The sequence below is a fragment of the Dermacentor variabilis genome, chromosome 2, assembly GCF_050947875.1.
Source record: "Dermacentor variabilis isolate Ectoservices chromosome 2, ASM5094787v1, whole genome shotgun sequence".
Lineage (NCBI taxonomy): Eukaryota > Metazoa > Arthropoda > Arachnida > Ixodida > Ixodidae > Dermacentor > Dermacentor variabilis.
The window spans coordinates 227368424-227485608 of NC_134569.1; the positions used below are offsets into that span (position 1 = coordinate 227368424).

Here is a 117185-nt window from a genome sequence, read left to right on the forward strand (position 1 = left end):
GGTGAGGATGGAGAGGGCGCTAGAAGGAAGTAATATCGGGTTCAATCTATCATACAAACAGGCAGGTACAGTAATAGAGCAGCAACTCCCAGGTTTATTTTATGCGGACGACATTGTGTTGCTCGCAAACAAGCAAAGTGATTTGCAACGTCTGGCTAATATCTGTGGACAGGAAGCCAACAATTTAGGTTTGAAATTTAGTGTTAGAAAATCAGGTGTTATTGTATTCAATGATAACAGTGAACAGACAGTGGAGATACAGGGCCAAGAAATACCTCGGGTAACAGAATATAAATACCTTGGTATATGGATAAACGAAGGCAACGGATATATGGAAACACAGGAAAAAACCATAACAGTCAAGGGGAAGAGAAATGCAGCCATAATGAAGCACAGAGCGCTATGGGGATACAATAGGTACGAGGTCCTCCGAGGTATGTGGAAAGGGGTAATGGTTCCAGGACTTACTTTTGGAAATGCGGTTGTTTGCTTTAAATCAGGGGTACAATCAGGACTCGACGGGAACCAAAGGTCAGTGGGTCGCCTCGCATTGGGCGCTCACGGGAAGACTACAAATGAAGCTGTGCAAGGGGATATGGGCTGGACTAGTTTTGAAGTGAGGGAAGCTCGCAGTAAAATTGAGTATGAAGAACGGCTGAGGAATATGGAGGAAAGTAAATGGGCTGGGAGAGTGTTCAGGTATCTGTACAGGCAAAACATTGATTCACAGTGGAGGAAAAGAACTAGGAAGCTTACCAGCAAGTATGCGGCCTGTGGGGTGGGCAACACAGCAACAAAGAAGGTCAAGCGGAAAGTCAGAGAGGCTGAATTAATCTCATGGGTGGCGGCAATGGAAAAGAAACCTGCCATGAGTAACTACTTAAGGGGAAAAAACGAAATTAGGAAAGAAACCATTTATGATAACTCAAAGGGAAGCTCATTACTTTTCGAAGCGAGATCGGGATGCCTTAGAACACGCACCTATAAAGCGAGATATAAGAAGGAAGAAGAAGCATGTGCTTGCTGCGGTAAAGCTAGGGAAACGACGGAGCACATTTTATTAGAATGTGAAGACGTCTATCCAGCGGTCGATTTAGGCACCACTGGCCTCCTTGAAGCCCTTGGGTTCAGCGGGAGCAGTGGTAAAGCAAACAGGTCCGCAATAGACATCAGTAAGAGGCGATTGGAGGATTGGTGGAAGAAAAGTAGGGAAACGACAAAAGACGGAGACGTACAAAAGCACAGTTCGCAATAGGGTATCAGAAAATTTGGACGTGGTAGTTCATAGTGTCTTTTTTTTTGTTTCTCATTGATTAACCAAGGTAGGATATTAGGCAGCATAGTAGCAAGAGTTTGGTGGCGCAAGCCACCGCCCCGTTCCAAAGGGGACACTCATAACATCCATCCATCCATCCAATCTCGATGACTGCTCCGACGACAGGGCTCGGAGTGCCTCAGAGCGCTCCAAGATAGAGGAGAGCAATCGAGAAGAACCAGCCGAACGCAGGGCGCGCACCCTCTTTCAACCAGCCGAAGATAACGCAGCTCGCGAGAGCGCTCCAGAGTGCTCAGAAACGACCAGCCGAAGATAGAATAAGTCAGGTGCTCCGCAGCTGCTGGGGACTGAGGGTCATTGGTTAATTGTAGGAATCATTCGGGAGATAGTGGCCCAATACTGCACCAGGAAGACCAATTCATATTTTAGTGAGGGAGTGCCTTTGTTGGGGGGGGGGGGGGGAGCTTAGTTGGCATTCCTAATTTGGTTGTACCTGGCATAGAGTTTCCTACAATAATTCTTGTAGGAAACTCTATGGTACCTGGATTAGTATAGCCCCACTCGCTCTCGGCAACTTTTGCTGATGTCAGGCGTCACTCCAAGCCTGCAGATGTGCCGTACGTAGCAGACGACCGCTATTTCCAGCGTGCTAACCGAGCTTTTCTTGGGCGTATGATGCGGACCTCACTCGTACTGCTACTACAATACTGTTAAAATGAACCACGAACAAAGAAACAAAGATTTTTATTGTAAACCAAAGATTTATAAAAGGAATCTCGTTATAGAGATATCTGGTCGTTATTGGTTAGCAACACTGGCTGTCAAGACATGTCTGCTGTTGTTTCTGTCAAAAGTCCACGAGTGTGATGTTTTCCTCAAGGCAAACGCCACATAAGCGAGCCAGACATGAAGGTAGCGTGGAAAAAAGACAGACTTATCCTATCTTCTCGTCTACCAGTTCCTCGAAGGTGAGTGCACGTAGACTATGCTTTCGTGATCGCCTCTTTTTCAAACGCATGCTATAGCGCAGCTTTGGCGGTCCCTTCAAAAATCAGCCGCTCGGTTCCAAATGCTGTTACGGTCTCAAAGATATGTCATTGCAAAACTTACATTCCTGATTGAAGCGATTAACGTTGCGCTTTCTTTGTGTGCATTGTTGGCATTGGCAAATTACAGAAAAGAAAGCAAGACTTTCTTTGAGAACGGCAATTTCTGAAAGCATTAGATATGTTGGCCTGACCTTCCTCTGCCGTTATTCCTACCGTCTTGCTGCGCGTTGTCATTGGTTACAAAAGAACAAAGATAACCTGCTTTGGCAAGGAGGATTAGGAAATCAAAACCAGGCCATTGATCCTGTACTTCGGAATTCGCGAACTTCATTTACGTTGTTTCCCATTGCCTAGAAAGTGTTTTGCCGCATTCCTGTGGCTTCTTGTTCTATATCGACATGTTTTCACAGCTCAAAAGACGAGGTCTGAAGGAAGAACACAACACAGGCGCTGACTTCAACTGACCTTTCTTTGCGAAATCGCCAGAACTATATACATGAGCAAAAGTAATAAAAAGAAAAACAACTTTTGCATTAAGTTACACGTGAACTCCTATTGCATTACAGCCAGATACTTGATTTCGTTTTTTGTGAGGGTAATAGACAGCATGTTGATGCAAAGGTCGCCCAGCCGCTGTATCTTGTCAGCCTCTATGAATTCACGTGTAATCTGTTCTCGGTGTTTGGAAATTATGACGCAGTTTTCAAAGTCAGGGTCACAATGGCAGTCTTTGCAGTGAATGCCAAGATGACCTTGCACGGTGGTATAAACATTTTACAAATGCTCCTTCAATCGCTCATTCAAACACCTGCCTGTTCGGCCAACGTATTTCTTTCCGCAAGTCAAGGGAATCATGTAAACCACACCCACGGCGCATGCTCCGAATCGCTTCCTATGGTTAGTATCGCAAATATTTCGTCATGTGGCATGAGCATTCACACGCCTACAGAGCACTGATAATTTTTCCGGGCCAGAAAATCAGCTTTAACATCTACGTTATTTCCTATCTTCTTCAAGCAGTGCGAAATCTTGTGCAAGTAAGGGAGCACCACGACTGGCTTATTGTCTCTGGAAGCGCTGTGAGATGGTGCTTTGTCTCCCAGCTTGATATTCTTTAATATCTTTTCTGCTACAGAAACTAACAAAGCTCGGGGTACCCAGCATAATTTCCAAACACCGAGAACAGCTTGCACATGAAATCATAGAGGCTGACAAGATACAGCGGTTGGGCGACCTTTGCATCAGCATGCCGTCTATTGTTTTCACAAAAAACGAAGTCAAGTATCTGGCTGTAATGCAATAGGGGTGCATGTGTGACTTAATGCAAAAGTAGTTTTTCTTTTCATTACTTTTGCTCATGTAATAGTTCTGGCGATTTCGCAAAGAAAGGTCTGTTGAAGTCAGCGCCTGTGTTGTGTTCTTCCTTCAGACCTCGTCTTTTGCACTCTGCAAACATGTTGATATTGAATCACCAACACGCCGAAGCTTTCACATTCTTGTTCTATTTGTACTATCTCGAGTTGACGAATCTTGTTCTAGACGAGATTTGTCAGCTCGAGATAGTATTGCTTAGTAATTGTGTTTTGTTCTGGAAAGAAACTTCTCATTGGGATCTTCAAACAACCACAAAGTAAATGACAATTCTAATATCGAGTGCCTGTTCATAAAAATATTTCTTTTTTAGAATTTCATGTAAATGCCTTGGCCCTCAAGCATGGCCACTGTGGTTGCCAAATATGTGTACATCCAGGTTAATGTTGTTTGGCATTGTTGTTTGCTTATTACCTGGCAATCAGGGTAAAACATTTTCAGTGTGCACGGTAAAGTGAATTGGACCAAGTTGGCATTTGTTCATAATATAGCAGGTAAAAAAAAAAATTCATTGACGCACATGAATTGACATATGATGTACCTTGTATTGTGAACATGTTTCCAATGTGCTTGTCTTTTCCCTCCCCTTCTAGTGCCTTCATGTGGCGACATTTTTCCGTTATCTCAGTTGTAGGTTTCCTGCGAACACCTGTCTTGTCAGTGTTGACGGGCACCCCGTCACTTCTACCTATAGCTAAAATGCATTTCAATGCGCAACAAAAAAAAAAAAAAAGAGAAAGAGAAAACATGTTCAGAATTCAATCAGAAACTTTTCAGAAGCCTGTCACAGTACGCAGGTATTTTATTTTCCGTGAATTTATTTACATAGTCAAAAAGAAACCTATTTTTGTTACTGCAAATGCTGAACAGTTTTGAGTTAAATTTTGGGTTGTGCTATTGCAATCACTCAGTTGTGAGTGTTACTGACATACAGGCACTTGTAATCGAGGGATCTCATAAATCTCAGAAGTCTGTTTAAAAAGTATGTTTGCCAATTTTCGAAAAAAAACTGCTGTGGTATGGACCTTTGCGTGCATTTAATCATTTTATCTTGAACAAATATACCTTCATAGCCTGAAGACGCTGCAGATGGGAAAATATTACAGAACATATGCAGTAAACAGTAAAATGCCAGAAGGCATCTTGCAAGGAGATCTTGAATTTTCTGGCATCAGTGATGCCGTCTGTGGAGATGGGATGGTGATTCCATTCGGCGCATGCTTCTTAGTGCAAAAGTCGCAGTACATATTATTGTAACTATTTTGCAGACATGCTTTGTATGGGGGTCTTATTAAGATATTATGTACCTAGGGAGTGAAGAAGTATAGTCTTTTAGAGCAGGATTGGAGTGATAAATCTTCTAAAAATAGATTGAGAGTCTCAAAGATTTATGGTGTAGTGAGTTTTAGTAGATTTAAGCTTCTTTTCACAGGCAAAACATTACATAGATATGAATTGTTTCATATAATGAAATGAGAACCTAACTTCAGTGATGAACTTTCAATTGCATCGCAAAAGTGTAAGTTCATGAAAATTGATGTATTCTCTCTGTAACATTGCAGCGATGTTGAGTGAATGCGGCAGTGTGCCAGCAGGCACACCTGAAAGATTGAAATTTCTACATCTTTTTTTTTTCTGTGGTATTGTGTCCATTTTGCATACTGGACAACTTTCCAAAATTTTTCTTTGGAATTGTGGTCTATTTTACGATTTTACGAATGTTTCATCACTGTATGTTTCTAAAAAATTAATCTTGGTCACAAGAAAAGTTTTGCTCGTTGGTCTCCGACCATTAATATTTTTGTTTAAATACTCTCAGGGCCACTAGGGCATTACAGCAAGGAGTAGTTCGCACTTGGATAACGTAATAATGGCAGTCTTGAATGAAGACTCGTCGGGATTGCCGGCGATGGAGGCGGTGACGTGGTTGCAGTAAGAGGCAGTCTTCGGTATGGAGGAATTTGTGCACTGGTGTGTGCAGCAGCTGGGCACGGGGACTTGCAGATTGTGATCAATGCAGCAGGAAATGTATGAAGGGGCAGTGAATGTTTTAGCTCTGGAATATGATAAAAGATTTTATGAAAAAGACACAGTTGAGCACCTTTCCCTTAAATTGCCAAGTCAGGTAGTTCGAGAGAGTGCTTGATTGCCGACACGCTTGTGTTGCGGCCGTAGTTGTGCACAATGAAACGGGCACATCGATTTTGAATTGTTTCTAGGGTAAGAAGATAGGGTAGAACAGGGATCCCAAATACATGAGCCATATTCGAGTTTTGATCAGACGTGAGTTTTGTAGAGAGTTAGTTTTAAATAGCTCTGAGCAGAGGCAAAATTACGGTGAGTGAAACTGAGTCTACGATTAGCATTATTAATTACGTAGTTAATGTGCCTTCTCCATGAGAGGCTATTCGCAATATGGATATCAAGGTATTTATATGAGTTAACTGAATCTAGGGGTACACTGTTGATCACATACAGATAAAGACTCAAAAAGCCACCTGAGCGTGATAGGCACATAATTGCATAGGCTTGCAATTATGAATATTCAGTGTCATCAGCCATATAGAACACCAGTGCAAAACATTAAGATCGGTTTGAGGGAAGAAATTATCGCCGGGGTTGGTTATTTCGTAATAAATAACACAGTAATCAGCATGCAATCTGATAGTTGAGGAGACTTCATTAGACAAATAAAAAAGCATCAATAAGAATAAGAAATAGCAATGGTTACAGGGTTGTAGTACTTCAAATGTTGCAGAACAAATTTGTGTGTTACAGTCATTAACAGGGGCGAATTGGGTGCGAGAGGTTAGAAAACTTTTGATCCATTTTAGCACATTTGAGTCGATGTTAACTTGTGTTAGCTTTAATAGAAGAAGGCGGTGCAGGACAATGTTGAAAGCTTTTCGGAAGTCAAGGTAAATGCAGTCATTGAAAGAACCACATTCACAGGCAGAAAGTAAAGAGTAGTGTTTACATGAGAAGTATTTCCTGAAGCCATGCGGAGATATGGCAAAGAAGTTATTGTCCTCAAGAAATGAGGTAAGACTTCAATATATTATGTGCTCCATCAGCTTACATGGAATACTAATCAAGGTAGCAGGTCTGTAACTGTCAGAGTTGCTCGAAATACCTTGTTTTATTTTTATTTTTTTGTTACAGGAACCACCTTCCAGTCGCCAGGCAGCTCTTAGCATTTTAATAACTGTAAAAAAAGTTCTGTCAAAATAAGGGATGAATAGGTGTTAGTGCTTTTCAAAAACTGAGCAGGATTACCATCAACATTGGGAGAGGATACTTTCTGGTTCTCAATGAGTTGAGATACCCCGATACATTCAACAAATGCTGGATTCACCTGAGGAAACCCGGGATTAGGGATTTTGAGCAGAGCATGGGGAACATTACTTGAAAATGAAGCAACAAAAATGTTCTGTATTGCAAAGTAACACTGACTGCTAGGCATGACAACACCAAAATTGTCAAACAGTTGAAGAAACTGTTAACAATGTTCCAAAATTTCCACCAAATGTTTCTTAGTAGTTAAGACAGGGTATCAGAAAGGAACGTGCCCGTAACACAGCACATTGCTAGTTTATACTCTCGGAAGCCTGCATGACAAGTTGGCCAGTGATCACAGTCTTATGGGTGAGGGCTTGTCAATACAGGTGCTTTCTTTTTAATTCCAAAGTCTGTTTAGGTTTGGTGAAAGCCACGAGGAACTGAAAGTTGCACAAACATTGCAAAAAAAGCACAAACTTTTCTATGAGCGATAGAACTGAGTTTTTGAACGCTGCCGACAGAGCAATGTGGGAAATTTTTTTAGTAAGCATTAGCGAATGCATCTAGCTCAACATTAATTGAAGCAAAATTTCCTCTTGCATAGTCCTGAAATGACTTTTTTTGGTGTTGGCCTGTCAAAGGCTGCAGACATTGCATAACAAATGAAGAATGCAATGATCACTTAGTCCAGGCAAATGCGTGAGTGAAGAAATAGTGTCAGGTGATGTGGTTAGTATCAAATCCAATAAATTTGAGGCTCTTGACACAGTGCACGTGGGGTTTTAACTAGTTGAGTGAGATTAACATCGATGCAGAGATTAACAAAGACTACCATATGCTGGGGAACCTTCTGATGGTGAAAAGACATCAGAAAGGTACTTGTTTTGAACAAGTTTGCTCAGACAAGCTCCTGTAATGCTAAATAATTACAGCAGTGTCCCTAAAAAGTCATATGATCTAAAATGGTGTGCTACTCAGTTTGATCTGTGCAATTCAAAATTTGTTGCTTGTGTTCTGTGTTTAAAGATAAATCATCGTTATTGCAGTATGTGTGTAACCCTACAAACAGTGTGTGCTCAGGGAAAATCTTTAAAGTATGCATGCTCGCCCCCCCCCCCCCCCCCCCCTCCATTACTCTTTCTCCTGGTTGTGTCGGTGTGATTTGCGAATTTTGAGATTCACAGGATGGCAGGTATTCATTTGGGTTTCTGACTCATGCATCCGCCTAATACTGATGGGCCACACTTGTGTTCAGCAAACCACCATTGCACCCACCACGCCTGCCGAGCCTCCAGTTGAGCCCAAAGTGACACCCGAGTTCAAGCCCCTAGCAGAGCAGATGCGGCCATCTTGCCTGGACGAGTTTGTGGGCCAGAGCAGTGTGCTGGGTGACCGCAGCATTCTGCGGCAGCTCATCTGCAGTAACCGCATCCCCTCCATGATCCTCTGGGGACCACCAGGCTGTGGAAAGGTTGGCACCATGCGCAGCGCTAGTAATAGCAGTGGTAGTAATTTGTGCATTCACACAGAAATCAACTAGCATTACTATGTGGGCTTGTTGGTACATTGTCTTGGAATGCTGGTATAGCATGAGGAGGATTGTGGACACACAAGAGAATGTGAACACGTAGGCACGGTGCTGTGCCTGTTTGTGCATGTTCTCTTCTGTGTCCGTGCATGTTGCTTGCACCTCACTGGTATTAAAACATATGGACAAGTGGAGAGAGGAAAGGCAACGGGCATCATAACTGTGTCATTTATTCAGTGCGACCGTAACCATCTTGTGGCTCGGAAAAAAAAAATGGATACAGGGTGAAGCAGGAGAGAAAGAGGAACATTGCAACAAAAGAGGCATTGCCAAAAAAATAGGAGGATGTAAGAGAAATGTTACATAACTGCACGTACAGAAAAAGTTCAAGAAGAAATTAAATGAGGAAACAAACAGTCATGTAGACAACTCTCCCCCTGCCATGAATTACGTGCATGCACATACACAGATAGATACATATGCGATAACACTATTTATTTATTTAGTTACACTATTTATTTATTTAGTTCCTTAGCCACAGCTCCATTGCTGTGGGGGCGTTACAGACAGCAAAGTTAAACGATAGCAATACATACAAAACAATCAATACATATAAACAATAAAAGAACAATGTTAATAGATTAGAATAGCGACACACATTCCCAAAGTAATAAAAAAAAAATTAAGGAAGCACTAGGAACATTAGTAAAAACAAAAATGGCAACAATAACAAGGACACTATTCAAATATAGACAGCTGTCTCTACACATATGGGAAGAAAAGCCTCAGCCACTGTGCTGTGTTCACCTCCTGAGCATTGTTATGCACGACACGCAACACGAGGCCCATCTCCTCCGGGAAGTTTACCGGGCTGATGGGGGCTCTTCCATGCGACTGCGCAGCGCTCTCACGGAAGAGTGGTGCGAGCTCAGCGAGGCCTATGTTCCTGCTGGTAGAAAATAGCTTGTGGCACCTAGGATTGTACACGGTCATCCACTCTTAGTCAGAATGCCGCTCCGTGCTGCCGGCGCTCCGCGGGGCGCCTCTGTCGGGCACCGGAGAAACTATTGCGCAGGTGCAGTGAGAGCCGCAGGCGGGGCTTCACGCGTCGTCTGCTACAGTGCGCCCTGCACTGCGTTGAAGTGGACTTCAAATTTGCACTGCCTCCGCAGAATGCCGATCGGAGAAACGTTTCTGAATAAACAAAAGACTGCTGAGAAGCCTATCAGCTGCTTTTATCCCGTTGCAGCAACCGTAGCAAAGTTTCCTGCGTGCCTGGTGAAGTTGAAACACACAAATAAGCATACCGGGGAGAAAATGCGCGCCGCGTAATATTCGAAGCTTTATACTACTGCTGCAGCACTACGATCCGCCAATATTTTTAGTTTTTGGCGTCTTGCTGAGTAGCTGGTAATAAGTGTTAGCAGACGACTGCTGTTGTCTGCTGAAATCTCGGCGCAACGAAAATTAATCGGAGCGGAATAGTAATAGTGGAGGTGGAGCTACATTTTCAGTCTCCTATTTTACCTTCCCACAGATAGAGGTAGACGGCCAGGTAGACTCATCAGCGAATGAAAACAATCCCTAAGGTTTACCAGAACCTCAGTCTTCAGTTTTGCATGGCTTTAAGTAGTTGCTGAGAGGATATTTATTAAGGCAATAGCGTTTAATTGTTCCTACTAGCGTCCGTCCGTTACATTTTAGGTCACGTGACCTTAATATCACGTGACATCACGGTGCAGCGGGTCGTGGTGTCACATGATCCCTCTGCCACGCTTGCGCCAGCTGCTCTTCTCATCTGTCACGAAATGAATTCAAGCGCGGCAAATTCAACTCAGTGGAATGAGTCGCAAACGGCTTTCGCCTTCCCGCAGTCAATAAACATCTACGTGCCACCAACGAATTTTACAGTTCACAGGTGGCCGCAGGAAAATATGCCGTACTGTGTTCCCACTAAGTTCAAAGTGTGTGGCTGGCATATTGAAGCAGGACATCTTGAATTGGGTATGTGGAGAATGTGGACAATACTGAGGGCCTAGTAAACCGTAGGGATTGTTTTCAAACGCTGATGAGTCTACCTGGCCATCTACCTCTATCTGTGGGAAGGTAAAATAGGAGACTGAAAATGTAGCTCCACCTCCACTATTACTGTTCCGCTCCGATTAATTTTCGTTGCGCCGAGATTTCAGCAGACAACAGCAGTCGTCTGCTAACACTTATTAGCAGCTACTCAGCAAGACGCCAAAAATTAAAAATATTGGCGGATCGTAGTGCTGCAGCAGTAGTATAAAGCTTCGAATATTACGCAGCGCGCATTTTCTCCCCGGTATGCTTATTTGTGTTTCAGCTTCACCAGGCACGTAGGAAACTTTGCTACGGTTGCTGCAACGGGATAAAAGCAGCTGATAGGCTTGTCAGCAGTCTTTTGTTTATTCAGAAACGTTTCTCCGATCGGCGTTCTGCGGAGGCAGTGCAAATTTGAAGTCCACTTCAACGCAGTACAGGGCGCACTGTAGCAGACGACGCGCGAAGCCCCAACCTGCGGCTCTCACTGCACCTGCGCAGTAGTTTCTCCGGCGCCCGACAGAGGCGCCTTGCGGAGCGCCGGCAGCACGGAGCGGCATTCTGACTAAGAGTGGACGACCATGTACATGCAGAGCAGTTATAGAAGAGAGCATATCATTGTAGTCTTCAGCCATGGTTCAGCGTGTTGTGGTCAAATAAGTGTCAGATATGGGGAGGGGGGAGTGCTCTCACCCACGCCTTCTCCTCCCCCATCTTGTCAACAGAAATCCCCCCCCCCCTGAGTTCTGAACCCTATACAGCCTCCAATTACCAGCTGCGCAACTTATCACATGTGGAATTCACGGCAGTCCCTGGGTATGTCATTATTAACTAACATACTTTTCTCAGCCATCAACAAGCCTTACCCCCAATGCAGAGATCTAACTTGGATCATGCTTGGACTTGACTTGACGAAGTAAGCCATAAGCAAGAAGCGGACTTCAAAATGCCTAAGTTGGCTTTCGCATTTCATAGACACTCAAGCTGGCTCGCTTTGTCAAGTCAAAACTGTGCTTCGATGCAAAAGCAGGTTGCTCATCTGTGTTCGAGGTTAATAATAAATTTATTAGCGTAAGGCACATTGTACAGCAAAAAAGTTTGTCTTTCCAAATTTCAATCAGGGCATAAGGGCTGAAGTATAGTTTGGGTAAATTTATTCCATCTGGCGACGTCTCCCACTGCTATTCACGAAGTTGTATGCGGAAAGCGCCCATTACCGGTGGGTTTAAATGGTTTTCAAGTTTCCGTTTTTTGGTGCACTTTTTGTGTTAGGGGGTTTCACCATTTTTTCAAGTCGGTGCTCCACTTTTACGTGAAAATGTACCAATGAGTGCAAATTAAGAACTTTTGTAGTCACATTTATTTCAGTTTTAGCTTCTTTTTAATTTAAAAGTCGCGTTGCGCATTGGTAGAATTGGACATAAAGAAGCGAATGAAATGGTTGGTTCGTATGGTGGCCTTTCAACGACTTTAGTTCTCGATTGCCGCAAAGCATTCATGCACCATCTGGGCTGGCAACCGGATGCAAGAGGCCGTGACGAGGCTTGCGGTCGGTTTCTGAGGGAGCTCGCACGTCCCTTTTCGCCTACAGTGAAACCTTGTTAAACAGTAGTTGGCCGGAGCTCGGAAGAAGTACATACTAAACGGTAGTACTGCTTAACCGAAGTAGCATGAGATCGCCCACTTACCTGTCAAAAACGGAACTCAGAGACAGTCTGAGGAAAGGGGAAAAAACATGCAGTATTTCTTTACTTTGCGTTACAAACATATTACTTTCGTTTGATGCCGCGGCGGCCTAGCAGCGACGACATCGGCCTCAGACTTGCTGAAGCTGTGAGCCAGCTTTTCAGCCAGCCCCCTCTTCTTGGCGAACACTCGCACAGGAGATTCTTCGTTGGTGTTGCATATTCTCCGTGCACCTGTGCGGTAGCGTTGTGCAAGTTGCGGGGCACCTTTTCATTGCGGGGTGCTGTTCTCGTCGCGACGATTGCGTTCATGAGGCTAACGCAACGCGCATATTCTGCCACTGTCTGGCCTGAATCGCCCATGCTGTCGCTTTCCATGCCCTTATCATTGTCGCTAGGCAACACTTCGGCAAGAACAGAGGCAACGATGGCGAAAAGTCGGACCTTGTAGCCGACTTCTCTTCGCGGTCACAGCAGTGCTGCCGAGCAACTTCTTCGCATTCCAAATGCTACACTCCGTACTCAACAGTAAACCCATGTCGCGTGCCAGTGTCGACTTTTCGCGTCACGTTTGATAGCATGGCATGATAGTTTCGGCATGACGCGAGCCCCCGCTTGCACGACGCCACAACACTCTTCGGCATGGCGGCGAAATGATGTTGATGTTGATGTGGCTTCATGCGCAAACGCACAAGGAGCTTGGAGGCTGTTGTGCCGATCTCTGAGGCTTGTTGTTTTGCCAGGCTGTTTGATGGAGACGACGTACCGGCATGTTTGCACGACGAAAACTGGAAACACCATGTGTTAACCGATACGTATGCAATAAACTGGTACGGTTTATGCAGATAAAAAACACATTATGTTCAATGGCCGCTGGGTCGGGGATTTGACTTTACTACTTTTAAAACGAAACAACTGTTTAAGTGGGTACGGTTTAACGAGGTTTTACTGTAAGACATTCCAGCAGAAAGGCGGCAACCCTTGTTCTGGTCAGGCTACGTGACCCCTTGAAGAAAAGACCAAACTATTCGAATGTGCTAGGCTGGAGTCATAAACAAGAAAAAAACAGCAACATGTGCTGGGAATTAGGAGCACCGAGCGCCGTAGAGTCCCCCTGGTCGGACCGATATCAGTGACACCATAAAAAAAAATAATAATAAAATGGCACGTGCAAATGATTTGTCCACTTTGCATGGAAGCTTTGTTGAGAAAAATGAAAGGAAAAGTGTGGCACAGTGATAGACATTGCAAATTGGCAGTGCGTGCCGTCTGCTAGGAAAAGGGGTCTGCTGGGAAAACAAGTTGTGGGGCTTGTACGACAACCGTGCGCCACAGGTCTCCTCGATTTGGCTGCACTTCCTGCACTAGTTCAGGGGGTGCAGCACTCTAGCACTTGATTTGCCAGTGCAGCTAGCGCCACCTGCACTTCGGCACTCGATTTGACATCGTGCTGCACGAGTTCATGTACACTTTGGCACTAGACTTTCCGCAAGTTGTGTTCTTGTGCACGTAGTGCAAGGCTCTTGATAGCAGACGACACATGCGGTTTCGTGGCCATGCGGGTGTTGGTAGACGGCATCGACGGTGCCTGTTAGTAACGCAGCACGGACGCCAGTTTTCTTCAGGGTGTGTACGCAGCATCTTGTTGAGGGCGCTTTCCGGGTTCAGCTGCTGCTAAGTGCATTGAAGGCCGGGATTTTCCCGCAGATCACAGTCGTTTGTATTAATTTTCACGAGCTTACCGCTACCTCGACGTTACGTTTACGCGAAACCACATTGGTCCGTCGTTTGAAACGTTGTGCCATATATGGTTCAGAAAGGTGTGGAAACTGCGCTTGGTCATGCTTTCTGAATAATGATGCCGAAGTTGAGCTAATTTCCAGGTACTACTACATCAATTCTTCCCACAGAACAAAAAAGGACATTGCGCACACGTTTGCACTCGCGGCACACACCAACAAAAGAAAAGCCACAGTCGCCCAGTCGCAGCAGACAAAGGCCTGTACGTTCCTGCACTTTTATCCTCGATTTGACCGCTGCACTGAAAGCGCTAGTGTCGCACTACACTCACACTTCAAGAACTGGCGCTGCACTGGCACGACACTTTTCTGAACTAATGCAAAAAGTGCAGCCAAATCGAGGAGACCTCACATTTCGTGCGAAATTGCTGTCCTGTCAACAGGTTTTGATGCTGAAATGTCACGCTCGCATACGCTCTTCTTGCAAGAGAATGCACCGCAACGCAAGACATCACCCCATCAAACACCACAGAAGACGAAAAGAGCCTGCTGGCTGCACTCGTGAACGACTACAAGCATATTGTGGAATGCAAGAAAACTGACGTCGCGTTGTTGACCAAGAAGAATGAGACATTGAAAGAGATAGCAAAACAATATAATGCCAACCACGGGATTACGCAGCGTGATCACCTCGAACTGAAAAAACGTTGGAACAACCTGTAACAAAAGTGGAATGAGGAAGCTGTGAAAGAAAAGCGAGAGTGCCACAAAACTGGTAAGCTCGCATGTTCTGCATGACTAGCTCATTTGGGCTGCTTTTTTATTATGCACCTATGCATGTTTTGTATTCGGTGGATGAGTATGTGATAGTTCAACATGCTGAGCATAAATACGGTCGTGAGCACTAATAATTAGTGATGGTATGTGTAGTCATTGGAGATGAGAAAATACGGTCGTAATAACGCTTTCCGCAAGGTTGTGTTGTCTTATCGCGAAGATTGCACGTACGTGCAACCTGCGTTAAACATAAAAACAGTTGTCGAGCAGCCTTTTGCGCCAGAGGAACGCTAGGGATACTTGAACAGTACTTCCACTAAAGCAGCACACATGAGAGTGGGCAGGTGTGTTCTGCATGTTCCTTTGTTATTGTTTTGTGTGTGTGTGTGTGTGTGTTGAGACAGTTCCGGTAAACCAGTTTATCCTCAAACGATAAATAGTGGGGGAGCACAATTATTTGTGAAGCAGCTTTTGAAAAGTGCCTCCATTTTGTGCTGAAATTACTTTATTTCTTGTTAGGAGGTGGACTGGCACTTTCGGCCATGACCCCCATCCACCATTTGGTGGGATCGATCGCTGGCCGCATCTCAGCGAGGGTTGAGAACTCATTCGATTCAGATGGGACCGAATACCAGCCCCCCGTCAAAAGGGGATGAGGCTACTGCAGCCAATGGTCAATGGGCAAAATGAGCTGGACTTTGACTCTCTAGGTAGGGTGCTTTGCAAGTGAAATGTACTAGGGTTATAAGAAAGGGATTTTCTTTGCTGTGGAATGTGGTTTCTGCATAGACATGGAGCACTGTATGCTGCATTTCCAATGGGCACTAAAACCACTAGGTGACAGGAAACACTACTATACAGAGGCACTGTAAATACAGTTGTGTGACTGTGAAACTATAGAATGAGTGCATCGATGGGATGTGCAAACAGGTGACCTACCTCAAGCTGTTTCTGCACTGGGCAGCACATTGGGCATGTTTGTTTTTTCAGCCGACATGCATGTCATTGGTGTGAAGTTGGTTTGTAGCAGAAGGTAGGGGGTTAAGCTCGGGTGAGGTGGCAGTGAGTGGTAAAGAAAGAATGATGCATAGCTCAAGAGCTCAAGATTGTCAGAAGGATATAAGGAAAGACAGTGCTAACTCCCAACAACCTTTATCAAAAAAAAAGGTTAATATACATTTAAGCCACATCACGTGACAGCACAAATCACCTTTCCAGGAAGTCAGTCTCTTTATCAGTCAGAAGCAATGACGGAGTTTACACAGTCTTGGCCAAGACCTAAAATCACATTGGCTTCTACATTTTAACGTCTCAGCCAGTTACGATCCTTACAGACAACAGTGCATGTGTCAAATGAAGGCTTGCATCCACAGTTTGTACAGTTAATCACCAGCCAACCATAACGAGCATTTTTCACATTATTTGCTCACGGCTACACCACCTTTCATTTATTACAGATCAATATATGCTGCCAGCCTTTCTGAGCAATCACAGCCACCAGCAGGTACTGGAACAAATGAGGACACCTCCTCCTCTTCAATCATGCAGCCCAATGCCGACCAAAACGCTACTGCAGCAGGCCACACCAACAACTCTAATGCTTCTGGAGCTGCTGTCAGCTGCACTTTTGTTGCAGCAACTGCCACTGGTGATGCCTGCAGGACTCTAAGGAGGTAGATGGCCCTTTTGGAAAAGACGAATGCTGAACTCCGTTCAGGGCTGCTGAGGGAGGAGCACGCTATCTGTGTGTGAGTGCTTCACGAGGACCACGCCACAATGCTGCAGGAATGAGCAGAAAAGAGGGCCTTTCAAAAGCAAGTCAAAGAGCTTGAGCTTATGAAATGAAAAAATGAGCTCGAGAAACAAAAGCTGGACATCGAGATCCTTCAAATTGAAAAATAAATTAAAAAAGAACAGCTCCGCAGGTTGCAGTGTACTGTGACACCTGAAAAATAAACGAATCTGTCAGCAAAAATGTGATGTGTTGAAAACACTCAACTGCACGTTTACATGTGTGCATTGTTCAAAAGTGCATGGCCTGTTGCAGCAGTCCTCAGAAGGTTTTGCATTCCTGTCGAGCAATCAATTGGATCACTGATAGGCACGGTGATCAGGCAGCACGTCTTGGAACAATCAAGATCAGGAAAAATGTGGTGCAGCTTCGAAAGCCACAGCAGCAACAGGGAATGGTTCTTAGAGCAACAGAAAGCTGAGCTAGTTGGTAAGGATTCATTATGCAAAAAGGTAAGGCATGCAGACAGGACACAAGAGAAGTGGACAACGCGAACGCCGCTGCGTTTCGTCCACTTCTCTTGTGTCCTGTCTGCACGCCTCACCTTTTTGCATAGGGAATGGTGGCAGCAAATATTTCCTCAATCGCATTCACTTTCTGAAAGGTGAATATGGCATTCTTGAAGAATTTAATTAAAGCGAACATACTAACAAGTGTGGCAGCTTGAACTTGACGATATTAAAGGAAAAACAGCTCTGTAATGTGCAACTTGTTTGTGACTCAACAGTCTCGCAAGCTAAGAAGAAAATTAAACATGTCCCAATTCTTGCAAAAGGAAAGATAGGATGTTGGTAGTAGTGCACATAGCTGCACTTCGCAATCATGCTTGAGTTCAGATGCATGGCACACTGCAGAGAAATCTGCAGTTTTTACCTAAGGGAAGCTCTTCTAGACGAGCAGCTGCCGTGCTTGCAATCCTGAAAAGCTGTCAAGTGATCAACAGGGGGCAAGTGCAGTGTTTGCTTTGCCGCTGTCATGCTAGAGGGGCTTGGGGGAACTCTATGGACGTGAGGCTCCGGCTTCTTCAGCAAACAACCCAAGTTGTGCATGAATACTTCAGCACAATGCGTTGGTGGGCTAGTTGGTGCGAATCCATGAATACTTTGTTTAGCACAAAACAACAGGCACAAGAAAGACGACAGGACAAGGCGCTACTCTCAACTCTTGTGCAGTGCTGCACAGGCTGTTATAATGAGGACAACGTTTTCTGTCTTATGCTGCAGCCCCGTACCCAGGCAAGGAAAATGGCGCTTCCAGATGCCGAACACCCTTTCAACGTTGTTGTGTGTCCTGATGTGGGCTTTCTGGTACATGTGTGTATAAAGGAATATTACTCGTTACTCCACAAGCATTATGATTCGATGCCACACTCCAACAATGTGGTCCATGTTTCCGTCATGCAATGTCACCAACATGTTACCGTATCTTCTCGCATAACGATTGCACTTTTTTGTAAAAAAATATTGCTGCGAATTCAGATGTGCGGTCATTATGCGAGTTAAATTTCCCGCGAAAAAAAAAATTTTTTTTCATCCCGCATTTGCTGTGGGATGACAACAGGTCAACAAACAGGCAGCTGCCGCTATAACAGTGCGGGACACCAAAACAAAAGTGGCAGCCAGCGGAGCAAGCTGAACGTGCCGAACACGGTTTTTTTTTTCTTTTTGTGAGTACATTACGCACATTGAAACAGTTTTTTCCCTATCAGTAATGAATAATATGGTTAATATTGGCAAGTCTGCCACAATAACATAGCCATGTCCACTTTTACAGGGCAGAAACAGAGATGGGCACACTCAGCTGCCAGTGACATAAAAACACATGGCGGGCATGCTGCGGAAACTGCCGCATTTGTCTTCACTACTATCCTAACATGGCATGTTTCCGCTAAGGGTGGGCGAATATCTTAGCTATGTTATAAGTGTGGCGTATGAATAGGGTACACTTCTAACATAGCAGTGTAAACGTGGCTACTATCGTTGCCACTTGCAATTTTCTTCATGCCCGCGAGTGCAAACGAGAAGGCACCTTTTTTGTCGTGTTGTTGACCACAACCATTATAAAGCCTACCAATAATAAAGCCAAGGCAAGGCCGGTTGCACCTTTTTTTTTTCATTGAAGTGGGGAAAGTGATGAAAGGAATAAAATTGGGCATCTGCTTAAGAATGCTTAGTGCGTACTGACCACCTGGTATGTTTTGAAGAATCGTTCGCGTAGCATTCAACAGCATTCGAGAGATGGTAAGCGCAATCATCATTAGCTAAATTTGGCACACAACACATCGCTGCGGCAACTTTGGGGTGCGATCATTATACAGGAAAGAAAAGTAGTAGAATTTTGACGACAAAATTCAGGGGTGCAATCATTACAGGAGTGCGATCATTATGGAACAGCCTAGGAACAGACTTGAAACTTGAGCGCATTTAGATCCACCCAAGTCGTTCACAAGTTGTTTGCAAGGTTGAGTACGATTTGAGACGAGTGGCAAAGCTGTTTTGAGACTGGCAGAAGTCATGTTCAAGGCAAGTTAGATCTCGGCATTTGGGGGTTAGCTTCAGTAACTTTTCGTGAGAACTTGTTTAAAAGCTTCAGAGCTCTCTACATTCTCTATCTGTTTCTGTTACCTTTTTGGTGGTTATGTGTTATGTGAAGGCGTCAAATGGCCCATTGAGTAAAAAGCTGGCGGCGTCTGTAGCAGCGAAATGGCACTTAGTGTCCCATTGCAATGCCACGTCACGAGTGCACCTCGACGGAGCTCTTATTGGCTGTAACCTCACAGCACGTGTGGGCCCCGATGGAGCAGAGCGGGCAAAAGGGAGCGCCTGCTTCCCTAATAGTGCGCCAGGTGCGTGAGTTGAAAGCGCATCGCCGCAATGCGTCGCCTGATGGCCATTGCCGGGGAGGAGGCATGTTGTTGGCACTGCAGGCTGCTGCTGCTGCAGCTTGTGTATCACTATGGGACATTACTTGCGGTGCAAAACTCGAAGGACCACTTAGCTGCATTCAATTGGACTTTTACGCTTTCTCATTCACAACTCATAAGAAGTGCTTAGGTGTCTTTGGATTTTTGAGTGTTATAAGGAGATTCTTTTTCTACAAAGAAATGAACCATGCGTAAATAACTTTCCAATTTTTGAGCACTAGAATAGAGTGATTTATTTTTTGTGCCTCCCTTAATGGCACAGTTATGTCGGCTTCCACACTAACACGGCAGCACTGTCTCGGTCGCTTCCCCCAGGAAAATGGGAATGTCACGCCTTTGGTTAAAGCTGTCATCCATATCTGTCACCTGTATTGCCAGTTCTAAATCAGTTCTAGAAAAGTGTTTGAAAGTGTGATTCTCACCTGAATAGTTGCTTGGCAAATGTGAACATTAAAATTATGTTATACCCCCGTATTCCCAAACAATCAAGTCCAAACTTTCCTTCCACTCCACTGAGTTGAGTACCGTGTTGCCTCTCAACTGCGGAAGATGTCACACTTTTAAAGAGTTGCCATAGTTTATCATGAACTGGAGTGCCCATTCTATCGAGGGGTGTCCACCAACCGGGAAAACCGGGAATGCTCAGGGATATTGAGTAGTCGGGGAAAACTCAGGGAATTTATGCCTCTACCAAGAAAAATTAGCTGTAATTTTATTGAAGGGTCGAAAGTCGCGGTAATGTTGGCTCGAGTAACAGACAGGAATCGGAAGGAATCGTCTTTGACGTCCTGTCATTGGCTGGAGGAGATGCCAGAGTACTATCAATGACTGCCTTTCCGGATTCCCGTTAATTTGGACGGCTTCGCGGCACCACCACGTATGAAATTTCGGACGCAAAAACTCTTTGCCGTCCAATTTTCTGGATGTTTTGCCGTCACCGCAGGTGTGAAAGGGCATTAATCGAAGCCACCACCGCTGCCATTTTGATTACCTCGCCACCTCGAACTGGCGCTCTCGCACGCAGATCCGCTTTCAGCTGTAGCCACCACTGTGGCAACGCTAGGCCTAGCTGCTTCGACGTTCGATACGAAGCTTCTTGCCATTGGGTGCCGTGTTTCTTATTGAAAGAATTCGCTGCTGTCAGCAATGGCACGTACTCTGCCGTTGTGGTACTCGCGATTGGCTTAGAAGCTTGGAAAGCGCTGTTCCCGTGCTTTCCGAGCCGGTTCCCGAAAGTCAGCTTCGCCTTCGTACAGAAATGTTACTTAGTGAAGCATACGCGAAAATATTGCAGTGAAGCAAAGCAAGTGGGGAAATGGGCTATTGCCACGGGACACAGTATGTATTCCTTAATTATACACGCATGCACCCGGTATTTCCTGTCACAGTACGAGCATCGATATGCTTAATACGTGTACCGACAGGCCTTCAGAGCTTGTTCGAATGTACCTGTGGCGGTTTGAGCCCTTAAGGGCAGTAAATGACATGCATTTATTTTTTCCAACTGGCTGATTTTTTAATGTTTTCGCGGCCCCCTAGGGAGTTAGAAAAATTGGACGTGAACTGTGCAACTGACCAAGAAGATGCTTCAAATGGTCTGTGGGGTGAACGAGTGGCAGAAGGAAGACAAGAACAGAAAGGACCTACGCATTGAGGAATGAACGGGAAAGCAAGTGTGCTGTCGCCGTCTTGAAGGAGCTTGAGCTCAAAAAACAAAGTGTTGGCTGATGCCGAGATGCAGGTGTCGCTCATCTAAACCAAAGCAGTGAAACAACACTGACGTGTCGTGCGCAGGCTGAGAGTATGTCAGAACAGATGAGGTTGACTTACGAGCTGTTGAGAAGGAATCCCAATTGTGACCAAGTTCTGGCCTCATTCCACTGAGCTTGCTATCAGTTGATAGAAATAGCTCATATTCGAAAATATTTGCTTCTTTATGTATCTCCTTTTTATTCCTATTTGAGAATGTCTGACTCGATTTGCATATTTTTTAAGACATTTTATTTGCTGTGCATTTTACTAATCCCTCCCTTTATTCTCTTTTAGAATAACAAACTTTACTCCTTAGTATTCAAATTGGATTAAGTCGTTCTTTTCTTAAATTTTTTTCATATGCTTACTGGAGAGTGACAGCATCGGGCTATAATGGTTTCAGCCCGTCTTGACATAAAACATAGTTCTGCATCACTCAGGGAATTTTGCGAAGGCACTCAGGGAAAACCTGGAAAATTCAGGGAATTTGGAAATGTCAACTTGGTAGACACCCTGGCATGGATCTTGCCTGGGTCCGGTTGCCCTCCGTTCGCGTCAACGAGATGCCCAAGGGCGGTAATCTGGTGACGGCCAAATTGGCACTTCGATGCGTTCAGTTCCAGACTGGCTCGAAAAACATGCAGGACTGCCGAGAAGCGCTCGAGGTGCATAGCGAACGTTGGGGAGAATACTATAACGTCGTCCAGGTAGCACAGGCCCGTGGACCATTTGAAACCATGAAGAAGGGAGTCCATTGTGCGTTCAAAAGTGGCAGGAGCGTTACATAGACCGAACGGCATCACTTTGAATTGATAAAGACCATTGGGTGTTACAAAAGCAGTCTTCTTATGGTCGAGATCGTCCACGGCAATCTGCCAGTAGCCGGAGCGAAGGTCAATTGAGGAGAAATAGCGAGCACCGTGGAGGCAGTCAAGGGTGTCATCAATCCGAGGTAGGGGATGCACGTCCTTTTTGGTAACCCTGTTAAGGTGCCGATAATCCACGCAAAAGCGCCATGAGCCATCCTTCGTTTTTGACAATACAACAGGTGATGCCATGGACTACATGATGGTTCTCCCCGCAGGGGCGTCTGCGCAAGCAGGCGTTTGGTGTGTTGCGACACCACGGACCCGAACACACGAGGGTTGGCTCCTCCCGCGTGTAGCCGTGCGCGGCTTAGCCGTGTCTGGGGAAAGGGGGATCCTGGGGGTTGAGCCAATGCTGGGTGTCTGGACCTTTAAGGCCCCCCGGCGGAGGCAACACACCCCTTTGGCCTCTGCTTCACATAGACGGCACCCCCGGACTGACCCACCCGGGGGAAATCGGCAGTTGCCTTTTCCTGTCCTCCTCTCCAATCTTCGTCTTTCTCTCCCACTTTTCCATCTTTCCTGTCTTCTCTTCACTTCTAATTACTTCCGTATTTCCTGGCGGCAAGGGTTAACCGTGTGTATCTACCCAGCCTTGGGTACATATATTAGGTTATAGCGGCGTTGTATAGCTGACGTCTACAGGTATGTTCCTAACCTCGTAACGTCCCCTTGTTGGGCTCGGTGGTGGGTGGCTACCATCGCCGCTGAATATTCTAAGAATACATGGCAAATGCATTCCCCTCCCTTGCAGATCGTCCTTACAAAAGAGGGCGCACCGAAGCAATCTTCGATTTCACTTTGAAAACCAACGCAGAAACGTTCCCACGCTACCATGTGATCCACAGTGAAGGATCTCTGCCAATGAGAAAACTATCCCCATTCCTAATAGCAAAATGCCAAATAGAAAAAATCGGAAAACAATACAGAGCTTCAAAGATGTCAAGTGGGGACCTCCTCCTTGAACTCAAAACCAAAGATCAAGTTGAAAAGCTCGCTGATCTCACCTGTGTCGGAGACATCAAAGTCACAATCTCAGCACACCGTTCGCTTAACACAAGCAGAGGCGTAATATCAGAAGAAGATTTCCTAAACCTGAGCGATGAAGAACTCCTGGAAGGTTTCCAAGAACAAAATGTAATCAAGGTTCAAAGAATAACTCTCCGAAGAAATGACGAACAAATCCCGACCAAACACGTTATACTTACCTTTGGTACCAGTATTGTACCTACTACACTTGATGCAGGCTATCTTAAGATCAACGTAAGACCGTATATCCCAAACCCGAGGCGGTGTTTTAAGTGCCAGAGATTCGGACATGCATCGCAATCATGCAGAGGTAAATCGACATGTGCAAAATGTAGTGCCAATGACCATCAGTCGGAGAACTGCAATGCTGCTCCACACTGTACAAACTGCAAAGGAGAGCATCCAGCATATTCAAGATCTTGCCCCTGCTGGAAGAAAGAGAAAGAGATAATTGCAATCACAGTGAAAGAGAAGATTTCCTTTTATGAAGCAAGAAAGAAACTAGCACACCTACCTCTAACAACCTACGCCAGTGCGGTGCGGCAGGGGACAGCAGCGCAGTGGTCTCAGGAGTCTACAGGGACCGCAGTCAGTGGCCCAGTAGTAACTCCATCCGTCTCCTTGGTGGCAGCAGCCAGTGCTGCTCCATCATCATCACCACAGACGGGCCTGCAGACCCCGGTCCCACAGGGCCCCAGGCTAAATCGAACTCACAGGCCTGAGACGCGCGTCTCAGCGCCCGGTTCTCGATCATCCAGCGCCTCGGAGAAGGTTATGGATGTCGACACCAAAACTCCGGCGTCATCGACGCCAAAACATCAGCGCTCCCTGGGGCGCACTAAGAAAGACAAACTCACAATAACTACGCGAACAAAGGGACCGGTAACCTGAACGGTTACCGTTGTTCCAATAGCATATTCCCACTAACAAATGTCACCTACAGTTACTTAGCACATATATGTAAATTACCATTCTCAATTCTGCCACTATGGCCTTTATCGTGCATTGGAATTGTAGAGGACTGATTCGCAATTTAGGTGACATAAAAGACATAACAAATCACTTTTCGCCAGTCGCATTTTGCCTACAGGAAACAAACTTAGGCTCTAAACACACTCAATTCCTTAAAGGCTTCACCGTTGTCCGAAAGGACCGCGATTGTTCCCACCGGTTGTCAGGTGGAGTGGCTATAGTCGTGCAGGGCGGCACTCCTACCCGAAATGTCCCATTAAATACATCTTTAGAGGCCATAGCTGTCACCATTCTATCCTACAAAACAATCACCATTTGCTCACTATATATTCCACCCCACACACATTTTACTATCAAAGACTTAGAAAATCTAACAGATCAGTTACCGGAGCCATTTGTCTTGGTAGGAGATTTTAACGCTCATTGTACTCTTTGGGGCAGTGTCAAAACTGACCAAAGAGGGCAACTCGTTGAAGATTTTATTCTGTCAAACGATATCTGTCTTTTAAACTCAGGTGCGCCAACTTATTTCTCACCGACTTCCCGCACTTTTAGTTGTTTAGATTTAGCTTTTTGTTCACCCTCTCTTTTCACTGATTTTAAATGGGAAGCTCTCGACACATCATATGGTAGCGACCATTTACCCGCACTCATCAAACACCTATCATCACCACAAACCCTAGTAACTAGACCACGCCGATGGAAATTACAGCTCGCGCACTGGCAGGCTTTTATGCAGAACGCGAAACTGGAAAATGTCTTTTCGTCAGAGCTCAGTATTGATGAACTTAATAAAAAAATCACTGAAGTCATAATCACAGCGGCAGAAAAGGCGATACCGCAGTCTTCCGGTATTGTGCGCATAAAGCTAAATCCTTGGTGGACAAGCGAATGTACTAAAGCCAAAAAAGAACAAAATAAGGCCTGGGGAATCGTACGAAGGTACCCCACTTATAACAATCTTCTAAATTTCAAACAGGCCAAAGCCAAAGCACGATATATTCGAAGAAATGCAGAAAAATTATCATGGCAAAAATACATATTGTCACGTGGTGGTGACGTAGAAGAACACAGTAGCAATACTGTGAACGAGAAAACTAACTTTTATTGGGCGAACTTGTGCCCACAAAACAGGCTACACTTATAGCACAACGAAAGCGGCGAACACAGTCGGCGATTGTCGGAAATCTGATCAGCGGGTCAAGCGCGTCTGCTTTTATAGAGCAGTCATCGAATGTTCCAGACTAATCGTTGGGACCCGCGTGCCTTCCACAGAGTTCTACACCATTCGCGTCAGGCGATGAAATCAGATAACACAAGGTTCGGCGACAATAGACCGCGGATAGAAGCATCGATAACTTTCCAGAAACTTCGGATACATGCAGGCGCGTCCCGCGCTGTGTGATAGCATTTGTTAGGCGGCGAAGCGTGGTCGCCCGATAAAGATAAGTACACGTGTCAATACCCCCCTCTTAAAAAAAGCATCGACCCGATGCTGCAACCAAACGAAAGTAATAAACAAAAGCACTCGTAGCAAAGAAAACAAAAATAACGAAGCTCGTCAGCGTCCGTAAAAGGGTTTAAGGCGCACCACGTGGACCACTTCAGATCGTGCGCGGCGCCGCTGTGAATGCGAAATGCCGTCTGGCGCGACCTCATAGTCCAGAGCGCCAATACGTCGGATGACCTTGTAGGGCCCGAAATAGCGTCGCAGTAGCTTCTCACTGAGTCCTCGTCGGCGTATCGGCGTCCATACCCAAACACGGTCGCCGGGCTGGTACTCGACGAAGCGTCGTCGGAGGTTGTAGTGTCGGCTGTCGGTCCTCTGCTGGTTCTTGATCCGCAGGCGGGCGAGCTGGCGGGCTTCTTCAGCGCGCTGGAGATAGATAGCGACGTCAAGATTGTCCTCGTCAGTGACGTGGGGCAGCATGGCGTCGAGCGTCGTCGTCGGGTTTCTGCCGTAGACCAGCTTAAATGGCGTGATCTGTGTTGTTTCTTGCACCGCCGTGTTGTAAGCGAATGTTACATACGGCAGGACCGCGTCCCACGTCTTGTGCTCAACGTCGACGTACATCGCTAGCATGTCGGCGAGGGTCTTATTCAGGCGCTCCGTGAGACCATTCGTTTGCGGATGGTAGGCAGTTGTCCTCCTGTGGCTTGTCTGGCTATATTGCAGAATGGCTTGGGTGAGCTCTGCTGTAAAAGCCGTTCCTCTGTCGGTGATGAGGACTTCTGGGGCGCCATGTCGCAGCAGGATGTTCTCGACGAAAAATTTTGCCACCTCGGCTGCGCTGCCTTTCGGTAGAGCTTTTGTTTCAGCGAAGCGGGTGAGATAGTCCGTCGCCACGACGATCCACTTATTCCCGGATGTTGACGTCGGAAACGGCCCCAACAAATCCATCCCAATCTGCTCGAATGGTCGACGAGGAGGTTCGATCGGCTGTAGTAACCCTGCTAGCCTTGTCGGTGGTGTCTTGCGTCGTTGACAGTCTCGGCATGTCTTGACGTAACGGGCGACGTCGGCGGTCAGACGCGGCCAGTAATACCTTTCATGTATCCTCGACAGCGTCCGGGAGAATCCGAGGTGCCCAGCAGTTGGATCGTCATGTAAGGCGTGCAGTACTTCTGGACGCAGCGCCGACGGAACAACAAGAAGGTAGTTGGCGCGGACTGGTGAGAAGTTTTTCTTCACAAGTAGGTTGTTTTGGAGCGTGAACGAAGATAATCCACGCTTAAATGCCCTAGGGACAACGTCGGTGTGCCCTTCCAAATACTCGACAAGGGCTTTTAGCTCCGGGTCCCCTCGTTGTTGATCGGCGAAGTCTTCCGCGCTCATTATTCCAACGAAGGCGTTGTCATCCTCGTTATCTTGCGGCGGCGGGTCAATGGGGGCGCGTGATTGGCAATCGGCATCTGAGTGTTTTCGTCCGGACTTGTATGTTACAGTGATGTCGTATTCTTGTAGTCTGAGGCTCCACCGTGCCAGCCGTCCTGAAGGGTCCTTTAAGTTAGCTAGCCAACACAACGCGTGATGGTCGCTGACCACTCTGAATGGCCTGCCATATAGGTAAGGGCGAAATTTCGCTGTAGCCCAAACGATGGCGAGGCATTCCTTTTCCGTTGTGGAATAATTGCCTTCCGCTTTTGACAGCGACCGGCTAGCGTAAGCTATCACGTGTTCATGTCCATCTTTTCTCTGGACTAGGACGGCACCGAGGCCTAGGCTACTGGCGTCAGTGTGGATTTCGGTATCGGCGTGCTCGTCGAAGTGCGCAAGTACGGGCGGCGACTGCATGCGTCGTTTGAGTTCTTCAAATGCGTCGGCCTGCGGCGTTTCCCACTTGAACTCGACGTCACATTTAGTTAGCTGTGTCAGCGGCTCAGCAATGCGTGAAAAGTCCTTGACAAATCGCCTGTAGTAGGCACACATGCCAAGAAATCTACGCACTGCCTTCTTGTCGGTGGGCTGCGGGAACTTTGCGATGGCAGCTGTCTTCTGCGGGTCGGGGCGGACTCCAGACTTGCTGATGACGTGTCCTAGGAACAGAAGCTCATCGTAGGCGAAGCGGCACTTTTCTGGCTTCAGAGTGAGGCCTGATGACTTGATGGCCTCGAGTACTGTTGCAAGCCGCCTAAGGTGATCGTCGAAATTTCCGGCGAAGACAACGATGTCATCCAAGTAAACGAGACAGGTCTGCCACTTCAATCCTGCTAAAACCGTGTCCATCACGCGCTGGAACGTTGCAGACGCCGAGCACAGTCCAAATGGCATAACCTTGAACTCGTAGAGGCCGTCTGGGGTGATGAAGGCGGTCTTTTCGCGATCTCTTTCGTCGACTTCTATTTGCCAATAGCCAGACTTGAGGTCCATCGACGAGAAGTATTTAGCGTTGCAGAGCCGATCCAATGCGTCGTCTATCCGTGGGAGGGGGTATACATCCTTCTTCGTGATCTTGTTCAGTCGACGATAATCGACACAGAAACGTAGGGTTCCGTCCTTTTTCTTTACCAGGACAACAGGGGATGCCCACGGGCTTTTCGACGGCTGGATGATGTCGTCGCGCAGCATTTCGTCGACTTGTTCTCTTATAGCTTCACGTTCCCGCGTCGAAACTCGGTAAGGGCTCTGGCGTAGTGGTCGAGCGCACTCTTCGGTTATTATGCGATGCTTTGCGACTGGTGTTTGTCGAATCCTCGATGACGTCGAAAAACAGTCTTTGTATCGTCGAAGCAGACTTCTGAGCTGTTGCTGCTTAATCGCGGGGAGACTTGGATTTATGTCGAAGTCTGGCTCGGGAACTACGGTCGTCGGGGTAGATGCGACAGAATCCGAGAGGACAAACGCATCGCTGGTTTCCTGAATTTCCTCGATGTATGCGATCGTCGTGCCCTTGTTGATGTGCTTGAACTCCTGGCTGAAGTTTGTCAGCAACACCTTTGTGTTTCCTCCGTGCAGTCGAGCGATCCCTCTTGCGACGCAAATTTCACGGTCCAGCAGTAGACGCTGGTCGCCTTCGATGACGCCTTCTACGTCAGCGGGTGTTTCGGTGCCGACCAAAATAACAATGCTGGAGCGAGGCGGGATGCTCACTTTATCTTCGAGCACACTCAAGGCGTGGTGACTACGAGGGCTCTCCGGCGGTATCGCTTTATCTTCCGACAGCGTTATTGACTGTGACTTCAGGTCGATGATTGCGCCGTGTTGGTTCAGGAAGTCCATACCGAGAATGACGTCTCGTGAACACTGTTGGAGGATAACGAAAGTGGCAGGGTAAGTCCGGTCATGAATGGTTATTCTTGCCGTGCAGATTCCAGTCGGCGTGATGAGGTGTCCTCCAGCGGTGCGAATTTGAGGGCCTTCCCATGCAGTCTTAACCTTCTTCAACTGGGCGGCGATGTGTCCACTCATGACGGAGTAATCAGCCCCTGTGTCCACTAAGGCAGTAACTGCGTGGCCGTCGAGAAGCACGTCGAGGTCGGTGGTTCTTTGTCTGGCGTTGCAGTTGGGTCTTGGCGTCGGATCACGGCTGCGTCGTGTTGAACTGAAGCTTGAACGTCGCGTCGTCAAGTCGTCTTTCGTCGGTGTAGTCTTGGCTTCGTGACTTCGTCGGGGCGGCGGCGTGTCGTCATTAGGTCGTCGAGATGGTTGCTTCGTCGTCTTCGTCAGCAGCGGAGGATCTTCGTCAGTTCGACGAACAGCAACCGCACCTCCATCGGTTGCTGCTTTTAGTTTTCCGGATATGGGCTGACGGACCGGCCACGGGCTGGGCCAGTGTATGGTTGGCGCTGCGGCGACAGGTAGCGGCCTGGTGACGGCGAACGGGAAGCTCGTCGAGGGCTCCACTGAGTGGCGGCGAGGTAGTCGGCGATATCGCGAGGTCGTTCGCCAATCTGTGGCCACGGCGCGTTAACGCCGAAACCTCGCAGTCCCATCTCCCGGTATGGGCATCGGCGGTACACATGGCCGGCTTCCCCGCAGTGGTAGCAGAGCGGGCGGTGGTCAGGAGCGCGCCAAACGTCTGTCTTCCTCGGGTAGCTGCGCTGGGCGACGGGTGGTCGTGCGGGTGGCGGTGGCGGCGGACGACGGAATTGCGGCCTGACAGGGCCCTGGCGCGGTCGCGGAGGGGGACCTTGACGGCGTGCGACAGCGGCGTAGGTCATCGCTTGTGGCTCAGGCTGCGGCGATTCAGGGGCTACTCCAAGTTGTTGGAGTTCCTCACGCACGGCGTCGGCAATCGAAGCCACTTGAGGCTGTGATGATGGGAACAGCTTTTGTAGCTCCTCCCGCACGACAGCTCGGATAGTCTCGCGTAGGTCGTCGGTGGCCAGTGACTGAACTCCGGCGTAGTTTGTCGCGTTCGTGCGGCGGTCGAATTGCCGGTTTCGCATCTCGAGTGTCTTCTCGATGCTAGTGGCCTCGCGAAGAAACTCGTCGACGGTCTTCGGTGGGCTTCGTACCATACCGGCGAAAAGTTCCTCCTTTACACCACGCATTAGTAGCCGGAATTTCTTTTCCTCGGACATTTCCGGGTCGGCGTGGCGGAATAGGCGGCTCATTTCTTCTGTAAAAATCGCGGTGGTCTCGTTAGGCAGCTGCACTCGGGTTTCTAGTAGTGCTTGGGCTCGTTCTCGGCGTACGACGCTTGTGAATGTCTGCAGGAAGCCGCTTCGGAAAAGGTCCCAGGTCGTTAAGGTGGCTTCTCTGTTCTCGAACCACGTCCTGGCAGCGTCTTCCAATGCGAAGAAGACATGTCGCAGTTTGTCGTCGCTGTTCCAGCTGTTAAATGCAGCGACCCTCTCGTACGTCTCGAGCCAGGTTTCCGGGTCCTCGAATGTTGAACCGCGGAACGTGGGGGGCTCCCTGGGCTGCTGCAGCACGACGGGGGATGCTGGGCAACCATTGGGGTGGACTTGGTGGCAATCTTCCTGTTCGTCTCAAGTAGAAGTCCGTGCTCTGGCGGCAGTCCTTGCAGTCGGCGGCTAGCACGCTGGTCTTGGGCGACGTTGGTTTTGTCCTCGGGCTTCGGGCTTGGATCGCGGCTTTGCGGGGGCGTTCTGTACATGAACGCACAAGCACCTCCACCAGATGTCACGTGGTGGTGACGTAGAAGAACACAGTAGCAATACTGTGAACGAGAAAACTAACTTTTATTGGGCGAACTTGTGCCCACAAAACAGGCTACACTTATAGCACAACGAAAGCGGCGAACACAGTCGGCGATCGTCGGAAATCTGATCAGCGGGTCAAGCGCGTCGGCTTTTATAGAGCAGTCATCGAATGTTCCAGACTAATCGTTGGGACCCGCGTGCCTTCCACAGAGTTCTACACCATTCGCGTCAGGCGATGAAATCAGATAACACAAGGTTCGGCGACAATAGACTGCGGATAGAAGCATCGATAACTTTCCAGAAACTTCGGATACATGCAGGCGCGTCCCGCGCTGTGTGATAGCATTTGTTAGGCGGCGAAGCGTGGTCGCCCGATAAAGATAAGTACACGTGTCAATATCTTCAATCAATAGTACAGTCACATCAAAACGAATGTGGGACCAGGTGAGGAAATTTAGAGGAGAGTACTCATCGTACACTATACCACTACTTACATGTCCAGGCACACAAACAACACTACAGGACCAGGCCAACTTATTAGGTGAACACTTTCATAACATATCCAGCTCAGCAAACTATTCAAATACATTTTTAAAATATAAAGAATCGGCTGAGAAAGAGAGGCTGCCTACCACTGGGGCTTCAGCTGAAATGTACAATAAACCCCTCACAATACACGAATTGAACAGAGTCCTCTCTGCTGGTAAAAAAACGGCAACAGGTCCTGACCGTGTGCACTACACAATGCTGGCACACCTATCCCAAGCATCGGTAGGGGCCCTTCTTAAATTTTTCAATAAGATATGGGAGTCTGGAGTAATGCCCACAGATTGGAAAAAAGCAGTGGTAGTTCCTTTTCTAAAACCTGGTAAACCCGCTACATCCCCTAGCAGCTATAGACCCATTGCACTAACAAGTTGTCTAGCCAAATCTTATGAGAGCATTATAAACATAAGACTCGCATTCATCCTAGAAACAAGAAACCTAATAGACAAACACCAGTGCGGATACAAAAAGGGCTGTTCCACCACTGACCATCTCGTGCGACTAGAGCAAGAAATCCGTGACGCGTTTCTTCACAAGCAATACTGCCTCGCGGTTTTCTTTGATTTTGAAAAGGCATACGATACCACATGGCGATACGGAATTTTGAGAGACCTGGCTGACATGGGAATTCGCGGAAGAATGCTAAATTGTCTATGCGATTTCATGTCAAACCGAACATTTCAAGTACGTCTCGGCACAACACTCTCGCACACATTCACACAAGAAAATGGCGTTCCACAAGGTTGCATTCTGAGCACGACGCTCTTCATAGTCAAAATGAACTCGGTAAATAAGATCATCCCATCATCTGTTATGCACTCAATATATGTCGACGATTTGCAAATGGCTTGCCGCGCCTCAAGCTTACCCACCTGTGAACGACAACTACAAATAACAATAAATAATCTTACACAATGGGCCAACAAAAATGGTTTCCGGTTCTCAACACACAAAACTGTTACAGTTCTCTTTTCCCAGAAGCGAGGGTTACAGTGTACTCCAGGTCTCACATTGCATGGTACAACGCTACCGGTCAAAGAACACTATAAATTTCTAGGCGTAACGTTTGACACTAAACTGAACTTCCTGGCCCACATTAACGCAACCAAAATTAAAGCAAACAAAGCGCTAAATATCCTAAAGGTTTTATCACATAAGCACTGGGGATCTGACCGAACATGTCTACTACGTATATACCGATCCCTCGTACGTAGCATCCTCGACTACGGCAGTGTAGTTTATGGTGCAGCTAGGCAGTCCTACATTAAGCGACTTGATCCAGTTCGCAATCTTGGCCTACGACTGGCGAGCGGTGCCTACAGGACATCGCCTGTACAAAGTTTATACGTTGACGCTAATGAGCCTTCATTACAGCACCGCAGAGCGCAACTTACACTTTGCTATGTACTAAGAATTCGGTCATCACCACAACATATATGCTACAACATCGTAACACAGTGCCAATCACGAATACACTACACAAATAAACCAAACATAATTCGGCCACTCATCTTAAGACATGAACAATATTGTCAGACCTATGATGTTCCTCCCGAAGCCCTGCAGGTTGCCGAAAGGCCACCAAGATTGCCCCCGTGGTGCAATTTTACACAGCTGTGTGACTGGACGTTAACACATATAAAGAAAAAAGACATTCCACAAGAGCATATAATACAGGAGTTTCGAGCTATCCAAGAAAAATATAAAAATTACACAGAATTTTACACTGATGGCTCTAAAACACAAGAATACGTAGGTGTCGGGATCGTAACAAAACATTGGGAAAATAGCATTCGCATAAATAATTTTTCTTCAGTCTTTACCGCCGAAGTTTATGCGATATGGATGGCAGTTAAAAAAATTACTTCCGACAAGCAGAAGAATGCTGTTATTTATACCGACTCGTTAAGTGCCCTAAGAGCCCTTAACTTAAACTCCGCGTCTGAACCCCTGCTTGGGGATATCTCAAACATAGTGTTTAACAAGAAATACGAAGGAACCATACGATTCTGCTGGGTCCCAAGCCATGTTGGGATAGCAGGGAATGAAGCTGCAGATAGAAGCGCATCCATGGCAGCGCACAAAAGCATCACACACATAACACTTCCATACAAAGACAGCATCAGAGCGGTTCGTAAGGCCCTAGCATCAAAATGGCAACAAGAATGGAACTCGTGCGTAAATAACAAATTACATATAACTAAACCCCTGCTTCACGAGTGGAAATCATGCACTCACCAAGAACGATTCTATGAGGTAATGTTATGTCGACTTCGAATTGGACACACGCATCTAACACACAATTTTTTACTTCGAAACGAAAGTCCACCAACATGCGAGAAATGTCACGAAACACTCACAGTAACCCACATCATTATATCATGCCCACACACTGAAACACAGAGACGGAAACATTTCAAAAATTTGTATCACTTACATATACCTCTGCACCCTGCTTTAATATTAGGCGATGATCCACTAGTGCCATTCACCAACCTGTTCCAGTTTTTAGGTGAAACCAATTATCTACATCGACTTTAAGGTAACACAGCTATAACTACCTTAACATTAGATCTTATACTGTCCTGTGACTGGCGCAGCATGGCCTTAGTCGCTTTTGCGCCATTAAACCCGAATTAACTAACTAACATGATGGTTCTATGATGTTCTTGGCAAGCATTTTGCGAACTTCTGCGTGAATAACTTGATGCTCAGCTGGCGTCACTCGATACTGGCGGCAATGAATAGGAGGGGCATCTCCAGTATTAATGTGATGTTTAACAGCTGTAGTTTGGGCCAAAGGACGATCGTTAAAGTAAAAAATATTGTGGTAGGAAAACAGAACACGGTAGAGCTCACGAGCGTGCTCGGATGGCATGCTGGGCGCAATCATTTTCTGTAAGTCGGCGATGGTACAAGTTGCCGACTGCGATGGTAGTGGAGGATCGGCTGAATTGTCGTCTACTGCAATAGATGCTATTGAGTGATCCTCGAATGAGCAAAGCTGGGCCAGAGACATACCGCGTGGCAGCACTTGTGTCGTCAAGCCAAAATTGACCACTGGCAGGCAGACGCAGTTTGCCGTAATCGATAAAACGATATGAGGAACTGGATCCCTTGTGTAAGTAGGACGTCTTGCATAGGAGCCGCAGTTCGCCGTAATAGATAAAACAGTATGAGGTACTGTGATCCCATGTGTAAGTAGGACGTCTTGCATAGGAGCCACAATGTAGTGACTGTCGGGCACTGGTGGGGATGACACTAAGTCAACGTAAGTCAGTGCCAAAGGTGGCAAGGGAATGAAGTCGATGGAACTGAGGCGACTGGGGTGTGGTTCAGCGGGATCCAGAACGGGCAGGTCAAAGTGGAGAGTACTGGCGCAATAATCGATCAGAGCAGAATGTGCGGAGAGGTAGTCTAAGCTGAGGATGATGTCGTGGGGACAGTGGGCGATGACTGTGAATAGCACAATTGTGGAGCGATCGGCGAAGGAGACACGTGCGGCACACATACCAATTACGGGGGCTGTTCCGCCATTGGCGACACGAACAACAGGCGTCGTGGCGGACGTGATTATTTTCTTTAGGCAGTTACGAAGGTCAGCGCTCATTACCGCAAATGCGCCCCGGTGTCTATAAGAGCAGATGCAGAAACACCGTCGACTTGCATGTCAAGAAGGCTCAGATGAGTGGGCAACGCCAGTGGAGGATTTGGCGGCATAGGGAGCAATGCAGCGTCACCTCGAGGCGCTGCATCATCTAGTTTTCCAGCTGGGAGCGGCGCCCGAAGGGAGGCGGCGAAGAGGAGCGACGGGGCTGGGAGGAGAGCGAGATTGTCATCGTTGGGGCGAAGGTGAACGAGAATAGGGGCGGTTCGGCGCAGAAGAATCTGTGGCGGCATTATCGAAGCGTGCGGCATAGGGACGAGAAGGGCCACCTGAGGGGCGAGAGTAGGCAGTATAAGCAGACTGGTTCCGGGAAGTCCAGCGACTGTGACAGTGCCGAGAAATGTGCCCGATTCGACAGCAGTGAAAACAAATGGGCTTGTCATCAGCATTGCACCATTCAGATGGGTTGCGGAAACGTAGTGGGTAAGAAGATGCGGGACGGGGCGGAATCGAAGGAGCCGGGTGGGTATCAGGGCGATGGGCCGAGCAGATGGTGTGAAGACCCATGTTTTCGAACTCCTGGCGGACAACTGCCTGGATCAGGGAAACCGTGACGGCAGGTGCGTTGGTGGGGCTGGAGTCAAAGGCAGCTGGATAGGCAGCCTCAATCTCAAGCTAGATGATCCTGGTAATATCGCCAGTGTTGTTGCGACGAGGAGCGTTGGCACAGGAAGATGTCTCTGGGGTGTTGGGCAAACGGGCAAACTGCTGGTCGATACGTCGGCTTTTAGCAAGTTCCATGCGGCGGTACTCTTTTATAACTGCATCCTACGTCGCAACATTGTTGAATACGAGCAAGTTGAAGCCGTCATCGGCAATGCCTTTGAGGATGTGGGATACCTTGTCTGACTTAGTCATGTGTGCATCAACTTTGCGGCACAGAGCCAAGACGTCCGAATGTACGTGACATAGGGCTCTGTTGACGTCTGCACACGGCCAGAAAGCGCCTTCTGCGTGGCAAGTTGGTGACCATAGGGGTTGCCGAACAAGTCTCGGAGCTTTTGCTTGAGCGAATCCCAACTGGTGAGCTCTTCTTCATGTGCCCGAAACCAAACTCGAGGTGTGCCACCGAGGTAAAAGACTGCTTTGGCGAGCATGATAGTAGGGTCCCACCGGTTATTGCGGCTGACGTGTTTGTACAGGCTGATTCAGTCATTGACGTCTTCCCCATCTTTGCCAGAGAATACGCCAGGATCACGAGGAGTAGGGAGAGTGATGTAGGTCATCGAAGTGGCAGCAGGTGTCGGAGGCGGCTGAGTCGAGTTGTCATCTCCGGGAGCCATGAAGGAAGGCTCGACGTACCGTCCACTGCGAAGCTCCGTGATGAGGTACAGGGAACGTCCACCTCCACCAGATATGTTACATAAGAAGACGCGGATGAAAAGCTATATACAAGTATATTTACAATGTAGTACGCCGCACTTGGCCAAGAGGCAACAGCCCGCACTAGCCTCCAATCATCGTTGTCTTTTTACTGCTCGCCTCTTCGTCATTGGAAATACTATTCCGTAGCAATATGATTATTTCATGCATATATTTTGTTTGGCATCCAGCAGCCATGTTTAATTGTTATCACCAATAATGCGGCATGTTAACATTGTAGTAAGCTTTTCATTTTACTATAGAACAAACAAAAATGTTCACTGTGCCCAAGGGCATCTGCAGAACTTTTTGCAGGGGTGGAGGAGGCACGTTAGCATCAAAAAAGCACTATTTGTGGTCTAAACTGCGCACATGAAAAAAAAAAATATATAGAAATGGCAAATTATTGCAATGCTTGGAAAGGTACGTTGAATTTTATTAATGAGCAACAAATTAAACTTAAAGCAATATGCTTAATGTTACTATCACTTCGAGAAAAGAGTGATTAGTCTCGCTCCGTGCGGTTCTCGACTGATGCGAACTGGTCGCCAGCACACAGCACAATATTGCCACCTGGTGTTTTGAGCCAGCGTTGCGTGCCCAGCAAAAACGGTGATTGAAGATGACGAAGTCAAGGATCTTGCGCCAGCTGGAAAACCGTCCTTCTTGTGTCTGACATTTTTGTGTCTGGCTGCTGATACTGCTGCTTATTCTTGCCTTAGTGCGTGACAAACTGGTAGAGGTGCGGGGTAATCTAATCTATGCACCAAACCCCTTCGGGCAGCAGGAGCTCCAGCCCCGTACCGGTGGTTACGCCTGTACACCGCGCCAGCAGAAGGATCCGTGGACAAGTCCCTGAGTTTGGACTCCTCCCAGAGAGAATGGCAGCTCCGACCACCCCAACCGGTATGGAAGGCACAACGCTGATTCATTGTGCGCTATTCAATCCGCGAACGCCGAATCCCTTCCACGGCGCCATACATAAGGACGTTGAAGATTGGCTGGTGCACTATGAACGTGTTGCCGCGTTCAACAAGTGGGATGATGCAGACAAATTGAAAAACGTCTATTTCAGCCTTAACGATGGCGTACATGTTTGGTACGAGAACCGTGCAGACGCCTTAACTTCATGGGCAGAATTCAAACGCCGGATTCTTGAGACGTATGCGAGCCCTGATCGCCAAGAGCGAGCTGAGCGTTATCTCCAGTCCCGTATACAAATGCCGAACGAGGGTGTCGCAATGTACGTCGAGGACATGACGCGTCTCTTTCGACGAGCCGACCCCAGCATGTCAGAAGAAAAGAAGGTGCGGTACCTGATGCGCGGAGTGAAAGAGCAGCTGTTCAGCGGTCTCGTGCGCAGTCCTCCCAAGACTGTGTCAGAATTTCTTTCCGAGGCCATCACCATGGAGCAGATTCTTTGCCAGCGGACACCATCATACGAACGCCAAGTGAACACTGCCTCACCTACGGACTTCTTCGGAGCTCTCGGGGGTCACGTCGATTTCTTTCGAGAGCTCATTCGTTCCGTGATCCGCGAAGAACTCCAGAATCTGTTGGTACCTTCACAGCCGACGCTCAGCTCCTTGTCCAGCGTTCTCCGTGACGAAGTCCAGCATGCGCTAAGAGAACCACCCTTCAACACAGAAGCTCGACCGCTAAGCAATGACAGCCCACATATGTCATATTCGCAAGCCTTGAGGCAACCTGCCCCACCTCCCTCCCCGCTTCGTGCTGCGCGCCCGGCCATGCTAGAGCCCGTCCAAGCTGTCTCGTATTACCAGGACCACCGACAGGCCCCGAGGAAATAAGCCATGTGGCGGGCACCTGATCGCCGTCCCCTTTGCTTTCGCTGTGGCGAAGCTGGGCATGTCTACCGACAGTGCTCCTATCGAGAGCTCGGACTACGCGGATTCTCAACAAACTCGCCGCGACCTAGGTTCGGCCAGCATCCTCCTGAAATTGAAGAATACGTTGCCCAGCAGCGCGGATCTCCATCAGCTTCACACCATTCACGCTCCTCTTCGCCGCAGCGGTTTTCTCCGACTCGCCGTACGTATTCAAGCATGGTGCAGGGTCGGTCGCCCAGCCCACAATGGGAAAAATAACCACAGCGACCTCTGGGGGCGAGGCCACTCAGTCTGGACGTGCTCAAGGACCCCTACTGACGCGTACGTGGACCGACGATACATCGACGACGACAGTACCTGCTGATTACGGAAAAATTTCTTTAGACATTCCTGTACTGCTTGACGGTCGTGAATTGACTGCTTTAGTGGACACTGGAGCGGATTATTCTATAATCAGCGAAAAACTGGCCACCCTTCTGAAGAAAGTGACCACGCCTTGGAATCAAACGCCAGTTCGTACAGCTGGCGGGCACATCATCACACCACTCGGCATGTGCACGGCACGAATACAGATTCGCGGATCTACGTTTGTTGCCAGTTTGAGCATTCTCCCTCAGTGTTCTCGAGACCTAATCATCGGCATGGACTTTCTCAGGGAGCATGGCGCTATCATCAACATTCGACAATGCCTCGTCACTTTCTCGGCAAAGAGCGCCACAGCGACGACCAACACCACCCACGCTCGAGCATCTCTTCGTGTCATCGATGACGTTGTCACGTTACCACCGCATGCAAGTGTCGTGGTTCAAGTGGCATGTGACAAGCTCATACACGGTGAAGCTGTCGTAGAAAGCAATCGCTCTCTCCTGCTTTCTCATAGTGTTTGCGTAGCAAGAAGCCTTGTCGATCTCCACGATGGCCACTGTGAGGTTCTTGTCACCAACTTCAGCTACGAACACCGGCACCTTTTCCCCGGTACTGTCATTGCCTACGCCGACCCGATCGCCGATGTCACTGAGTGTTTTGTTTCCGAGGCAATCGGCACTGCTGAAGCACCTCTACGCAACGTCGACATTAGTCCAACGCTTCCTGAAGAGAACAGACAACCCCTGCGCGAGCTGTTGCTTGAGTTCCACTCTTGCTTTTCACGGTCGTCGGAGGTACGTCAAACATCGATTACGAAACACCATATCATCACCTATGACGACGTGCCCCCCATACAGCAACAGCCTTATCGTGTTTCCCCGACCGAACGACATGCTATTCAAATGCAGGTGAAGGAAATGCTTCAAGACAGCGTAATCCAGCCTTCATGCGGTCCCTGGTCATCGCCAGTCGTTCTTGTTAAAAAGAAAGATGGCACGCTTCGATTTTGTGTAGACTACCGGAAGCTAAACAACGTCACAAAGAAAGACGTGTACCTGTTGCCTCGTGTCGACCATTCTCTGGACAGGCTGAGGCACGCGAAGTATTTCTCCTCTATCGATCTGAAAAGTGGCTACTGGCAAATTGAAGTAGATGAGCGTGACCGCGAGAAAACTGCTTTCATAATTCCTCGCCCACTTTCGCGACGGTTGTCGTCATTTTGCCTATGAGGGGGCATCTTATACAAAAGAAACACAGGTGCCGGCGACAAACCACTTCTGCTAGTAGTTCCTCAAGCCCTTCCCGACAACATCTATTAGCCTGCCACGACGAGCCGACATCTGGTCACTTGGGCTACTCAAGGACTCTGGACAGGGTACGGCAACTGTACTACTGGCCTAGACTGACTGCTTGCGTCAAACACTACGTGAAAGGATGCCGTGAATGCCAGCGCCGCAAGTCACCACCCGTCAAGCCTGCAGGCCTTCTACAACCCATCGACCCTCCCCGTACGCCGTTTGATCAAGTTGGAATGGACCTTCTTGGACCATTTCCCTTGTCTTCCTCCGGCAATAAGTGGATTATTGTCACAACTGACTACTTGACGCGTTACGCTGAGATGAAGGCACTACCACGCGGGACAGCATCTTAAGTTGCCCAGTTTTTTTATGCATCACATTGTGCTTCGGCATGGCGCACCGTCATTCATCATCACTGACCAACGGACGGCATTTACGGCAAAGCTTCTGGACGACATCTTCAAGCTGAGTTACACGAGTCATTGAAAGGCCACTGCATACCACCCTCAGACGAACGGCTTGACAGAAAGACTAAACAAAACACTGGCAGACATGATCGCTATGTACGTGGATGTGCAGCACAAAACGTGGGATGAAATCCTACCGTACGTAACGTTTGCATACAACACTGCCACGCAGGAAACTACGTGCTTCCCGCCATTCCGCCTCGTTTAGGTCGAGATGTCCAAACTATGCTAGACGCCATGATTCCATATGAAGATACCGACCAGCTCGACCAGTTAGCTCCTGACGTCGAGGGGTACATTCAGCGCGCTGAGGAAGCACGTCAACTGGCCTGCGTGCACATAAGACAGCAGCAGTGTACCGATGCAATAAGGTACAATCTCCACCATCGACAAGTGACCTATGAGCCTGGTGATCAAGTTTGGGTTTGGACACCCATTAGACGGCGAGGCCTCAGCGAGGAACTCCTCAGCAAGTACTTCAGACCATACACAGTACTAAGGCGTGTAAGCGACGTGAACTATGAAGTGATTCCAGATGGAGACCTGCCATCGCCCAAGCGATGTTTACCGCACGCAGAGACTATACATGTAGTCCGCCTCAAGCCGTATTTTACACGGTGAAGTGTACTAGTGAAACAACCTTCTTTTTTTTTTTTTTTGCTGTCGTTGCGTCTTCCTCCAAAGAACTGCGAAGCGTTTTTTTTTTTTTTTTTTTTGTTCTTGACCACAGAACACATTTTTCCGTGTGCATTTCCGTATGTGTGCTAGCGTGTTCCCCCCCCCTCCACTTTTTTTTTTTTTTTTTGTCTTACCCAATTTGTGTGGTTTCCATGTACATTTTGTGTTTGAACATCGAGTCGATGCTCCATTGGGAGGGGGAATAATGCCACCTGGTGTTTTGAGCCAGCGTTGCGTGCCCAGCAAAAATGGTGATTGAAGACGACGAAGTCAAGGATCTTGCGCCAGCTGGAAAACCGTCCTTCTTGTGTCTGACATTTTCGTGTCTGGCTGCTGATACTGCTGCTTATTCTTGCCTTAGTGCGTGACAATATGTTCACCAGCATGTATAATTGCAGTCAGTCAGTCTTCCTTGAATAGCAGCTGCAGGCACCTCAGGTTTTTCTGAGCAAATTGTGGGATGACACGAGTGATAAAGGCATTCTCATGTTTCATTACGTGCTCTCGGTGCACGCTCATCGCTCAGAGGCTGTCCAGCCTGTCATCTGTCATTGTTGAGCGTAGCCAGGTTTTCCCTCTCCTCACTGCACTGAAGGAGCAATCGACAGTGCAGGTGGTAACTGGCAAAGCCAGAGCTTCCTCAGTGGTTTCTGCGACAGTGGGGAAGGATGTCTAGGCCTGGAGCAGAAGTTAAGAGTAAGTTATTTCATAAGAGTCCCCAGTTTTGTTGCACCACATCTCGTACCAAGTGATGCCATCTTCCTTGACACTTTTGATGCAATAAAATCCTTAAAGTTCTTCAGCAAGGACAGCAAACTCAACACGGCTCAAATACTTCGTTTTTGCTGGATGCAGCTGAAGTATGAAGCTCTTCGCATTGCTTCAAGAAAAGTGGCGAACCAAAGAAGCAGTAACAGAGTCCAAGTAGGACACACATATTGCCATGCGATAGTATTCCTCTGGCGACTGAATCTCGTAGTTTTTACGGTGGGCCTTACGAGAGACTTGTCTCGGTACAGATATCAACACGTTTTAGCGGTAGGCTGCCCCACTTGCTCTTTTCCTGATCTCAGAGAACTGCTCTCTTGAGTGTTAATCCAGTGGCAGACCATCTTGTCTCACACAGCATCGGAATGTTGGGCGCCAATTTCCTTCAGAGCACGCTCTCACAGAAGAGGTTGATGGTTTGTTTGATGATCCCTATTGCATTTCGAATTTGAGAGACCTTGTTCAAGTTGCTGACACGATATTTAGTTTGTGATTTGCACAGTGGAAAAATAGTTCCTTTGGAAGCTATTTCTGTATTATTCATTTCACTCCAGCTTCTTTTTAGCCATTGTAGAGCATCCATCATACCTCTGTCCAATGTGCTTTGAAAGAATGAGCCCGGCATCTGTCAAAAACTTGAAGATTGTAGCGGCGATGTAAGTGGAGTTCAGCTGCCGCAGCTCAACAAATCCCATAAGCTGTTCTCAAACGCAAACATTGGTTCCCACCTTATCAACGAAGCGAATGCCTATAAACGTCTGCTCTGTTCCTGTAATATCTGCAGTTTCGTTGCTAGCATGGAAAAAGCAAACACTGTGTTAGCTTCAGCTACTATTTGCTCTCTCAGGATGTCGCCACAGATTGTCATGATCTCGTTCTGGACTCGGAAAAAGTGCATTTCACATTGCCAGCAGAAGTGAAATGTTCCTGAAGTCAAGTATCTACAGCTTCTACCCTGAAGTCAAGGCGATCATTGGAGACTCCGCTGTCAGACTGCTTCCCGCAAGTTGGCGAGGCATGCATTGCACGAGAGATAATAGTGGAAAGTATCGAAAGTAGTTTCTCGCGGGAAGCAACTTGTTCGTGCAGTGCTCTGTTCAGCTGCTGTACAAGGGGCAGCTGCCTCCTGTCACCACATCGATAAAGTTCTGTGAGGCTGCCACAGCCACCTGATGCCATTGGGATTTTGCATGATCCCTTCACGCCTTGTGCATTTTTTTTTTTGTATATACAAGCGTGCACAATGATACTGCCTTGAATATACCGGTGAACATTTAGAGGAAAAGTGACGCAGAAACGACAAAGGCTGTCTTTCGCTGTCGCAGAGTGCACATGCCAAAGGACATACCGCCAGCCATTAGTAGCAAAAAGACCCCTTGTCATGTGCTGCATCTTTACTAAAGTTGTATGTAACATTTAGTAACCATGGATTAGTAAAAAGGCGTAACTTCAAACAGTACGGGATGCCAGTGTGTTTAGCTTTGCCTAGAAACTCTCCAAAGTTATATTCTTCAGTCAAGTTATTTGCTTTCTTTCTATTGTCACCGCAATTTAATCTCAAGCTAGGAGAAAGGGAATTATCATGGCTTACTACGTCACAGGAGCTCACTGTTGGAGGAGTCCCTTTCATGGAGTCCACAACCTCAGTGACTGTCCGCTGATGAAAGTTTGCATCACTCTGGTGAAATGCTGCAACGTTGTCACATGGCACACTAGAAGATTCGGCCGGGTAGCTGGATAACACTTTGTCAGACACTCGCTTGAAAAAGCGTTGGATCTCCATCATTTGGTACTGCGCAAGGCAAAGCTGGCTAGGGAGTTCCTCGTGGTCGATAGCATATGAAAATATATGCACATTGATTGTAAAGACAGTTAAGCACACACATTAAAAACACAAAAAGGATATATTTACAAGGAAAATCTATATACAAGCTAAAATACACGCTCACAACTTCATACACCTCACTTGATCTCGCTGGCACACCTGCACTGTCGAGTAACCGCACACTGCTTGCCGCTTGTCGCTCCCTCATCCGCTGTGCTGGTTGTTCTCAGCTCCGTTAACAGCTGGGCACTTAAGAACACTGAATCACGCAAACGCACACGGAGATGCGGACACGTGCAGGGGCTTACTTTCCAAGAAACCCATGTTATGATTCTACTTTGCGTGGCCGTCTGAAAAGACAGGTGGGTGTACATGAGAGGAATGTGCGGACCGGCCATATCTACGGGGTTGGTGGATTAAGCTTCCGACAGCTCCCGCCTGCATGTAAAGGGTGCACAAATTGGGTTCTCTGAATCAAGGGGCTTCTGAGTCGCAGAACTTCATCACGGACTTCAATGCGCAGCGTTGACATGTTGATCCGGTCGATCATCCTCTCCCCATGTGAGGTGTCCCATGACTCAACCGACCAGTTCCAGATGACAGTGCGGCTTTCTCCGTGTTTACATTGTTTACATTCATTTGAAGCACTTGAGTCACTCTCATAGACAGAACACGAAGCAAGGCGTGCAGTGTTGTGTATTAAGCTCTTGCAGTAATAGAAAAAGCATATTTAATTAGCTATCCTTTTTAGATAGATAACGATGCACCAAACTTGCCCCCAGTTTCAGTTACTGGGGACCAAAATAACTATGTGGTGCTATCTTAATCCCATTGAAATGGCTTGCATAATATGGGTACTACTGGCCTCTCTACTACTGGCCCCTCTAACACGTTTTTGAGGAGCAGATTTACAGATTTGGTTTGGAGGTTTGGGTGGTGGGGGTGGACTGCATTTTGGCGAGGAGGGTCTACAAGGAGATGTGACGCTAAAGAAAGGTGTTACACTCTTCGTACTAAGTTAGCGGTCAAGATTTTTTCCTAGATTTAGCCAGCAGTTTATGCGAAAACTGAAGTTCTCGCGATAAGACTGCATGAATATATTTGAGTTCAGAAAAATATAAGGATCCCACGCACTGCTGAAATTAATGTAAGGGAAGCTTTCTATGCTGTTTGCTTTCATTGACAATAATTAGCAGTGAATTTGATGGTGAATGTGTAATTTCTTCATCATTTATTCCAATACGAGAAGGTTGAGTTGATGTTAAACATTACCTCACGTGCACCAGTGCTGTTTGTCTGCATAGTGCACAGAACACAGAGAGAGACATGTTTGCTTGAGGCAATGTTGTGCACCATTGTTCATAATCTCTGAAAGGGTTGAGCATTATTACTGCCTCACATGGCACATTGCATTGTGGCAGCAGTGTTAAACTTTAATTATGGGGCTGCATGTGCCAAAACCACAGCTGGATTATGAGGCAGGCTGTAGTGGCGGACTCTGGATTAATTTTGATACCCTGGTGTTCTTTAACGTGCACCTAAATCTAAGTGGTCGACTATTTTCGTATTTCGCTTATGTCGAAATCCGGCTGCTGCGGTGGGGATTGAACCCGCATCGTCAACCAATGCCATAGCCGCATAGCTATCGCGGTGGGCGTAGAAGTGTTCACTTGATGTGTGTCTGCTTCCGCAGTGTCTCCTAGACCCTATGATGCTTTAATGCGGCTTTGCATCTGGACCCCCTGCGTCAGTTGTCCGCTTTACAAATTTGCATGGTGCTTATTTTTCAGAAATAGCAGAAGTGTACCATACCATAACTTCAGTTTGCCCGCAACTGCTGTTTCCTTGCTTTCTCACATCATCTCTTTCCTCTCCCCCTTTCCTTGTATGGGAACTGCAAGTGAAGAGTGGCAAAGCTGTTATTCACTCATTTTGCTACTGCATTGGTTATGCCTATAAACTGCCTCCTATCCCCTTTCCTCTCTATCATTCTATGTACTTCTCATCAGAACTGGCACATTAGTATAAAGGTAAGCGCTGCAGTTTCTGCAATGCTTTTGAGGGGGTTCACGGATAATTACACCTGTCAATAAGATAATGTAGCGACATCCAGGGCGCTCCAGAGGGCATTGTGCTCATGCCACGTGATGGAAAGGTCTAAATGAGTTTTTTACATTGCCTATCCTCTCTTCCACGCTTCTGCCATGTATATGCTCTGCAACACCACCCTGACGTGGCTTGCCAAAAAAACAGCAGCGTAAAAGGAAAAGCCAGAGAAAGCTTCGCCTTGAAAGAAAATGCCAAACTTTTCTCTCAAAATTGTTCACTGTCTTCAAAAGCCACCACAGCGAGTCTTTCACTACCGTGACATGACTCGCTGTGTTTTTATTCACTGCTATAACATAATTCTTGCTGTCGTGTACCGACTGCCATCTGGGTATATAAGTGAATTTATGCAGTTTGCAGAAGGAGTATTTATGCGTAGTATTAAAATCAACCGTGAATGTGTTTTTGTCGGCGACTTTAATATAGATGCTTCTGAAAATAATACTACCTTCTTGCATTTCAGAGAACTTTTCGAATCATATGGGTGTACAAATGTAATTAATGAGCCTACCCGTGTCACCTCAAGTACTGAAACGATATTAGACCTGTGCATTACAAGCTTTTGCCCTGGTGAAGTGAAGTCAGGTGTAACCACTTGTTGCCTTACCGATCATTTACCAATTTATTGTTTAATACCATCGAAACAAAAGCATACATTAGTAAAAGAAACACTGGTTAGAGACTGCTCGGAACAAAACATGTTAAGGTTTAAAGAACTCATGGAACAACAGAAATGGTATAGTGTCATAAAAGAAAACGATCCAAATGTTGCTTATAATGTCTTTCTGAAGTGTTTTACTTCTGCCTGCTATGCCTCCTTTCCGCTAAAAGCTCCTAAAAAACAAAAGAAAACACGAAAACCTTGGATATCACATGAATCATACACCAGAATTAAACAAAGGCAGAGACTTTTCCAGAAGTTTTTAGACACGAGATGTGAAGGTGATCTTCAAATATTTAAAAAAATGAGGAACAAATTAAGTGCTGATATCAAAAAAGCAAAACGAGAATTCTACATGAAAAAATTTTCTGAAATTGTGGGAAATTCTCGTCTTGTATGGAAAGCGATCCGGGATATTATAGGAAAGACAAGTTCGCCAAAACGTGTTTTGTATGAAAGTGAGTCCATGAGTGACATGGAGGTCGCAAACTTGTTTAACGAACACTTTATTAATGTCGGTGCTTCGGCAGATGACCGCGCCAAAATGCCTTGTGAACATTTTGTGAAAACACACTGTCAAAATACTATATTTATGTCACCCACTGATCAATATGAAATAACTGATGTCATATTGGCTTTGAAAAACGATTGCGCCGCTGGAGCTGACGATTTTAAAGCTAGACCACTGAAAGCGGTCGCGCCGATGGTAAGCATCCCGCTTATGCACATTCTCAACCTTATTCTTTCGACCGCGGTGTTCCCAGACGCAATGAAGCTAGCCCGTGTGGTCGTAGTGCATAAAGGTGGTTCCGTTAAAGACAAGAACAATTACAGACCAATATCAGTGCTTCCTATCTTTGCAAAGATAGTGGAGAACATAATACATAAAAGACTTTCTGGCTTTCTGACGGCAAACAATATAATAGTAAGCGAACAATTCGGGTTTAGAAAAAACAAGTCGTCTGAAAGTGCACTTCTTGAAATAAAGGAGCACATACTAGACAACATCGAAAGGAAAATAGTTACCCTGGGAATATTTCTAGATTTTAGAAAGGCTTTTGACTGTGTCCAACACGATGTGCTCTTAAAGAAATTGCCATCGTATGGAATACGCTGCAAAGCTTGGTCTTTGATAAAAAGCTACTTAACTTCGAGAGCTCAATTCACATGCAGAAATGGCGTAAATTCAGACATAAAATTTGTAATATTTGGTGTACTACAGGGATCATTACTAGAACCAACGTTATTTTTATTATGTAAACATTAACAAAAGTACAAAGTTAATTTTATACGCAGACGATACGAATGTATTCTTCACAGGTGCTCATGTAAGAGAGGTATTTCATTGAGCTAACGAATGGCTAACAGGTCTGGATTTGTAGCTTCAATCTAACAGACTTCAGTTAAACATCAGCAAAACGAAATACTTACTCTTCCGGCCGCGAGGACACCACCCAACTGTAAACTTAGATTTAAAATTTCAAAACGTTACCATTGAACAATCTGTATCAGTTAGATTTTTGGGGGTGACATTTCAAGAAAACCTCTCATGGACGCCTCACGTTGACAAGCTCCGAAGTGAGCTAGGGTGAGCTGTTGAAATCTTAAATAAAGTGAGGTATTATATCCCGTCTGCGGTGAAAAGGCAGATATACTACGCACTATTTCATTCCCGGTTATGTTACTGTTTCTTAGTATAGTCAAAAGCGACTAAGACCAACCTAGACGGTCTTTTTTGCTTGCAAAAGCGAGCGGTGCGTGCAATCGGAAATTTAGAACTTTATGAAGACACTAGATCCTTTTTTAAATCAGATAAAATACTGCCTATTCATAAATTGTATAAATATAAATTGGCCCTGGAAATATTGCATCAGCACCAAACAACACCTATCCAAACCAAATATCAAGTGAAACCTGGTCCGTACTGCCTACGAAAGAATTTAATACCCAGGCCACATTCTCGTACAAAATATCGCGATCAAAAACTAAGCTTTATGATACCAGACCTTCTCAACGAATATCCGGAAATTGCTGAAGCACTCGTTACAGCTACCTCAGTGCACATTTTCAGAAAAATGCTCAAAAATGTTTTCCTTAACGCAGACTAAAAATCGTGCCGGACTGATCCCAGTTGGTTTCCGCATACTCTGTGTCTTGGCTTTTCATTGTGAAAGTCCGATATATTTTCTGTACCTGGACGATTGCTTCAACATACCTGTACAATGTATCTGATTGTATGTGTATTTATGTTATTGATGTAAAAAAAAAAACACTTATTGATGTTTAAGTTCTACCGTGTTGCAAATTGAGCCTAGTGTAGTCAATACTTTTTGTTATTAATTTATGTTCTTGCCTGACTAATTTATGTTCTGATGCAATTTATGTTCTTGTGTGACTGCTGCTGCCAAGGGTGGCGAGGCCCAGTCAGGCACGTTCAGTGCCTTTTGTCGCTTCCCCCAAGGCATTTCTGTAAGGAATGTCTTGAACAAATGAATAAAAAAGAAAGAAAGAAAGCGAGTCTTTCACTACCGTGACATGACCGGCAAAATTAGTCATAGTGTGTAACATGCAAAGCTGACTCACAATCCTGGAAGATGTTTCATATGGATATGTAGGACGTGAGTGTGCTAATCAAGCTGTGTAGCTTTTTGCTGGTGCAAAAAAAAAGGTGCAAGATTCTAGGGGGGGGGGCTGCCGCTCCCCCCCCCCCTTTTCGGATGCCCATGACTCTGCCACAGCTGCTAATTGATATTCTATATATGTTGTCAAAACCAGTGTTGCTATAAAGGTTCGAGTGTATACGGTATATAATATATGAATGAACTAATAAAAACCAAACTTAAAAAAAAAGAGCAATCTGTTATCCTGCTGTGTCATTTTTACATATTTTCACCTAAGTACATCAGCCCTTTGCTGGAAAGTGCCAGTGACATTGTAATAATGCATAATGTGCAGAAGTGGTGTAGTCTTGCTTTATGAATTACCTGAGTGTCATGCATTATTGTGACATCACGGCACTTCTCTGCTAAAGAGGTGATGTACGTATTCATTTCAAAATAAGATAGCTGTTAAAATGCTATGCATTCTTTTGTGTTCTCGTTTTTTGGCACTGTTCAAACCAAAATAATCTATACAACCAACATCAACAGAAATTCTATCATTAACGACTGCAGTATTTATAGCAAAATCACTAATTATAGCGACCGCATTGCACTTAATACATCCCTCAACACCCTAGCTATTTGGTGCTCTAATTGGCAGATGTCGGTTAACGTAAAAAAGTCTGTGGCCATGGCCATAAACAAGAAAAACAAGACTAACTTTGCATATGAGATTAATGGCATACCACTAACTAAAGTTGAACATAAATACCTGGGAGTTACACCTCAGACCCCAGGTAGGATAAAGATATTTCGAATATCACCGCAGGAGCATTACGCAAATTATGCTTCCTCAAAAGAAGCCTTGCGCTCTCTACGACATCAACAAAGCTACTGGCCTACACAATGTTCGTTAGGCCAGTTCTCGAATATGAGAACACAGTCTGGTTTCCTCATGCAATGACTAACATAACAAAATTAGAGGCAGTAAAAAGAAAGTTCTATAAGGTTCATTCACAACAAATATAGATGTGCTGACTCACCGGCTAATCTTCTAACACAGTCTGGATTGCAAATGCTATCTACCAGAGCAAAACACGCTTGCCTGAAGTTCTTGTTTCAGCTTCTAAATAATGATTATAAGATAGATGTGTCCAGGTACATTTCATTTTCTGAGACTCGAAAAACATGTAACAAACATGCATACACTTTAACAGAATACACATGCAACACCAACATATTTAAGTATTCATTCTTCCCCCTTACAGTAGCTGAATGGAACCGACTTGATCCTGCTATAACCGCCATCGAATCGTCCGAATTTACCTCACAAGTAGAAACTGCAGTGTGTAAACAAAATCATTTGTCATCGCACGAAGCATCGTCACAAATTTCGCATTGTGTTGCTTTCGACGTCCCACTTTTCTTTTTCCTTTTCAATTCGTTTTTTCTCGCTCTCAAAGTGTATGTGTTTTAAGCGCATCTCTTCACACATTTTTAAAATTTTTTGACGTGTTAAGTGTTATCTTTCAGTTTGCTTCTATTTTCATGTATAACTAGTTGCTTACATGTCCTTCACTGCTAGTATTATGTTAATTAACTGTCACGTGAAAACATGCATTTTTGTTCATAAGCTCAGATTCCTTCTTGTATTGCCATCCTTGGCCAATTGTTTCCTTTTTATTTTCTTTTTTTTTCAATTAACTGTTCTGCCTAGATGCGTACTGATATGCATGTATAGTGTATTGCCCAACTGCCATGTTCTCAAATGAGAGTAGCAGTATTGTAAATAAATAAAATAGAAAATAAGTTGTCGCACTATGTCATGTGTTGGTTTCCATGCTTTAAATTACTTGTAACCTGCATTGTCTTGCCTTGCAGACCACCTTGGCTCATATAATTGCGAACCAGTGCAAGCAGTCATCAGATGCAAGATTTGCAACTCTGTCTGCCACTACAGCTGGTGTGAAGGACGTCAAGGATGTCTTGGAGAGAGCCAGAAATGACCAGAAGATGTTCAAGAAAAAGACTGTGCTATTCATTGATGAGATCCACCGTTTCAACAAGCTTCAGCAGGTTTGTCTCGAGAATGTTCAAATTGATTGGAAATGTTTGAACTCTTTGCTAGTAGGGAAATTGTTAGACCTGCGCAAGCAGGCCACCAGTCAGGCAAACATCTCCAGCTTTTTTTATTAAAGTTAGCATTTCTAGGAAGTGTGAACATTACTGTTTCCACCTACTTTGAAATCATGAGGAAGGCTTCTGAGAAATCCAGAAGCTAATGCAGGTACAGTCACATGCAAAAAACTAAAGACAAAAGATTTCTTTTAGCCTTGGTAGCAGAATTTCTTTTTGTGTGTTTTAGGCATGCACTTTGAAATCAAGTCTGAAGAGACGTGTGTACTTGAACCAAAGCCAGGAAACAGCTCAGCATATTGTACTGAAATGCCAAGATAATCATCCAGTGAGACCCATAGGGAGTGTCCACCTTTCTGAGGCATTGGGATTCAAAGATAGAAGGATTAAGAGGAGTAAGAGACATTAGACTTTAGAGTATTGGTGGAAGAAAGGCAGGGAAGAGATTGGTACAGTCAAATCTTGTTAATTCGAACACGCTGAATTCGAACTTCTGGTTCATTCTAACTGACTCTGTGGTCCTATCAAAGTTATGTGTATTCCCATGGGCGAAAACGCCCGGTAAGTCGAACATGCAAGTATTTGCGACAGTTAATTCGAATATACCACGCTGCGACAATGCTCTCAGCAGCCTGCGAAATCACGTGGTGGCACCTCCATCCACCATTGCTCTGACCCTGCCATAGAGGAAAAGCTTAGGAGAGACCCCTCAACACCGCGTGCGAAGAAAAAAAAACGTAACGGAAATTTCACCCTTTCTCAAATGGCAAGGTCGCCATTTCTGCGTCACGCCATAATGTCCCAGCCACTCTAGCAGCAAAATGCATGCCGTGGGAGGGATTGGTCCTGGGCAACTTTTTCGCAGCTCGCTGCGATAAATTCAGAGCAGCGAGAGAGAAAAATGAGAGCGGCCCTACAGTGACGTATACATGGGAAACTGGTGTCATGCGGACCCGCCCGACTGCTCAGTTCGTACTCACGTCTGGTTTAGCCGGACTGCTTGTTTCGCACTATCGTCTGCTCGCATCAGCTCTCGCTCTCAGTTGTTTTGGTTCGCTTGGTTTGGGCTCATTTGTGCTTGCTTTTTACTATGACCAATCTAAATCGAGACGTCCCAATGGCAAGGTTGTTGGAGACAGTGCGTCATGTCTGATACTGTACGACAAGACATACCCTGAATTCAAGGACATGAAGGTGACACCTTGTACCTCATTCTTCTTGTCTTTTGAACATGGTGACGCTGCAACAGAAGGGAGCACACTAACATGATTATGATCAGTGGCAGCGAATTTGTCATCTTGATAAGACATGACTTTCGTTAAGAAAGCAAGACGAAGAATGCAAACACAGCGCCGATCTGTCAGCAGACAAAGGAAAAAGCATTGCGAGCATGCAGAGGGAAGCAGTAGTGGAGGCCCAGTCTGGTTTCAGCAATTCCGCTGCTTCGATGGCAGTCTTAGGTGGCAGCGAAGGGGGCAGAGGTAATTAGCGCCATCCATCAAGCTGGCGGGAGAGCAAATACACTTCCCTCCCACGCTTTCTCGCAACTACACTTCCCTTGCCCTCCCTCTCAAGTCCCTTGTAACTCCCTCACTTTCGGCAGTCTCCGCACGTGCTCACCTCCATGCCAGCACTGCCAGCCTGGCACCAGCTTAGCCCACTCCCTGAAGTTTCGTTTTCTGCCGTTATCGGGAAGCGAGCATTGGCCGGTATTGGCAGTTTCGTGGTCCTTGCTCATTGTGTGCTTGCGTGCCGCGACTGCATGACTCGCACCATTCGTGCATCGTGCTATGGTGCACAAATACTTCAAGAACAAGTCCTTCTTTTAATTAGAACAAATTTTCGGGCCTCTTCGAGTTCCAATTATTGAAATTCGACTGTATAACCAGAGTCATTCCAAATGTAGGAATAATAAAATAAAGATACAGGTTTCAGTGACAAAAGTAATGATCGAAATCAAAGAGGCAAAATCCTAGGTGGCCATTCATGTAGTAAAACCTGAATGGATCAAAAGGGGATGCTAAAAAAACATCACAGGCCGAATGGGATCTGGTTTGGAGAAGTGCGTCTGAGTGCACATGCGTACTGTCGTCCTTGAGCGCGCACAAACATGGAAGTAGTGTGCCGATCTTGGCATAGCGTGCCGACCTTGATGCAGCCCTTCTGTGGCACGGTAACTCATATTGTGTGAGGGGTTTGTAATGGCAACATGCCTAGGTATCAGAAAACAGCTGTTGACGCTGAAGAAAGTGAACGCAAGTGTGCTGAGGCTGCGCAGGCTCGATGGGCCAGTGAGAGTGTTGACCGCGTGAAGTTCATCTCACCAAAGCACAGGCCAGCTATGCCAAGAAGACGGCCGAAGCTCGCAAGGCCCATCTCATCTGTATGGGTGATTTGTATCTTGCCCGCCAGTAGCGACAATACGTTGAACAGCGTTTGGAGGCCCTGGAGTGGAAAAGAGTCACCCAACACAGATGCGTGGCTGCTCAGACTTCTGAAAAATTAGGGGTGTGCGAATATTTGAGAACTTCAAATATTATTGAATATTTTTAATATTGTATTCGATTCGAAAACTAAGTACAACAATATTTTTGAATATTTAGTTGGGATACAAATATTTGAAGCAAATTGAATATATTAGTGACTGTGCAGAAGCAAACACGGTTCTTAGCGTTTGTTTCTATATAATCTAAGAGTATGTGTCTGATATTGTGCCGAATTCGGCTATAAATTTCTGCTGCTGGTGAAATATTGCCTTTAAAGAGAGCCCAACCACAGTACTCCTAAGCTCAGCAGGAATGCCAGCCTCTCGGTAGCAAGAGGCGTGGGTTTTTGGACGAGAGTGCACTCTTTTGCAGTACCACCCCCAAGCCTGAGCCACGGCCACTGGATTAAAAAAAAAAAGGTGCGGCCTGTCAGGTGCATTGAAAACGCTGTCCTCCGCCAAGGTGCGACCAGCCGGGACTGTTTGTCTGGGATCAGCATAGAAAATGCGTCAGGAAACACTGTCACCCGACACATCCTGTCCCCCGCAACTAGAGCCGTTCGGCCCAACCAAGCAGCCTAGAATGTAACTACGACTGTCACGTTCAGTCCCATTGCAGCCGGCCTGACGCGGCAGGCTTCACCCATTTTTTTATCCAGCGGCTGTGCCTGAGCTTATTGCTTGAAAGCAAAGGCTTTGAGTGATGGCTGGCACTGGATCAAATCCCTGAATTTACGGGTATTTGATGTATAATAAGGCACAGGTTGGGGAGAACAAACAGCTAGCGGGAATTACTAAGTTTTCCAAGTTAACATGAGTCAAATACACAGTCTTTTAGTATAAAGGCCAACTAGTCTAATTCTTTACCAGTGAAAATGTTATTGCAATGTTCCAACATGTTGAAATACTAATCGAACTTGCCAATAAATGCATGTGCATATCATTATTCAATATTAAATAATTTTGATATTTGCACACCTCTGTGAAGAATAGAATGAGCATCTCTTACATTGTTGGGGGGGAGGGGAGGCTGACGAGATCCAATGGGAGTCTATATAATGGCATGTGAAACATGATATGATTAATACCGGTGTCACGTTGGCACTTTTAATCCAGATCGAAATTCTCAATTGTGATAGGCTCCCTCCCACAGCTTCCACAAAGGAGCCAACTGCAACTGAGAAATTTGATTGCGATTGAAAGTGCATCACGTGGCACCCATATAAGATAGGAAATAATTGTATAATAAAGAGTCAAAAGAGACAGAGTAAAGATCTGTAATCAACATTTAATTGTTGAATCATTTAAACAACCATGTACGTCGATTTTGTCTTCTCTAGCATCGACACTTGGTTTACCCTTTTGTTTTATGTCTAAACACCAAGCTATTCTCTGAACAAGCCCTTGATCTTCACTAAAAAGCTGTCTTAGGCCAATGTTACAATATAAGTGCACTGTATGGGACCCATCTATGGGGGCAATGACTGGGATGAAATTGAGAGGGTCGAGAACATAGCATAGTGCTATGTAGTCGGCAACTATACTGAAAATCTTAGTATTTCCACTACAAAACAAACAATAGGATCGGAGCTTCTGAAAAAGCTTCGTGTAATGTTGACAATATCTTCACATTGGGGGTACGAAGCTAAACCAGCCACGCTTGTGCCTCCACTCTGCCGCTGCAGCTGATCAGTCGACGACCGATAGTTCGGACTCCAGGGGGACGTCTGAACTATCGAATGTCCGAAAAACTGAATGCATCCAAAAAGGATCACTTTATTTAAGTTTTAAGGCCCCTGTGCACAGAACAAGTGGTCGATGCATTGCTGCACACACTTCCGCTTACATGAAACCAAGTCCACCTGCATTTGTGCCAGTTTTGAGTTTTGCTCTTGCAAAGACTGCAAAGGCTTGGGTCAGATCCACATGTGGAAGGCTCCGGAGCACATGGCACATCATCATCCGAATCAGAGTCGCCATGCACCACCAAAGCACCGTATATAGAGTGGTGCGCACAAAAGAGATGCTGACACTGAGAGAACCACCAACAAAGAAGAAGCTCTGGGTCGCCTGTATAGTGTAATGTTTATCTTTGTTTGCTTGTTTCTCACATTCCTTGCGGTGGACACTGCAACTTTCTCGCTCAAGGCGGACACCTGAACTATACCAAAATGCAAGTGCATGTAAACGACACTGTCCAGAGAGTACGACTGTGTCGCATCCTTATAGGCACAGAGGTTACATTTCTCCACACAGCTGCAGAAGAAAGTGTAAGAGAAAGAAGAGGCATGCGCAGAAAGAAGGCCGAAATAAGGAATAAGCCTCCATTGCTAGGCAACACTTGTCTGGGCTGAGCATGTGCTTTTGAAACCTGATGCGTCATCTCTTCTTCAGTAAGAAAAAAGAAAAAGTCCCCTCACGGCATCTATTTCCTCTAGCGCCACCTTGGGTTTTCGTAACCCTTTAGCCGCAGTGTCCTCTTTTTGAACCTTGCCGTCTGCTAACCTACTGTTCCAGTTGCCATAAAGCATACACAGAAAGCTAAGAATCACCAGATTGCGGAATATTAGTTCGTAGTACTGAGGCATTGTTAACATGACATGACAACTGAATAACGATCATTATTCTGAAAATTTCAGCTTTCTGAAGTTCTTAGTAATGAAAGATTTTTACATTGTAACTATAATGCAGCCAGCAGGGGATTTCGGAAAAGTTTGTTAATGTGGTTTCCGTAGTAACAAGGTTTCACTGTGCTGAATACAATGCTGCTCTGCTTTGGTTTTTGCTCTGATTTGAGAGAGGTGCATTTGCAAGCAGCTGCATGTAATTCAACCACACGATCATCTGTGGCCCCAGCAGGTTCCATTTATTGTCTTGGTATTCCTTTGTAGCGGCATTGAAATGCAGTTATATATCATGTATGAACACACTTCGTTATAATGAGGTTATAAATACATTGTTTGTGGAAAAGAAGTTGTAAAAGTTACCTAAGTACTTTGTTATAGCCGAAGTTGCATTATATTGAAGTTCGTTACTTTGAGGTTTAACTGTATTTGAATAGTGTCCGTGTATTGTTGTCATTTTGTTTAATTAAAGTTGATAGTGCTTTCTCAATTAGTATTTCTTTTACTTTGAAATTATGTATTTCACCATCATCAGCCTATGTTTATGTCCATTGAAAGATAAAGGCCTCCCAGTGATCTCCCATTACCCCGTTGTAGCGCCAGCTGATTCCAACTTTAACCAGTGAATTACTATTACAGTCGATGACCAACTCCATGGGGAATGTAAATAAGTCCTAACTATCAAATGTCTAAAAAGACGAATGTAACAAAAAATAAACAAATTTATTTACGTTTTAAGGCCCCTGTGTAAAGAATAAGGGGTCGATTCATTGCTGCACGCAAATCCACTTATGTGCAACTGAGTACGCCTGTATTTTGCCAGCTTTGTGTTGCTCTACACCGATGTAAGGACTGCAAAGGCTCACTTCAGATCCGCATGTGAATGCTCTGGGTGCACACTGCACATCATCATCAGAGTCACTGTTTGACGGTGAGAGAACTTGCTCAATTATTTCGTCATCATTCAGTTCGGCACACGACAACACCATGCTGTTGATGTCTGCAAAATCTTCAAATGTAATGGTGGCAGAAATCAGCACACCGCAGCCTAGCAGGTTATCAAAGATGTCCGTATTCGAGCTCATTGTAGTAGGAGGTAGTTCAGGCTCTTCAGTTGCAGAGTTGGGCTCATTCGGATTGCGAGGGAACTGTTGGTGCCATTTGACACGGCCTGGCAATAAGTTCACAAGAAAGACTTCTTGGAGTCAGCAGGGTGCTGTCTGGAATGCAAACTAAACAAACAAGCACAGCATGGCTGACAGCTGTCCGCAAGGCAAACTCAAACAGAACGGCGATAGCGGGCCATGCGTGGGGGTGCCGGAAAAGGATGTGATGATCGCAATGTTGATGCAACCTATGATTCAGCCAAAGCCTCCAAGATTGTCATTTGCATTTAAATTTTTAAGGCGTAGTGCTGTGACCAAGGCAAAGCCTCAGGGATTACCATCTAATGTGTTCTCTGAGGCCATACTTGATGTCTCGTGTCTCTTACGCAATACTTTGTCTTGTCGAGGTTGCCAGAGCAGATAATGGTGGCAGAGTCGGCATACGCTACAGCCGCTACAGATTATTGAGACAGAGTCCGAATAATCGAATGTAGAGCGGGCAGCTGTCTGAAATATCACTCGTCATTACACATTAAGTCTATGGGGTCACTGACTGTGACTGTGCTGTGAAGCTGTCTGAATTAATAATAATATTTGGGGTTTTACGTGCCAAAACCACTTTCTGATTATGAGGCACGCCGTAGTGGAGGACTCCGGAAATTTCGACCACCTGGGGTTCTTTAACGTGCACCTAAATCTAAGCACACGGGTGTTTTCGCATTTCGCCCCCATCGAAATGCGGCCGCCGTGGCCGGGATTCGATCCCGCGACCTCGTGCTCAGCAGCCCAACACCATAGCCACTGAGGAAGCTGTCTGAATTACCGAGCATGTCTGGATTATAAGTGTTCGATCTATCAGTCGGCGACTGTATGTATTGTCACGTGGTAGTGACGGCTGAGAAGGCAGCAAAACTGTGATTAACGAAACGAGAGTTTTATTGGGCGAACTTGTCCCTCAAAAACAGGCTACACTCAAAGAAGGATGGTAGCGGCGAACACGATCGGCGGTTGTCGAAAATCTGATGAGCGGGTCAAGCGTGTTGGCTTTTATACATCTGTCGTCGAATGTTCCAGAGCAATTGCTGGGATCCGCGTGCCTTCCACAAATTTCCACATTATTCGCGTCGTGCGCACACGCAATCAGATAACACAAGTTGCGGTGAAAGACAGTGGACGGAACCATCGATAACATTCCAGAAATTTCTTTTACATGCAGGCGCGTCCTGCTCTGTGCGATAACATTTGTTAGGCGGCGAGAAGTGGTTGCCCGATAAAGATAAGTACATGTGTCATTACCCCCCTCTTAAAAAAGCATCGTCCCGATGCTACAAATATAAGAGAGCGAAACACAAAAGGACACTTATTAAAGAAATGTAACAAAACAACGAAACGAAACAAAGTCCAAAGTTCATTAACGCTGGTAACACGGCTTGAGTCGCACAACGTGGACTATTTCAGGTCGTGAGCGGCGCCGCTGTGATAGCGAAATGCTGTCTGGCACGCCCTCATAGTCCAGTGCACCTATACGTCGGATGATCTTATACGGTCCGAAATAGCGACGCAAAAGCTTCTCGCTCAGTCCTTGTCAGCGTATAGGGATCCAAACCCAAACACGGTCACCGGGCAGGTACTCGACGAAGCGTCGTCGGAGGTTGTAGTGTCGGCTGTCGGTACGCTGCTGACTCTTGATCCGTAGGCGGGCGAGTTGTCCGGCTTCTTCGGCGCGCTGGAGAAAGGTCGCGATGTCAAGATTCTCTTCGTCGGTGACGTGCGGTAGCATGGCGTCGAGCGTCGTCGTCGGGTTCCTGCCGTAAACCAGCTTAAACGGCGTGATCTGTATTGTTTCTTGCACCACCGTGTTGTAAGCAAAGGTTATGTACGGCAGGACCGCGTCCCACGTCTTGTTCGACGTCGACGTGAATTGCTAGCATATCGGCAAGGGTCTTGTTCAGGCGCTCCGTGAGACCATTCGTCTGCAGGTGGTAGGCAGTTGTCTTCCTGTGGCTTGTGTGGCTGTACTGCAGAATGGATTGGGTGAGCTCTGCTGTAAACGCTGTTCCTCTGTCGGTGATGAGGTTTTCTGGGGCACCATGTCGCAGCAGAATGTTCTCGACGAAAAATTTCGCCACTTTGGCTGCGCTGCCTTTCGGTAGAGCTTTAGTTTCAGCAAAGCGGGTGAGATAGTCCGTCGCCACGACGATCCACTTATTTCCGGATGTTGACGTCGGAAACAGTCCCAACAAGTCCATCCCAATCTGCTGAAAAAGTCGACAAGGAGGCTTGATTGGCTGTAGTAATCCTGCTGGCCTTGTCGGTGGTGTCTTGCATCGCTGACAACCTCAGCATGTCTTGACGTAACGGGCGACGTCGGCGGTCAGACGCGGCCAATAATATCTTTCCTGTATCCTCGACAGCGTTCGGGAGAATCCGAACTGTCAAGTGGTTGCATCGTCATGTAGGGCGTACAGTATTTCTGGACGCAGCGCTGACGGAACAAGAAGGTAGCTGGCGCGGACTGGTGAGAAGTTCTTCTTTATGAGCAGGTTCTTTTGTAAAGTGAACGAAGACAATCCGCGCTTAAAAGCCCTAGGTACTACGTCGGTGTTCCCTTTCAAATACTCGACGACGCCTTTTAGCTCCAGGTCTGCTCGTTGCTGTTTAGTGAAGTCTTCTGCGCTCATTATTCCGAGGAAGGCGTCGTCATCCTGTTGTCTTCCGGCGGGGGATCGATGGGGGCGCGTGATAGGCAGTCGGTGTAGGCAGCCGGACTTGTAGATTACCGTGACGTCATATTCTTGCAGTCTGAGGCTCTACCTCGCCAGATGTCCTGAAGGGTCCTTTAAGTTAGCTAGCCAACACAACGCATGATGGTCGCTGACGACTTTGAATGGCCTGCCATATAGGTAAGGGCGGAATTTTGCTGTAGCCCAAATGATGGCGAGGCATTCCTTTTCAATCGTAGAATAATTGCCTTCCGCTTTTGATAGCAACCGGCTAGCATAAGATATCACCCGTTCATGTCCGTCTTTCTTTTGGACTAGGACAGCACTGAGGCCTAGGCTACTGGCGTCAATGTGGATTTCAGTATCGGCGTCTTCGTCGAAATGTGCAAGTACCGGCGGTGACTGCATGCGTCGTTTTAGTTATTGAAATGCGTCGGCCTGCGGCGTTTGCCATTTGAACTCGACATCTGGTTTGGTTAGATGCGTTAGCGGCTCAGCGATGCGTGAAAAGTCTTTGACAAAGCGCCTATAGTAGGCACACATGCCAAGGAATCTACGCACTGCCTTTTTGTCGATGGGCTGCGGGAACTTTGCGATGGCAGCTGTTTTCTGCGGCTCGGGGCATACTCCGGATTTGCTGATGACGTGGCCTAGGAACAGAAGCTCATCGTAAGCGAAGCGGCACTTTTCTGGCTTCAGAGTGAGCCCTGATGACTTGATGGCCTCTACTACTGTCGCAAGCCGCCTAAGGTGATTGTTGAAATTTTCGGTGAAGACAACGACGTCATCCAAGTAAACAAGACAGGTCTGCCACTTCAATCCTGCTAACACCATGTCCATGACACGCTGGAACGTTGCAGGTGCCGAGCACAGTCCGAATGGCGTGACCTTGAACTCGTTGAGGCCGTCTGGCATGATGAAGGCAGTCTTTTCGCGATCTCTCTCATCGACTTCTATTTGCCAGTAGCCAGACTTGAGGTCCATCAAAGAGAAGTATTTAGTGTTGCATAGCCGATTCAATGCGTCGTCTATCCGGGGAAGAGGGTATAGGTCTTTCTTTGTGATCTTGTTCAGTCGACGATAATTGATGCAGAAACGTAGGGTTCCGTCCTTTTTCTTCACCAGTACAACAGGAGATGCCCACGGGCTTTTCGACGGCTGGATGATGTCGTCGCCGAGCATTTCATCGACTTGTTGCCTAATAACTTCACGTTCTCGCGTCGAAACTTGGTAAGGGCTTTGGCAGAGTGGTCGAGCACACTCTTCGATGATTATGCGATGCTTTGCCACTGGTGTCTGTCGAATCCTTGATGACGTCGAGAAGCAGCCTTTGTATCGTCGGAGCAGACTTCTGAGCTGTTCTTGCTTAATCATGGGGAGACTTGGATTAATGTTGTAGTCTGGTTCGAGAACCATGGTCATCGGAGTAGATGCGGCGGAATCCGAGAGGACAAACGCATTACTAGTTTCCAGAATTCCCTCGATGTTCTTGATCGTCGTGCTCTTGTTGATTTGCTTGAACTCCTGGCTGAAGTTTGTCAGCAACACTTCAGTTTTCCCTCTGTACAGTCGAGCAATCCCTCTTGTGACGCAAATTTCACGGTCAAGCAGTAGACGTTGGTCACCCTCGATGACGCCTTCTACGTCAGCAGGTGTTTTGGCGCCGACGGAAATGACAATGCTAGAGCGAGGCGAGATGCTGACTTGACTTTCGAGCACGCTTAAGGCATGGTGACTACGAGAGCTCTCCGGCGGTGTCGCTTGATCTTCAGACAGGGTTATCGACTTCGACTTCAGGTCGATGACTGCGCCGTGTTGGTTTAGAAAGTCCATGCCGAGAATGACTTCGCGGGAACATTGTTGGAGGATAACGAAGGTGTCAGGGTAAGACCGGTCATGAACGGTAATTCTTGCCGTGCAGACTCCAGTCGGCGTAATCAGGTGTCCTCCAGCGGTCCGAATTTGAGGGCCTTCCCATGCAGTCTTAACCTTCTTCAACTGGGCAGCCATGTGTCCACTCATGACGGAGTAATCGGCCCCTGTGTTGACTAAGGCAGTGACTGCATGGCCGTCGACAGGCGCGTCGAGGTCGGTGGTTCTTTGTCTTGCGTTACAGTTAGGTCTTGGCGTTGGATCACGGCTGTGTCGCGTTGACCTGTGGCTGGTAAGGGATCTCGTCAGGTTGTCTTTCGTCGTCATATTCTTTGCTTTCATGCTTCGTCGGGACGGCGGCGTGTCGTTATGCCGTCGAGGTGGTTTCTTCGGCTGCGGAGGATCTTCATCAGTTCGACGAACAGCAACCACACCTCCATCGGTTGCTGCTTTTAGTTTTCCGGATATGGGCTCGCTGACCGGCCCCGGGCTGGGCCAGTGTATGGACGGCGTTGCGGCGGCAGCTAGCGGCCTGGTGACGGCGAACAAGACGGTCGTCGAGAGTCGCACTGAGTGGCGGCTAGGTAATCGGCGATGTCATGTGGGCGCTTCCCAAGCTGTGGACACGGCGCGTTGACGGCGAACCCTCTCAGTCCCAAGTTGCGGTATAGGCATTGGCGGTACACATGGCCGGCTTCTCCGCAGTGATAGCAGAGCGGGCGGGCTGGTGGTGGCGGCGGTGGACGACGGAATTGCGGCATCATAGGGTCATGGAGGGGGGCCTTGACGGCGGGCGACGGCGGCATAGGTCATAGCTTCCAGCTGCCGCTGCGGTGATTCTGGTTGCAGCTCAGGAACTCCAAGCGATCGCTCAAGCTCATCTTTGACGATTGAGGCGATTGAGGCTACTTGAGGCTGCGACCTGGGGTACAACCTCTGCAGCTCTTCCCGTACGACCGCTCTGATAGTCTTTCGCAGATCGTCGGTGGCCAGTGATTGAATTCCTGCGTAATTGGTAGAGGTCGTGCAGCGGTTGAATTGCTGGTTCCACATTTCGAGTGTCTTCTCGATGCTGGTGGCCTCGCGAAGGAACTCTTCTACGGTCTTTGGTGGGCTTCGTATCGTTGCGCCGAAAAGTTCTTCCTTCACACCCCGTATGAGAAGGCGGACTTTCCTCTCCTCAGGCATATCCGGGTCGGCGTGGCGGAACAGACGGTTCATTTCTTCCGTGAATATGGCAACATTCTCGTTAGGTAGCTGCACTCAGGTGTCCAGCATTGCTTCTGCCCTTTCCTTGCGCAGTGTGTTCGTAAAGGTGCGCAGGAAGCCACTCCGGAACAGGTCCCATGTTGTCAAGGTCGACTCCCGGTTCTCAAACCACGTTTTCACGGCGTCTTCTAAGGCAAAGTATACATGCCGCAGCTTGTCGTCGGAGTCCCAGTCGTTGAAAGCCGCGATTAGTTTGTAGGTCTCCAGCCAGGATTCCGGGTCTTCAGTCGCTGCTCCATGGAAGGTCAGTGGGTCCCGAGGTGGTTGTAGGACAACAAGGGACGCTGGGGCAGCCATTGGGGTTGTTTTGACCACAATCTTGTTTGTCATCTCAGGTAGAAGTCCGTGCTCTGGGCGCAGTCCTTGCAGTCTGTGGCTAGCACGCTGGTTTTGGGCGATGTTGGTTTTGTCCTTGGGCTTCGGGCTTGGATCATGGCTTTGCGGGGGCGTTCGGTACATGAACGCACTAGCACCTCCACCAGATGTCATGTGGTAGTGACGGTTGAGAAGGCAGCAAAACTGTGATTAAAGAAACGAGAGTTTTATTGGGCGAACTTGTGCCCTCAAAAACAGGCTACACTCAAAGAAGGATGGTAGCGGCAAACACGATCGGCGGTCGTCGAAAATCTGATGAGTGGGTCAAGCGCTTCGGCTTTTATACATCTGTCGAATGTTCCAGAGCAATCGCTGGGACCCGCGTGCCTTCCACAAAGTTCCACATTATTCGCGTCGTGCACACATGCAATCAGATAACACAAGCTGTGGTGAAAGACAGTGGACGGAACCATCGATAACATTCCAGAAACTTCTTTTACATGCAGGCGCGTCCTGCGCTGTGCAATAACATTTGTTAGGCGGCGAGAAGTGGTCGCCCGATAAAGATAAGTACACGTGTCAGTATTAACTTCTTTCCTTTTTTTACTGTTTTGCTCTGCAGAATATTTTGTACGTACTACTATTGTTGGTTCTCTTTGCTCTGTGAACCCCCCCCACTGTAGTGCCTGAATGGTGCTATGGATAAGAGAGCAATTAAGTAACTATCTTTATTCTACAAGTGGCCAGAATGGTTTTGAATGCGTTGCTGTGAATGCACAGCAAAAAATATATGTCTTTATTTCACAAGTGACTATAAACGAACTTGCGGCATGCATGTACGTTTGCATGCAGCCTGTTCAGTCTGTATTTTGACCGATTTCATGCTGCTGCTACAGATAGACAAAAGTATGGTCGACAGTGCGTGCATCGAATCTATATCCCTTGGTAACGTAAGTGTCGACCGCGCTAGGACAACCGAAGGAACATGGGTTTCTTTGGAACAGCCGTTCTTGGGTACTTCCCTCACCCAGCTGCCACCCTCGTCGGCACTGACAACCGAGGGTGTAGTTGGCACCGTAGGAAGCTGCTTGATTAATCTGACTAACAAGAATTCAATCAAACAAGTAGCCTGAGACCGTGTTGCTATTTAACAATTAAGGAAACAACTCCTAGGTGTGTGAACTACACACAACAGGCACATAAATGCAGCCTTGGTAGCTTAGTTGGCTGGCTTGTTTTTTCCCAGTTGTTTAGGTGGGGCTGGTAGCATGCTTCGCTGCTTTTGATTTTGAAGTATTGGCATTGTATCAAAACCTAATCATGGCGTTTTCTGCCTGTCTGAGTGACCGAATTAGCATGTGGTCGTGCAAATAAAATCTGAAATATTGAACGCCATGATCTAATGCATTTCGGTGCTCATACTGTGACGGGAGATGGCAAGTGCATGCGTTGTATAATCAAGGAACACATACTACAGTCAAACACACTTATGGTGATCCCAGGTATAGGGATTTATCGGTTATAACTGTCATATTTCGTTGCATTTAAGATTTTCCAATCCTGCCTATTAATAGCAAGCTTTAGCTTGGGTCATCATCATCATCATCATCAGCCTAGTTACGCCCACTGCAGGGCAAAGGCCTCTCCCATACTTCTCCAACTACCCCGGTCACGTACTAATTGTGGCCATGTTGTCCCTGCAAACGTCTTAATGTCATCCGCCCACCTAACTTTCTGCCGCCCCCTGCTACGCATCCCTTCCCTTGGAATCCAGTCCGTAACCCTTAGTGACCATCGGTTATCTTCCCTCCTCATTACATGTCCGGCCCATGCCCATTTCTTTTTCTTGATTTCAACTAAGATGTTGTTTACCCGCGTTTGTTGCCTCACCCAATCTGCTCTTTTCTTATCCCTTAACGTCACACCCATCATTCTTCTTTCCATAGCTCGTTGCGTCGTCCTCAATTTCAGCAGAACCCTTTTCGTAAGCCTCCAGGTTTCTGCCCCATATGTGAGTACTGGTAACACACAGCTGTTATACACTTTCCTTTTGAGGGATAGTGGCAACCTGCTGTTCATGATTTGAGAATGCCTGCCAAACGCACCCCAGCCCATTCTTATTCTTCTGGTTATTTCAGTCTCATGATCCGGATCCGTGGTCACTACCTGCCCTAAGTAGATGTATTCCCTTACCCCTTCCAGTGCTTCGCTACCTATCGTAAACTGCTGTTCTCTTCCGAGCCTGTTAAACAATACTTTAGTTTTCTGCAGATTAATTTTCAGACCCACCCTTCTGCTTTGCCTCTCCAGGTCAGTGAGCATGCATTGCAATTGGTCTCCTGAGTTACTAAGCAAGGCAATATCATCAGCGAATCGCAAGTTGCTAAGGTATTCTCCATCAACTTTTATCCCCAATTCTTCCCACTCCAGGCCTCTGAATACCTCCTGTAAACATGCTGTGAATAGCATTGGAGATATCGTATCTCCCTGTCTGACGCCTTTCTTTATAGGGATTTTGTTGCTTTCTTTGTGGAGGACTACGGTGGCTGTGGAGCCGCTATAGATATCTTCCAGTATCTTTACATATGGCTCATCTACACCCTGATTCCGTAATGCCTCCATGACTGCTGAGGTTTCGACTGAATCAAACGCTTTCTCGTAATCAATGAAAGCTATATATAAGGGTTGGTTATATTCTGCACATTTCTCTATCACTTGATTGATAGTGTGAATATGGTCTATTGTTGAGTAGCCTTTACGGAATCCTGCCTGGTCCTTTGGTTGACAGAAGTCTAAGGTGTTCCTGATTCTATTTGCGATTACCTTAGTAAATACTTTGTAGGCAACGGACAGTAAGCTGATCGGTCTATAATTTTTCAAGTCTTTGGCGTCCCCTTTCTTATGGATTAGGATTATGTTAGCGTTCTTCCAAGATTCCGGTACGCTCGAGGTTATGAGGCATTGCGTATACAGGGTGGCCAGTTTCTCTAGAACAATCTGACCACCATCCTTCAACAAATCTGCTGTTACCTGATCCTCCCCAGCTGCCTTCCCCCTTTGCATAGCTCCTAAGGCTTTCTTTACTTCTTCTGGCGTTACCTGTGGGATTTCGAATTCCTCTAGGCTATTCTCTCTTCCACTATCGTCGTGGGTGCCACTGGTACTGTATAAATCTCTATAGAACTCCTCAGCCACTTGAACTATCTCATCCATATTAGTAACGATATTGCCGGCTTTGTCTCTTAACGCACACATCTGATTCTTGCCTATTCCTAGTTTCTTCTTCACTGTTTTTAGGCTTCCTCCGTTCCTGAGAGCCTGTTCAATTCTGTCCATATTATAGTTCCTGATGTCCGCTGTCTTACGCTTGTTGATTAACTTAGAAAGTTCTGCCAGTTCTATTCTAGCTGTAGGGTTAGAGGCTTTCATACATTGGCGTTTCTTGATCAGATCTTTCGTCTCCTGCGATAGCTTACTGGTTTCCTGTCTAACGGCGTTACCACAGACTTCTATTGCGCACTCCTTAATGGTGCCCATGAGATAGTCGTTCATTGCTTCAACACTAAGGTCCTCTTCCTGAGTTAAAGCCGAATACCTGTTCTGTAGCTTGATCCGGAATTCCTCTAGTTTCCCTCTTACCGCTAACTCATTGATTCGCTTCTTGTGTACCAGTTCCTTCCGTTCCCTCCTCAAGTCTAGGCTAATTCGAGTTCTTACCATCCTATGGTCACTGCAGCGTACCTTGCCGAGCACGTCTACATCTTGTATGATGCCAGGGTTCCCGCAGAGTATGAAGTCGATTTCATTTCTAGTCTCACCATTCACGTCCACTTTCGTCTAACCCGCTTGCGGAAAAAGGTGTTCATTATCCGCATATTATTCTGTTCTGCAAACTCTACTAATAATTCTCCTCTGCTATTCCTAGAGCCTATGCCATATTCCCCCACTGACTTGTCTCCAGCCTGCTTCTTGCCTACCCTGGCATTGAAGTCGCCCATCAGTATAGTGTATTTTGTTTTGACTTTACCCATCGCCGATTCCACATCTTCATAAAAGCTTTCGAGTTCCTGGTCATCATGACTGCATGTAGGGGCATAGACTTGTACCACCTTCAATTTGTACCTCTTATTAAGTTTCACAACAAGACCTGCCACCCTCTCGTTAATGCTATAGAATTCCTGTATGTTACCAGCTATTTCCTTATTAATCAGGAATCCGACTCCTAGTTCTCGTCTCTCCGCTAAGCCCCGGTAACACAGTACATGCCCGCTTTTTAGCACTGTATATGCTTCTTTTGTCCTCCTAACCTCACTGAGCCCTATTATATCCCATTTACTACCCTCTAATTCCTCCAATAACACTGCTAGACTCGTCTCACTAGATAGCGTTCTAACGTTAAACGTTGCCAGGTTCAGATTCCAATGGCGGCCTGTCCGGAGCCAGGTATTCTTAGCACCCTCTGCAGCGTCACAGATCTGACCGCCGCCGTGGTCAGTTGCTTCGCGGCTGCTGGGGACTGAGGGCCGGGGTTTGATTGTTGTATTCATATAGGAGGTTGTGGCCAAGTACTGCACCAGGGTGGCCAATCCTGCTCTGGTGAGAGAGTGCGTTACCGGTTCTTGTCACCGGGATCAGGCCGCACTCCAGGCCTGTTTGTGCAATTTTCTCAACACACGGTTTTTTTTTTTGTATTTTCCGGTGGAGAATTGCGCGGCACCGGGATTTGAATCACGGTCCTCTTGCACTGGAGACGGATACTCTACCGTCCCCGCAGGAGTTAAATTAAAAATTGAATTATGGTGTTTTGCGTGACAAAAACCACTCTCTGATTATGCACGCCGTAGTGGAGGACTCAGAAAATTTCGACCACCTGGGGTTCTTTAACGTGCACCTAATTCTAAGTACACGGGTGTTTTCGCATTTCGCCCCCATCGAAATGCGGCCGCCGTGGCCGGGGTCCGATCCCGCGACCTCGTGCTCAGCAGTCTAACACCATAACCACTGAGCAACCACGGCGGGTCCCGCAGGAGTTGTACGCCTCATTTAACCTACAGTGGTGCCCTATTTGATCAGTCAAGGTGGACCAATCTGAGCTTGGTTATACCGCATGGATGGCACTCGGCTAGAGAACCTTGTATTTATGACCTGCACATGTGTGGCCACACATAATTGAGGATATATAATTTTTTTTTTTTAGGAGGGTTTCCGTACAGTGATAAAAGGAAGGAAAATACATTAAAAGAAAGAAAAAAAAAGGAAAAAGAAAGGAACATAACATGTGATTTGAACTCGTGATCCTTCAATGTTGCCCGGAAAGGTAGCTCAGTCGGTTGGTTCGTCAAGCCAACGGCTACTTTCAAGCGCCAAAGCTCCTGCTCCGAGCCTCATACTTATGTGGAAAGTTACTGATGTTGTCCGCGACAGTCGATTTTTGTTGTCCGCGACAGTCGAGTGGTTGGAAGGCATAATTTCTTGGAAAAATGGCCGCCAGAGGAGCAGCGTGAACTCGAGCGGCTTTATAGACTAGGAAAACTGCCTTAAAATATTTAGACTTGAGGGGAAGCTTCGTTAACAAACTATAACACGGCAATCAGCACTCGTATACGACGAGAGAAATTATTGAGACGTGGAAAATTCCCTTGAAATAAATCTGGTTTGCGAGACAAATGCTTGTATGTATTGAATCTCTTAAAAGATGAGGGGGGAAATATGCGCTCACCGAGAGGGCATCGTCCGCACGAGACCACCACCAGGCACCTTACTGAGATGTAGAGAGCTTCGCGGCCGGAACGAAGTCTCCCCTCTCCGCCGGCCAAGGGTGGAAAACGCGCTTTCCGATCGCTCAAGGTTGCGCGGACATTGTATAGCTCTAGCGTCTAGGAAAAAGCTTAAACAGGTGCGGGGGCGGCACGCATAGCGTGGGAAGCTAGCCGCCGGAATAGCTATCTCAAGTACTGCTGCTGGCGAGGGCGAAATACCTTCGTGTAATTATAATAACCCTAATAGGACTTCTTTCAAAGAAAAAAAAAAGAAAAGAAAAAGAAGGGAAACGGCTCAGAAGGCTATACTACGAGAGCTATGACTGATACTTTTCTATATATATGTATTCATCTCATCTATGGGATCGCATGCGCAGTGCTCCTATCTAAATACATGTAAAAGGAGAATTCGTTTTTCTTGGCAACCAATGCACCAAATTTGATGAGGTTTGTTGCATTTAAAAGAAAAACTTAAAATCTAGTGACTGTTGGTTTCGAATTTTTGGTTTAGGTTGAAAAGTTTTTATTAAAAATTGGCAAAAATAGAAAATTTTCAAAAACCAAACTATCAAGTTTACAACTCTAACTCAGCAACGAAAAATGATAATGCAATTCGGTGAATTTCATCTAGTGAAATATCTAAAGCGGACAAAATTGATATGCTACACATGAATCTCAAAATGTTTTGCAATATGGAAATGCAGCTTTTGCAGAACCCTTGTAAACAACGTAACAAATTCACGTAAGATGTAAAATGACATATGGAATTTTTTCGCTTTCAATGATCTAATGGATGCTCACAGAACCATGATATCTGTTCTTGATGCAGAGCTATGAGTTTGAAAACAAGTGCTTCTATTTTTTTCAAACTTTCATATTTTGGAAAATCATTTTCATAGAATTCAGACTCTAAATCGAAATTCAGCTTCCAGCAATCACTAGAATTTAACTTTCTCTCTCAAATGCAACAAATTTCATTAAAATCGGTCCCGAGGTTGCCTCAGAAAAACGTTTTTGCGTTTTACATGTATTTGAATTGGCTGCGTCGGAGTTGGACCCGAGCTAAAGCTTCCTCATAGAACTGCTTCCAGGTATTTTCAAATGTTCTTTTTAAATTGACGTGCTGTTACAACAAACGGTTTAAACCCAGTCACAGTAAGAAGAGGGCGCATACGAAGTACCAAAGCACGGAAGTGTGACCAAACTGGGCACACTGCAGCATGCACCCCACTCCAGTCAAACTGGGATGACGATTGGGCCTTCGAGGTGTTCGAGCAACTACTGTTCGCGGATTTCGTAAGACGTGAAGAAGGTCACGTGCTTTCATGGCATGCCAAGTACAGCACCTAGAGCACAAACAGCATGGCGCAGGACATGCACCTGTGCACCTGTGCGATATCGGATGCCATGATGGGGCCACTCTCGTTTTTGTGCAATTGTCAGTGCGGCACCATGTGTGTTGCACCTGTTTTAATGAATTGGAACAAGCATCTATGTCCTTCTATCAGGGAATGACGGCTGCTCAAACGTTTCTGTAGACAAAGCCCCAGTTGGTGAGAACACTGGACCATGCACTGCCGCTAGCAATGTCGTAAAGGTTTGGCGGTTGCTACACTCTTCTTAGGAGATCACGGTGCGGTGGCGTTTCATTTATAAGTTGCGGATTGCTGATAATGGTTCGTGGTAACCTTTTGACTTTTGAACGTCAAATTTTTTTGCCCAAAGCGACAGATAACTTGATTTTGTGGCTCTTTTATGGCTGATGCGCAGTCATAATGCCAAGACCATGATGTCCGAGACCGTCGTATAACAGTGGAAGGCCACAGTAACTTTTGAAGTTTACGCTCCCGGCTGACTAGAAGGCTTCGCTCTCTTTTGTAGCTAGAATACAGTCATGGACCTGCTGTTAGTAAAATATATCACAAACTCCCGGATCAAAAATGGCAGCTGCGCTTTTTTTTTATTGCAACAGCGTGCCTTCTGGCATAATTGCAGTTCCGAAATGTACGACACTGTATTTCATTCTTTAGATGAACATTTCTAACACAAGTTTGCAGCTAGGCACCGGAACATACTCAGAACAAAAATCACACTAAAAATGTAGTTTTTGGACCAAAGTGCTGCTGAATTGTAACTGCCAACGCCAGCTTCAACGTGATTAATTTTCGAGCATTTTTACCAGCAAATTCATCTATAACAAACTACAGACATAACAACCACTTTTTTCAGAACTATTGAGTTCATTATAAACGGCTTTGACTATATGTCCTATGACACTGGCTCCTGTCTACTTTTGGTATGCTTCACTGCGATGCATTGAGTATGCTTGACCATGTAAAATTGCTGTATTGTGGTAAAGCTGACTTGTGGGAACCAGTATTATGCAAAGCTTTAGACCCCTACTGTGCATTCCGCACTTCGAAGCCATCGGCGAGGATGACTGAGGCAGAGTCGTCGCCGTGGCTGACAATGGTGAATCCTTTAAACGAAAACACAGCACCAGGCAGTGGGAAACTTGTGAACATCGAAGCAACTAGGCCTAATGACAGCACAATACGACTACTACGGCTGCCATTGGATCAGTGCACGAGAACGCTGGTTCAAGCCTGTGAGATAATCAAAATGGCGGCAGTGGTAGCTTCGATTGATGCCTTTTGGGACCTGTGGTCAACACGAAAAGTAAGGAAAATCTGAAGGTTTAAAAAATGTTTCAGTGTCCAAAATTTTAGACGTCCTTACACATTGGCTTTGTGGGGTATGTGGTGGCACTGCGTAAGCATTCGAAAAGTCTTTCATTGAATGTAGTGAAACTTTTTTTGCAGATGTGAGTGACAGCTCATGGAGCTATCCAAATAATTGACCATGTCGGAATTATTAGTGTCTAAATTATTGGTCGGTGAATATTCCTGAAGTTGGATGTCTTTGTATCCTGTTCCCTCTATATTTCTGTTCCCTTTTCATGATCTCAGATAGGGCGTGGCAAAGTTTTGCCTTGATCTGAACAGAGAGCCGAAACCCTTCACAGGATGTCTTCCTGCCAGCCGTAGAGTCCGGTGCGGTGGTCCTGGTGGGAGCGACCACAGAGAACCCATCCTTCTCACTCAACTCAGCCCTGCTCTCGCGATGCCGTGTCTTTGTGCTCGAGAAGCTCCCCACTGCAGAGGTGGCACTTATCCTACACCGTGCTCTGGCCCGTCTGGACGTCGAGCTCGTCTTCAAAAACAACAGCTCACAAAAGGACTCACCTAGTGGGTAAGTTACAAGGCATGGCCATGTGATTCGCATTAATATCCACATGAATGGGGAATAACCTGCTGATGCTTTGCTGTCAGATTACCGTTGTTTCCTGCATTTGATCGTATTGTTGTTTCCAGATTGCACTGATAAAAGAGGCGAGAGCATCCTTCTAGGAATAAAGAGGGCAATAACATCTTACTCAGTTAACACTGATTCAAATCTCGAAATTGTCTGGGCAGCCTGTTCAATATTTTTCATTAAGTTATTGACAGGCGCTTGTTACCGCCTGCCAGATTCTGGTCATTCGTTCGTTAATGAGCTACGCATCAGTATCACTAAGGCAACTGAGCTATATCCTACTGATAGCATCTATCTTATCGGAGATTTTAATTACCCCTTAATCAACTTGGCTCAACTATCATCATTGTGTCATATTTCAACAGAATTCTGTAACTTGACGCTTGATTGCAACCTGACTTAAGTCATTAACCAACCCACCCATGAGACCAATATATCAGACCTAATACTTACAACAACACCAGAAACGATAAAAGAGATAACATACTTGGATGGATTCAGTGATCATAATTTACTTCAGTGAAATTTAGACATTCCAGTTCCGTTTGTGGGCTATGTGACGAAGACAATTTAGAATTACAATAAAGCTAATTTCACATATACTAACGCAGAACTTGAAACATTCTTCTACCATGAATTTTTACCTTCATTTAAGAGCCGAGTCATTGATGAAAACTGGGCACCCTTTAGAGATAGAGTGTCAGCTTTGGTCAGCAAGCACGTCATTCTAATCGCAAAAACTAAAGATAAATCTAACTCTTGGTCCACTAGGAAGCTTAAGCAACTAAGGAACAAAATAAAGCGGTTATACCAGACTGCCAAGCGTGTGGGTACCCGTTCAGCTTGGGATAGATACAATGTCTGTCTAGAATCCTATTGCTCTGCCTTATCCATTGCGAGAGATAAATACTTTGCACATGATCTTCTATCACCTATGAAAACTAAGCCTAAAAAGTTTTGGAAGCAAATATGCCCTGATCGTGACACTAGTTTCATTTCCCTCCAAAGTAACAACACTCCCAGCCCAGACAATGAGTGCCCCGCAATATTCAACACCTTCTTCTCGTCTGTGTTTACTTCAGAAGTTCATTCTAATCTTCCTGAAGTTCCCGATCTTGATTACCCCTACATGACGCCCATTGAAATAACTGAAGAAGGCATCATGTGCGTCATAAATAACCTTAAAGAATCTACCTCAGCCGGTATTGATGGCATTATTTCCAAAATATTAAAAAATACCATTTCAATGTCTAGTAAATTTTTATTTAACATTTTTCAGCAATCCTTAACTACTGCAATACTACCCTCTGACTGGAAGGTAGCTAAAGTCGTACCCATTTTAAAACTGGAAACAGAACCTCAGCTGAAAATTACCGTCCTATATCTCTTACGTGCATTTTCTGCAGAATGCTAGAACATATAATCGCATCTAATGTTTTCAGTCTTCTTGAGCACAATATTTTTTTTTACGGTAATCAACATGGGTTTAAAAAAAATCATTCCTGCGAAACACAGTTATTCGAACTAGTGACTGACTTGCATTTTAATATAAATGATAACCTAGAAACTGATTGTATATTTCTTGACTTCGCCAAAGCCTTCGACCGCATTGCTCATTGCCGCGTGATTTCAAAATTATTGTCACTCTGTCTAGGCTCCTTAACTTTATCATGGTTTCGTAACTTCCTTTCGCATCGCCAACAGTTCATATTTGTTAATAATCTGTCCTCTAATCTTTCCTCAGTTACCTCCGGTAGTTACCGGTACTGGAAGTACCGGAGTTACCTCCGGTACTTCCAGTGTAGTCAGTCCATTGTTATTTCTTATTTATGTAAATGATTTAACTAATAACATTTCTTCCTGTATGCGAATTTTCGTGAATGATTGTATCATCGACCGCCCCAATAGATCTACTAATAACCACCTGGCAATGCGATCCGATCTTCATCTAATCAAAGAGTGGTGCAATACATGGTTAGTTACCCTTAACCTATCGAAATGCAAAGTCATCTCATTCAGCCGTAAACATAACAATTCTAGTTATACATACCATATTTAAGATGACTTACTGTCTCACGTCTCTCATTACAAATATCTCGGTGTTAACCTTTCATCGGATCTTTCGTGGTCATTTCATATTACATCCATATGCGCCATAACCTCTAAGTCTTTAGGGTATCTATGCCAAAACCTCACAAGTTCCCTTGCTAATATTCGCAAACTAGCCTACTTTACTTTTGTTCACCCACAACTTGAGTTTGCTTCCTTCATTTGATCTCTTTATCATAACAGCATGGTCACCACTTTAGAATCCATCCAAAATAGGGCCGCACAGTTCATCTCAAGGAACTATAACTACCATTCAAGTGTCATTCAGATGAAAACTGATCTTTTTCTCCAATCTTTAGGCACACGCCGTGACATCGCTCTGCTAACAGTATTTCACAAGTACCTATATGCACTCCAATAGATCATGCTCCTTTCGCCTCGATGTCCCATCCCACATGTCCAAAAAATTGCATAGTCATTTGAGTCTTACATGAATCTATGGTGACACTTTAGCTTTTAATTCATCAGCACTTCCACGAGCCATCAGATTATGGAACAATCTACCAGACAGCATTGCATCTCTGTCTAATCCTGATACATTCCATCACCCACTTATTACACAACTCACTGAAGCCGATGTTTAGCATGTTTCATATTCATGTTTCAGTTCATATTTTGAAGTTAAGCATTTCGTTTCCCCCCCTTTATTTTTGTGCATTTCCAAAACACATTTGATGAATTCCGACTTATTTATACGCCATGTGCTTTTTATGTTATGTGCTTTAAACTATGTACCATACTTCTTCTCGTTATTTCTGCATTGCTTAGTCTCTTCTTCCTTACTGCTATTATGTGCACAAATTTTATTTACCATGTATTGTACTCTTTTCTTTTTCATCTGATTGTGTATGCACTGTTGGGATTTCCCCCCCCCCCTTACACAATGCCCTACGGGCCTGTAAGGTTCTTCAAGTAAATAAATAAATAAGTTCGTAATCTGTTTTCTCAGCTTCCACTTGAAACAACTTGAAGAACCTTATCTGTACTGCCAGTGTGTCACACTGCCTTTTTTAACTATTGTTGCAGCATCTGATGTTTGCTACATGGACAGGAATGAAGAGGAATGCTGCACGTTGTACTGACATTCTTAATCTAGCTCTTTCCTTGATCGATATTCACACTCTATAGTACTGCCACAAACTTTTGCCCTTTTGTTGTGACTAACCAACATGCAACATTCATGTTATTTAGTGGCATGTAGTGTACTGTCATTGAATCTCGGTCAATGCTACAATCGAGTCACGTATTGATTGAGTGGTTTTGACATTCCAAAGCAATACAGCAGCTCAGAGAAATTCGATATTGGAGGACTGAGGATTAATTTTGACCACCTGGAGACCTTTAACTTGAACTCAAAGGATCGTATATGAGCATTCTTGCTTTGGAATTAAGCAGCTAGGAATTGAACCCACAGCCTACTTCTTGGAAGCAAAATTCCATAGCCGTCGAGCCACTTTAGAAGGTGGAGTCACTTATACTGTATCGTCAGCGTATGACTCGCACCTTTGTTATGAGCACTGTTGTGCATTGGTGCAATCTCAGAGGCCACAGCTCAACTGATCATGGACACTGTGCAAGATAAGATGCATGGCTGTGAGGCAGAAGCATGTGTGAGCAACTGGCTGAGCAAGCAGATGGTCTTTGGTGGCAAGCTCCGTGCATATTGTTCTTGCCTGCTGCTTGCGCTGCACCTTGTGGACATACCAAAGTCTCTTCTGCGCCATGTGCTGTAGGGAACTGCACCCCTTCTTATGCAGGCCTTTACACTGTCAATCACCTCGCTGGCTCATGCAGGAAGATTCCACTCTTAAAAACGCATTGCACAGTGTGCTCTGCTTAATCCCCTTGGGTTTTTACAAGCTTAATGTAGGTAAACCTTGATATAACAAAGTCAATAAAAATGTCAATTTGCTTCGTTATATTGAAGTTTCGTTGTACAGTGGAACCCCATTCATACGTTTTTCACTGGACCGCGGAAAAAAAACGTAACAGCCGGGAAAACGTAACAGTGAGGAAAGCTTCAAAAATGAATGAAAAAAGTGCAGCTTCAACTATAGACAATTTATTTCCACAGAGTGCGCTTAGGACCTAAAAAAAGTCCAGAATGGTGGCTTGCCGTTTCTTTCGCTCGCTAGAAATCACCACTCGTTTCTCAATAGCCTGGAAGGCCGCATTGCTGTCAGCGTCGCTGTGAGGTGCGACGTACCTGCGGGGGAGGTCCAGAGCCACGACGGCTTCTCCAAAGCTAGGATTTGGCAACTCCCCGGCATTATGTGGCTCGTGCATCGCAGTCTGCGGCTTCACTCGCGACCGAGTTCCCAACGATCTCGGCGATGCTCTGACACTCTTGACGTCACGACGACAGCATCCACGGCGATGTAATCGTCGTATGCAAGTTTCCTTCCTCCATGGTCGTATGTGACCGCCATTTTGGCTTTTGGCGAGTTTTGGTCGCGCTTGGCCGGGCTTGGCTATGGAACTGGCGTGCGGCTTCTTGCAGCCAGTTCCATAGCCAAGCCCAGCTAAAACTCGTCAAAAGCCAAAATGGCGGTTGGAGCACGTTGCCTACTTTAGCCCAGGCGGGTTCGGGGGGCTAAGTTGCGACGCATCATGCGGGATCGTTTTCACAGCTAATACGTAACAGCGGGGTTCCTTATACATTGGATCCTATGGAAGCTATGCCGGGACCGGATGAAAACGACGTAGCAGCCGGGAAAACGCAGCAGTGAGGAACGTAACAGCGGGGTTCTACTGTATTGAAATTCAGCCTGTATATCCCTCCGACAGTCTTACGTGCCACTTGCTCATTTCGAAAAACATTAAATAAAGCACTGTTCCCATCATCTTTCAGTGTGCCACTGGAACATCCGGTCACTTCAAGTGGTAGTATTGTGCACAATTTCTTTCATTGAAAGCAGCCTGAAAATACTTGCACTTAAAAACCAAGAAGCTTAAACTGTTGAAGGCAGCTTAAAAATTGATGTATACTCCTGGTGAATCTTTGCAAGGTGCATGTTGCAGCACGCCACATGTATAGCATATGCCAGACCATTGTGCACCATCTGAGTAAAAATGCACATGATAATTGGAAGCACCATCACAGTTGGTACGGTTCTGACAAGATGAGCACCGTGGACATCGTGTGCTTTTACTGTGCTAATTGGTGATGTGCTAGGTATTGGGGTATGCCTTCAACATCGCGCTTTCTGGTAGCATTGCAGCTTCTTGCAACACCATGCTTGAAGCCTTGGGAATGAAAATGATGTAAGCAAGAAGTTCACAAATGTACGTGGGGTTTAAACCAAGAACCCTGCGGCTCTGAGCTGGGTGCTAAACCGCTGCTCCATTGCAGCACTGCCAGTGCTTGGCAGAAAAGTTAGGGTTATCCGAGTTCACAAAATAGTTTTAGTGGGTCGCAATTATACTAAGACATCAACTGAAGGTACAAAATTTCATTTTTAATAGATAAATTTAGCCTTTATCTCCTTAACTGCCGATGACAAGGTAGCTCATCATCACAACGGCACGAGGGCAATGCAGACGCCATGTTACCTGTAACTCATCTGTTCCTTCAACAATTGCTGTTGATCTGTGCATCTTGCCATGAGAACGCATACAGCACGTATATCGCTGGACCTGTTCCTAATCTGGCCGCCCTCGACTGGGAAGTGCCTATCAGCGACACCCTCGGTACCAGATACTATGGGAGCATCACGGGAACTTCGTCCTGTCCTATAAAGCCAGCAGATTCAGCAGCCTGCATCATTGGGCACGGTGGCACCGCAGAAGCCATGTCACCTGTAACTCCTCTTCTCTTCCTTGAACAGATGCTGTTTATCTGTCCACCTTGCCATGAGAACGCATACAGCACGTATATCGCTGGACCTGTGTTCCTGATGTGGCCGTCCTCGACTGGGAAGTGCCTGTCAGCGACACCCTCGTCACCAGATACTACGGGAGCATCATGGGAACTTCGTCCTGTCCTATAAAAGCAGCGGATTCAGCAGCCTGCATCAGTGGGCACAGTGGCACTGCAGAAGCCATGTCACCTGTAACTCGTCTTCTGTTCTTTGAACAGGTGCTGTTGATCTGCGCGTCTTGCCATGAGAATGCATACAACACGTGTATCACTAGACCCATTCCCGAAATGGCCGTCCTCGACTGGGAAGTGCCTGTCAGCAACACCCTCGGCACCAGATACTACAGGAGCATCACGGGAACTTCGTCCTGTCCTATAAAGGCAGCGGATTCAGCAGCCTGCGTCAGTGGGCATGGTGGCACTGCTGAAGCCATGTCACCTGTAACTCGTCTTCTGTTCTTTGAACAGGTGCTGTTGATCTGCGCGTCTTGCCATGAGAATGCATACAACACGTGTATCACTAGACCCATTCCTGAAATGGCCGTCCTCGACTGGGAAGTGCCTGTCAGCAACACCCTCGGCACCAGATACTACAGGAGCATCACGGGAACTTCGTCCTGTCCTATAAAGTCAGCGGATTCAGCAGCCTGCGTCAGTGGGCATGGTGGCACCACAGAAGCCATGTCACCTGTAGCTCATATTCTGTTCCTTGAACAGGTTGGTTTCTATTCATATTATGGTTACAAAAATGATAATCACTTCATTGTAGTGCTGCCGTGCCCAAAAGTGTTTTATTTGTCATTCGCTTCTCTGTGTCTGTTTTATCTGGTGACATTGAAACGAATCCAGGTCCTAAAACAGCAGTGCTGTTGAAAGAGCTGCTTGACGAGCAACAAGCCATCAAAATGGATTTAGCCGCCTTGAGCAAGAGAATAAAACAAGTTGAGAAGACGGTGCAAGTTGTCAGGGACCAAGCCAAAGTGATAGCCGAGATGAATAAGACAAACAAAACCCTGAACGCGTCTGTAAAAACGCTGCACGATAGGCATGTGTCATTGGAAGGCAGAAGCAGACGAAATAACCTCATGGTTTTTGGAATTCAGGAAGGTGAAAAAGAACCAACAGAAGAATTATCTACGAAAATGCTTACCGATTTATTTGACAAACATCTGAACGTAACTCTGCACACAGTTGAATGAATACATAGGATCGGGAAACGGCAGAGCAAACAGGCGCAAGCTGTTATTCTAAAGCTTTACGATTCCAGAGAAAAGATACAAAAACTGTAAAAAACTAAAAGGAACTGGCATATCTATTGCTAATAACTGCAGCAAGGAAACAGTTACCAAATGCAAACTTTTTTGGAAATCTGCACAGGATGTAACGAAAACAAGGACAGCGTGTGCGTCTTGACTATGATAGACTGTTCATCAATGGTGATGTGTACATTTGGGACGACGGAAAGAACTGTCGAGTCAAGGTCAGGCGTGCTAAGAGTACTCTATCAGCAGTAAGCGAGGACTGACCGATTTGCTCCATGGCATTTTTGCATAGCGAGGTTTGGAAGCATCTGAAACACTTCTTGTGGCCTCGTATCCCGGGTGTCGTCCTGGGATTTAAAAAATGACACTTTGTTGATTATGTACGCTTTTGGCAGGCAGCTATTGATGGAGGAAGAAGCGGTGGACTTTTTGGCAGCCATGTGTGATGGAGATGCCCGCACGGCCCTCAACTCGCTCCAGACAGCTGTCGAGGCTCACCGCAGCACGGGAGGAGGCCAGCGAATCACAGCCGAGAGCATCAAGGAAGGCCTGAAGAGGACTCATTTCCATTACGACAGAGCAGGTATGTAGGCGTGATGGTTGCCAAGGACCTACTGTGGAAAATCATACCAAGAATAGTGCTAGATCAAAAGGTGACACTAGTAACTGCACATTTACCACCAACATAGCCATTCATTTGTAATGAAAAGGATCAGTAGTATGTCCTTTTTATTGATTAATCTGAAAATACTCTCAGTTCAATATGTGACCTAGATAGGAGTGGTGAATGCAGCAACAAAAGTAAAAAAAATCAGAGCTGATATACAATAACATTTTGGCACATAAATGCAATAAAAAGGAAGTGCATTAGTACTTCAATACATTAATACAACACAAATGTTATCAGTAGTGCTATCGGTAGATGGATCAGTAGCACATGCATTTTTCTAACCTTCTTCCTTTTAGATTTGAACAACCTTCTGGATTCAAATTTTTTCGTATCTCTCATTACTACTTCACTGTGTGCCGATAACTTATAGTATGTGCCGACACATACTATTTTCAAAACATAGAAACAGAAAATACTGTGTAGAATGCCAAAAATAATCACCCAGAGTGAGTGTTGGTGACCAAATCGAGCAGCATGCATGCTTAGAAGTGTTGATGACTGTTTGTGTTCTGGAAATTACATGATGCAATAAATTTCTTGTGAGCTTAAAACACTGAACTGCTCAAATAAAGCATTGTGCGGCTAGCATACAATATAGCCAAACAGTGGCTTTATACAAATGGTACTGCTGTGCCTTCAAATTAAAATTTTTTAATGTAATTTATGATTGGAAACTGAACTTCAATCCCACGCTTAATTTGCCGACATATTGATGAGCTTCGGCTCATAAAATGCCTTCTCCAAAACATTGAGAGTTCTATGTAAGTCAATGCTTCTGATGCTGATAAGTGTTGACAGGAATGATCATGATTATCTCATATTGGCCAAGTGTAATTTGGTTTACACATTCCAAGACTAAAAAAGCCTTTTATTTAAGCTTATCTTATTTTTCCCACCCTTTAGCAAGCTGAAAATGCTAGCAGTATTGTAAATAAGGAAACAAATGTGAATTCCATAGCAGCGGGTGCAAGACGGAGGAAAATGTGTGTGCTGACCGGCGTAACAGTTTATGCCCCGCCCACAAACCTTTTTGACTTGGTCAAACTATTGTGTACCTCAATGCAAAGAGCCTGTTTGAACAGCAAAGCATTAATAAACCTCAAAAATATGTTTTGTTTGAGCATATTTGTCAGACTTGAATGAACATTTGTATTTATTCTGCTTGAACAAATGTACAAGTGGCCTTGTTCCCTACATTTGACAAAGTTGAACATTTTATGCATGCACTCGCTACAAGACTTTCCTAACAATTACTGTGCAGGCGACCAGCACTACGACATCATCTCTGCCTTCATCAAGTCTATGCGTGGTGGTGATGCGAATGCAGCACTCTACTACCTGGCACGCATGTTGGCCGGAGGGGAGGACCCACTCTTCATCGCACGCAGGCTTGTCGTCTTTGCCAGCGAGGACATTGGTGAGCAGAGACACTTGTTGAGGGAGGCTTGTTTGGGAACGGTTTAGGACCATAGCCGTTTTTATTATCTCGCAGCCTCGAACCAGCGCTCTCGCATGCTGGTTTGCTTGAGCCACCACCATGGCAATGGCCACGGTGGTGCTAGCTAGGTGTTTCGACGTTTGCTACCAAGCTTCCTGCTGTTCAGTGCCATGTCTTTCATTGAGCGAATTCGCCGCTGACTGCACCGTTTTCATCCTCGTTTGGTGGCCTTGAATGGCAGAAAGAACGGCAAGGGTCAAGCGTTGCATGATGCCAGTTCTCAAAAGTCAGCTTCGCCACAATACAGTGGTGTTACGCGGTAATGCATTTGTGAAGTATAGACCATATTATTGGCAAGGAGGAATGTAGCCTTGAACCAGTGCACTGCGCCTCTCTTCTCCTCGCACTGGTATGTGTGGATTCCATTTCTCCCAATGGCAGCTTGAAAAGGTAGCGGTATAAGTGTGAATTAGTGCAATTCTAACATGTTCTGTCTGGGATTTCTGCGATGTCAGATGACTCAAGGTCGACAAGCTACCAATCTGCTGTATTCGGCTGCAAAAATCACTTTACGAAGCAAGCGTGAAGTGCGTCTTCAGCCGTGCCGACTTTGTGGACACCGCCGCTGCAATAGCAGAGAAGCGTCCATTTTGTATTGCCAACCAGCACAAACAGAAAGGACTTGATGCCATCACATGTACGTTCGGAAGGTTTTGTTCCCAGTGAGCACTCGGCGGCGAACTCAGAACTCGGCAGCCATGATCAAACTGGGACATGAAAGAAAGGTGCTTATTTGAGTCAGTCAGCTATTGCGAATGATGAAGCTCACTATTTCTTTGTGCATGCACATGAACTCTTTCGTTACCGCGAGAAAATTGTCATTTTTTTATAGGTCTCAGAAGAAGAAGAAATTTTGCTAAAGAATAGTCCGGCAGTTCTTGCTGTGGTGGCCTCAGGTGACGGCTCGAAGTCCTTGGACTCGAGCGGCATCTTGGGCTTGCTGGACGGCCCAGAGCTGGTCTGCCAGCTCTGAATTTTTGATAGCCGCCTCCCAGCAGCGGCGACGCCTACAGAGAAGGTCCCCGGTGACTCCCGCATCCGGGGCGGCGTCGGGAAGAAGCGAGCTCGAGCCTTATCCTACTCTGGCAACGGCTGCGATTATGGACGGGTTGCGAACGGAGCTGGTTTGATTACCGTTGTCGCCGGCACATTCCCAGAGTATGTGTCGCAGCGTTGCTCTCTGTCCACATGTTTTACACGTGTCTGTTGGATATAAACGCGGATAGCAGTGGTGTAAGATAGCAAGGCTAGGGTAAGTGTGTGTCTGGAGCAAGCGTAATGTTACGGCCTCGTTCCTGTCCAATTTATCGCTTGGTGGCGGGAATGTGCATCTTTCGAGTCTGTAGTGTTGGGTGAGGTCTCTGAAAGTGATTAGGCGATCGCCCCACACCCAGTGTGTTTCTTGTTGCTGTGTTTCTGTTTTAGTATCCCGATCCGGCAGATCCGATGCCCTGCTCTCGGGGGCGGAGGCGGCCACATAATCAGCGGCGGCTCGGCGTGTGAGACTTCGAGCCGTGGCGTGGGCCGCCTCGTTGCCCGCGAGCGGAACATCGGTGTGTGCCAGGGTCCAGAGGAGGAAGACCATAGAATTTTGGGGCTGCGAGGGCGATGACAAGTCGCCGTCGTCACAAATTTGGAGTATGCGGGCCGCTTCCCGCGAGACACGACCGCGTGCGAAGCCGCGGTTGCCGCCTGCGAGTTGCTGATCACGATCGCAGCGTTCGGCACCGCGACGAGTGCTAGGGCTATCGTGACTTCTTCGGCCGCCTCCGTGTGTCCCGTGGTAACCGTGGCGCTCGCGAGGCACTTACCCGAGCGGTCTACAACCGCTATCGTGTGTACGCTTCTCCCTCCTCCATATCGCACCGCGTCTACGTACACTGCCTCGTTGCTGTTACCAAACTTCTTCTGAAGGTTGCTTGCTCGTTTGTCGCGTCTCCCGGCGTGGTGCGTCGGGTGCATGTTCTTGGGAAGCGGCAGGATGATCAGGCGGTCGTGAACAGAGGCGGGAACCGCCGTCTTTTCTCCATGCTGAGTGTGGTACGCGATGCGGAGCGACTCAAGGATGCATCGACCTTCCTTTGACCTCGATAATCGTTCGTATTGCGCAACGTCGTGCGCCTTGGTTAACTCGTTAAGGGAGTTGTGAACTCCGAGCTCTAGAAACTTGTCGGTGCTCGCGTTGAGTGGAACGCCGACCACCCTCTTAAAAGCTTTTTGGATCATGCATTCGACTTTGTTTTTTTCGGACCCGATCCACCTCAGGTAGGGGGCAACATACGTTATGCGGCTTATCGCGTACGCCTGCACGAGATGGATCGCGCACTCTTCACGCATACCATTGCGTCTATTCGTGTTGCGACGCAAGAGTCGGATCGTGTCATCTACCGAACGACGAAGTATTCGCACTGTCTCTCCGTTATGGTCGTTTGCCTGCAGGTGTAACCCTAGGATTCTAATTTTCTCTACGTGCGGTACGGGAGTACCATCTGCCAATGTAATGCATATTTTGGAATACTCCCGTTCCTGTTCGCGCAGGGCTTTACGACCTCTCCTTGTGGGTTTGTAGAGTAAGAGTTCGGACTTGGTAGCCGAGCACTCGAGGCCCGTTCCACGCAAGTAATTCTGAACCGCATCTACTCCTGCCTGTAGCGTTCGCTTGACGTGACCGTCACATCCTCTCCCGGGAACTCAGAGGGTGATGTCATCCGCGTAGAGACTGTGATGTAATCCTTCTATTTCTGTTAATTTCTCGGGTAGACCAAGTAGAACTAAATTAAAGAGTAATGGTGATATGACGGATCCTTGCGGCATGCCGCACGGACACGTTTCATATTCCGGCGATTCCTCGTCTGCGCCGCCGACGCATGTGCGCCTGCCCGCGAGGAAATCTCTAACGTAATTATACATTCTTTGGCCTAGTCCTAATGTTCTAATTGTTTTTAAGATCGCTTCGTGCTTAACATTGTCAAAGGCCTTTTAAATATCTAAGCCTATAATTGCCTTAGTGGAGCTGGTAGTGTCGTCTACGATCTGGTGTTTAAAGGGACACTAAAGGTTACCAGAAACTCAAGTTAAAGTGGTAGAGCAATGTTCTAGAACGTCTAAGGCGTCAATATAATCGTGAACAGAGCTTTAGTAACCGAGAAATTGAGGTAAATGCATGACACGATTTGAGACCCCCCAGCGACATTCCGGTACTAGCCCGATGACGAAAGGACTCCTCATAATTTGTGTTACTAATACTCAACTATTCGTATTAAAAATATCATTTCATTATATTATAAGACGGAAAAAAATGTTATTTGTCTACGTCTATTCGATTCTAAGAAAAAATAACATTTTGACGTTACCCTTCAGTAATATGGGTGTTTGAAAGGTTTCGTTTTCGCTCGACTCTGCGCGCTCGACTCTGCGCCGCGCACGCTTTGGAGTTTCAGTAGTTTCGTTATCGCGTCGTGCTGTGAGGGTTCTGCTGGCTCGCGAAACTTTCATTTGGAACAAGCAGCGATAATGCCACGTCCATGTGATGTCGTGGGAAGCCCTCGTTGCTTTCCCGCTCCGGAGAGCCGGTGTCGAGGCCGCCGGCAGTGCGAGCCCTCAGCAGCAGGTCGCGCTCGTCGGTGCTCAAATCGCTGAAGTTGAGCCCACCATCGCGAGCCAATCTGTCGGTGTCAGGGTCCATTGCGACGAGCGTCGAAGTTAGCGTCATAGAATGAAGTACCAGCTTATGGGCGCCTTGCGCTGGAGTTTGAGGTATAGTAGCGGCGCCTGGTGGCGGTGCGGGAAACGACATCTGGGTCGTGCCAGCTTGGGTCGTATTGAGCCCTGGCTGTGGCGAAGCACGTTTCTAGACCGAGTTTTGCGTCGATTCGCACATTTTTATGCCCTGTTGCGAGTGCGAAAAGGCTCGTCGCTTCTCATAGACCACGCCGACCACGCTGCGAGCTCGTAACGAAAACGGACTCTCCGTGTGCCGTGGGACGTAATTTGGGACGTAATTCGTTTCTCCTTGCGCTAGCCACTATACTCCCGCTTTCGCTCTGCTGTCGGCTCTGTCTTGGCTCTGTTTCTGGCCGCGCGTTCGCGTTTTGCGCAGAAAAGCCGTAGCGCCGTCTGCGGACGCCGTTCTACTCACCGATGGCGCAACGTCACTATGAGACCATGATGTCAGTACTCCTCGATCGGAGGGCGGGCGATTTGAACTGCGCTAGAGGTACGCGGACGCTTCAGAACGCATTTTCTCTTAAAATAAGTCTCTCCTTGGCACGAAACAAGCGTTTCGAGGTTTCTGTGATGGTATTTCAACAGTCCACGTTGACTTAATAGTAACCTTTAGTGTCCCTTTAAGCTGAAGCAATACGTCCTGTGCGGAGAGGTTGCGGCGGAATCCTAGAATGGTGTGCGGGAACGCGTCACGATCTGCGAGAAAGTCGGTCACGCGGGTGAGAACTGCGTGTTCCATGACTTTGCCGACGCAAGACGTAAGCGAAATTGGTCTTAGATTATCGAGCGTAACTTGCTTGCCAGGTTTGGGAATCATGATAACGCGGGCCCGTTTCCACGCTTCGGGAAGGGAACCCCCTCGCCAGCACACATTGACGTAGGCCGCCTGTCGGGAGATTGATTCGTCGTCTAGGTTGCGGAGAGTCTTGTTGGCAACCCGGTCCGGGCCGGGCACCGATCGAGTGTTTAGTTTGAACAGGACTATCCGAATTTCCGATTCGCTAAATTCCGCATCCAGTTCCTCATTTGCGACGCCATCGTACTCGGCGTGCTGAATGCTTTCGGCCTTCTTAAAGTAACGGTCACGTATTGCGTCTAGGAAGTTATTGTCTTTATAATCTTACTAATCTACGAGTCTTGTGGCCTTGAGCGGCCCGAGTCTCCTCCGGATCTAATAGGTGTCTAAAAAGGCACCAAGCGCTTGCCCCGGTCATCTGCCTCTCGAGGCCGTTGCACGTGTCTTCCCATTGTGCCCTACATACCTGGAGTGCGTGTTCTTCGATGCCTCTGTCTAACTGTGCTATGCGTTTGCGCAACGCCTTATCATGTCTTTGGCATTTCCATCTCTTTAGGAGGGCTCGCTTTGCTTCCCACATGTGTAGGAGCCTGCTGTCAATTATTTCGAGGTTCGCCTCGGGCGGAACGTCGCTCGTTGCTGCGCCTACGTCCCTTCTGAGCATCTCGGTCTACTCGTCTATGTCCGTGATCGGCTCGTCGCCTCGCCCCGCTTCTTCTCGCATCTTGCTGAACGTGTCCCACTTCACGAGTTTGAGCTTGCGACCTTTGCCCTCAGGGTTAGTACCACGACCGCTCGGGCCTGTGCCTATCATGATCTCGATCAGCGCGTGGTCGCTCCCCAAATCTTCGTGTGTATTTTGCCAGTGCGCTGTTGTTACATTTGAAACGAACGCAAGGTCTGGTAACGTATCGGCACTCGCGCTGTTCCCTAGGATCGGCGGGATTCGCGATTTGTTCAAGCCTTTGGTCTTGCGAGTCTTCCCAAAGGTGTTTGCCCTTGGGTGTTTCTCGGGTGTAGCCCCAGGCTCCGTGGGGCGCGTTAAAGTCGCCCGCAACAAGTAGAGGCTCGCCGCCGGAATCCGCGCGCGCGCCCCACAGTAGGTCCTCGAATCTGTGCTGCAGCGTCGGTTTACTATGTACGTTAAGGACGAAGAGTCCTCGGCCGCTCTTAGGAATTAATTCTACGATCACGTGAGGTATATTAATGCAGGCAAGTTCTCGCTGCGCCACATTGACGTTACATCGAGCGAGCACGGTGGCGACCGGCGTGGCGGGGGAGACGGTCGGCGCGGCACCATCGCCCCCGGCCCCGCGCCAACCGCCACGCGGGGTGTAGCCCATTTCCTTCTTTGCCTGTTCTCCGTCGCGGTCGCGTCTATGGCTTTGTAGCCAGCTAGTTTAACCGGATGGTTTGTCTCCTGTAAAAGGATGACGTCCGGTTTCGTCTCGCGGCTGCGTATGAATTGCTGAAGATTACCCCGCTTCCTCCTGTAGCCCTGGCAGTTCCACTGCCACATTGTGTATTGTTGTTTCTCAGTGTTAGTGTGCTTCGTTGCGTGTGTAGCCATGGTGATGCCTGCGTTTAATTTAACCCGTCACCATCGAGGCGACTTGGTTGCAGCTGCGGTTGCGTCTCTACGTCTGCGGACGTGTTTTGCTGCTGCTGATTGTGTTGTTGCTGTCTAGCGTACGGCTTGCTCATTGTTCTGATTGGTCTGCCTGCAGCTGGCGACAGCCTCGCTTCTATGTCATCTATGCACGCCAAGTGCGCGGCGAACATTTGTGTTATTTGTTCAGAGAGCTTAGCTAGCGCGTTATTGAACATTTGGTTCATATGAGCAGTCTGTTTTGTAAAACGTTCCTCGAGGCTCTTCTCGATGCTGTCTACTCGTTTCTGTAGTTTCTCATAATGGCCGCATCCCTGTTTGCTTTCAGGTCTTGCGGGATCTAGTGCGATCCTTTTCGCGGTAACTGGACGATCATCCCGTTCATCCGCCGTCTCCACCGAGCTGTCCTTGTCATCCGTGTCCAACCCGGCCGGCTCAGGCTGAGATGGAGTCGGTGATCGAGGCACCGAGGACGGCGGCATCGTCGTGTGACGTTGCTGTGGTTGCTGCGGTTGTGGAGCCTCGCCTTTCAATTTGAAATTTTCCTCTCTAAGGAACGCATTTTCGCGTTTAAGCTCGGCAATCATCGATTCGAATGGTTCTAGGCGTTGCCGTATTACTCGCTCTATTGCTCGCTCAAGCTCGTTCCCACCACCACCGCCGACGGCGGGTCCGCCAGGGCGGCCCACCGGAGCGCCTCCGCCGCTGGGAGAAGCGGCGACAGCCGCCCAGCTCACCTGTTGCCCAGTGCTCCTGTGACCTTGTTGCTGCCACGGCTGCTGCTGCTGCTGACTTTGTTGGTTGATGTGGCCCACAGCTGCGGTGCCCAGACTGCCGCCACCGCGCGTCATCGACGTGCTTCTCAGCCTCTGTGCTCATTTGCGAGAGCGGGATCGGGATTTTCCCACGCCGCTCTTTCCGCCGCGGCTAGTTGAGCGTCCGCTTCAGTTGTCGGTGACTGAATGACGGTCCATCTCTGGAAAATTGAGATAGTAGCCGGCGTTGCCATCACAGTCGCTGCTGCTGTTGTAAGCGCTGCCGTACGCTGTGGCTGCTTCTTCCTCTTCTTGTCTTTTTCGCTCTTGTTGGCGACGCTTGACTATGTGTGGGGTCTTGTATCTCGCCTTGCACCTGCGGTCTCCTGTGAAGTGTCCCTTGCCGCACAGTCAACACCGCAGCTCGCATCGATGTTCAGGCGACGGATTGTTGCGTCCGCATCCACGGCAAATCTTGTCGTTGGGATTGGGGCACACATCGGCGCGGTGTCCCAGCCTTCTGCACTCGTAGCACACGTCAATCTGCTTCCTGTAGAGGGAGCATCTGACGAGCATAGGTACGTAATATACGTATCTCGGTACGTGGAATCCGTCGAACAAAACGATTATGTTGTCCGTGTTGCTCATGCGTTTCGCGTGCAGCACTCCGTGGTTGCACTGCGTCACTAGATTAGCGATGATGTCTGCCGGGCTCTCGCTCTTGGAAATGTTCCTAATCAGGCACTTGCAAGTGTTCTCCGGGGCGGCTTGACAGGTGTTCGCCTTGAACTCTCGGTCTCCGATGCAAAGCTTGCTAATGGCTCCGTAGCATTTGGCTCTGTCTTCAGACGGCGTGCTGAGCACCACGACGTTCTGTTTAACGTTGAGGCAGATGCTATCTTCCCCGGCCGCTTCTCTGCCCGCACCCGCCACGTTACGTAGGCAGCAGTAAATGCGATCCGTCCCGTAATCGCGCACGTTGAAACCGCCGCGGGGGCGTGCGACGATTTTGTAATCGTCCGGCGGCAACTCTGGTATTCGGCTTGCCATGGCAACCTGCTGCACTTGACGGGCGTACTTCCATTTGTACTGCGCTGTGGTGACTCCTGTAGTCGACATGGCTACCGTCCGTCGCTGCATGTGCACATGCTGGTTATGCGCCGACTCGGTCGCACTGTTGGCCAGTTTTTCCCTCTTGACATCGCACCACCCCGCTCCCTCGCCGAAATCTTTCGGTCTCGCCGAAATCTTTCGGCTTAATATCTGTTCCTTCTACCTGCACAACTTCCATTTAACATCAGGAAAGGCCTGGCACTTTGCCGTCGGAGACTGGGAGCTCCAATGAGGTCCGGCGACACGGTAGGCTTGGCACGCCTCGCCGCCGCCGCGGCCGGGCAATAGTGGCCTACGTGGAGATAGGCTTAGCTTGCCCCGCCTGCGTGGCGGGACAAAAGGCGCTGCTTATCGGCCAGAAGATGGGCCCACCTGGCAAAACTTGGTGTCGGGGGAGTCCTGACGAGTCTGCCGACCGCTGGTAAAAAGAATTACCACGAGAAGCTCGATAATCCGCCGAAAACATAGGAAAATAGAGGAGCCGACACGAAGCACACCTGCACTCCGTAGTCTTCTTCTTCTTCATCCAATAGGTCTCAGAGAAAAATTATTTACCACTACAAAAGGTATTCTAACACACATTGCAGCATAGCGTATTGTGCATAATGAAATGCTCTGTCCAAAAACAGATGTTGTCAAACAAAAAAATGATTAGGTAAAACATAAGAATTCTGGAAAGTGCCATTTTTGCTGCCAGATGATAAAAACAACAATAAAAGAATATGATATTGTGACACGCTGACGAAGAAGATATTTTAATCTTCATCGGAAGAAGATGACGTTCTGGTCTTCACGCGCTGTCTGCCATCTTGTCAGCTGCTATAGTTATTGTAAATATTCTGTAAATACACACCTGACTGTTTTTAACCCCGTAACATTTTTGCTGGAGGTTGCGGGATCATTATCAAGACGGATTTACGCAGCGGGCACTCTTTGGCTGCATCTACAATGCCAGCTCAAGGCGAGAATGCTTCGGGCCCGTCGGCACCCATGCCTACCATTATTCTAGCACAACCCCCCGACCCAGGAACCTTTTCTGGCGCCGACAACACTGATGTTAAAGACTGGCTTCAACTATATGAGCGGGTGAGCGCCAGCAACCACTAGGATCATACCATCATGCTTGCGAATCTGATATTTTACCTCGTGGGCACGGCACACGTCTGGTTCAGACCCACAAGGAGGAACTTACCAGCTGGGACATTTGTAAACAGAAACTCAAAGATTTGTTTGGAAAGCTTGTTGGACGTCAGTGCGCCGCCCAAAAAGGCCTCGCTTCGCGTGTCCAGACGTGCACTGAATCCTATCTCACGTACATCCAGGACGTGCTCGCTCTGTGCCGCAAAGTGGATCCGAAGATGTCCGAACCTGATAAGGTTGCATATGTCATTAAGGGCATAGCAGATGATGCCTTCCATCTCCTTTTCTTCGAGAATTCTTCCACTGTGCAAGCCATCATTACCGAATGCCACGGTTTGAAAAAGCCAAGAGTCGCCGCATTGCCCAGCCATTTCCTCGCCTTCCCAACACGGCTGCTACGTCCACCTGTGAAGACCTCCGCAGTCCGTCCACACCCAATCGCTCTGATGACATCCTCCATGTGATCCGACGTGAAATAGAAGCCGCATCTCCTGTCATGACTCCAACCCATTGCCCCGACAATTGCCAGGTGACAGTCCGTCGTGCACCAAGAATTGGCCAACGTTGGCTCGACCAACGTCTGCTCAGTTAATCGGCCCGACTACACTCCGTCCAGCAGTGTCATACGCACCCGCAGCCTGAATGCCCTAACACGGTATCGCAACCCGGCCGAATGGCATAGTCCAGACCACAGGCCTATATGCTTTGCTCGTGGCCGTATTGGCCATATTTCACGTCACTGCCGGTCTTCGTGGAATTCGACCCCCTGCTCCTACCACCCATCCCTCGGCCCCCATGCTGCTCTTCGTTTCGCCCCACAAACGCAGCCAGCAAATTCTGGCGACACTTCTCGTCCTACCCGCTCTAGCCACTCTCCTTCATCACGTCGCCGCTTCTCCTGATTGCCCCCATCTCGCCGATCACCATCCCCTAGCTCCTTCCGGCGCACCCTTCCCGAAAACTAACGGGTGCAGCGCCTGTAGGTGATGCTGCCAAACCGACCCGACGCAAAAATCCTCTTTTGACCTTGCCCACACATCGGAACCTCATTAACGTGAACGTGGATGGTGTACCTGTTACGGCTCTAATTGACACTGGTGCGCACGTATCTGTGATGAATGCTCAGCTTCGGAATCGTCTCCAGAAAGTCCTCACTCCTGCGCCTTCGCCTGTGGTCCAAGTCGCCGATGGTGGAACACCAGCCATAATTGGCATGTGTCCGGCTGGCTCAGGTGAGTATCGCCGGACATCATACTTCTGTTTTGTTTTATGTACTAGAGCACTGCCCTCACGACCTCATCCTGGGCCTTGACTTTCTGTCTACACATTCCGCTTTGATAGACTGTTCTACTGATGTTGTGCAACTCGCTCTACCTGCTGCTATTGACCCTCCCGATAGTTCTCCGATACGGCTGTGTTCCACAGCGCATATTCGCCTCCCTCACCGTGCCGTTACCTACATAGGTGTCTCCGCCGTTCCACCTGTACCAGACGGTGACTACATCGTATCTCCTAATCCGGATGTCCTGCTATTGCATAACGTCGCTTTTCCTCACACCGTCGTTACCATTTTGGACAACACGTCCTGCCTTCCGCTTGTGAACTTTGGACTCTGTGCACAAGTACTCCCGCGCGGAATATCCCTGGTGCAAATAACGCCAGCCAGAGACTACCACATTTCGGCTTTAACTTGTGACAGCTCCTCATGTTCAACTCTTGCTTCGCCCCCTGTCCCTTCAGACTTGAATGCCCTCACAAAAATGATTGCTCCCGACCTTCGTCCCCAGCGTGCTCAAGAGCTACGTTGCCTCCTTGCCTCATACTGGGACATACTCGACCTTGGAGAACACCCTCTAGGACAAACATCTGTCGTAAAACATCGAATAAGCACTGGTGATGCGAGCTTGATCCATCGGCGACCCTACCGCGTCTCGCCTACTGAGCGACATATCATCCAACACGAAGTTGACAAGATGCTTTCTCGAGGCATCATCGAACCTTCTTGCAGCCCATGGGCATCCCCTGTTGTACTAGTTAAAAAGGACAACAGTTGGAGATTTTGCGTGGATTATCGACACCTCAACAAGGTAACCAAGAGGGACGTCTCTCGGCTACCATGCATTGACGATGCCCTGGATTGCCTGCATGGAGCACAATATTTTTTGTCCATCGACCTGCGCTCCGGCTACGTACTGGCAAATTGCTGTCGATGACATAGACCGCGAGAAGACAGCATATATTACTCCCGATGGCCTGTATCAGTTCAAAGTCATGCCTTTCTGTTTATGTAATGCCCCGGCCACATTTGAACGAATGATGGACGCCCTCCTACACGGTTTCAAGTGATCCATCTGCCTCTGTTACCTGGACGACGTGATCGTTTTTTCTCCTACTTTTGCGACACACCTCGCGCGCCTGTCGACGATCCTATCTGTTTTCTGTCAGATGGGGCTACAACTAAATTCGTCCAAGTGCCACTTCGGTCGTGAAATTTCTGTGTTCGGTCATCTGGTCGATTCTTCTGGTGTACGCCCTGATCACGATAAAATACGGGCAGTCAAAGACTTTGCCGTGCCAACATTTGGACTCAGTATTTAGTCATGGGACGCAGTATTTAGTCCTTAATTACACAGGTGTGTACCCATCATCTTCAGTCACATTACGAGCCCTGATATGCTTAGTAGTAATTGCACTGACAGGCCTTCATAGCTGTATCAGGTGTAGCGGGGCGATGTTAGCCCTTGGAGGTAGTAAAAGGCATGCATTCATTTTTTTTTAAACTAGCCATTTTCATGGCCCCTAGGTTGTCCGAAAAATCGGATGTTGATTGTATTTTCACAAATGTGATCGTACTTTTAATTGATCTTATACTTTTGCAGCTAAGCAACCCATTTGAAAAGCGCAGGGGGTTAATAGAGTACTTTTGTGTATTGATCCCTGCAGTAGTTGCTCCATCATATTAAGTCCGCCTAAAGGAAGCGATGGAAGTGCAGAGGCGCGACTGTCACTTCCAAAGCTGGCAAAGGAGAAGATGGCTCACTTGCAGGTAGCGTGAGGAAAGAACACGCTAGCACGCACGACCTGAGCAGCCACGGTGTCTGCCGCTCACGAGATCCCACTGCACAATGGTTGGCCGGCCTAAATAAACTGTGGCTATAGCGGCTACCTCTTCATGCCGCCTTTCACAAATTGGTAACCCGGATGACCGAGCCCAGCCATGCTGGCGTCAACCCACAAATTGGTGACCCGGACGACCGAACCCAGCCTTCCCACAAGTTGGTGACCCAGATGACTTGAGTCCAGCCATGCCTGCGTCAGTGCGCCAACTCTACTAAGGCAAGTGACATGGCCTCACGTGGTCCGGCAGATGTCCCGTGTTTATAGGGTGTCTGGGCATCTACATTGACACACCTGACATCTGGTTCATCCAGCTGGACAGCCATTTCCTTCTCAGCAGGGTTCCAGGCTCCAGCTGCATTCCAAACTCCAGTTGCCACCCTTGGCCCTGACTACTACAAGGACTTGCGGGCAGCCATCCTTGCTTACTACGTCACCTAGAGCGCTCAGTCTCCTCCAGCTGGTGCTCCGTCACAACAGCTCTTGCCATTTGAGCCGACGTTTCATTCTGCGTCTTGTTGTCTCACATCGCCTGCGTCCAGCCGTGCCGATGGGCAGCATTCAGGAGCATTCAGCATGCGCCGACCTCTACTTCAGACCTCTACTTGGTTCGTGAACCTCCTCCCCAGCTCAAAGGCAGCTGCGCGACGATTCTTTCCAAGAAATTCACTGGGCCAGACGTAAGTACTTTCGGCTATTTTATGGCCCATCGCTTTCCTTCCTTGGACGTTCCTGCAAGCTGTCCGCTTTCTGTTCAGGAGCTCCTCACTCATCACCATAGGCTCCACTAGGCTCATATTTCACTCTCGCCAACACAGAGGCACCATGAGCACAACCTTCGTGATGCATTCAGCGACAACCGCAATCCTGATGCTATTGGCATTCGAGATTTCACCACAGACAGCTGCAGGAGAGCCTTCTGATGTTCTGTACTCACGCCTTCCACAGATGCATGGCCTACTGAAGCATCCACACTTTAACGACAGAATTCAAGACTCTTTTATGACTGCTTATGCATGTAGGCCGTTGATCTAACAGTACTTTAGCCGATGTGAAAACTGTCAACTACTGAAATTGGCAACATCCCATCCACATTTGTTCCTTTGAAATTTGTAAAATCAGTCTGATAATTTGTAATGGCACTTCTATGATTGGTTTGCAGTTATTACAATTATGTGCAATTAGTGTGTTTTGCTATGTGTTAGCATTCTTCGAAGTCAGTACAGTGTGGTTCCTGCCATATTTATAGCAGATAGTAAGCATTAGATATATATATGGCAGTCTAAACAACTGCACCATTTTGTTGCTGGGTTTCTCATTGCACTTTTTTAGGTAAACCTTAAATCAGTACTCTTGAAGCACAGGCTGCCTTCTAACATTTCATGCAGCATAAACGTAAAATGTTTTGGTAACAATTAAGTCCAGTGCCCAGTGATGAGCAGTAAAAATCTAGCCCCAAGGTCTTCAACTTTCATGTCCAGGATGGAGGATAAAGAAGAAATGCGGGGGGTTTTGTTGTTTGTTAGGTAGCATTTTAGCACATCACAATGTCACTGCTGAAACATCATGATCTGCGTACACACATGGCCCTCTGTATCATAGTCATGATGCATCTATATCCTGCTTACCATAATGAAAACTATTTCATAGAAATAAAAGACTGTATTTGCACAACGCCTTGTTTTCACCGTCTACCCACCACAAAAGTCATCTTCAGTTCCTTCTAGTGCAGTAGAAATGCCACACTTACAGCAAACTCAGTAATGGCGACCACTAACCAAGGCATAAAATAACGACGTCTGTCCGATGGCAGTGTGGTTAGCTGCCTTGCATTGACCTTTCTTATTTCTGTATTAGGAGGTGGTTTCGTCTTTGATTTTGAGTAGAATTAGTTATGATTGTAACACGCGTGCAAATTTGAGTGCACTTTTTTATTAAGAAAAGGTGCGTGCTAGACTTGCGCAAATACGGCATATGCTAACCTCCACAATCTAGAGCATGCCTCCTCTTTGCACTCCATCTTGATCCATGAAAGTGGATAGCAGAGCTTACCCCTCAACTTAAGTGGTCAGTGTGAATCATTTCATGGTGATTCACAAGCGGGAATTGTGAACAAGTTTGCTCAACATATACTAACATATAGGCAGCGTTGGACGTTAAGAAGGAAACTGAAGAAGCCAAGGATTGCACCACGAGTGATGAAATGAAAGAAGGTCGTGGTTTTGCCCGAAAGGTGAAGCCTTAATTGCAATAGCAAATTGTTGGACAGCTATGCGTAGATGACTTATCCTCCCATCAACAGCATAAGGTGCACAGACACGATATTATCGCACACTTCAGCTTTATATGGAACCTCACAGCGATGTCGACGCCATTATGGATGGCGGAAATTCAATTGGAGTGTCTATATAATTCCTGTTGCAATAAATTGTTAGGCGTTGCGTTAAGGGACAGGAAAACAGCAGTGTGAATTAGAGAACAAACGGGGGTGGCCGATAACTAGTTGATATTAAGGGGAAAAAATGGAGCTGGGGAGGTCATCTAATGCATGGGATGGATAACTAGGGGTCTATTATAGTTACAGAATGGGTGCCAAGGGAAGTGAAGTGCAGTCGAGGACGGTAGAGGACTGGATGGCGTGATGAGATTAGGAAGATTGTAGGCATAAGATGGAATGAGCTGGCCCAAGAGAGGAGTAATTGAAGATAACTGGTAGAAGCATTTGTCCTGCAGCGGACACAAATAGGTTGATGATGTTGGTGCTCGACATCTACTCACATGCGCTGAAGTGAAGGCACATTTGTTAAGGGAGGTCTCATCGTGGGAACCACCGAGAAGCGCTATTGAAAAGCACTGTTTGAATAAGTCACGAGCCAGCACTGTGTTTGATGTGGCGGAGTAAGAGAAGGGCTTCCAATTGAGCAACGTTTCTAAATTTTAGGGCGAATAGTTTAGAGTGGTTTGAGAACCAGTACTTTTTATGGGGTTTCAATATCAAGAATTGTATGCCATTCTTCCTTTACATTAGGGTTCGCATGGCAAATCAAATCGCCGATTTCTTCTGGGGATAAAGCGAGACATAGCTATCTGGCACCAAAGTGCACCTTGGAGATGATGTTGCATTCACATGTGCAAATCACTGTGCAGCACAATTGTGTGCTGCTGGGCATCATTGCACCTTATCTGGGTGCTTTCTCAGTGATTAGGCCTGTAATATGATTATACATTTATCAAATATCCTAAATACTCCTAAATACTGCTGTTCTTTTACTCACCAGGTGTTGCAGACTCCCATGCACTCGTCCTTGCTGTAGCAACACACGACAGCGTCATGAAAGTGGGGCTGCCTGAATGTAGGGTGAGTTTCAATCGTTGCTTTATTTTATACCCTTGTGTTTAAAGGTTACGTAAGCAATCATTTGATATATTTGCAACATTTTGCATCGAGCTTGTTTGGACCCTGATGCAGGCAACTATGCTTTGGTCAGCTTTTAAGTTTTCTGTTCTCATGCAATACACTTTACCTTAGGGTGGTACTGGTTTACATGAGTTTGAATAGTACTGAACTCGTGGCAGGCAACCAGTGCAGAAACAGCACAGACCACATGAGCAGAGAAAGTAACATTGACAAACATAAATGCTTCTAAATCTAAAGTTGTCCTCTGTGCTCCAAAAGGTAAAAAATCAAGAAATGTACATGTTAACTTACGCACAGAATTATTAGGAAGTGTTGACTCTGTGAAGACTTTAGCAGTGATTTTCGCTAAAGATTTAACTTGGGATGAACATGCAGACTGTGTTTAATCGAAAATGTTTTCCTCAGTAGGCATTCTCATGTATATTAAGCGTACTGTTCCTTCTCTAAATTTCAACTGCTGTTGCATGACTCCTTAGTTTTCTACAAAATGCAATATTATGGCATTATCTGGTGCAGAGCAGGCATGTCCAACCTAAAGAAACTGCACTTTCTAAAAAAATAGAGCTGTTCATTGCATTGCGAATGCGCCATTTTTGTTTTTTCCGCATTAATGATATTGTCTGGAAATATGATGTCCTGCCTGTGTTCGCGTTATATAATTATCGCTTACTCTTAAGTTATCAGTTTTATTGAAAGCAAAACGACACTGTAATATTCTCATTATCTGACCTTCATGAAAACACCAACATCCAAGAAACAAGACACAAAGAAAAGTGGTTTATGCTAACACCTGGAACAAATTATGACAAACAGTCCTTACTTTGCACAGTGCTATCCCTCCCAAATAAACTTATATCTGAAAATTGGGAAGTCTCCTGCATCTCAAGCTCTCAAATTAGGCTGTATTGCCAACAAGAATTGATCTGTGTGTGGGTATTAATATCATCATCATCATCAGCCTGGTTACGCCCACTGCAGGGCAAAGGCCTCTCCCATACTTCTCCAACTACCCCGGTCATATAAATAATGAATAATATAATAATGAATATATATGTGGACATATACAGGGTGTCCCAGCTAACTTTAGCCAGAGTTTAAAATGTGCAAATGCTACGTAGCTGGACATAACCAAGGTAATGTTGTTTGCCGTTGCTTGGAGGAGGAAACTCGCATTGTTTTGTTTTTTTCATTTCGCTTAGTTCGATAATTAGGCCTAATTAATTTACTTCTCAAATATTATAATTAGATTAAAAGTGCCAGTGAGAAAATTGTAGAGCAACATTACAAGCGCCAGATACAGCTTGCCGTTGCTCAATATGTGCTACATAAATGTGTTTTTCCGAGCGTGAGATAAACCCTGGGATACACGCAAAGTGCCTCGAGCGGCCAATCATGTGGCAATTTTTCGTGCATTTGTGAGCTTCTTTCATGCTTGGAAAAGCACTTTTATGTAGCACGTATTGAGCAACAGAAAGCTGTATCGGGAGTTTTTCATGTCGCTCTACAATTTTCTCATTTACACTTTTCATTGAATTCTAATATCTAAGAAGTTGATTAATTAATCAAGAATAATTATCTAATTAGGCAGAATGAAAAAAGAAATTTGAGCATCTCCAAGCGACGGCAAACAACATTACCTTGGTTCTGTCCAGCTACATGGCATTTGCATATGTTTAAGCTCTGGCTAAAGTTAGCTGGGACACCCTGCATATGTTAGTATGTATTTGTGTAGAAATGGGCTGAACTGAGCTGGTTTCCTCCTAATGTATGTGTATTTATGTGTGTGTATACAGTTAGATATGTCTCTTTGTTTAGAATTATGTGCATTTGTATTTTTTGTATGTGTGCTGCACTGCTGTCATATCAAAGGGGCCAGGTCCCCTGTCAAGCAAATGGGAGCTTTTTGTCATGGCTCCATAAATTTAAATTTGAACAATGCTGCATAATGCTTATTTCAAAGCATGCAGAGTTAAAAGCAATAATGTACAGCAGAACCTCATTGATAGATTTCTGTTTGTAAGATTTTCCTGGCTCTTACAATCTAAAGCACTGGCGCTGCTTAGTTTCCCCAGCGTCGTGAGTAGTAGTTTCCAATTTGTTATGTTTGCTTCCCCGTTGTTACTTCCAAACGTTGGGACAGTTCGCCACCCATGTGGCGCTGCCCGTTGGCGCTGCCCGTTGGCAGTACCTAGGTTGACCACTGCATCTTGCCGCTGTGAAGAGTCACTGTGGCCGTGTTTGGGTTGCCACTGATCGTTGATCTCAACACAGCTCACAAAGTAGGTAGCCAAGAGGAGGTAAATGAAAAAGCACAAGGGGACACGTCACACCCGTTTTCACTGACATGTGACCGTTGCTGCCTTGTGCAATTACATTGATGTAAAAAGCTGTGAAGAAATGCGGAAAAAGGTTCGTGAGTGCTCGAAAAGGGGCTGTTGTCATCAATTTTACCTAAGCACCAGATAAAATTTACATGCTTTATTTAGTGGGATTCACGGCTATGACTGCTATAAAGATATTTTGCCATTCACTGTAAGCACCAGGCACTTATAATGAGCTTTAGTGAGTGGGCCTTCTGTAGTTTGCTGGCGTTCTATTCAACTTCAAAAAAAAATGCTTTGTGTAAGAGTAGCTTTTTGTCTTATCAGTAGTGCTGCTGCAAGTGTCGTCGGATGTTGTTTTTTTCCAGGTCTTACATTCTTTTTCCATGGTCCACTAAAAACAGTTTAACCGGGTTCTACTGCATTTATTGATGATTTCTTGCTGCTTGCAACCCTAGAGTTAATTCCCACCATGTTTTCTGCGATTCAAGGTGGTCTCTACGCCTTGTCATCCACACTCTCCTACACCGCATTCACACTCATGCATTCTTATCACTGTTCTGTGTTGTACCCATAACAGTGCAGTAGACTTGCATTAACTTGACTCTGGTTAACTAGATTTTTTGTATATTCGATCCTAACCAAAGGTCCTGGACAGTGCCCATACATTTCTGTGAGCCTAGACATTCGTTGCTTCGATTCTGAAATGGGTCTTCAGTAGATAATTGGAAGTGGACCAGTCAGCATGCATGCCCCTCACACCAATGGTGGTCCCAATGGCTGCAGTGTGGGTCATTGCAGTGCTAGGGAACTTTGAACGTGTTAAAGGTACACTGTCTCCCACACAAAATGCTGATTTTTAGCACACCCTGGGAACGTTTTCAATCAAAAACGGCAGCTAACAATGAATGATTACCATATTTACCCAATTGTAATCCACCTCCCCCCCACCTCCCCCCCATTAAATTTTTAATGAAAATGGCCACAAAATCACCTGTGTCTTTTAATCAGATCCAAAACTGCAACCATGACTACGGCATTCGCAATAGCCTGATAGAGTTAGCATCATCAGTCCTGTCATCACAAGATGTGCAAGCCAGCAATGACGATGTGGCAATTTTTTTTTCGAAAGCTAATTCGAAATCGAAGTTATATTATATGTTGAACAGCACTGCGTCGTAGCTTTCGGTGTTGGAGTCTGGTGTGGCATGACAAATTTGTTAACCTAGGCTTGGGCATCCATCCTCTGCGAAATCGTTCATGAAATTTGTAATATCAAACACAGTGAACTGCACGGAGGATAGTGTGTTGGACCCATAGCGATAAAGAGCAGTCCAAGAGGGATCTCAAACTACATTAGGTTTAAATGAATTTCTATTTTGTGATGAGGAACTTTACAGGCTTCATCTCTTTCATATCACCACAATCAGAAGCATGCTATTCTTCTTGTTATAAAATTGGGTACGTGGTATCTTTGGGTCCATGTTGTTCTTACTTTGAAACCCATAAAAAAATGTGTACATGTTAGATATGGGAGCATCTTAGGATTGGGCAAATACTGCCAAGTAAGGCAGCTCTGTGCTGGGACTTTTTTTCTGGCTCTTTTAATTCAACCAACCGGATAACTCGATTTATTCTCTTGTTCTTATCAAGGTCAAATGAATGGAAATCTGCTGTATGTGCGCTTTTGTGTGTAGTCATCGTTCCAAATAAGGATTAATTGGCCGACAACACTGTACTTTTGCTTCTTTCTTGATTACCGCAGCTTATTGTTTCTGTGTTTATGGCCCGATATAATTACTTTATTCTCTTGTTTTGAAGCTTATGCACGTGGAACAATCATATGTGGCTGCTTCAAGGGTACAAAGTTCATGAAGTCAGGAAAAGTATTACTGTATTGAGGAATTCGCTTTCTATAGTAAACAGGATGTTAGTGAATTCATTACTGAGGGTACTTCAGTTAGAATTTATGTGCATAGAAGCACTGTTGGATCCTGCTGTTGTCATTTCCCCATGGTAGGTCATATTGGTTCCCTTTGGCTAGGGCCAAAACCTTGCAGGGGCAGTTGAGTACAAGGTATTGGGTATAAAAAAGAAAGACAAGTGAGTGTGGAGGCGCTGGAAATATTGTGAATGACAGAATCAGGTGATTAGTAACTTTATTATTGCAACAGTACTATGCACATTGAAAAGGAATATTTATTCAAATTTATGGATGCCGTACTTAAGTATGGAAACATCATGCACAGCTTTTGTCGGGCTCATCGGCTACGCTCATTAAGAATGGTGGCTGCACAATGAACACCTGCACCACACACTATGACAGCGCCACTCTTATTTTCAGAGATAAGCACTGTGCGACGTGCTTGCTCATGTGTGTATTTGAGCTTATTATCCTTTTTTTTATTGTTATTCCTTAATATTTCTATCCTGTGACGTATCCCGTCAAGTCAGGAAGAGGCTCCAGGTTTCTGCTCATTTGCAAGATTGCTGCAAACCTTTAAGACTGGTTCTCTTTCTTCCAAGAAGTCAGAGTTATTCAATCGGGACACAGCACAATTTTCTTCTTGTTTCATCACTCCCAGCAGAAATTCCATTTCTAACTGCGACCCTATAGCAACTGCAGGGCTATAAGCGTTAAATAACTACCTGTTGGCTATCTTGTGCAGATCATGTTGTCCCACTGCGCCACCTACTGTGCGAGGGCACCCAAGTCACGTGAGACGTACAATGCATATGCACATGTGGAAGAAGTTGTGCGGAAACATGAGGGACCCCTGCCAGCAGTGCCTATGCATCTGCGGAACCATGCCAGTCCTGAACAGCGTGCGGAGGGACGTGGCAAGCCATTTCTACCACAGCAGCTTGCCCACCTAAACTTCTTCAAGTAGAATTCATTCAGAGGCATGGTGTAGAGAAATGTAGATAGACAGTGGACCTGTTGTTGAGCATGGCCGTAGTTTGTCATCAGTCTCTCAAGCAAGACAGTGTCACTTGCACTCTTTGCCTCTGTGCGTTGGGAAACTTTGGACATGTTAATGTTTATTTGTATGTATATAAACTTGATATGGACAGAAAACTTGTGTGTTGTTCTTTATAAATATCATGAGGCATTTCATACTTATGTTTAAATGTGGCAGGCTCACTCATAGACATTTTTTTTTGTAACCAGTTCCTTGAGGTACAAAAACAAACATTGGTGCCAGTCTGGATGTCAGAGCTGGGCGCATGAATATCGGTCATCTAGGGTGACCAGATATATCAACACATGAAGCCAACAGACATAGTTGGTTGTGGGAATTCTGTGCCGATTGCGCCAATCTGTGCTGAGTGGAATTTGTTGTTGCATACTGTTCCACAAAGGCAGTGGTGGGAATGCGACTATAAATGCTCCAGTCTGCTACATTCCGTTAAAGCTGCCCCATCCATGCTACAAGTGAGAGAAATTGCTCCAAAGCTGCTCAAAGATGAGCCGGGCTGTGAAATATCGGAGGCCACTGCAAAGAGGAGTTCTGGTCAACGCCAGGTGGTGGTCACCACAACTTTATCCAAAGAATCACCACATCTCCTGCCATTCATAAAGCTAAATGAGCTGTGTCATCTTTACTTTGTCCTGTCTGAAGCACTGTTTGATTACTTTCTAATAAATCAGCCCTGCAGTAGAATCTCATTACAACGAACTTCGTGGGACCGCCAAATTTAATTTGTTAATTTGAAATAATATAGTACAGAAAAACCATTATTTTCATGTCAGTAATGTAACACAACAAAAATTACATACCTTTTCAGCAAATGCGCCTGTTGGCACGTAAGTAATAAACGAAAACACTGGGCACAGTTTGACTACAATTTATTGCTTGAAAAAGTATGTTATTTTCTTCTGCCAAGTAGACAACAAGTGCTGTAGGATGAATGCCTTCACATCCTCGACCTTCCTGTGAACATCATTGGGGACATTTGTGCCTGAGGAGGAGGAGGAAATAACTTTATTGTGTGCCCTGCGAGTTGGTGGGGAGGGCCAAAGGCCCCGCCTCGGCCCGCTGGACGGCACATAGTTGATCCTCAAGGGCGGATGAGCAGCGCGGCTTCCCAGCGCGTGCGAAGGCTGCTGCTAGAGGCCGCGGTTTCTTTATTGTTATGTATCCCTCGGCATTCCCATAATATATGCTCTAGAGTGGCTCTGGATTCACATGTTTTGCATTCGTCCGTTGGATATACATCCGGATATATGATGTGCGAGAGTGCGGGATTCGGATATGTCCTAGTTTGTGACTTCCGTCATGCCTATAGTGTTTCGTGATGTCATTATATGTGGTCATTCTGTCCTCCCATTCCCACTCATTTGCCACACCGTCACGTCTGGAAGGTGGCAGGGCGTCACTTGCGACTTGTTACCGTCCTCCGCGAGGGTGTGAGCAGTGATGCATATCTTTCTTTTGCAGTTTTGGCCTCCTGTAAGATTCGAAGATTCGGCCGTTGGCAAAGTTTCTTATTGCCGTCTGAGAGTCGCTGACTATCACGGTTGCGTTAGTCTGAGATACTGTGAGCGCTATGGCTGCTTCCGCTATTTCGTTACTTGTGGTGCGTATCGCGCACGTCTTGCACCGTTTCTCCCTATCGATTATGGCTGCCGTAAACTCCCGTCGGCGACTGTATCGAGCCGTGTCTACAAACACTGCGTCCTTGTCGCTGCCGAATTTCTTCTGTATTTGCTTCGCTCTGTTCTCTCGTCTCTCTCTGGATGTCCACCTTGACACTGTGCTGTGTGTGGTAACGTATGTCTAATCTCTCTAGGATGTGTCTGCCTGCTCTAGTCTTAGAGAGGCGTTCATATTGCGCCATACATTGCGCTTCAATGAGCTTGTCTATCGTGTTGTGTAGGCTTAATTGCAGCAACTTGTCCGTGCTGGTGCTGGTCGGTAGTGCTATGGCCAATTTGTATATTTTCTGAATGAGGCATTCTAGTTTGATCTTTTCCACGACCTGCCATTTTACATACAAAGCCTGTATTAACCTGATCGTGTTTTCCTCTTTCATCCCGCTATGTTTGTTTGTTATCGTTCTGATTAGCCTCATGATTTGCGCTACAGTTCCCTCCAGTCTTCTGAGGGTTTCTCCGTTGTTGCACTTGACTTCAATGAGGAGCCCCAATACCCTGATCCTATTGACCTTGAGGGTATGGGTTTCCCATCGGCTGTCTTTAACTGTATCTCCTCTCTATGGGTGAGATTTTCCCTGTAGTTGCCTGGTTTGGGACCTCTGCGAGTCGGTCTGTACAGCAACAGCTCTGATTTCTCTGCCGAGCATGTTAGCCCTGTCCCCTCTAGATATTTTTTGATTGCTTCGACCACTGTTTGAAGCGTTTGTTCTATTTGCCCTTCACTTCCTTTTCTCACCCATAGGGTGATATCGTCAGCGTATAAGGTATGATTGAGACCCTCTATTTCTTGTAGCTTGGCTGGCAGCCTGATTAGCGCCAGATTGAATAGCATCGGTGATAAGACCGAGCTGCCTATCTCGATCTCCTCCGAAACTAGGTCCGCTATCGTGATCTTTGCCTTTCTGCCCGCTAGAAAATTGCGTACATAATCGTAAGTCTATTTTCCCAGACCTAGTTCTCCTACTCCATCTAGTATCATTGCATGTGTTACGTTATCGAAGGCCTTTTTTAGGTCCAACCCGAGAATTCCCTTTGTCGATCTGCCCGAATCGTCTATGACCTGATGTTTTAGTTGTAACAGAGCATCCTGCGCTGAGAGATTTCTCCTGAATTCTATCATTATGGGTGGGAGCGAGTCCCAGTCTTCAAGGTAGGTGGTTATCCTCGCTAGGACCACGTGCTCCATGAATTTCCCCACGCAAGAAGTGGGAGATATGGGTCTCCAAGTTCTCAATTTGCAGTCGCTTGCCCGGTTTAGGTATTAAAATGATTTGTGCCGTCTTCCATTGCTGTGGAATCTGCCCTGCCTTCCAGCATTCATTAATATATTCGGTTAACTTAGCTATAGACTCATCGTCCAAGTTCCTTAGCGTTTTATTCGTTACCCCGTCTAGTTTGGGTGCCGAATTGGTATTGAGTTTCTGTAGCGCTGCCCTGACCTCTGACTCGCCGATTTTGTTGTTTAATTCGTCGTTAACCTGCCCTGTGTAGTCAGGGTGTATGATGGCCAGCGCATGCGAGATGTATCTTTTCTCGATTTCCTAGAGGAAGTCCTACTCTGTCCCTCGGTACGTTTGTATTAGCCGATTTATATTTTGCCTATGTGCCAACTTGGTCCCGTCCGGGTCGTAACAAATATAGAAGGATGTTCCACGTTTTTGCCATTCCTATCCAACTGTCCATGTTGTTGCATTTTTCCTCCCACTGTTGTCTGCATAGCTGCTGGGCGTACTGTTCTATGTCCCTGTTCAATTTGGCTATCTTTCTACGAAGCGTCCGGTTGTGTTTTTGTTTTTTCCATCTCCATTGCAACCCTGCTTCCCACATGTGTAGAAGCTTACTGTCTACGTTCTCTAAATGTGCCTCTGGTGGGACCGTTTTCGTAGCTGCCGCCACATCTCCCTTTAGTTTTTCGGTCCATTCCTCAATACCTTGTGTCGTGTCGTCGGCCTCCTCCCTTATTTTCCTGAATTTGTCCCAGTCGACAATCTTAAGTGGTCTGCCCTTTGTCTTGCGCGGTCCTGCCCTTACTGTTATTTCTAGCATATTGTGATCGCTCCCAAAGGCGTGTTGCGTATTTGTCCACTGCGTGTCCCGTATGCTCTTGGTGAACGTTAAATCTGGCGTAGTATCCGCGCAAACGCTGGTACCTATTCTCGTGGGAACCAATGGGTCGGTCACGAGGGTCAGGCCTTCCTGTTGCGCGTCTAGCCATAGGTTCCTGCCTTCTTGAGTTTCGATTTTGTAACCCCATGCCGCGCGTTGGGCGTTAAAATCGCCTCCGATCACTACCGCTTGGTTGTCCGCTATGGCTAGGGTTTTTTTAAAGAGTGATCGAAATTTATGGTGTCTGCACTTTGGTCTGCTATAAATATTTAATACGAAGAGACTGTCCTTCATTTTCCGCATGGGTATGAGTTCTAGAAGAATGTGATCGATTGACTTAACCTCCGTGTCATTTTGAATGACCAAGTGATTTTGCTTTACAACGTCGTTAGCGCCTTCGTCTCCCCTTTGGCAGTACCAAAGACTTGTATCCCGACAATTTTGCCAGGCCGTGCGCTTCCTGCATCATTATAATATCCGGGTTTTCTTTGTCTTTAAGGTGTTGTTGCAAACTGTATCGTTTTCGATCGTATCCTCTACAATTCCATTGCCAAATCGTGTATCTAATTCGTCTGTCCATGGCGGCGTTATAGGTTCTCCAATCCCTCGGCGGGTACCGGGGGCCTAGTGTACGGCTTAATGGCTGTCTTAACTGGTCCCCCCCTACTTGTATGCAGTCCCCATATTGCTAGTTTCGCTTCGAAGTCAGCCATCATTTGTGTCACTTGTTGTAGCATCGCCTTTCCGAGCGCCGCTATCTTTGCCTCTATCTTTGCCTCGAGCTTCACTTTCATTTGTTCTAGTTTAGTTTCAAATTCGGTTTCGTTGTGCTTGATGCTGGTTTCAATTTTTTGTTCAAATTCCTCCTGTCTTCCTTGGAGCATCGTGGCTGGCTTGGGTTTCTTTACTCCGGTTTCAATCAGAGCGTTCTCGGTTTTACGTTTAATGGGGGTGAGTGCTACGTCTTCCTCCATTGCTGTGTCTTTTTCCTCCCTTATAACTCGCGAGGTTTCCTCGTTGTGTGGCACTTTCCTGCTCCTCGAACGGTCGTTCTCTTCCCTGAGTTTTTTAATTTCATCCATAAACGCAACGTTGCTCTGCCTGATCTGCGCCAATTCTTTCTCTAGCGTCTTAACTCTATTTTGAAAAGCAGCCTCTGCCTCCGCACGCGCCCCGGAAGCCGCGTCCGCCCAGCTCACCTGTAAGGGTCCCGCGGCGCCGTTGACGTTGCTCTTTCCTTTTGGGCTCTGGGATCCTCCTCCCCCCTGTGCTCTGGGAGATCCGGTATTACTGGTCTTGGGTCTGGATCTCGATCTGGTTCTGTTGTTAGACGTCGAGCGGCCCCTTTCCCTTGCCTGGAGCTTGGGTAAATCTTCCAGTCCAGATCCGTCCCTTGTCCGATGTTCCGACCGCGGTTTCCAGTCTTCCCATCCTGGCCTGTACAGTCGTTCAGCTTCCCTTTCGTAGTACATCGCTTCTTCCTCTCGTCTGGCTCGCTCCCAGCGGCGTCTCTTTACCAAATACAGTAACTTGTATCTGGCATTACATCGGCGATCCGCCGTAGGGTGCTCTTTGCCGCAGAGCTGGCACTTTGCTTCGCACTCGTGGTCCTGTGGCGGATTCTCCATACCCCAGCCTCTGCATATCCTGCTGTTTGGGTTTGGGCAGACATCAGCTCTGTGACCAAGGCGTCCGCACTGGTAGCATACGTCTATTTGCTTACGGTATAGTGAGCACCTGACCAGTGCCCTTCCGTATCTCACGTATTTTGGGACGTTATGCTCGTCGAAAAGGATGACGTTCGTGGTGTTTCCCATCCATTTAATTGGCCATGAAGACCATCGGATTCCTTGGTGTTACAAGCATCTCCACTATTTCTCTAGGAGACACTTCGTGCGTTACTCCTCTTATCACTCTCCTTTAGATGTATCCTCCGGAGCCGACTCGTACGCATTGGCTTTGAACTGCTTGTCTCCCATCCTCAGTCGAGTGATAGCCCTGTATTTTTCGGCGTGCTCCTCCGATGGCGTGCTGATCACTAGAATGTTCTGTTTGTAGTTGGAACACACCGTGTCATCTTCCGATTCCTTCTTGGGGATTCTCGTGGTGTTGGCGACGCAGCATTCTAGGCGATTGATCCCATAGTCAGTGACCTTGAAGCCGTCACATGGGCGCACTATTATCTTGTTCTCTGCCTTCGGCAAACTGGGCATCCTGCTTTCCGCCATGATTTGTCTTTCTTTTTCTCCCTTGCTCCACCTATTATTGAATGCGTTCTCGCTGAAGAAGCGCGCTGCATGATCCTTGGTTCCGTGAGATTTTGTCTGCTCATTGGCACATCCTCCTGTCTTCACAACACGCCAACCTGTTTCGTCCGGGGCCTCGTACTCTTCTCTCTTTATATCCTCCCCTTCGACGCTCACCGCTGCCATCTTGCAGCTCTAACCCGAAAAGAGGCGGGGCTCTATATAAAAGTGGTCGATGTGCCGAAAATAAACGGTCCACCTATTGAGAATAGATATCAGGGTGGTCCGTGGAACTTCAACTTCCTTCTCGATAATAAGGCGTCGGTGAATTCTTCGAATGTACGCCGAGAATCATTCACAATCTGCAGAGCCGACGCGACACGCATCCGCACTTTGCGTCTTCGAGTTTTTTCGAACTTGCCACGCAGTGGCATTCCTTTGATGGAAGCAAGAAAGCCCTTTGACACTTCGAAGCTGGAGACGTTCAAGGTGACCACGAACTGTGGCACGCCTTGAATAATACGGCCTGACAAGGGCACATCGGGTTGTCTGGAATCCTTAAACCACATGAGGACGGCGTCGTACACATTGTGGTACTTGTCAAGCACAAGCACTTTCTTGAGGGGGCCAGCTGTGACTCCGGTGTAATTTTACGATCTTATCCCGATCCTTGAGTATCGTTGTCATTGTTGATGTGTGATATCACGCTCCCTGCACAGGTGGACTTGCCTTTTTTTTTTTCAGCATTCAGCTCTGTTATAATGTCCACTTTTTCTTTGAATGAAAAGTGGCGTTTCTTTTTAACGGAGGCGGGGGCGAGCAGAACTCATTGTGAGCAAAGCGAATGCACAACACGATCACAATGCTAACTTTGCAGCTCCTGCCGATCGCTATCAACGTGGTGACTCTAGGCCTACGGCATAGTACGCAATGTTCATGTTGACACTGATGCTGCCAGGCCTTTACCCGTTGAAACAGGTTCCACAGTGCATGGCTCCTGCTGTGAATGATGGTTGCAGGTGTATTTCAGGGACTTGGTTCCTAATCTTCAACGGAACTTTGTAATTACGAAGCGACTTGGTGATTGTGGGATTAAACTACGTACATTATTTTGAGATATTCGGTATTCTGAAATTCTTAGTATTGTATTTTACATTGAAAATATTTAGCGGGGATTTCAAAAAGTTCATAAGTCTGAAAATTTCGTTCATCTGATGTTCGTAGTAACGAGTTTTACAGTATAGGATACTTAGCTAATTCAGTCCAGTCTAGTGCACGCTTGTGCATATTCGCAGAAGGCCATAGTCACAGGTTGTGCATAGTTTAGGAGAAAGTTCTCTCGTGCCTAGTTGAGCACGATCAGCCCATTCCATGTTGTCTGGTGGCATAGCATTAGTGGGAGAGGTGTTCCTGAACCAACACATACTTTATGTTGTTGCAATATTTATGCTAGTCATTTTGTATTTTATTCTTGTAGCAATGCATGGTACTCCAGGAGTAGTTGTACGTGCAAGTCAGTTGTGTTTTATTGCGATAGCATATATATGGACACACCAGGGGAATTTTCGCCATCAGCAGGAGCTTTCATGCAAAGTCAAGGTGCGGTAAGATCTTATTGTACCCGGTGTGCCATATGATGTGGGCGCAAGTGAAAGCGTGTGAGAGTGAGCTGAGGAGGAGGGTGGCTTGATGCATACCCAATATCAGAAGTCACGTGATATACATATGCAAAAAATCGGGTGGGTGGGGGGGGAGGGAGGGAGGATCAGGTGAGCACGCGTCTCCTCCGTTAGCCCGGCTGTGGCTATGCAGGGCTGCCCGCACGGCTAAGCAAATACATCACCTGTGCTTTATCTTAGAGGTAATCTCCAGAGGGTACAAAGACTGGGTAGTTCAAAATGGCCAGTGGTTTCATGTGTCCTGTCTATCCAAGCACTAGTGTTAGAGGACGCACAGTAGAGTGTAACCCCATTAATACGTTAACCCCATTAATGAATGAACCCAGTTGAACGATTTCACACAGATTCTAATTTGTTGATTAGGTATATCTGCTGCGGACTGCAGATGGGCGAAGCGTACTCTAGTTTAGATCTTATTAGAGATTTACACGCGAGAAGCCTTATGTCCTGCGGGGCGGGACACAAATGACGCTTTAAAAAACCGAGAGATCTGTTCGCTGATGATATGACCTTGGTGACATGTGCGTGCCAGCAAAGATCGCTGGATAAGGTGACGCCAAGGTATTTATGGGATTGGACTTGTTCAACAGTGGAGCTAGAGATTACGTAAGAAAAAATCAAAGGGTTACGCTGGCGTTGAAATGAAACAAGTTTGCACTTAGTGGGATTAAGCTTCATTAGCCAAAGATCGCACCACTCCTGTAAACGTTTAAGGTCATTTTCGAGCGCATTTTGATCAGAAAGATTAGTTAGCCGAACCTTGCTCCTATTCACACTCCTGTTCTTCACCCTTAGTTGATGGAACGACTGTGCCATGGACACCAACTTACATAGATTTGCTGACACCCGACCATTCGTTGCAGCTACCTGCCACCACGTGTTCACTAGGATAACTGCCGGATTATCAGTTCACCGCCCGTTCATCAACTCATCGCATGTGCTAAACAGTATACAGCGCAAGCGCCATCGCTGCCAGTTGCGGCACCCCCTTTCCGTAATCGCTATAAAAAGACTGAAGATCAGCTGCCGAGTGGGATTTGCGACCGAACCTTGCTCCTATTCACACTTCTGTTCTTCACCCTTAGGTGAGTGTGATGCAAATACATAACTTCTGTAGAAAACAGCGTTTTAGCTACAAATCCCAAGTGCAGTTTTCTGAGCTGTCAATACTGTTGTGATGGGTGTTGATATTTGCACATACCGCATTCGAGTAGGTTGTTTTGCGCCATTTGGGAGGGATAATGTGTCATTTTCCCCAATATGGTTTCGTCCAGGCTACGCTGCCACTAGGATGTGCGTAGGTGCTCGGCTGACTTTGGCTGTGTCGTGTATATGGCTCCTGCTAATCTGTGCTGGTGATGTTGAGACAAATCCCGGCCCAGACAAATCTGATCAAGTTCTCACTGCAATTAAAGAAATGGCATTAGCCAGTGAAAATTTTCATAAAGAAGTCCTTGGAAAAGTCAAAGATGTACAGCTGAGCGTTACAGAAATCAAACGGTGCCTATCTAAGCTAGAAGAAAGCTCGGCCGCCGTCACTGACATCTGTAAGGAAGTCAACACCTTGGGCTCGATGCTGAAAGAATTGCAAGACAGGCTTCAAAGCATAGAAGCAGCTCAAACGCGACAGTCCAGCAAAGTTGTTGATGACCTCAATAATAGAATGCGTAGAAATAACATGATCTTCAATGGCGCTGCTCAGCAGACAACGGAAACATAGAAAGATACCGAAGATGTAACAAAGTTTGTAACCAAAAAACTTAGGAATCCCAATTGGCGAAATCGAGCGAGCCCATAGAATAGGAGAACGAAGGGAGGACAACACCCAGCCGATAATTGTGAAATTCTTAAATTTCAAAATAAGACCTGCATTCTAAAAATGACCACAAACTGAAAGCTCTTAAATCTGCTTCCGTTTGTATAGAGGAAGACTTTTTACCTAGGATACAATTTATTAGGAAGCAGCTTAGAGACTTCGCTCGAAAGACCCGACATCCTGGCGAGAAATATACTCTTCTTTGATAAGCTCCTTCTGTATTATTATTATAACCGTGTATTCATTCAACTGTAACACTAGAGAAGTGACTGCTCTTCCCAAGCGCGACTCCACAGATGGGGCAGCTTTTTCGAAAAAAAGGTATAAAAGAAATGAATACTCCCCCTAAAGGCGACACGACCACTCAGAACTACTGACTACAAAATAAGGGATAAATTGAGTGCTGTCGATTTTGGTGACATACTTCCGACGCCTCCTTCCAAAGCAAGATCATTTGTGTTCATATGTCGAAGCATGCTCAGCTGGCCTGGTGTTAGGATCAGAGTCTTGGTTATCTCCCGATGTTAATAACTCTGAATTATACTTGTTCAGCCAGTTTTCATTATTTAGGAAAGACTGCATTACTTCACGCGGTGGTGGGGTAATAATCACCGTAAGGAAAAGCTTGCAAGCGTTGATACGGGATTGGGCCTGGAAATCTTGTGGATTGCGTTGCATCTGCCACCGTCTGTAACGTGTGCTGTTGGTGTGTGTTATCGCCCGCCTGATTCACGCGAGGAATTCCCTGAACACCTGAATGAATCTTTAACTTACAGTCAAAACAAATTTCCACGCACACCAGTATTCCTGGCCGGGGACTTCAATTATCCGAATATTAATTGGAAGACATGCAGGCCCCTCCACGGCACAAGAAAGCGTGAATTCCAGAATTGTCTGAATGTGCTAACACTTTTCGTTCCGCACCAAATGGTTCCCACACCTACGCATGGTCATTCACTCCTAGATCTTGCACTGGCAATGCAACCAGAGAAAGCATCTGTACACGTATTAAATGGTATCAGTGACCACTTAATACCACAGTGCGATTTTACAGCAGTCAGGAATAAGCCAGAAAAACAGAAAAAAGTTATATTTGACTATACCAGAGCAAATATTGTAGCTCTGCTCAATGAACTGTCGTTATTCTCTGCAGATATTATTCAATGTTTCAGTATGTGGGATGCAAATGAGAACTGGTTCCTAATTCGTGAACTAACTGTTGAAAAAAAAAACATGTGCCTGAAGTCACCATCACCACATCTACAGAAAGCACACGGTTCACAAGGCACGTGAAACGATGCATAAACAAAAAGAAACAGTTGTATGCAAAAGCTAAACTGTCAGCATCTGAACACGATTGAAACAACTACCGCACACATGTGCAACTGTACAAAAGTGAAATTGAATCAGCGAAGGACAAATTTTATAACAGTGACCTTTCACACATGTTAAAAAACAATCCTCAAAAATTTTGGCGGGTTGGTAATCCAAGTTACAGTTCAAACTCCTCAGTATCCATAAATAAAGAAGGCAATCTTCTTACCTTCGTTGAGGTAGCCAAGGAATTTAACCAATTTTTCTGCTCAGTATTGTTGTGCCCGTACCACCAGCCCGGAATCCGAATCTACAAGATGCAGAATTTATCCTGCGAACGCCCTTTGTACAAACCCGGGGCTACGCCGAAAGGCACAGCGCCCTAAACTCTCCCTTGACAAGTCGAGATGCTGAGCCGTTAGGCAGTGGCGTCCTGAGGAGAAGCATCGGCAAGCGACATGTCCAAACGTGCAACAAAGTGCTAGACAGCCCGGCGCCGTATTTCCTTTTCCCTGGAGGTCACCGCGCACGGCAACATTGAAGCGGGTGGCCAGCGCGGTCGCTGGTCGGACCTCTCGGACGACCGTCGAGTGCTGGCTTTGTATTGGGCCGTTTGATTAACAATCGTTCCTCGGGGCTTTATAAGCCCCGACGCCGCCGCCTGTAGAACCGGATCCACCGACCCACCGGGAGCCGAATGCCGCTCTCGAGTGGAGTGAGATGTGTCACGCGTTGGAGTCTCGCCGGACGTCGCCGTGCGGGAACAGTCGCGTTTGCTGTGAGCTCTCGGCCCCAGTGCCGATCCGATATTGTCCTGTATAATGACCTGTATATAGTGTATAAAGTCCCTTTTGTTATTCTCACCGACGCCTGACTCAGAGTCTTCGCTACCAACGCTCTGTCACGAAACGGGTGACGAGCGCTACGGGACCACCTCAAAGTCGTAACAATATTCACTCAGGAGAGCCCCTCACCTACTGACCTACAATTCCCAACGCTGCACTCAACTATGCCTGACATAACTGTCACGCCAGAAGGCGTATATTCTGCCATAGACCGCCCCCTTAGTAACTCGGTACCCGGCCCCGATTGAATATGTCCTAAATTACTCAAAATAGCAAAGCCTGTAATATGCCCCATCTTAACCGCCGTTTTTCAGCAATCAATAGATACGGGCTGTGTCCCAAACGACTGGAAAATTGCGCGTGTCATACCCGTTTTCAAATCTGGTGATGCTTCTAACCCGTCCAATTACAGACCAATTTCGTTAACCAACATCAGCTGCAAATTACTAGAACACATGATCTCATCGGCCATCATGAGCTATCTGGTGAAGCATAACTTCTTTTTTGCGAATCATCACAGCTTTCTCCACGGTCGACCTCGCGAAACACAACTGTTCGAATTAATTGCTGACCTTCGTTGCGCTGTTCATGCTCACTCTAAAATAGACGCCGTATTTGTACATTTCACCAAAGCGTTCGATGAATTTCCACACAAACGTCTAATAAAAAAACTTGACACTATGAACCTTAATTCAACATTCAGTTTTCTTTTATGTCTTGATTTTTACGTAAAAGAATGTGTCACTTTAAAAAAAAAAGAAAAAGTGCTGCGATATTGTGATGTCCTTTAGCTGCTGCCTTTGTTCACAAAGGGGGCGGAGGATCCCTCAAGCCGTCATTTGAACGGCTTTTCCCTCCGCCTCCTGTTACACTGTACTGTGACGAAACAAATAAATAAATCAAATCAAATTCGAAGGTTTATTTTTTGGACGAAAAATTTTTTTGGCCAATCGCTACCAATCAGTCTTTGTTTGTGACCATTCATCAACCCTCTCTCACGTTAGAGAGAGAGAAAGCAAGGACAGGAAAGGCAGGGAGGTCAACCAGTAGAGCACCCGGTTTGCTATCCTACACTGGGGGGAAAGGGGAATAGAAAGAGGAAAGAAAGGGAGAGAGCGAGTACTGAGTGCGTGTGGGAGGGACACTATACACAGAGACGCTATAAACGGCCTCCTAAGCCGGTGCACTTCAAGCATATGCACTAATGCACGATTCGCCTTTCGTGCCAGTGACGCGTGTGGCCACGGTCCGAGTATCTGACTCGGTCCAGTCTGTGTAAAGTTTCCCGCAGAGGGAGGCGTTGTACATCGTAGCGTGGGCAGGTACACAGTAGGTGCTCGATGCTCTCCTCGCACTCACAGGAATCGCACATCGGCTCTCACGTTAAATCTGGAGTACCACAAGGGTCTGTACTCGGACCAATCTTATTAGTTTATATTAATGGCATAAGCAATAACCTGAGTTCTATGCTCAGAGTGTTGGCAGATGATTGCGTGATATACAGACAAATTAATGAGCCTTCTGATTCACTTCAGTTACAATCGGACTTCGACAAGATTAACAATTTGTGCACACTATGGCAAATGGAAGTTAACACCTCAAAAGCAAAAGTCGTGAAATATACTGCAATATCTGACCCCTAACGTTTCCATTACACTCTAAACAGCATGACCGTAGAATCAGTACCTGTTATAAAATATTTAGGGATCCATTTAGCATCCGACCTTTCGTGGAACATTCACATAGGTACGGTTATTAACAAGGCTTGTAAAACACTCAGGTTTCTTAGATGCAATCTGCGTTTAGCTAATGCAGAGACTAAGATTTTAGTATACACCACATTAGTGCGCTCGCAGTTGGTTTACGCCTCTTTGATTTGGAACCCGTACCAAGCATACTTAAAATTGGAGTCTCTTCAAAATAAAGCCGCTCGTTTCATATCGAAGAACTACTCGCGTACGGCAAGAAATAAAGAAAGCTCTCGAGTTACCGTCTCCTTGAAAGACAGAATACTATCTATTCTGTCCTTTTTCCACAACTTATATCAGAGCCACTCTTCCTTTGCTATGTCCCATCTCACGCCAGCGCATTGCATATTCCCACGCATTGACCACCAACTCAAAGTCGAACCCATCTTTGCTCGCACTAATCTCTTCCTTCATTCGCCTCTCGTCCTAGCCATCTGTCATTGATTACGAAGTGTTTGTAACCAGCCTGAAACGTCACCTTGAGCTGTAACCTTGATCTTACCCCTCCTCCCATATATATATATATATATATATATCGCTACTCTCTGTAACAATTGAGTGTTTGTTGACGCTTGTTGCTATCTGTCCTTATATTTTGAGTTTTTCTTTTCAACATACTATTAACGGCCAACGACTTCTGTACATATCGTAGTGCTGCATTGCTTTGTGCTTACTGTTGTGTAGGTTGGCGTCCACGGCACAGTCGTTCCATCAACTAAGGGTGAAGAACAGGAGTGTGAATAGGAGCGAGATTCGGCTAACTAATCTTTCTGATCAAAATGCGCTCGAAAATGACCTTAAACGTGTACAGGAGTGGTGCGATCTTTGGCTAATGAAGCTTAGTCCCACTAAATGCAAACTCGTTTCAT

At 46.5% G+C, this 117185-nt stretch overlaps 1 protein-coding gene across 1 annotated transcript; it reads left to right on the forward strand.

The window, feature by feature from the left end:
• The first annotated feature begins 1770 nt into the window (after nucleotides 1-1770).
• LOC142573134 (ATPase WRNIP1-like) lies at nucleotides 1771-102975 on the forward strand. Its single transcript, XM_075682667.1, has 8 exons — nucleotides 1771-2244; nucleotides 8231-8446; nucleotides 50787-50981; nucleotides 72220-72446; nucleotides 80135-80322; nucleotides 81671-81826; nucleotides 97442-97521; nucleotides 102572-102975. The coding sequence occupies exons 1-8, from the start codon at nucleotides 2143-2145 to the stop codon at nucleotides 102791-102793; spliced, it is 1386 nt and encodes a 461-aa protein (XP_075538782.1). The 5' UTR covers nucleotides 1771-2142; the 3' UTR covers nucleotides 102794-102975.
• The last annotated feature ends 14210 nt before the right edge of the window (nucleotides 102976-117185 follow it).

Excerpts from the sequence above, each read along its gene's own strand:
- LOC142573134 (XM_075682667.1), top strand. The coding sequence starts at position 2,143 with ATGTTTTCCTCAAGGCAAACGCCACATAAGCGAGCCAGACATGAAGGT. Across the intron at positions 72,447-80,134 it reads CAAAAGGACTCACCTAGTGG|GCAGCTATTGATGGAGGAAG; the intron begins GTAAGTTACAAG and ends CGCTTTTGGCAG. Across the intron at positions 81,827-97,441 it reads CTTTGCCAGCGAGGACATTG|GTGTTGCAGACTCCCATGCA; the intron begins GTGAGCAGAGAC and ends TTTACTCACCAG.